This window comes from Tachysurus vachellii, chromosome 17, assembly GCF_030014155.1.
Source record: "Tachysurus vachellii isolate PV-2020 chromosome 17, HZAU_Pvac_v1, whole genome shotgun sequence".
NCBI lineage: Eukaryota > Metazoa > Chordata > Actinopteri > Siluriformes > Bagridae > Tachysurus > Tachysurus vachellii.
This window is the reverse complement of record NC_083476.1, coordinates 8860553-9004731: the sequence shown is the minus strand read 5'-3', so window position 1 is coordinate 9004731 and position 144179 is coordinate 8860553. Positions and strand designations below refer to the sequence as shown.

The window sequence follows — 144179 nt, the reverse complement described above, 5'->3', positions numbered from 1 at the left end:
TTTAGATATCTGAAGAACATCAAACAATTCTCAAACTGACTTCAGACACCTCTGCTTCAGAATATTGTCACTTGGTGCCCAGAATATTCTAGAATATTTGATCCACTCACCACATGCTGCTTCTCTTTTTGTTTGTGATTGTGGATGTTCTTCAGATTTTTGCATGGATTTACCCCTTTTGTGAAGCTGATTGTATTGTTATGCAGTAGCATTTACACCAGTCAGCTATTGATAACATTACAGTGGCACCTGTCAAGGTGTGAGGATTATAAGGCAAAAAGTAAATAGTTCTCAAAGTTGGTGCAGGAATAAAAAATGGGCAAGTGCTAAATTGTAATTGCTAGATGACTGGATCCTTGGACTACATCACTGCAGATAGGACGGAGTGTGTATGATGACCCCAGTGTCAAAAATGCCTACAATGGGCATGCGAATATCTGAACTAGACATTGGATCAATGGATGAAAGTGGCCTGGTCTGATCTCCTTGTTTTTTACATCATGTGGATGGCGGGTACTTGTGTGTCACTTACCTGGGGAAGAGATGTAACCAGGACGTACTATGGGTAGAAGGCAAGCTGGATTCAGTGTAATGTTCTGCTGGGAAAAATTGTTCAGAAATGCTTTTTTTGTTCAGAATCATTTTAAGTGTTTGTGTATTTGTTAGTTTGAGCTTTCCTAATCCTGAAGGACTTTGGAAGAGGTACTGACTTTCATATGGATATCTTACAATTAAGCTTTATTCCAGATAGATGATGTCTTCTAGACAGTAGTCTTGGATTTTAATTTTGATATGTATTGCATGTGGCACTGCATGAAGAGACAATTAAGGCAGGACAGGGATACCTGACGGCAGGGTGGAAAAAATACCAATTAATATTTTTTCCTTTTTCACTTTTAAAAGCTAACATACATGAGAATTAGACAGGCGTTAATCAAGACAAATAGCAAGAATTGTCTGATGTGCCATCAGCTGAAACAGCAGATGTAACATCTCTATAAACAGATTTTAAAAGATTTCCATCCTATTTTCATTGCATATGGAGTGCTTGCACCTTTGTGATTTTTGTTATGCCCAAACACTTTGATTAATATCCCAGAAGCTTTCATCTTTCTCTCTCTCTCTCTCTCTCTCTCTCTCTCTCTCTCTCTCTCTCTCTCTCTCTCTTACTGTAGGGTGTGATAGAGAGCTTTGTGGGAACAGCATTGGCAGGTTCAGTGTTCTGTCTGTTAGGTGGCCAGCCTCTGACAATCCTTAGCAGTACAGGGCCGGTGCTTGTGTTCGAGCGGCTGCTGTTCAACTTCAGCAAGTGAGGAGGACTAACATGTATACACACACACATACACACACTATACATCCTTGCGAGGTGATACCAATGTTACACCGTATGTACAGCTAAAACATTTACTCTTGACATGAAATATAAACATACAAATGTATTTTTTAAATACTAATTAATTTTATCTTAGTCTTATCTATCTATCTATCTATCTATTTTATCTTATCTATTTTATGACTTATACTGTATATTATTGAGATTTAGCTATCCAAATATTACTTAACAGAAACAGATTTAATCTTTAATTAACTCTATCAGCATTCCAGTGGATAAAGTGGATAAAAGTCTTTACTTTGACCAAGCTGACTGTCTCTTTAAACAGTATTTACTATACAGTATTTTAATATACTTTGATATAATTGATGTATTGAAAGCTTATTTTTGCCCCATGGCATAATTTTGATTTTATTGGGAGTGCACCTGTGTCTGTAAAAGGGTGTACATATAGAGGCAGTGCATTTTTGCAGAATATTGAATGTAGAAATTTTAATTTTCTTATTTCTGAAGTCTTTGCTTTCTAGTTTCTTGCCTGACTTTCACAAAGTACTCCTAGTAGGAATGATAGACCGAGAAGCCACATGTCCTCTAATAGCCTGATGTACATAGAAGCCGAACCTCCTCAGACTGATGGATAGTTTACTCTCTATTTCTAATTTACTTTTTTCTATGAAATCCCATTAACAGGATTCTGTTAATTGTTATTTGACTAACTGACATGATTTTTATGATTGGCTATTTTCAGGGACCACACATTAGACTACCTAGAATTTCGGCTGTGGATTGGACTGTGGTCAGGCTTCTTGTGTCTGGTGCTGGTGGCGACAGATGCCAGCTTCCTTGTACAGTACTTCACACGTTTCACAGAGGAAGGCTTTGCGTCTCTCATCAGCTTTATCTTCATCTACGATGCGTTCAAGAAAATGCTCAAGCTTGCCCACCACTACCCCATCGATACCAATTACCACTGGGACATGGTCACTCAATATGCCTGCCAATGCATGCCTCCTGAGGGTATTTATACACCTGTGTATTTATGATTAGAGATATATAAATACATACCTGTGTATAGATCTCCCTATGTTTGTTTTTGGTGTTTGTGTGTAGTGTATAAATACTAGTTGGCGTATGGTGTCCACTATGCAAAATGACAGTGACACTTCTTTTGCCTAACAAGCAATAAAGCATTAGTGTATTTTCAAGGTTTAAGCTAAATCACAGTGAACATACTCAAATCTTTATCTCAGATCTGTTTTGTTTGTTTAAATCAGGCAACATGTCTGTCCCAGATGAAAAAACTAAATCACTATTCAACTCAACTGGACAGGTGAGTGTGTATATATGTCTATCTATACATGTGTTTTTAAATGTTTTATTGATTTTTTTTTTTTTTTTTGAAAACAGAAAAAAATTTAACTTTTACATGATAATGTAATTTGAAGGAACCATAAAATAAATTATTGCATTATTGTGTGTGTGTGTGTGTGTGTGTGTGTGTGTATAAACATGGCCAGCAGCACTGGAATTCTACCTGGTCATCACTAACTAAGTCTGAGTGTTTGGAGCGGGATGGAGTTCTGCAAGGAGAATCCTGTGGTTTTGTTCCAGACATCACACTGATGTCGTTTATCTTGTTCTTGGGCACCTACACATGTTCCATGGGCTTAAAGAAGTTTAAAACCAGCAGATTCTTCCCAACCATGGTAAAAAAAAATACACCCACACAAGGTTATCTGCCTTACTGTCTTATTGTCTTTCTAGCAGTTCAGACTAGTCTTGCCATTCTCCGTGGTCCTCTCTCATCAACCTGGTGTTTATTCGGCAGAACTGTGGCTCACTGGAGGGGTTTTTCTTTATTGCACCATTCTGAGACTATTGTATCTGTTGGTGCCAGATGACTCTGGGAAGTTCAATAATGTCACAGTCAAAGTCACAGAGATCACATTTGTTTGGTTGATATAAACATACCCAGAGCTGCTGGCATGTATGTACATGATTTGATTCATGACATGCTGTTGGGTCAGAAAGGACCCCAGGTGTAAATAGCAGAGTTGCAAGGAGAAAGCCACTACTCTCAAAAAAGAACATTTCTGACCATTTAATTTAAAAAGGATTTGAAAATGTCATTTGGACAAGACAGAGGACTATTGGAAAAAATTGTGGAGGAATGAGACCAAAATCTTTTGGGTTTAAATGGGAAACATTATTTTATAGAAAGAAAAAATACTGAATTCCAGCATGTAGTATTATCATGCATTGGACCTGTATTGCTGCATCTGGGCCAGGACAGCTTGCCATCATTGAAGGAACAATGAATTCAGAATTATGCCAGTGAACTCTAAAATGGCAGGACATCTGTCTATGATTTGAATCTCAAGAAAGAAAGGGTCATACACCAAGACAACGAGCAAAAGCACCCAAGTCTGTCTACCAAAAAATGATTAAAGAGGAACAAAGATAATGTTTTAGAATGGCAAAGTCAATGTCCTGACTTTAATCCAAAACAAAAATTGTGGAAGGACCTGAAGCAAGCAGTTCATGCAAGCAGTTGACCCACTATCAAAGTTTGATCAAAAGTTATCAGAAAATTTACAGTATGTGTATGTGTGTGTGTATATATATATATATATGTGTGTGTGTGTGTGTGTGTGTGTGTGTGTGTGTGTGTGTACAGTGTGTGTACAGTGTGCAGAGAGAATTGTTGCAGATCTGCACAATAACAACTTTCTTTCTTTCTTTCGTTCTTATCTAAACTTTGCCATTATTCATTAAAAGCTTTGACTTTTATCTCCATCAGCCACTCTACCACACACACAAACATAGAGAGAGGGAGAAATGCGAAGTCATAAACTCATCTTTTGCTGAAATACTAAACAGGCGTTGGCAGTCTAGATGGAAAATATCCAGCTCTAAATCCTATCAAAAATCTGTTATTACATCCAATCCTTGCTCATTAAAAGCTCATTAATCTCCATTACTTTCCAGTCTTGTACTTTTTCTTGATCCTTAGTGGCATTTTCACAGGACAGCCCAACCCTAAACTAAACTAAACTAAACTAAACTAAACTAAACTAAACGTGTTTTAATAAAATATAAAAGTGTTTTATTTTAATAACAGTTAATCAATGGTGTTTACTTAATGAGAAGAAATTATTGGCATGTTTGTGTTGGTATTGTGGAAATCTGGAATAGTTAAAGTGTTAAGATTATGGCAAGATAGTTTTATTTTTATGATGTAGTATATGTCCTGAAATATGCTAGATGTTTAATTAAAGAGATGATTGATTGATTGTTTGATTGACAGGTGCGTAAGCTGATCAGTGACTTTGCAATCATACTGGCCATTCTGATCTTCTGTGGGATAGATGCGCTGGTTGGTGTGGACACACCAAAACTAGAAGTTCCAAGTGAATTTAAGGTAAATGTGTGTTTTCTGTGAGAAGTGTTTTTCTACTGTCTTACATTAATCTCTTTGTTCCTGTACTACGGATTATGTAGAAAGAGAGCGCTTCTGCTTCGTTCTTTGTAGAGAGTATCACTAGCGTTCTCTTTTGTTGAATGCATTTGTTTATTCGTGTGTGTGTGTGTGTGTGTGTGTTTGTGTGTGTGTGTGTGCGTGTGTGTGTGTGTGTGTGTGTGTGTGTGTGTGTGTGTGCAAAGCCTACAAATCCAACCCGTGGTTGGTTTGTGCCCCCTTTTGGTGGAAACCCCTGGTGGGTGTACCTAGCCTCCTTCCTACCTGCACTTCTTGTCACCATCCTCATCTTTATGGACCAGCAGATCACTGCCGTTATTGTCAACAGAAAGGAGAATAAACTCAAGGTATGTGTTGTCCCATTCAAAATAATGAACTGATAATGGGCAACAACACATTCCTATTTACAATCACAGATGCACAATATATAAGGACAGTATAGATGATCCTGTTCATTTTCATGTGTCCTGATAATATAAGAAATAGTCTGTTTAGTTAACATTCCATGCTTATTTTTTTTCACTGTCTCTAAAGGTTTATGCATGTTTTTAACTACACTGTACACTGTAGGATTGGATAGTAAGTTGGGAGTAGGATCTAGTCCTTCTCCTCCCTTAATGTTGTGTTTGTGTTTGGAGAGTAGAAAGGTGCTGGCTACCATTTGGACCTGTTCTGGGTGGCTGTGCTAATGATCGTGTGCTCATTCATGGGCCTGCCGTGGTATGTGGCAGCCACTGTCATCTCTATTGCTCACATTGACTCACTTAAGATGGAGACAGAGACATCAGCACCAGGCGAACAGCCAAAATTCCTGGGAGTCAGGTAAAGAATAAGGGAGACAATATCTGGTGTAGTTGTTACTTGTAAGCATAAAATGCAAATGTATATTAATATTGGTTTGCAATATTGGTTTGCAATATAAAATATTTAATATAATATGGTAATATAAAATATTTAGTTCATAAATATTTGTTCATCCAAATGGTAATGAGGAATAATGTTGTGAGTCATTTATGTGTTATCCATTTATACTGGTCATTTTATATTTTTGCAAGAAATGTCATGGCTTTATTTTTAGTCCCTAATGTGATGGATTCAGTTTAGCCATTGCTCCAACCTCATTCTCAAATATGTATAATTACATGCAGATACATGTGAACAGACATACAGATGAGTGTTTATAAATAATGTGTGTGCTTAATCTTCTGGACTTAGGGAACAAAGAGTAACTGGAGTGAGTGTCTTCCTTTTAACTGGCCTATCAGTCTTCATGGCACCTGTTCTTAAGGTACACATGGTTGAAAACTACTTTAGCTTTCTATTGTAAATAAATACGGTTACATGGCTCTCTTTGTGATTTCTACAATAAGGTATCAGCCTTGACCCCCCAATTGAGCCAATTATTTTTCTAAACGTAAATTAGTTAAACTAAACTTTCTCAAACCACCGATTTAGAGAAAGTTAGTGCTGCTCTGCTACAACACCCCTATTTGGGAGTCAGTAATGAGGACGAAAAGGTGAATTTTCCTAATTGGCTTATTTTTAGGTTATATATTATTTATTTATGTATTTTATTTTGGTACTTATTATTTCTAATGTGTTGTCTACTTAATATTTGTTTTCTTTCGCATATATTGTGCTCTCTTTGCCCTTTAGTTTATTCCCATGCCGGTGCTTTATGGTGTCTTTCTCTATATGGGAGTAGCTTCTCTAAATGGAGTGCAGGTAAGTGCGCTGGAATCTGTAAAAATGCAAATATTATGTACAATTGTTAATATTTATAGTAATACATATTTAAAATATCGTGAGTGAGATATTTTAATGTTTGTCTCCCTGTTCCTGTGTGTGTGTGTGTGTGTGTGTGTGTGTGTGTGTGTGTGTGTGTGTGTGTGTGTGTGTGTGTGTGTGTGTGTGTGTGTAGTTCATGGATCGCTTAAAGTTGTTTCTAATGCCAGCAAAACACCAGCCAGATCTGATTTACTTGCGCCACGTCCCTCTGCGCCGAGTTCACCTGTTCACCTCCATCCAGGTTGTGTCTTCATATAATTAAGTGTCCAGCTTCAGATCAGAATGCCGCACAGTTTGAGTATTTTTACTGACACGTAATCCAACTCCGAGCTATAAAGCCTGGTTCGGTAGCTGTGTTATTGCGTGGAAATGACCTGAACTTGCCCTCATGTTTTTCTTAGACTACAAAGGTTTCCTCCTTGTGCAGTCTCTTTCTTACTGTAGATTTATGCATTTTGACATCAACTGTAGCAAGAGTTTTCTCTAGGTAATATTTTAGAGTTTTTGGAGACTTCTTTATGCATCTTGTAGTCTGCTCTTGGGGTGAATTTGCTTGGATGGCCTGATCTGCCAACATGGCCAGACTTTTTTCTTTTTTCTTTCGTCTTTTTCTTTGTTTAGTTATATTACCTGGGTTTTCCAATATTCTTGAAATAAATATATAATGTCCATATGTTTAACTATTTAAAAAACAACACAGGCTTTCATAGGTTGTCCTAATTTTGACTGTACATGTGTGTTTGCACAGATTCTTTGCCTCGCCCTGCTTTGGATCCTAAAGTCCACAGTGGCAGCTATAATCTTCCCAGTAATGGTAAGTCTGAAGTTTCTGAAAATTGACATTTTGCCCTACCCTTGTTCAAGCTTTCTGTTCATCATTACAGTGCTGTTTTCACACACAGGAATTCAGCCCAATTCATAAATTAATTTAAGTTTTTAAAATATTTCTTTTTAAACAATATATGGGGAACAAACTAAAGCAGACAACTCCAGACCACTGTTTTCTGGTAGACCATAAACATCAATTCCCTGGATAACATTGAAAATCACTTTCCGGTGGATTATTAGTTCAAACTTTCTTGGAAAAGGCCAAAGTATAAAAGCACCCTTGCACTCTTTTCCAGGGATTTTATTTGGATGTCTATCTAGCCCCTTGACTCTCTTTTATACCCTTCAATTTTCATAGATTTTGGCCCTGGTAGCTGTGAGGAAGGCAATGGACTATATTTTCTCTCAGCACGATCTTGGCTATCTTGATGACGTTATGCCAGAGAAAGAAAAAAAGAAGAAAGAGGATGAGAAAAAGAAGAAAAAAAAGAAGGGCAGCATTGACAGTGACTTAAACTATGTAAGAAAACTGTTGTGTGTCTGTGATTATCTAAAAAGGACAAACAACTGCTGTGCAAAACAGATACTGGTCACTGAATCGTAATGAATCATATTGAAGTAGTATGGCTTCATTTTAGTAAGTTTGTCCACCCTTTGCATTTTACAGTCAGACTATCCAGCCAATGACAATATTCCCACTATAAAGATATCTATGGAGACGATGGAGGAGGAGCAAATGAGGGGAGACAAACCCTCAGAAAGTGAGTAGGGCAGAAAGTCGGCATGAAAGCCAGGGTGCCTAAAACCCTTACAAAACCTTTAAGCATACTTTTTCCATTGCCTCCATTGACTTTTTCTGCCTCACTCACTTTTCCTCTTGAGTTCTTTACTTCTTTCATAATTCACTAATATTCCCAGTCAGTCTGGTCTGATTGGAATCAGCCTTAACTCTTTTTGCTTCCTGGATGCTACAGACTTTTTTCTGTGTTCTTATTTTTTGCTGCAATTTACCTATAATCTTTTATAATCTGTCTGTGTATATTTCTATGAATTTAACGATTTATGTTTATATTTTACAGGAAATAAGCCCATGTCATTCCTCACTCCATACTGATTCACTTGGTTTCTTTCCTTCCAGGTCAAGGTAAACATGCAAATTTCAGATCGTTTGTTGCACATAGCAAAATGTCTTCAAAAGTTTAAATCATATTTATGTGTCTTTTTCTCACAGTCAAGATTTAAGCCCATTTTGGAAGTCTGGTCCTCTAAAAAGAGCTGATTTGGACCCAAAACTCAATAGATTTTTCTGACGGATTAAACCGAGCTTTAGCCCTGATGATTTATACACTAGCTAGCATGCAGAGTTCACAGGCCTGCACTAGATGTATACAAATACATGTGTACAATATGATACAACTTATTTTTTCTAATGTAAAAGGATTAAAAGTAAAACATGTATGAAAATAGATAGTTATACATAGATGCTAAGCAGCTGGTTGAATGTGTTTGTAAAAAAAATGTATACATAGATAACTTCAATCCAAACAGAATGTAAATGTTAAAAACATCCAGAATTACAGACACAAAGCATTTACTGAACAAGCTCTCAGCTTCCATCTTCTGTTTTTTCTTTATTATTTATCCGAGACCTCAGCATACTGTATCTCATATCAGTCTTTTTCTGCATTAGATTTCAGTCAGTATCAGTAACTCACTGGATACAGAGAGTATGAGGAAATCCCATGCTAATGCTGGACCTAAAACCCACTGTGACTGTAAGAAGGAAATACTGTATTTTATCTAGATAAAACACTCCTCTAAATATTTGAATAATACTGTACATATTTAAAATTAAATCATTTACAGATTATGGTTTGAAAGGATTTAACATCATGTACTCTTCATTTGAAGGCAAATGTAAAGCAAAGAATTTTGTATTTAATATTAAGCTTGTACTTATTATGTAATATCTTATTCTCTTATGAGTCTTAAATTTGTGCAGAATGTCTTTGTCTTTTAGCCTATGAGCAAATGACATCAAATAGATCAAATCTTTTCATAAACAAATATAAATAATAGAAACCTCAGTTCTAAAACAAAAACCAAAAACAACCTTTCATGATCTTGCAAATTATGCTAAACCAATTCTGCACACACATGGAGTTTTTATTTATACTTTACTGATTAGTACATTTTATTATATTTAACCTTGAATCATAGCTCTACCTCTTAGAGTGCTATAGTGCCAGGCACTGTGTGTTTGATCTATGCAGATATAAAGTGATTGCGATGAAATATAGCTCTTTTAAGAGCATGCACAAGATTGCTGTCATCATTTTATTACAAATTATAATAATCATCCATAAACTATGCAAAACCCAATCTGTGTCTTTCTACAAAGTAAATGACAGATGTGTATTGAAGAGATTAAAATATGATTTTATTAAGTGTACTCTGAGTATCATCTGTGCAAATATATTTTTATTGTACTTCATTTTTTTAACAAAGAGATTGATTGATCTAGCATATAGTCTTTTATACATAAGTACTGTAGGTAATGTTGCTAAATGTGGATTATAGATTGATATCTGCAACAGACAATAAACAGAAATAGTTTTAAATAATTCTAATTAGTTTAATTCTGAGTAGTAATTTCAAATTAATGTATTAATTCAACCTGATTAAAGTGTAAACTCTAGAGAGTGCTGTGTGTGAAAATCCTAAGTGATCAGCAGTTTATGAAATACTAAATCCAGGCTGTCTGGTACCAACCAAGACACGGTCAGAGTCACTGAGATCACATTTTTCCCTATTCTGATGCTTGATGTAAACAATGAAACATAATATTAAGCTGTATCTGTGTATCTGCTGCTGTGATGCATTGTGCTACTGTCACATGAATGGCTGATTGGATAATTGTATAAATGACCAGGTGTACAACATTCCTATTAAAGTGGCCAGTCCATAAGATTGAAATCATTATCAGTTATTAATGGTTTTTTTTTTAACCAGTATCAGTAACTCAGTAGGAAAGATATAGTATGGGAAGATGCAGTGTTTTTTTAACGCAATACTTTGCCTGCTGTGTCCATGTTTAAGCAATTTCAATCAGGTTTGAGTCAGAAACTTTGAGTCATGTTTTATGAAGTAAAATGGTAGAAAGGTGGAATCTAAATGAGCAAATCAGATAAAATATTTGCATAGGTAAAAACATGTTAAATGTTAATTATATGCTTTTGGTTCTAAAAGCCTTCTGGTAATGTGCACACTGTTATAGGTCAGGCAATATGTAGATAAAAACCTTCTAGCCCATTTATACAGAATGATCACCCATCGACAGATGTTATAGATTGAATGTAAGAATGTGAGTAAAATTGTTTGTTTCCATTCCCTGGATGTTTCCTCTGTATATTTTTAAAATTGCTAAAACATTTTTGAAAGTGCATTAGATTTTCCAATGAGACACATTCTCTAAAATCTTTCTGAACCTTACTTTTATACTTAATGTGCTTTTTGAAATTCTGGCATAATTCTTCCTATTTAAAATTACCTTGACTGCTTACAGTTAAGAAAGTGCTGCACTCCCCTTGTACTGTACAATAGACTAATGATATTTAATTGATTTATAATCAGAGTATGACATGTATTACGAATAATATTAGAGATGTGTTTTACAATCAGTTGCTGTGTGATTTGTGTATGTTTTACCTACCCAATAAGTCATTATGGCTTTATGCCTACACTAAATATGATACACTACATCACTTTCAACATGATAAAACATGGAAAATAAAGTGATTGAACATTGTTGTTGTCATGCTTATTTGTATTAATTAGTCTTTGTCCTGTCCTTGTTTAACCAAATAGAAACAAAGGAAAAATTGTTTATAAAGTGATGAAAAAAACAACTAAATTTAAATTGCTAAATTCTGTTAAATTATTTATTGATAAATTTGAACAGAATATAAGAATTATAGATATAATATATTGGTGTAATGTATTATGTATGATGAATTAGTATTTAAAAATAATATGTAACAGAATAATATACATTTATAAATTAGATTTCCTGCAATTTCAATGTGTTTAACTGATGCTTAGGAAAAACTTAATAATACAGTGTAATACCACTGAAGTTTAAATGATTGTATTGAAATAAAAGAATTCTAACTTTTACTCATTCCTTCACTGTCTCTTAATCCAAATCTTTGCCATGTGGCTTCTTAAGATTGTCTAACGCTTGAATGCTCTATGAATTAAAGCTGCATCACAATTTGGCTCTTGTTAAAGTCACTCAGATCCTTGCACATTTTTTTTGCTTTCAACACAACTTCAAGAATGGACTGTTCACTTTCTGTCTAACATATCTTGCCCCTTGTCAGTTGCTATTGTGATAATATAATCGGACATACCAACTTTTATGCATTCCAGTGTGCATACAAACTATGCATTGTATATTTATTGTATATATCTTGTATAAACTCTACTACTTAAAAACATGCAAAAAGACTGGCCTTCTTTTTTCCCCAAAAAAAATGTTGATGGCTTGGACTGTGAAGTCCATATGTAGATAAAACAGGACTGTGCAGTCCCCAAGAACTGCAGCAACTTTGGAAAGGAATGGGCACTTTACTGCAGTATTTGGCTTAAATTCTGCTGTTCACTAAATGGCAAAAATATTTAGTTATTAATACTGTTGTGTGGTTGAACCATTTCCGTTATTGCTTAGTTGTACCAGGTGGAGCAATGTGAATCTCTCTCTCTCTGTCTCTCTGTCTCTGTCTCTCTCTCTCTGTCTGTCTCTGTCTCTCTCTTTTGTTTTGCTCATCAGATAAAATGTATTAACTTAACTTTACTATTATGATGTAAAGACATCTCAAGTGTTCTATATTAAGTATATTAGAGCAAGTTTATCATCAGTACAGCACTTAAAGTGACCAAAAGTGTTTCAACTGTTAAACTCCTGAAATTTTCGGAGTCTGCATACCAGCAGGAGGTGAAGCGGCTGGTGCTATGGTGCAGTCAGAACAGCTTAGAGCTAAACACCCTCGAAACTGTGGAGATGATAATGGACTTTAGGAAAAACCCCTCAACACTACCCCTCACAATATCCAACAGCCCTGTGTCATCTGTTGAGTCCTTCAAGTTTCTGGGCACTACCATTTCTCAAGACCTGAAATGGGAGTGCTACATAAACTCTATTATAAAAATACCCTTCAGAGGATGTACTTTCTACGTAAATTAAGTAACTACGGTCTGGCACAGGAGCTGTTGATGCAGTTCTACACTGCAGTCATTGAACTTGTCCTGTTCACATCCATCACTATCTGGTTTGGGCAGCAACAAAACAGGACAGGAACAGACTGCAACACAGTAAAAAGTTTGGTGCTCCCCTGCAGACTCCCCAGGATTTTTTACTATACAAGAACCAGAAACTGGACAGAAAAAATCACTACTCACCCTTCACATCCTTGACACAACCTCTTTCAGCTCCTCTCTGCTGGCAGGCACTACAGAACTTTGTATATTAAAACTGCCAGACACAGGAACAGTTTCTTTCCCCAGGCAATCACCCTGATTAACAACTCACCATAATTGTTCCCTGCTTCATAGCTATAAGGACTGCATTATCAGAATTGTCAGTCATCACATCATCCGTATAGGTCACGCACACTACTGCTGCTGTATATTGAATAAAAAGCATAATATTGCACAATACTGTTATTTGCACTACCATGCACTTCTCGCACTTTATGTACATAACTGATTAGTCATATATCCTGTATTCATATTTAATTCTTGTACTGTCAATATTGTCTCACATCGTCTGTATTGCCTCGTATAGTCTGTTTTGTCTTGTCGTGTCTGTTTTGTCTCGTTTAGTCTGTTTTGTTTTGTCTTGTCTGTATTGTCTTGTATAGTCTGTTTTGTTTTGTTTAGTCTGTTTTGTCTTGTCTGTTTTGTTTTGTATTGTCTTGTATAGTCTGTTTTGTTTTGTTTAGTTTGCTTTGTCTTGTCTGTTTTGTTTTGTCTTGTCTGTATTGTCTTGTCTGTTTTGTCTTGTTTTGTCTGTTTTGTTTTGACTTGTCTGTATTATCTTGTCTTGTCTGTTTTGTCTGTATTTTTGAGAGTCACAAACAGCCGGAACCAAATTCCGTGCGTCAACACTCTTGGCCAATAAATCTGATTCTAATTCTGATTCTGATTCTGATCAGGTCCTGTACTTGTCATCTGCTGCTACCTAGTGGATGCACAATGGTACAAGCGCACAAATATCAGGATTTGAAAAAAAAATACAACTCAGCAACAACAAAAAAGTCATATAGTAAAGCAATAGAAAAAATCCTAAGGAGAAACATACATGGAAAACAAAATGATCTACGTTTTAAATAAGTGTGTGCATTGCGCAGGGGCAGCTGGTTAGAACGTTATGGTTAAAACTGCTGTTTGATACTCTACAATAAGTATCCAGGGGGCCGTTTCAGAAAGGAGGTTCAACCAACTCTGAGTTTAAACTTGAACTCTGAGTTGACAAACCCCGAGATGGGAAACTCTCTAGAAACCAATACTTTCTAGAGATAGTAAATATTACATTAATCTAATTAGACTGGTTGAAGATGTAATTTGTAGTTAGTAATTAAGATCTATTTTAGAGTAAATTCCCAACTGTTATAATATCGGAGGTGAAACCGGAAGAACAGTATTTTATTTTATCAGGAAACAACACAAAAATGGTCAGAAAGCACTTAAGAGCGAGGCGCACTGACCGCTCTGCAAACAGTAGCCTTACTAATATGTTCTGCATTCCCGATGTTATACACAAAACTACCATTTGCAAAGAAACGTAAGGTAACGCAAAGCATCTACTCGGATGTAAGAGCACGGCCACGATGGCTGATGTTAGGATGGATTATATTATGGATCTTGCATAGGGATGTGACAAAAATCCACTCTGGGCTTAAACGAATTAATACAGACTCTTCATCAACAGGATCGTCCATAAAAGGACACGCCATTTCATTCATGGCATTTAGCAGACCCCCTTACCCAGAGTGACTTATATTTTGTTTCGGAGGCCGTGAATTGTTTAGCTAAAACTCCCTAAACCGTTTCCCATTCATTTTCTATGGTAGTGCTAAACCACTACGGCTGCGGTATATTTTCGGCCGCTGACGCTTTTGTGGCGCTGTTTAACCCATCTGCGCATGCGCCGTGAAATAAAAAAATTCCCTAAACCGTTTCCCATTCATTTTCAATGGTAGTCCTAAACCACTACGGCTGCGGTATATTTTCGGCCGCTGACCCTCTTGTGGCGCTGTTTCCGCGCATGCGCCGTGAGATAAAGCGCGCTGCTCGACTCCCGTTTGTTTCATTCAACAGTATCGGCCCGTCGATCACAGGTAAGTTACCTTAAAATGACTCGTTTGTGTTTTACAGTTAATGCTAAGCTCCTATTAGCTTCTCTGCGAACAGTTTTTTTTTCTTGTGATTGTTCTTGGACACATCGTCTGTGGTTTATTCAGTAGTCATTTTAAGTTAATATTAATTATAAATCCATATTAATTCTGAAATCAGAGTTTTCCAGGGTAATTACATACTAAACGATGAATGAACGTGTCTATTCTTTTTTCTGGGTTTTTTTGTAGTGTCTATATGTTTACATGTATTACACTAATTTTAAATGAGTTTATTTTTGTCCTGTTGATGATAATTACATACTAAACGATGAATGAACGTGTCCATTATGTCTATATGTTTACTTTATGTCTATATGAACGTGTCTATATGTTTACATGTGTTACACTAATTTTATATGACTTTATTTGTGTCCTGTTGGAGTGTTTAATTGATGATTGTGTGATATATTAGTTAAATTATTAATGAGCATGACTTTATTTCTGATTGTATGTATTTAATGACTTACAGAACAGTTGTTTTAAAAACTTTCAAGCACATTGAATGCTTTTAGTGTTAGTTATACTCTATATGTTAATGAGTGTGTGAAACTCTTTGTCTGTGATGGCTCCTATGGCCCATTGCCTTTTTCCATACATCAGTCAAAGTCACTCCTAGGTGTTAAACCACTAGGTGTGAAAGACTTGTCTGGGAACAGTTGTTAAGTGTTGCCTGATAATTAAATCATATGATTGTTAAGTTTGGGCCGGGTGGGTAGGGATTATAAACAAACAGTGTATAATGTTTTATAGAGATTATTGTAAGGTTTTGTTTTAAACAGACATGCTAACATCTAACATTTACTACTCTTTCTGTATTACAGGTCACCATGCACAAAAAATCTGTGTTTTGCCCAGGGTGCATTAAGGTCGTGTTCCGTAAGGGACCACTTGGATATCTCCTTCAGGACTCGACTGAGGAGGCCAGGGTGATCAAAGATAACCCAGCTCTTCAGGACAAGTCGGCACCAAAGAAGGAGGAGCTTGTCAGGCAAAATGCTCTTGCTGTGGTCCGTCAGAGAGGAGGCGACGCCTCTGACAAAAGAGAAGTTCTTGGTGAATACATCCTGCAGTTTGGAAAGTACAAGGGGAAATCTTTCCGGTGGCTTCTTGAAAATGACATGGGTTACACCATCTGCCTGATAAAGAACCTTCAGCAGGAAGAGGCCATGGGGGTCTTTACATCAGAAGGACCCAGCAAGAGCAGTCTGTTATCCTTTTCTAATTATGCCTGCAGTTTTAACGAAATTCAGTCTCTGCTCAGTTATGCGTCGGAGGTGACCAGCTGGTTGGTTTTGGTGCTCATGCGAAGAGTACGTGGCAGGAGATTTGGAACAACAGGGCTGATGGTTATGCATCCTTTATATTGTGGGCAACTTGTGTCCCGGGGACACGGATGTACAAGCTGCAGCAATACCTGCGTAATCAGATGCAGTCTGCCCGTCCGCAGCTTCTAAGCCAACGGGTCAGTTGTTTATTTTTTGCTTCTGTGAAGGAATTGTTTGCCGTTGTGTCCAGTAGTATGAATAACATCATAGCTTGTTTTACATGCACACTATACTTTAATTAATACAGAGGTATAATTTAAGAAATCCGAGTACACTGAAAATGTTGTCTTTCACCAACAGAAATGGATGATGACGACGAGTTAGAGAGTGCGATGCTGAACATCTCCCCCTCCAAGCTACAGTTGCGGTGTAAGTATTTCTTTCTGTACTGATTGCATGTAATGAATTGATTGTGTTCCAAATGGATTTTCATTTTGTCAAACGTCTTAAAAATATGCTGTATATTTAATGTGTTGTGTGCTTATCACTAGCTTCACGACCACTGTCATCAACATCATCATCCTCAGCTGCTGAACTGAGACTGTCTGCGGGACCAGGAAAAGGTTTTTACACATCAGGCTCAGCACTGGAGCACAGTTCTGTTGAATTGTGATATGAAATGCTCTCCAAGTCTGAATAAAAAGCCTTTCTTATTTTTTCACTGTTTTGGCCATGTTCTGGCCTTGTTCCACTAACAAATGTCTGTGCCGTTGGAATGGATGGAATGAGATGGAAAGACAGAGATGGGTGGCAGAAAGGAGAAAATAAAAATAAATGTAAATTTTCTTTCACCTGCAGTAAACTTTTGTAAATATATTTTCTCTTTATTTAAATGTGTATTAATTTAATTAGTCTTTAATGTTGCATTAATACGTATATATGTTACGTGTGTTTTTCTTACGTGTGTTATTTCTATTGTGTTTTACTCCTTTAAAGTGTTTAGAATGCCAAATAAACATAATGTTTTACACTTATTTCTTTGATGTAGTGTGTCTCACTTTACAGAATTCGTTATATATTATTCAGAAATGTGTTAAATATATGTATTTGTGTTTATAGTTCACAAATTAGTGTGCAGAATATTTTTTAAAGTTGCACTGAGTGGGATTCGAACCGATGTCTAGACAAACATTTTAATTCATAAAAATTGACCGTGACGTACATTTAGCATCTGGGAGAGCAGCAAAAATGCTTCAATTTGATTGGCTGGCACTCTGTTCCAAATATACACTTCTTGCCTCCGCGTACAACTGACCAATTGTGTCCACAAACGGTCCACACCCAATTGTGTCCACAAACGGTCCACAAATGAATGAGGTGTTTAAACGTCGCTTCCCCTTTAAAAAAGGGGAGGAGACCGAAAGAAACTGGGTTTACCGAAGAAAACCAGGTTCCCGACCAGGTTAGGTTCACAGAGTAAGTTACTATGGTAACTGACTCTGAGTATAAGTTACCTCACTTTCAGAAACGGGCTTGACTTAACCTGCTTTCTCGGGTTTAACATACCTCCCTTTCTGAAACGGAAAACCCAGAGTTTCCCTCATTTCAGGGTTAACTTACTCAGAGTTTTCACTTAACCTGCTTTCTGAAACAGGCCCCAGGCCAATAGGTAGCGGTGTTGGGCTTGATGTTTATGAGACGCGATAAAGCTGTAGAAGTAAAAACTACTGGTGAAGTAGCAATGCACGTCAGACGCGGACCGTTTTAAATACTATACTATTAGATATTAAGCTGTTAATTAAAAGTTGCGTGTTCGTCGATGTAAATAACAAATGTGTAAATATTTATAGCAACCGCGCTGCACATGATAGTTAACTTTTCTTGACAACTAAATTTGCAAATGCTGTGACATTCATTACACGTGTGCAAAATTATCTTTATCAGTGATATTTACAACAAAAGAATGTAACCTTGAGGTCTAGGTTCTGTTTTTGTTGTTTTTGTTGACGGAGGCGTGGCATGACGTCAGCAGCCGTTACTGACAGGAGGAAGTCCCTCCCAAATTTGGTCATTTTTATCACACCTTCCTGCGCTCACGCGGCCGTTCGTAATGACGGCGTTATTGGTGCGCGCGCGAGGGCAACTAACCGCGTTTCGATGTTTCCAGCAGAGTGCAAAGTGGCGGAATATCACGGAAATACCCCTGAGGTTGTCCAGCACTAAAGCCGCCCCGAGCTGCCGAAGAATGGATTATCAGGTGAGTCGTTCTTTGGAGATAAATGGCATCGATGAGTTTAGTAAAATAAGAAGGTTTAAACAGCGCGTGGGTCGATTCCTGAAGTTAGTAAACAATCCTGTTAGTAAACAATCCGTTTATTAAAATCCGCGCACGAGAAATCTCAAAGCATAAATGCGGCAATGTTGCATCAGCCAAGAATCACGGCAACATTCTGAGCAGCATGTTGCACTGAACGACGAGCAGAAACTTCAGGACACGTTTCAGTCCTGACTGAATAAAATAATTCGAAGCGCTTCTCGTGTTTTTCCTCACAGCCACGTGCGTGTCCGTGCTGCTAAACTGGCTGAGAAATGAGAAATAACTTAAAACCTCTAAAAACTTTCAAACCAAACAAGTATTGGCCAGTACATCGAGACAGCTTTATCTGATTAAAAATAAACTGCTGGTCCTGTATGGCAGGTTGTAACAGCAACGTTTAGATTTTGACATTTAAATGATTAGAATAGATCAGAGTAAAAGTTTGAGATTTACAGTTTTTTTCTTTTTTAAAGTGAAGGTCTTTTATACATTTTATGTACATGTATCATTATTTGGAGGGTGTGATGTTTAGATGATGTACCATGATGCAGTTTTCTCCTCGTTTTTGCTTGTCCTTCTGAAGGATGCCATTTGCACCCTGAACACTCTACAGACCAATGCGAGTGCACTGGAGCAGGTGCGCAGAGAGCGGGCTCACCCACAAGTCCAGCTGCAGGCCATGAGAAGCTTCTTGCAGCGTTCAGGCCTTGCGGTATAGTGCACTCAACACACCTCATATCACATCTCTGATCATACAGACATTCTGTCATAACTGTTAAGCAGTGCATTGCAACAGTCAACATGCACGCTCATTTCAATACTTCATTGCACGTGTGCTTATGTTCCATAAATCTTACACAATTATAGTTCATTTTGAACACCACGTCACAAGTGCTTGTGAAATGAAAAGGTTCTTCTATAGACACATTCTCGTATTAAAATTGCTTTTTATCTTTTTTCCAGGTGGAAGAACTTGATCATCTTAATGTCATACATGTAACTGGAACAAAGGGAAAGGTAAACTGGTTGTGCACATGTTTTCTTTTTCATCAATTTATTTGTTTAATTTTTTGACCCTAGCCAGTATCATTGTAGTATTCCTAATAAAGTGCTCATTGAGTGTCTTCACACTGTGATGAGTGAATTGTGGTTGTGATGAATTGAATGTATCTTACTTTATAGCAGGCACAAGAAATGTCTGGTAAAATATAGAAAGTCTGTGGTAAATTATTGACCAATATAATTGTTGTCTTGTCAGGGTTCAACATGTGCCTTCACAGAGAAAATTCTGAGGAGCTATGGCTTCCGCACTGGATTTTACAGGTATCCCAATTTGGAAAGCATGTGTGAATCTGGTGCATTTGTGTTCACCAAGTTGTGTTTTAAATTGAAAATTCTTTATAGTGATTGTTTGATTAGGTAATTGTGAGGATGAGATTTATGATCTTTCAGTTTGTTGGCTGACTGCAGTCAGCAGATGGTATTGCTGTAACATTTGAGTGATTGTGTGAGTGTGTGTCTGTTTGCTAAGGCCAGTTTATAAGTTTAGAGCACAGTTGTGCAATACAACTCTTTGTAACTCCAATGAACTTCAGACTCATTTGAACAACACCAGTTCACATGTGTATATGGGCATGTGATTTTATGTTAAATTGAGTGTGAGGAGATATGTTTGTCAAAACATTAATGGAAATCCACAGTGTGTTCATTTAGCTTAAGTAATCAACGTTCTGAAGTGGAATACAACGAGAACATCTGGTTTTATTTTTTGTAAGTTTTCGGATGTGTATTTGTGTATTTGATTGATGGTATGTATTTGTCCCATTTCAGCTCACCACACCTAGTACAGGTCAGGGAGAGGATCCGTGTGAATGGCTGCCCCATTGGAAGAGACCTTTTCACCAAATACTTTTGGCAAGTGTACAGCCGGCTGGAGGAAACTAAGGTGTGTGCATGTGTGTTCATAACTTGATGATGGGGCTAATTGACACCAAAAGAATAAAACTATCTGATGGTATTGACCATGTGAGGATATTTGTCTGGTCCCCACAAGGACACCCCAAAACCTACCTTGTGGTTTCTGTAGTTAAATTTAAGTTTAGTATTAGGCATTGAATTGACTATCTACAGCAATCAAATTTGGACGACATTATGAGGATAGAAAGACTTGTATGTGGGTTTCTCTCACTCTCGCATAAGAAATCCCTTGCTCTTGCTTGCTTCATTCACAACAGAAGGTCTCCTATTTTTATCAATTAAAACAGACAGCACATGGAACGCACAGCAGGATTTACACATGCAAACACACACACACAGGCAAAAAGGTATAATTTGTAATACAAACCTGACTAATTTTATCTTGTTACCTGTTGATCTTTTAGGATGCACACAATGGCAGTATGCCAGCGTATTTCCGCTTTCTGACTATCCTTGCCTTCCACGTCTTTCTGCAGGAGAAGGTATGTGACCTCATAGCCCATGTTACTTCAGCAATCATATTGCTGTCTACCTTACTAGGTTATCTTTGTGATAAGTTCGTTTTGTTTTGATCAGAATTATTGGAACAGTATAAAAATGACTGGTGAACAACTAAAAGCATTGACTTTGGCTTTTTCTGCTATCTAATAACTAAAATTGTTTCATCATTATCTGTAGTCATGTAGCATAATGATAACAGTGACTCTCATAGTAAACCACTATATGTATATGTAGAGTTTATTAAATATTTTGATCAAGTCTGAATTAGAATTAAGAGTATTTTTCTTTTTATCCTCCTTGCTTTCCCATATTTCCAGGCTCAGGCTCATATAAGCAGGCTCAGAAGGGAACCTATTCTCATTTGGGTGACACTGGACAGTAAATAATGTAAATGTAACTAATGTAATTTCTACAACAGTTTGTAGTCAAGTGGAATTGTGCAACTGAGTTTCTGAGGGACTAATAGTTCAGAGAAAAATTTGAGTTCATTAAACTTAACACTGATTTCTTCCAGCTGAAGTCTTCAAATGTTTATTGATGAAGACTGAGCACAAAGCTGACCGACGCAATAGCAGTTCATGATAGTCTCTGAGTGGGTCTATCTACAATAGCAGTTCATGATAGTCTCTGAGTGGGTCTATCTCTTTTATTCTAACAAAATGCTTTAACATTTAAAATTAAAGTAAGTAAAAGGAAAAATGGGTTGGTCAAAGTTTTGTGCCCGGACAGCATTTGCATTCCTTATATTGCAATATGCTGGATAGTCTTAGTCACAAGACTGACCACTGACCAGATATTTTGCCTCGCAAACATGACCGTTGTCTTTCACTGTGTGCATAGATAAACATTAATCTGATCATGTGTTTGTGTTGTGAAGGTGGACGTAGCAATCATCGAGGTGGGAATAGGTGGTGCCTATGACTGCACTAACATAATTAGGTAAGAAAATATTCAGTTTAGTGTTTTCAAAATAATTTTATTTATTTATGTCTGTCCCAGTTGTGTGTGTGAATGTGGGTATGATGTCTTTCCCCACAGTTGTAGCATTTCCGATTTGATCCTTCACTGTCTCTGCAGTTACTGCACGGCTCATTTGGCTCATTTATGCTAGCCTTAATTCCCATCAATCAATTACTGATTTTAATCCAGTCAAAATTCTTTGTTCTAGGTTTCAAATCATTTGCTTTTACAGTTTTGAATCACAGACTTTATCTTATAAAGTCATACTAAATAACAAATGTACAGTGTAATGACTGGTCATATGCAGATATGTGAAATAACCTGTATTTTTTGCTTCATCGCTCTCATTTCTTGACAGTTTTCTTTTGTCTTTTAATTGGTTGCACTTTATGTTGTTATATTTTTATTTTAGCCCTAATTTCTGTGTTGTCTTGTGTAGCTTTAGTCTTTATTTGGATTCTGGAGGAATGTCGTTTCATTTCACTGTGTACTGCATCAGCTATATTTGGTCAAAATGACAATGACAATAAAATCTTCTTCACTTGACTTCCATTAGTCATCAAAAAATAAACTATCTTGAACCATTTTTAAAAAAACATGATAAAAAAGGATCTAATTTTATTCTGGACCATAAAACATGCATATGTCAATAATTAAATAATTAATCATTTTTTTTGCAAACCCCAGTGATATTAAGACACTTGTCAGTGTGATTTTTAAAATGAAGTCATTCATATTCATTAAAACACTGAAATTAGGTAAGGTCAATAATAAATCTTAATATTGCAGTGAATCGTGTGCGGAAATATACACACATGGAGCTAAATACTACAAAAAGCCTACTAAAATTTGACTGAAATTATTGAGAGTAACAAAAAATGTTCTGAGAAGTTACTCAGGTAAATAGATATGCATGGTGTTCTTTGATAAAAGCTATTAATTTGGTCTATCGGCATATCGAATGTGAAAGAAGGTAAACTGCTTAATAAAGCAGACATTCCAGTCAAACATAGGGCTTGTATTGCATGACACGAAACATCAAAACTTAATCTATTAATCCTGCAGGAGGCCGTGGGTTTGTGGCATTTCCTCATTGGGCATTGACCACACCAGCATTCTTGGGGATACAATTGAGAAGATTGCCTGGCAGAAGGGAGGAATATTTAAGGTGCATTTATGTGCCGCATTTAAGAGTAATTGTCATTAGAATTTATTTGGTATGATGTGTTTTTATATATAACATAATATATATATATATTATATTCTTTTCCCCTGGTCACAGCCTGGGGTTCCAGCCTTCATTGCGAAACAACCAGAGGGACCAATGGCTGTCCTTCAGGAGAGAGCAGAAGAGATTGGGGTGAGAAGCAAAGATTAACACACACCCCTAAATCAAAAACCATGCACACTGTTCATGCAGCAACTGGGGTCTTCTTCAGAGAAATAAAAGCTTACCACTCACTCTGTACAAACAGTTTTTGAAGAATTGAAATTTTTTTTGAACAGTTTTTGAATAGCCATTGAACATAGACCGCTTGTCACACCTAAAAACATGTTGTGTGCAGGTGTGTGTGGAGGGTTCTTTTTTAAATATTTCATACTGTAGTTTTTACTTAAATGGGGAAAGGACTGCAATGAAAATGATGGTTATGAAAATACCACTTTTAAGTTGAGGGAAATTGACCAAAACACTGTGGAACCTTTGACCAAAACACTGTGAAACGTGTTCAGGGTGCAAAGGCAGCTTTTTCCAAACACAATTATTTCATGCATGTATTGGTTCCAATAGCTCTGCACAAGCTTGCAGTGCCATCTAGTGGCTGTGTCATGGACACCATTGCATTTCCAACTATTTAAATAAGTTTGGCAGTATAATCTACGGTGGCCGAGAAGTGCAAAATTAACAAATCCGAAAACACAATGACAAGTCAGACAACCCGGAAACGGTAGGTATCGTTTGTGAATGGAAACTTACCGATCATCGGACGAGACACCTGTCATTCACCTGTATATCTTGAATAACAGGTGTTTTGTTTAATGATCGGTAAGTTTCCAATCACAAACTAGTAAAATAGTAAAATAAAGATCTGTGTAGAGTAAAGTAAAGAAGGGAGACCATTTGTTTATCATTCTTAACATAAGTAGACATCAGCTTTGTACATACAGTAGCAACTGTTTTGATTGAATACTGTTTGTGTTTATAAAACTGATAAAAGTTGTCAGGCAGAATTGAGTAATTGTAATTATTAGCATTTTTGTGGCCAAGAGTAAAATATTCGTTTAGGAAAACATCAGACTATGATTTAGCTCCATTTAGGATATTGAATTGTGACATATAAAAGATTTAATCTCTGTGGTATATTAGTATCATAAACTATTTTGCCTGTTAGCTGTCAGACAAATAAATAAACGATTCTTTATTTGCGTTTATTTCCATATTTATCACAAATTTAATAAACTTTAATTAAATATTCTGTTTATTTAATCACCAGTCTTTATTCTGAAGTATGTGACTGCTCCTCAGGGAGGGCTGGTGTATTCCTTATTTTTATTTGTTTTTCATTTTTTTATTGTTTTTAGCTGATCAATTGCTAAGGATAAAAATCTATTTTTCTTCAATTGTGTTATTGATATTGCAGTTGTATTACTGTTTGGTTAATGCAATTCCTCTGAAGTAAAAATAAACCATCATTCTCTGGTGGGTGGGTGTGTCTGTAGTGCCCATTGTTTTTGTGCCCTGAGCTGGATCAGTACAAGAGCTCTGTGAATTTGGGTTTGGCCGGACAGCACCAATACTCCAACGCCTCACTTGCTTTACAGCTCACACACTGCTGGCTTCAGAGGCGCTGCAACGGAGGTTAGTGTCTCTGTGTACCTGTACCTCTACAAGATGTCTCAATATGAATAGTGAAAAACATAATAGCATTAGAGAAAGTAAGTGCTTGAACTTTTGTTGGATCTAACTATTGTGTGTGGGGTTTTCGGTTGACAAAATAAATGGTGAGAGGAATATTAGTTTCGAAGTGCTTTCTGATATTAACGAAGTTTTAATAAGTTAATATAGATAAATTCATCACAGTAACATTCATTCATTCATTCATTTTCTACCGCTTATCCGAACTACCTCGGGTCACGGGGAGCCTGTGCCTATCTCAGGCGTCATCACAATAACATGTCTTTTGTAAAATCTAAAACAAAAAGGTGATTTAAGTTTATGTTAAGTGATGTTAATTCTGATTTCTTTCTTATAAATACATAAACACGCCTGCCATTGGAAAGTTTCTAAAGCATGTGTGATTTTTCCTGTAAATACAGCTTTTATTGATGATGAGATTTAAAAAAAAATAAATAGGATAAATTATTACCATTGGAGTATTCCTGCTGTAAATGTTAATGTTTCTGTTGTGTTTAGTCCTGCACTGGTTGATTATTTTTGTGATAATAGGTGATCCTGGTGCTTTTTAGTTATATTGTGCTGACTCAGTAGTATACAGATCCGAATGAGCTTTTTTTGTTATGGATGACTGGTATTCTTTCTCTTTTTTAAAAGATCCAGCAGTTACTTCTGTGTCAGGTTTTACTGGCCTCTGTACGGCTTTCATTTTTGAACCAAGTCCTCAAATGCTGAAAGGTGAGAATAGAAATATATGAATAGACTTATTTGTGTACTCTTAAATCATCTTGTAAACAGTGTTTCACCCAGACATTTAGAAAAAGCTTTATGTCTTTGACTTTGGGTGCCATTATATATAAACAATGTACTTACAGTTGATTTTCTGTGTGTGTGTGTGTGTGTAGGCCTGGCTGAGACTGAATGGCTGGGCAGGAATCAGACCCTGAAGCGTGGCAGTGTCACATACTTCCTGGATGGAGCTCACACCACACGCAGCATGCAGGCATGTGTTAACTGGTTCAGCACGGTGGCTGCCCAACACGAGAAAAATGCTGTGTATGTTACCTTTTTTATTGTATTTTTAATTTTCTGATATCTTTATTGCCATTGTGGAGGAAACAGTATAATAATGAATGGACTAAAATTAAATGCTCTGCAACTTACACATGCAACTTGTGAAAGAATATTGAAGTATGTGAGCACTGGTATTACATTGACATAAATTGTGAAATGCATTTAATTAATGAAATATTTAAAAGGAATGGTTTCTAATTTAATAGTTTTAATTAGCTATTAGTAATTCTGTCCTTTTTGTGGTTGTGTAAATGTGTGTGCGTACGTGCGCGTGTGATTTCACGTGTAGGGGTTCAGTGGTACGAGTGCTGCTGTTTAATGCTACTGGAGAACGAGATTGTGGTGCTATGCTCAAGCTGCTTGTGGTAAGACTCCAGTACAACTGCCATTTAATACTGAGTTTGAGGTACAGTCCCCTCTGAAAATATTGGAATGGCAAGGCCATATACACATTGAATATATTTTGAGAAGTTTGAGATCAAAAGCTAAACATGAGATGATGGATCACAATTTCAACTTTAATTTCCACCCCTTTTACAAGTGATCAATAAAATTATGCAATAGACAGTGGCCCAGATTTTAGTTTAAACCTAGACTTTAGTTTTAAACCGTAAATAGCTCTGAAATGGTTCAAGCAATGATAACAGCAGTTGTTAGTGACACACATTGTGAGTTGTAAAAATAATAAACAACCAAACCAACAGTATGTGACCTGCACGAACAACATTGACATGGGGGGCTGAAGGTATCACTATCCACTATTTGGAAAAGATTGGAAGAATACATATAAAGGCTAAATACTGTAAAAAGACTCCAATTTGACTTTCCTATTGTTACTAAAAAGGAGTGGTTTGCATATTATGGCATTGGCATTTATATATTTGTCCTCAGTGTCTTGCCCTGTGCAGTACCAATACTTTGGGAGAGTATTGGGACTGCACAGAGCAAGACAGTGAGGACAAATATATATATATATATATATATATATATATATATATATATAGATATAGATATAGATATAGATATAGATATTGATAGATATAGATATTGATAGATAGAGATATTGATATATAGAGATATAGATATATAGAGATATAGAGATATATAGATAGATATAGATATATATATATATATATAGATATACTGTAGATATATAGATAGATAGATAGATAGATAGATAGATAATTGTAAACCCTTTATCATAAAATGATCCAACTTTATCTGTTTATCTGATCTGGACAGTGGAGGAGCTTGACATTATAAACAAGCCACTGAATTCTTAGAACACCGACAATAATACAATATTGATTACTACTACTTGTATTTTTGTTATTTTGCAGCCGTGTCAATTTGACTTTGCTGTTTTCTGTCCTAACATCACTGAAGCCATTTCTGACTGCAATGCAGGTCAGTAGACACAACATTTTACAATTTGTATTTCTTTTGGGTTGAATATCTGCTCAACTTTAATCCCATTTCTGTCCATTTATTTATTTATGCAGACCAACAGAACTTCAACGTGTCAGTAGAGCACATGCTTATGCGTTGCCTGGACAATCAGCAGAGCTGGCGCATTCTCAGTGGTATCGAGGAAGAGGGGCCAGAATCAGAGTTTCTATTTGGGGGTGGTGTTCATCTGCCTCGGAGAGAGGAGAGACGTGGTGCCTCACTGGTTTTCCCCTGTATCTTGAGTGCTCTTCAGTGGATCACACAGGGACGTGACCCACTTGTATCCAGTTCCACCAAACACATCATGCCTGTCAAAGCTAGTGTCAATGCTAAAGCAGTGCCACTAAGAGAGGCTGCTAATGTACATGTCCTAATCACGGGTAGCTTGCACCTGGTAGGAGGAACCCTAAAACACCTGGTACCTGCTCTGTCATCCTAACACAGTATTTTGTTTGTGTATGTCACCGGGTATAGTGTGTGTCCAATTTATTTTTGCACACTCACTGTATATGAAAATTGGTGCAGCTGAATTAATCTTAATTTAATCTTGAGAAATTTCTGAATATTGCTGCTAAGTACAAAGCAGGAGACTAAAGCACTTACCTTTTTCATCAACTGTGCCTTCCTTCTGTAGGGAAAGTTCACAGAGCCTATTTAAACACAGTTTAACCCTAGTCTTACGCCCCTATCAGTTGTCTTAAATATCGAAGTATTTTACTGTGGAACTGAGATTAATATGTTCAGGATACCAGGATGCTGGGATCATGTATATTAACACTGAATATAATGAAAGGAATGCAGCCAAAACTGCATACTTGATGCTGTCAAATGTGCAATATTCCTTGTTTGTGCATTATTTTCATATACTGCATTGTTCCCAGTTTACACTGTTTTGATATACTATTTGGTTTGTGATGTGATGGACATGATTTAAATGATTGGATTAGATGATGGCCAGCCAAATCCAAAGCTAACTTCTCTTTGGTGCATTTGCTCTGCATAAAGTATTGTCTTACACTTAAGTTAGAATTCCTTGGGCTACACACAAATTATGTAACTAACTGTGAATGTACTTGGTTGCCATTTAATTAGTAAGTAAAAAATATTAGATAATGTAAACATTAAAGAAGATTCCAATTTTCCTTACAAAAAACCATCTGAGAAACTTGAGCTTTTTTGTATAAGAAAACATAATGTTCTAGAATTATTTTTAAGAATATTATTGTTGTTGTAAAAGTATTCTTAAAAAATAATTTGCCTCAATTCCTAAAAATATTTGGAATATATGCTGTTTTGGCCTCAATAAAAATAATTATTATTTTTTATTTGCTCTCAAATTAAATGATTGATCTTTATCAAGGTCTTTGTTCCCTGGGGTATAATTAGCTGGTGGGTTTTACACTTACCTCAGGGAAATAAAACATGAAAAAAGATTTGTTGATCCTGTAATGGATATTAAAAATAAATCTAAAAATGGAATTAAACTAAACTACAACAGTTCTGCATATGCCAGTACCTAGTAACTACCACAAGAGGTCCAAGGAAGGACATCATGTGATGGTGTTATTGAGGCTCAAGCAACATGCAATAGATGGACATGTTTGCAGCAAACGTGACTAGGGAGCAGTGGAAGAAGGTGGATAGCCATGTGTGTGAGAGTCAACTGTGGAAGCGATGGCATCAGAATGTGAATGTGAAGCTGGCAGAATCAGTGAGATGCTCTAGCCGATGTTCTGCTGGGAAACCTTAGTCTTGGCATTAATGTGGAAGTTACTTTAACATGTACCACCAAATTTACCATGGTTTCAGACCAAATACATGAGCTTTTCATTGCCATATTTCTAAATGGCAGTGTCCTCTTTCAGCAGGATAATGCACCCTGCCATACTGCAAAAACTGTTCAGGATTACTTTTATGAACAGCAAACCTGCAGGGCTTGAAGGCGTTGGGTCTAATGTCTACCACAGTTTATCTTCAAAAGTCTTGCCCCATTAGGCATGTGGTTTAATGTTATGGCTGATATATATTTGTCTGTGTGCTCTTATATCTGTGTGCTCTTGTATCTCATAAAAATGTGTTTTGCAAACTGCCCTGACATTCAGTTTTTACTGACCCCGAGACATTAATTCTAAATTTTCTTTGGTTAATGGCATTACCCATGAGATTAGAACTGGATCTATGTCCCCATTGTTGAAATACTAGTAAATAAACATACCTTGCACACATATTTCACAACTTAAAAGAGTTTTATGTGGGCTTTATTAACGTCTGGATTTATCTTCCTTATTTTCCCACTTAACTGCTTTAGCTAAACTGTATCTTATATTTGATCTATAATCCGGGGCACCTTTAATGTAGGAGTAATAATTAAATATCAATATGGCATTAGTTTTACTAATTAGTTTTTGGTACTCCTAAAAATGTTATCTTGTCACAGTGATTAATATAAAGTTAAAGACAAGGATTTGACCTAGTAATAGATTAGTGCCCTTTTAGACAGAACTCTAAATCACTTATTCAGAGGAAAAACATTTAGTCTAGTCTAGATTAAAATCTAAGATTGTTACTCCTTGATTAAATAAGGTTTTAAATTAAACTCTGAAACTCAGAGCTAGATGAAATTTAAAGACAGCATTTCTTTTCTCAAAAAATAGGTTATGAAGGGTGTAAACTTTGACTCATATTTACAGTTGGTTCTTTATCTACTTATACTTATTGTGATTAAAATGAAGGAAAATGTCATATAGCTAGCAAATAATAGCTCATGAAACAGTGCTAATTTTGTCCAACTATTGTTTAGTATTTTCTATATTAATGAATTACACTGTATTTGCTCATTTGAGCTGCCACTGCAGCATCTTAAGTTGCACTTACATTGTATCATGTGTCCTTCACTTGTCTGGGTGGATAAGAGGTGGAAACACCACCCGATTTGCCTTATCTATTGCACATCTATTGCAAGATAGTGACCCCAATAAGGCTCAAAACATGCACAATGGGTGTGACTGAATCTTGTCTACTTATGTATAGAGTCATTAGATGTATTTTAATATGAATACAGTGATACCGCGAGATACGAGTGCTTTGACATACAAATTTTTTGAGATACAGTACGAGCAAATTTTTGAGATACGAGCAGCCGCCGCCGCCAAAACAAGGATGTGTGCAAAACCACGTGTGCTCTGTTTCCCCCGCCTCAGCTTCCCGCGTCTCACTCAGTGGGTCTATTCTGTTTGATAGTTGCTGATCTCCTCGCTCTAAATGAAGTTTAGTTAAGTTCCATTTAAGTGTAAAGTAGCATTAAGAGTGCGAGTAAGTGAACAAAAGTGACAGTGTAATACTCCGCCTGTTTATTCCTCCCTCAACCTCCGTGCGCATCTTGCGTAAAGTAAAACCAGTTTATTTTTTTAACATTCTCTTTTATTACTGTATGTTTTTATACAATATTTGTCATTTATAAATACAGGTACTGTACATTTTTCATATTCAAAACAAACAAAACAACTGGAGTGGAATTTTGCAAGCTGGAACGGATTAATGGGATTTCAATTAATTTAAATTGGGAAAATTGCTTTGAGATACGAGCAATTTGAGTTACGAGCAACGTCACGGAACGAATTAAACTCGTATCTCGAGGAATCACTGTACATTATTTAGATAGATTGAAAAGATATGTCCACAAATGAGTATCAGACAAATTTTTCCATTTATAAAATCATCCTTTTACTTTTGAATAATGAAGTCTGGAAGTCTGGTCAAGTCTGCCGAGTAGACTTCATCCACAACATGGCCACACGCAACACGCAGAATATATTTCCCTGTTCATTGTCACCTTCCTACTGATCACACACCTGTTCACAATCACACAGTAACATTCAGGCATTGCTATTTTATCAGTTACTATATCATTTACTATATGCCTGTTTTAGAATTTCGTCAATCCACGTTATTTAAATTTCCAGTACTCTATTTTGCACAGCTAATTGCATTGTACTTATCGCATAGTAAGTAATTACTTGTTTTATTTTACCTCTTTTATCTTACAGTTTTTCTTGATTGCTTAAACACATTTGCCCACTCTGACATCACATTTTCAAAACAGTTAACACACAGGATCTGTGTTAACTGTTTTGACAAAGGGTGTGAAAAAACAAATGAAAAAGTGTTAAAACATATGCAAGAGTAGACTTCTGCTGTGCTAAAAGTGTGATGATGAAGATCAAGCGGATCCCATTTTCATTTAGTGTGTCTTAGCAAATGAGAAAAACTGTATTCTATTTATTTTATTTTATTTTATTGTATTTTGTTTTAATTTTTAAATAAAAAAACATAACATTTTAATGACATACTGTATATGTGTGTTTACAAGACCAATAAAATGTTAATTTTGAACTCATCACTGGCTGAAAGTATATGTTCAGACTACACTTTGTTCCTGACTATACCAAGACTGATCACCTGGTCTGTGCTGGTTTCTGACTTAGCCTAACATGTATTTGTATGCAATTTCTTTATTATAATGCTGCCTTACCTGCATCTCCATCCTCTCAGACTTTAATTATCTGTTCCTCCCCATTATTTAAAATAGGACAAAAACAACTTAAAATAGAATATTATGACATGGTATAAGTTAAATAAAACTCATGTGATCTTTATCTATACTTGTGCAAAGCTGCTTTGAGACAATGTGAATTGTTAAATGTGCTATACAAATAAATTGAACTGAATTGTATGTGGTACTTAATTGAAATTAACTGGTGAATTGAGGTCTCTGGGATCTTTAAGACTGTTTAAGACAGCTCTATAGAGCAAAGCTTTGACCAATTGGCTTTCAGATTCTATCAGGGCTGTCAAGTGTCACGCATTGTGAGTGACAGTCATGCATCTTTTATCACGCTCTCCCGCCACACATCATATTTCTCATGCAGAAAAACGTTTTGACTATTTATCATATATTTAACATGCCGCAGTGCTCAAAATGTATCAGTCCGCACCGCTGTCTCTATGGAACCGGGCAGGAAGATGGAGATGTCACGCTTGCCTAGAATATATTGTCTTGTACTGTACATGCAGATATTAATAATGAGACTAGCAGACTATTTTAGATTTTTAGGGAGTAGCTACACATAGTTGTATAAAATTATAATTTATTATTTATTTTAAAATAACCTACTTATGCAGATAAGTATGAAGAGAAATACATACTTTTGTCTTTTCTTTCTTACATTATGTGTAACTGCCAAAGACTGTAATAAGCCTTTCCCAAATAAATTTTGAGAGAAAGAGAGAAGATGAGCCAAGAGAAGATGGATATACACTCACCTTCTACTTTATTATGAACACCTCCACTGATCGAGTCAGCCACTTATATGCAAGCAACATGGTGCATAAAATCCTGCAGATACAAGTAAAGAGCTTAATATTCACATGAGACTATATATATATATATATATATATATATATATATATATATATATATATATATATATATATATATATATATACGTATAAATTTACGTATAAAAAAGTTACAAAAATAATATACTGTAATACTGTAAAATTATATAATATATAATTTTACAGTATTACAGTATATTATTTTTGTAACTTTTTTACATTTTAATATATATTTTTTTAATAATAGGGCCATTGTGTTTAATGTAACAGCTGTGAGATTGCGGTATTCAGTATAGTACATTGTAAAAGCTATTTTAACACAGAGAGAAGCGGAAACACTGACAATACAGAGCAAAATTTAGTACAGCACATGCCTGACCTTTTGGCACAAATGGCACAAATACAATATCAGAAGACATGAGAAGGCTAATGACACAGCATTATCCTCTACACTACAATCTGAATGCCTGCTTGACATGAGTATGGCTCTGATATCATGAGGACCATTTTCCTCTCCTGAATATAGGAAGTATACAGTTAAACAGCCATAAACATTTCATTCCCTTAAATAAATCTATGTTTTTTATCTGAATGTTAATCCATTCCAAATAATACAAATTATAATTTAATTAATAAAATAATTTAATAAATTTAATTCCAATTAATAAACAATATTACATTAAATTGATATCACACATCTTCAAAAGACTTCCAAAGTTTGTCTTATAACTCATTAGGTTGGGGTGGAAAATACTTGAGTAATTGGACTTTATTATAATACTTAAGTGTTATTGGGGGTACTTGAGTGGTATAGAATTTGAATACATTAAAAAAATTACATTTCCTAGCAGAAAACACTATTTACTCCTTAGATTTATTTTTAGCACTCATTGCAAATCTCAGATGTCCCTTCTTTTATCCTATATATATATATTTCTTTATCCATTTATTAATTGAAAAGGCTTCTCCTGCAGTGTATTTGCATTTTTAAAAATTTTGGTCTAGAGGAAAAGTGATCAAAAATGTAACATTTAAACATTTCTGTTATATTTAAAAGTAAAAACGTTCTGTCTTTAAGACACTTTTTTGGCTGGATACTTTGAATACCACTTTTATTTAAAGTAAGAGTTTACTGAAGTACAATTCCTTAGTATTTTTCCACCCCTGAATATGTTATAAATGGTTTGGCAAGAGCAAGCTGTCATCAGTAACCAAAAAAGAAAGCAAAATTAACCTTCTGCTAGCTGTGCTAGCAATATAAAAATTTGTGATAAAAAGTTATGGCCATGGTAACACTAATGGTATCAATTAACATTTATTATTTTTTTAAATAATACAATAAATATACTACAAATTAACATCATCTTTGGTAGAGTTACAACATCCTGGCTTTGTCACCATTTTACAATTAAGGACATGCCTTTATTCATCTGAGCATTTGAAATGTATATCATAGCAATAAAGATGTGATTGGAAATCAATTTCAGATTGGTATAACATTAAGAGAATGAAAAACTTTCAGCATTTTCATGCATACAGAAAAGCTTTAATGCTTCAAAAGACATACAAGGGTGCGTGGCCACAGTAAATTTGAATTTATTGACACAAAATTAACAATATATCTTCTATCCTCTCTTACACAGGTTTAACAGACAAGACAACACAAGACAAATATTACAAAAACCAAACAAAACAGAATTCTTTTATTGGCAGCATGATGACTTTTTTTAATTTACAAAAATGGTTATTTTCTAAAACATGATTTTTTTTTTTATCTTTGTTGTGAATGAATTTTTTAAAAAGCAGTTCAAGTCATATTTCAAATTAATAGAATGCAAAGGTTTGTAGCAAAGTAGTTGGCATAGTGGTGTAAGATGTTGAGTGCATTGGGGACTAGTGGCAAAGAAATAAAGAGAAAACAGGGAAAAGAAAACTGATTTTCTTTCTATACCAAAGTTCCTAATAATTATAATAAATTGGTTATGTATCTACCCCACAGGTGCACGATCTTATATAAAGTGACTTTTTTGGTCATTGGATGTATTTGATGAAGCCTAAAGCTGTGAGAATATCTTTGGCCTGAGAATCTGAGGACAGTAGAGTAGTTGGTCCTCTGTATTTGGCTCTGGTAACAGAGGTCAAGTTCTTCCCTGTACAAAAACAAAAGAAACAACAAACCAAAAGAACAAACAAAATAAAATAAAATAAAACACAAATGAAGTCTTTATGGATTTCTGACTGCTTGCTGATTGCACTCATGTGCACTGTAAAGCTCCAGGTCCACAGATACTGTAAAACAATTACTACCTTTAAAAAATTCTACTTTTTTCCACTACATTTTAAACTGATGGGAATAAATGTGCTATGGAAGACTATGCAAAAGTACATAAATAATCTCCAGGTAAAGCACCACTTTACAGTTTGCATACTGCACGTTTAACAACAGTGTAGGGTGAAGGCAAAAAGACAAATTTGTTAGGTACGAGGTCAATTTTTTATGAATGAATATGATGGATTGGCATGCATACAGTAAGAATATTTCACCACACAAGACACAGGACCCACTACCCAGAAAAATGTGATGAAAGAAATGAAGGATGCATCATCATTGGTGAATCATTTTAAAACAAATAAACAAAAAATGGAAAATATATATGTATATAGCACCATAGGCAGAAGGAAATAGCACCTAGTTTACTGATAGTGTTTCCTCAATGCAACGGTCTTTCATTTCATGTGCTTGTGATAGATCTTAAGCACAAGGTTTGATAGAAAAAGGATAAAGGATGGAATCATTCAGATGCCCTGTGATAGTAGCAATCCACAAGACCAAAATCAGTTGACTTCAAATTGCTATTATTGTTTGTTCTAAAAATTATTTTCATTCAGTTGTGTGAAGATGTGGGTCACACCTGCAACAGGACATAATGATTTCTTCTTGGTGTTTCTGCTATTTTGTTTCATTTTTCTTTGCTATCCAGTTTTCTCTAACAGGGATGTTATTGTTGAAATGCAAATCTTTTATTTGCTGTAATCACCAGCATCTCTGCGGTCCTTCTTGCTCAATGGTTCACATGCATGTTTTGAAGCACACAAAGAAATTAGAAAAAAAAACCAGAGAAATATACAGAAAGTACTTACAAACATACAAAAAATATTTATATATATATTTATATATAAGCACCATTCCAGGGAATGGGAAAACAAATATGCACAAAATAAAGTTCATTGAAGTACTGGGGGAAAGTGAAACACTGAATAAATGCAAGAAGAAACCAGACAGAGCTAAAACCAGGTGGAGTGTGTGAGGAGGTTTTCCACCTGCAGGAAGTGCATCAAAGATGGAGGAATACTGTTGCTACACCGATACAGCATGGGTGGTAAAATGTGGTCAGAATGTGGCAATTAAAGCACAGGGTTAGCTACCTAGCATTCAGCTAATCCAGTTTCAAAACTTGCTTGTGACAGCGACAGGTACACTGAGGTCAAAGAATGTGTTTTTTTCCATTCTTTATTTTCTTTAATGTCTTTTATCCTTTCTATGCTAAGTTGATGTTTTATTTTGGAAACACAAATCTTTAGAAAATCTGTTGTCCTATTCCTTTCTTTGGCTTCTGAGAAAATGAAAGTTTGTATATTTTTTTATTTTTTGGTGTGCTCAGTTTACAGTCTTAGCCAATAAAGCAGGCCGGGCCAACCTCAAAGCCAAACTTCTGCGTTGCTCCACCAAAATCGTTGAACATGATGTCAACAAATGGTATCTGCTCGACTTTTGGTGTGTTGATCTCCAGGATAGTCTTTTCATAGCCCTTTTTTAACTGCAGAAAATGTGAGTGGAGAGAAAGGGATAAAGAATTGGGACAAGAAAAAGTTATTTGGTCAAATGTTTGACAAGAATAGAATACAAGAATACAGCCCCCTCTAAAAGTACTGTAGCTGCAAGGCTTAAAGATCAAAAGACTATGTGATGCCAGATCAAAATTTCAGCGTTCATACCACATATTTACATCCAGATGTGTTCAGCACCTTAGAACATGTTGCCTTTGGTGACTACCAAGCTACCCAATTTATTTGGATGATACAAGTATTGGAACAGATAGTCTTCAATGGACAGGTAGTTAACACTTAACAGATAATATCTAAGGATGAGGACAACACTTAATATTTGTTGTCATATCTCTTTCTCTTGCAATAGTGTTGCAGTGTTCTTTTTCATTGTCTTGCTGTATGATGAATTTTCTCCCAATTTGATAAGATTAATTTCTCTCTCAATTAGCGTAGAAACAGGGTCCAGCAAGCAGCTCAGGGTATAATGGCCTCTAGAAGTTAATTTGTATGTTAAATTATATTATATTATATTATATATCACAATTTTTAGTTAGTTGTTGGAAATATTTGAAATACAACCAAAAGCAATTTGAATTAAAAACCCTAATGTTCTGGAGAGAACCCATTTCACAGTGTGTACATTTCAGAAGGACGTTAAATTTATAACTAACTTCACACCTGCCCTGTGGAGGTTTTTGGTGTTGTCACAAAGTTTCAGTCATCCACTGCTGTTTATCTGTCTCTTTACCTGTTGGCTATGCCCAGTGTTTGTGCAATGGTTTTGGATGATTGGATGACCTTTTCTCTTTTAAATAGTGTGCTATTTCTCTCATAGACAGCTCTCTGTTCTTCATGTTGGTTTTTCTTTTCAAGAGCAGAAAATCAGATCTAATCTTTGTTTAAACAGTAAATCTAACTGGACATACATAGGCAACAAAAATACTGTTGCACTATATTTCAACAAATGTTCTAAGTTTAACTCATCTATATTTAAATATCAGGAAATGAAAAATTTAATTCTGATCTCTCATCTCATATTCATTTTCTGACCTTGAACCCAAATATCTTCAGTATATAGCAAAAACCAAAGACCTGACTGACAAGTCATTCCAATACTTTCAGAAGTACACATAAAATGCTGAAACTGCCTTTTTGTTACTACTTAAGGATTAAGTGCAGCATTTTTGCTCACCGCACATCCATCGATGATGGCACTAATGTATGGATTGTTGTCATGGGACATCTCTTCATCATTGGAGCCCAGGAAACGAATCGCCTTGTCGTGAGTGTTTAGCTCCTGGTCATGCCAGGCCACAGATTGGTAGCAGTTATACGTGAGGTTCTGCCGTGCTGAGGCACTTAGCAAGCGAAGGAACGTCATTTGGACCACACCAATCGGATTGCCCTCAGCATCCATGTAAGAGAGCTGTAAGTAAGGAAGGAAACAGAGGGTCCATCTAGCAGCTCAAGATATAATGCTCTCTAGAGGTTCATTTGAATATTATACATCACACCTTTTTTAACCAGGATTACTAGGATAATAACTAAATAATCTTAACTAGGAATTCAACTATTTTGAAAAACTTCCAGAAGCAATGGGGATTAAACATTTATTGAGGCTGAGACAACCTTAACCCTCATGTTCTGTAAAGAACCAATTTTCCCCAAGTGTGTAAATTTCAAAAAGGGGTTAAAATTCACAAATGTCTAATAAGCATTATTACTACACACACAAAAAACATTTATGTACTATATTAATTAAACATTTAAAAAACATGTATCAGGAAACAATCAATGGAGAAATTTCAGTGGAGAAGTCAAAATTGTGTTTATACGGTTTTCTCATCAAATTAGGCATGACACCCGTAAAACAATGTAAAGTAGGCTGTTAAAGTGGGTCTGAATGTTTTCTGTTCTCTAATATGCAGTGAGAAACATTAATCCTTAAAAACAGAACTGCAATGTTAAATAAAAGGTTATTTCTTGTCTCTCTGGTGTGATGTAACATTTGCATTTTGAGAAATATGCAAATGTTTGTTTTCTTCATACCAACCCATGTCAGATAGAACAGGCCTTTTCCTCCTTTTACGTCTTATACACATATGACCGTGACTGACAGCAAAGCACAAGAAATAAACATGCTATGCATGCATACATACACACTGTACTTACCTGTTTTCCTCATCAACCACTCATATAAACTCATTGCGCACATGCAAGATGATATGAAATTGTATACTAACACACAAACAAACAGACTGGACTCAGAAGTATTTATGCACAGGTAAACTAGATCATTTTCATTTGTGGTCAAATAGAACTGACTAAAGAAACATTACACTATCCAGTCAATGTCTCTGTGTGTCTGTATATTGTCCATGGATTTTTCTGCTATGTTTGGACTGCAAGCACATGAAAACATTACCTTGTCCAGCAAGATGTTCACAGCCACATATCATCAGTGGCTGAACCAAGAAGCTATGCGAGAAGAAGTGACCATGAGCCTCAAAGCCAACATGCAAGTGTCAAGAACACCCTGAAAATGAGTGTACTGTAAAAGTGTTTAACCAGTTTATAAACACTGAGGACGGCGACAGAGCCATTTAGTCAAAATTATACACAGACAAACCACAGATAAATTTAGGAGAGATCATGATTTTCCCAAGATACTATGAGTGTTTTCTTATTTTTAAATGAAGTAACAGCTTTTTGTCACTTCTGCCCTCATCACTCAGATTTGCCATAAGCCTGAGAACACTGTTGCTGTCAAAGTATAGAGAAGCTCAAGCAATACCATGCTCAAACATGACCCCATGAGCTCCATCTAGCAGAGCTAGAACCATGCAAATCCACAGGTTTCCAAGAGATGGAACCTCGGAACCATGGCACCTTAGAACCTAGGAACTTAGGACCTTCAGAACTTTGGCTCCACAGAACATAAGAACTTCAGTACCATACAATTGTGGGAACCTCAGTACTCATGAACTGAGTAACCTCAGACCTTCAGAATCTCAAGACCTTGGAAAAGGAACCTCAGTACCAAAGTCCTCTCTCTTGCATCCCATCTTGGGCCTTTCTACTTACCATGGACCCCCGTTTGTAGCGACTATACCAAGTGCCTGGGCTGTCTTTGGGCCAGCGAGCCATTTTGCTCTGTAAAATAACAAGAGTGGTTCAGGAGGTGGAAGGAGGACAGAGGGTCACGGAGGTGCTCTTACCAGTTTACCACGTTTGAATTCACTGTACCAGGAGCCTGGAGTCTCCTTCACCCAGGAGGTTAGCCTAGTCTGAGACACCAGAGCAAGAGAAAGAATGGGAGTTTAAAAAACTGGAACATGACCAAGATAAACAGGGAAAAGAAGAAGAAGAAGAAGAAGAACACAAGCATGAACAAGCAAAAAGTGTAACAGTCAGACAAGAGAGTTTGAGGAATAGGAGAAGCAGAAGGAAAAAATATTAATAGAACACAAAAAGAAAGCAGCCCCCCCCCCAAAAAAAAACAACAAAAAAACAAAAAAAAACAAAAAACAAAAAAACCCCAAAGTTTAAGGAATTATGCTAGTTAATTAGGTCATTTTAGAGCATAGATCAGAACACAGATCCTGAGGCAAATAGTCCTCTGATTCCCTTGTTTGTCTCTCCTAGCTAATAACACATGTATCCATGTTAACCAAGCTAACCAAGCTAAACAAGCACAAGTGATTTGGGAACTAGGAAAGAGCAAAGATTTGGGCCCTAAGGAACAGGTTGGAAAACAATAACCCATGTTATAAAAAATATATTTGCATTTTTAAATAGTATAATAAGCTATGCCACATTTTGTGTTATATATATTTTTTACACAAAGGTTTGAACCCATGGCTAGATATCACCAACTATCATTTCCTAATACTATCATTGTTCAGTGCATCAATATCCATATATTTCAATTTGTAAATTATCATCAGCAGTCAAAATAGAGCTCCAGTGTGTCCATAATTTATCTTTTAATATAATATTAATTATTAATTATGATGATTGTCTTCTTCATGTTTAAAATCACAAGGAGAACATTTAAACTATGCACATTTTTGCACAGAACATTGCATAACATTGATTATGTAAGCGGATATGATTTATGGCCTGATTACTGTTTTTGTAAGGATTTGTATTGTTTCCTGAATATTAGATTCTTTACCAGAATTATTTTGGATCAGATTTTCCACATGTATGTGACCATGTGCTACTACTACTACTAGAAATAATGTTTTAGTGTTTATGTTCTGGACCACCTGCAGCACAGCAGTGACTACGGCATGGTAGTGTGCAGCAGCCCTATTTCCACTTGCAAGTTTGTTTGTGTTAATTGTTAGCTAGTTATCAAAGTTGTTACCACAGGTTTTATCCATGGCCCTGCAGGAATTGTTCATGTGAATACTCACCCCTTCACTCTTTTTATCTGGGAAGATACAGCTTTCTCCACCAGCTGTGAAGTTGCAGTAAACCTTGAAAGAATCTCGTGAGCAGCCCTGGTTTGGATCAATCCAGTACTCGCCTTTAAAAAGGAAATAAAACAAAACAAAACAAAACCATAACGTGTAAATTCTTGTGATTTGTATATTGTAGTTTACATTTACTATGGATTTGGGAAATATTTTAGATAAAATTAAAATGAAATAAATACATTTTTGTAATGGGGAGAGTACAACCATTATCTATTTTGAAACTAAATAATTATTTCACCCATCATAGACCCTTCTCTCCACTTCTAGCTATCGACCATCACCCGAGAGGTACTTATAATGTTAAGGAGATCATTTCAAATCCAAAGCATTCAATATTGGGTTTGCAATAATTCAAAATTTACATAAAATGGGATATTAAAAACTGTGTGTGTGTGTATGCCCACTCACCGTCAGGGAAGTCAGGGTGGCAGAGTTGCAGGTCTTTGCAGGTGCGCGCTGGGTTGCCCTTTGTGCCCAGTGGGTGCTTCATCTGTTCGATCTCCTGCTTGAGGGAATTGAGCGAGCCAAATATTTCCTCCATACCATCATCATAATCCTTGTAGTTGGCATCAGGTGCATCATCCACCAATTGGCTAGCATCGATGCTCCTCCGTGCTCGCTTTGGGCTTGAATGGATGGGCAGGGGGTGGATGACATCACCTGGAGGACCCTTCAAGAGTACATTGGGAGGCAGTGGTATTATTGATCAAGCCTTTCACAATTGCAAACTCATACAGGCTGCCTCCACAAAACATTAGAAATTATTAGAAAATTTGAAAAGATTGATTTGTAATTTTATTGGTATGAAATAAATCAAAATTGTTCATTAGAAATTTGGAGAAATGTGTGTATTTTTCAGGATACCTGAATAGATGTAAATTTAGATAGTTAATGTCTAAAAATTTCAATTTTGTTGATGTTCCTACTGACCGGAGGACCTGGAGACCCTGGTACACCTGGTTCTCCCTTTGGTCCTGTTTGACCCTACAGAGGAAGAGAGAAACAGAGACAGAGGCAGATTTAAAACACAAAGAGAAACAAAAATATTTTTAGATTTTATGATTTATGGTTGAAAAAGAAAACTTACTGATGATCCTTTAGCTCCTTTAGGACCAGGGGGGCCCTGTATAAAACACACACATACAAACAATCATGTATATGTGTATATGTAAACCTGATTAAACTGAAATGATGCTGTATGTTGGCTTGCTGGAAACATACAGGCAATCCTGGAGGTCCAACTGGTCCCAGAGGTCCAGCAGGGCCAAAAATACCCTGTGCAATGAGAGAAAAAGAGAGAGAGAGAGAGAGAGAGAGAGCAATAAGTGTCAGTAAATGTTCAATAAATTCTAAATAACATTGCTAGTTATAACTCTAAACAACAAGAGGAACACAAAACAAAATAGAGAAAATAGAGAACATTAGTCAATAAAATTAGTTTCTAAATGAAAAGTTTGTTGTTTCTAAATACAGTATATGATCAAATTATATAGCATATATAGTGTACATAGTTCCAGTGAAAGGAAAGGTGAAGCATAGTTTAGTTAAGGCTTACATATGGATCTGTGTGGTGCTGTGAATGTGTGCATTTGTGAATAATTTTATCTTTATCTATATTTGTGTAAGTAATTTATGCAGGTGCATCGTACATTGTCTCCTTTAGGTCCTGGAGCTCCCTGTGGTCCAGGCAGTCCTCTGTCTCCTTTCTCGCCCTGCTCTCCAGGAGGCCCAATCAAACCAATCAGACCTGGATGGCCCTGAAATGCACACAGTTCACTCAATAAACAACAAGCAAAGCATACACAGACACTAGTATAAAAATTATATTAATTATTATACTCAAATCCAAATATGAGACAAAGAATGTTAACTGTTCAACTGAGATGTTTATATTTAGTTCCACATGATGATATTTTGAAACATAATGTGACAAACTACAACGGGTTCCACTGTCCACTGCTGTCATCTTAAACTACAGCAGCCACATGCTCCCCAAGACTGGAGCTCTTGATGTCACTTCCTGTGTTTGAATCGTTTGCCGCGAGTTTTGTGCCTGTCTCTGCATTTTTCATTTTCTCTTTTTGGTTTATATTATACATTGTCGCATTCGTTTATTAAATTCTTTACTTTCCTATCGCAGTTAATTTTATTCCTCTTCTTCGGGAGTCGCTTTTTTGTTTCCTTAATTCAAACAGCTAGTGGAGGAAACGCTCTTCGGATCTTTTTAATATTCCGATCTTATTCAATTCAAATGTACGTCATCATTAAGTATGGGAAACTTTGAACTTGTCCAGTGTGTGAGCTGCAGGACGTTTAGTACTTCTTCCTCCGTCATTAGCCTTAATCTTACTTGATATGTGTACTTTAGATAACTTTCTGAAGATTTTAGCTTTAAAGGTGTGCATCCAGACACTAGAGAGGATTAATGACAGCGATAGTAGTGTAGTTTCTGTAGGGGAAAATCTGGATAAGCGGCGTTTAAGAGCCCTCACAGCGGCACGGAAAGGTGATGACTCAGTGGCGTAGTCGCAAAGCCAAAGCTAACCACTCCTCTCTGCTTTTCTAACAGGTGAAAATATCTAGGCCTTTAGGGGCTCCAGCAGCACTGGTTAGGTGTATTTCGGCAGCCAGGGCGCCAGGCAGAGTAGGTAATATTAGGGTCTTAGAGTCTTAGGAGCAAATGATATACACCTTCGTCAGTCAGAGATTACTAAGACAACTATTGTAGAGGTGTGTAAATTAGCGAAGGCAATGTCTGATGCTGTAGTTTGCTCTGGCCCCATCGCAATGTGGCATGGCGATGTAGCTTACAGCAGGTTATGTTCGCTGAACTGTTGGATATCCAGGTGGTGCTCTAAAATCAATGTGGGCTTCATAAATAAATGGTGTCCACCCCACTCGGGAAGGTGCTGCTCTCATTTATTGCAGAATAACACACAGTGTAAGAACAGGCCTAATTAATCAGTAAAAATTTGAGGGCAGGGAGCAGACAACCAGGCTAATACGCTGCTATCTGCATTCGTCAACCAGGGGTCATAATATAGAGACTGTGTCTGTTTCCTGAGCTAAACAAAAAACTATAAACACTCAGAAAATTTGTTTTAGAAACCTTATTAGCATAAAATTGGATAGTGATTGCACAGGCTAGGAGTGTTAAATATAAGATATCTTGCATATAAAACTCTTATTGCTAATGAAATGATTACTGATCAGAAGTTTAGTGTTCTGTGTTTAACATAAACATGGGTCAAACCAAACAAGTTTCTCGCATTAAACAAAGCTTGTCTGCCCATTTATAGTTATATACATCAGGCATGCCTAACAGGCAGGGGAGGAGGTGTCGCAGTTATTAATGATGATAAGCTAGGTGTCAAGCAAGAATCTAGAAAAAAAAATAGCACCCTGGTACATGACAACACAGGACAACACATTAAAACAATCAGCTAGGAAATTAGAATGTAAATAGTGTCAAACTAAATTGTCAGTATTTTAATTAGCATGGAAAGCAAGTCTTCATAGCTACAAAAAACCTCTTATTGCTGTTGCTGTATTTCTCCAGCCTTATTGAAGATAACAAAAATAATCCTACATTTTTATTTAATACTGTAGCAAAATTAACTAGGAATAAAAACACTGTCGAAAAGCGCACACCATCAATTTGTAGCAGTAATGACTTCATGAATTATTTAAATGGAAAAATTGATAACATCTGGTAGAAAATTCAGAGCATTAATTTAATACCAAAAAAATGATAGATAATGCCGTAGATAATATTTCTGTTTTTGATCAGTACTTTTTCACTCCCCTTTGAGAGACTGATTTATTTTCACTGATTTCTTCTTCTCAAATTTTTCAACCTGCCTACTGGATCCATTACCCACATGTTTCTTTAAACAGATACTACCAGTAGCTACCCAACCCATTAATATAAAACAATACATTCTTCCCTTAGCACTGGCTATGTGCTGAAAACTTTTAAGCTAGTGGTTATCAAACTTTTGGAATTAGTGGAAGGAAGGAAGGAAGGAATTAGTGTTGGGGCCATGGTGAGCTCAGAGTTTGCGCTGACCCACAGTGTACAGGGGCTCACATAATGATTTTAGGATAAAAAAGGCATGGGCTTCACATATCTCAACCCCATTGATTGTCTATGGGAAATTTTGATTCAGACAGTTAGTATTAGTGTCCATCGCTGTCATCTAACTACCAACCACGAGAATATAATTTGGAAGAATGGTGTTCATTCACTTACCTTTTCTCCTTTAACTCCAGTGTCCCCTTTCAATCCAGGTAATCCAGGGGGGCCCTGAGAGAGAGAGAGAGAGAGAGAGAGAGAGAGAGAGAGAGAGAGAGAGAGAGAGAGAGAGAGAGAGAGAGAGAGAGAGAGAGAGAGAGAGAGAGAGTTGTTATTTAGAGACTTTGCAGTAATTTAAATGTAAAGGTTGGTGTTCTGACAGGGTACCATAGGTCCTGGTGGCCCATCAGGTCCAGGAGACCCAGGCAGACCTTGTTCTCCCTAAAAAACAAGACAACATAATTATATTCCTGAAATATATTATCACTTTATTTCTGCCTCAGCTTTGCATATATTCTGCCAAACAATGGTATGACTACAACTGTGAGAATGTTAAAATCTGTTGGTTCTGAATCATTTCACTAATATAAATGTTTGGCAATCCTGCACACTTGAGTCATGTGTATACAGTATGTGTGTGTTCTAACTCACTACTGGTCCAGGGATTCCTCGCAATCCTTCAGAACCAGGCTTGCCAGGAGCACCTTGGGGTCCAACAGGACCTGTCTTTCCCTGTGGACCCTCGAGACCGGACTCTCCCTAAGAAATAAAAAAAAAGAGACAAAAATATTTAGGTGAAAGTGTCATCAAGTAAAGCAAATATAATGTTTACATTTTTAATGTTTTGAATGTTTTTGTATGTGTTGCTTTTCTTTACCTTAGCTCCTTTCTCACCCTGTCGTCCCTCAGGTCCTGCTGCTCCTGGAGGACCCTAAACATAGAGAAATGCAATGAAATAGAGAATGAAATATGAATGCTGATACATAGACAGGCAAAAAAAAAACCCAGATTGAAAGAGGCAATTAATACAATGAATTAGAATAGGCAGAAGTTACTTACTCTCTTTCCTGGAGGTCCAGTTGGTCCAGATTCACCAGTTGGCCCTGGAGATCCCTGACACAAATGATCATGATTGTTAAATAAATTAAACAAATGAAACAGAAATCAGAAATCTCTGCTAATTGAATGATATCTCACCGGTTGACCAGGCTCTCCATCATCACCTTTGTCACCAGGAGGACCATCCAAACCCTGAAAAAATACTTAGTCATGTCACTTGCCAAATGATTATTTACTGTAAATTACTAACACTTTATAACACCTAAATATACATGTAAATAAAAAAATAAAAAACATACAGGTGGACCAGACTCTCCAGGAGGTCCAGGGTCACCAGGAAAACCACTTGGACCCTAAAAAATAAAATAATTGCTTTTATCAAATTATGAATTCACAAGAGATAAATTTGAATGTGTTTAGTATTATTAAGTGATGACTGAGTAAAGGTGGCTATTTTTTTATTCTGATGTTTGATTCTTATAATGAATAGATATCAATTAACCAAAAAAGATTAAATATGAAGAATTTTAATTGCAATTCTGATATATACTGAGGGTCAGAACTCACTGGACTTCCTTTAGGACCATCATCACCAGGAGGGCCTTTAGGTCCTGGCGGACCAGCAGAGCCAGCAGGACCAGCTTCTCCTTTTTCTCCCCGCTCTCCTCTTGGTCCCTGTCTCAGACACACAGACAAAATTATAATGTGTACTTATTTAGATTACAAATGTTGTGCAGTTGTGTTTAGTTTGGGTGATTTTCTCTCATTAGATCATGTTATCATACCGGAGGACCAACGTCGCCTTGCAAACCGGGCTCTCCATGCTCACCTGGGTCTCCCTAGACAGAGAGAAAGAGAGAGACAGAGATAGAGAGAAAGAAAAGAGGAGAAGTGTCAGTAAATGTCACAATGTTATTTTAAATAACAGTGCTAGTCATAACTGTAAATGAACTTCCATTTAGACATTAGAATTTTCACTATAATTTTAAGGTTATTTTTCTGTTCTACTTTTCTGTTTATAATGGATATTCAGTTTTCAAACCTTCTCTCCCACAGCTCCAGGGTTTCCATTGCCTCCAGGGGAACCCTGGGGTCCATCGGCTCCTGGGGGTCCAGCAGGGCCTCGAGGACCGGGAGGACCAGGTGGACCCTATAAGACACGGAGAGAGAGAGAGAGAGAGAGAGAGGGAGAGAGAATGCAAAGATAACAATTAGTCCATGCTGACCAAAAGAAATAATATACAAACACATATGTAATGACATATGTACACATATGTATTGTACATATCCACTGCTAAGTATTAAAAAGCATTTAAAATAAATGTTAAGATGCTAAACCAATTATATTAGAAATATATACAATATTACAACATTATCAGAAACCGAGTGCATTTCTTCTTACCATGTGACCAACATCTCCAGTTTCTCCTTTCTCACCAAGGGGTCCAGGCAAACCCTGTGTGCAGAAGATCAAAGAACACAGAGGTAAATAACAAATGCCTTCATTCTTTACTAAAGGTTTGTTCTTATTTATTAAAAGCAGTTGGAACACTGTTAGTTGACACAAGACAAATATGATGTGTGAGCACATTCCCACCTGAAGACCAACAGGTCCTGGTGGTCCAGGGAATCCTCGTGGTCCCTCATCTCCTTTTTGGCCAAATAAACCCTGCTGTCCTCTCGGGCCCGGCTCTCCATCAGCTCCCTAAAGAGAAAAGGAGGGAGAAAGGGAAAGAAAACAGGAAAAAATATCAAATCTTTCAATATGGATTCAGTATAATGTCCGTAAAAAAGAAAGGCAAACGTTTTTTGACAATTAGGCATGTGTAACTAGTGTAAAATGTCCAATACATTTAAACACCTTTTTGGTGAACAATAATACCACTTAATAGTCGTAATAGACACTTACCATTTAATAGTCGTAAAGACAATTGATTTAGTCAGTTTGGTAATCTTCTAAATGAATGTAAATATTGAAGTTATGTACATGCACATACACCATATATATTTCTCAATCAAAACCTATTTGTAGTATCCTTTACTGAAAATAAGTATATTTTAGTAGCATTTAGTTTTTGTTTTTTCACCCCAACATTTCATTTAATTTATTTTGGTAAAGCTATCTCATGAAGCTGGTTGTGAAGTGTGAATAACCTTATCGTTTTGTAAATTTTTTTCATTCATTCATCTTCTACCGCTTATCCGAACTACCTCGGGTCACGGGTGTAAATTTTTTTGCCAATTGTAAAAAGTGCTATACAAATTTGAATTGAACTGAATTTAATTGAATAGTGTGTCTCAGATAAGATTTTCAAATGCAAATTGCCAAGAAAGGAAATGTTTTTCTTTAGTGCATAAATAAAACTGCAATGCTGTGGTTACATGATGTTATGACATTTATGCTGATATTGTTACAAACGTATTTGTGTGACATAGTCTGTTAACAAAAGTATTCTGACTAACATATAACATTATAAAGACATGAAATGTAAAGGACTTTAAAGAATATGCTAAAGATGATTGATGAATAATACTTACAGCAGGACCAGGTGCACCAATTGGCCCTTGGGGGCCAGTTGGCCCAGGGGGACCCTGAAAAAAAAAAGAAAAAACACAAAGATGTAATTGGAAACAAAGCTGTTTAGGATGTTACATTTGCATTCATATTCCCACATATATCCGCATTCCCATATAACCTCCATCTGCATGTAAAGGATGATGGAACACATAAAAAAATACACAGACTCACCTGTTCTCCTTTATCTCCTTTGCTACCTTTCTGACCAGGTTCACCAAGCTCACCCTGTGAAATAAAAATATTTCCACTGTAAAAGGCCACCAATGTCCAAAGGGTAATTTAAAAAATGGCACATAAATTAGTATTTAGTTTCTTTAGAGCACCAATACCTTATCTCCATCTTCTCCTGGAGGTCCAAGAGGTCCAGCTGGACCGGGTAAACCAACAGGACCCTGAATACCATCTCTACCAGCAGGGCCTTGAGGTCCTTTCTCTCCCTGAAGGCAGTTTTATAATTAGATTTAGAGAATATGAATCCAGAAATACGAATTAATCTTTCAGACCATATGTGTCTGGTATTCAGACTTCAGGGTTAGAGTTGAGGATTTAGGATTTATGCAATAGGAATCATAACATTTTCAACAAAAGGTTGGAGTATGCCATAAGATAAGTTAGAATAAGAGTCTGGTTAACAATTAGATTTACAATTAATTTAAATTTAGGGCTGGGAATTAGCTGACATAACAGGAATTTGCACAGGAGAATAGGATAATGCTACTCACTGGTCCACCTTTCTCTCCTGCAGGCCCCGGGGGTCCTTGTGGTCCAGGCCGTCCAGGTGGTCCAGTGGGTCCTGTCAGACCAGCAGGCCCACGCTCACCAGGTGAACCCTGAGAAAAAAAAATTCAAGGAAAGAACAAAAATGGTAAATTTTTTAAAAATTTTACTTTTAATACATGTCAGTAAAACAATAATTGCTAGAAAATCATGCTAGAAAAGTCTTTGTTTACAATTTGAGCATTATATAATGTTAATGTAAAAGCATTATTTGAGCATTATATAATGTTAATGTAAAACCTTTTCCCACTAACCAGTTCTTACTAACTATGGCATGTATGCTGAGTGAAAAATATTGATTAAAAACAGAGAGAGGGATAGAGAGAGAGAGAGCGAGAGAGAGAGAATAGACAAACCATATCTACATATCTACTTACTGAAGAGCCACTGTGTAGCACAAAGGACAAAAAACGAAACAGGAAGTAAAACAAGTGAATATAAAAGAGCCACTGGAAATAGAGAGAAAGACACAGGGAAATAGTCATAGAGGGAGAGAGAAAAATGAAAGATTAAGAGATATGGTTTTTACTCACAGCAGGTCCAGGTGGACCCGGGGGTCCTTCAACCCCTTTCAAACCTGCGGTTCCCTGCAGAAAAAAAAGAAAAGACAAACTACAAATTATTAATAAAATCTTTCAAATATATATTATATTCTATTTTTTATATTTAAATGTGCAGCAGTTATAAAAAATTATTTTGCTGAGAAATTATACAAATGGTATTTGTATTTATAATAGTGATAAAAATATATTTTTTAAAAACATCTGTTTTTATTTTCCTTATCATTTTCTTTTTCAATGTTAATCTGATTTGGTACATGGATAATTTTCAATCATTACCAAAAGACACTTTCTTTAGAACTGAATGTGTGTTTATAATTAAATAAGGTAAGTGTCAGGGATCAGCGCGGACTTTTGGCCATGTGCTATTGTTGTTTTTATCACGTGGCTGCCCCGCCTTCGTCTGCTCCTCCCTGTCTTCACACCTGTTCCCCATTGTGTGGATTTGTCCTTTTTGTATTTAAGTGAACCGCGTTGCTGAATGCAGGGCAGATTCATTAGTTACGTTAGTCCCCGTGTAGTGTGGATACTTCTGTTTGTCTTCATTATTTATTAAACCCCTTTCATTTGAAGCATACGGGTCCGTCTCATTCCTTCCTGGTTGTGACAGTAAGAAATGATATATTATGAAATTGTTTTACTATTATTATTAATCATAATTATTATTCCTTCAGCAAACTGACCTAATTATTAACCGTGTAGAGGTTCCCTCTGGCTGAAAATGGCTTACAATGGTACAATATTGCTTTACTATTTTATATACAGTTTTAGCAATGCTAATTATTAACAGTAAAATACTATTTTTATTATAAGATGTTGTTTGATTTTATTTATATATTTTATTTATTTATTTTATTAAACCTTTAACCATTGATTAAAGTAGGTGGTATACTGATCAGAAGTCCAGCACCATCAAGCTGCTTGATATGCTATATGTATAAGCTGTTTTGGATAAAAGTGCCAGACAAATAAAGTAAGAAATGTCTGGTATTTGAAGATCAGAAACAATTAGTGTTCAGGACACAGTCTCAGTGTTTAAGTCCTGGTTAAAAACACATTTGTTTAATTTAGCTTTTTATAAATAGCTTTTCTTAGGTAAAGGAGTGGATCTGGAGGGTTCATGAGCATGGTGTTTGGTGAACTGAGATGTCTGGATGCTGACGGCTTACCACCCTCGCAAGTCACTCAGATTTGTAGACTGTGGAGTGGTGGGACGCTTTACCTCCCAGGAAGCCCTCATGTCTGTGTCACCTTCTGGCTCTAGCCTTTTAGTTATGCTGTCATAGCTAGTCTTGCTGGAGTCCCTGTCTGCACTTTGCACATAAATTACATTGTCATACATCTGATTGCAATCATACCTAATAATTTTCTTCTCTCTCTCTTTTAACTGTGGTTTATCACACCCAAGTTCAATAAAATCCTGATTACTGCCACACCTGTTCGCAATCAAGAAATCACTTAAAGGTAGGGTCTCTGATATTTGAGAAATGCTTCTGAAAACTGCTTTAGGCCACCAAACAAAACAAAAATCAAAACAAATGTGTAGCCAATGAGCAGAAAGGGGTGGGTCTTGTCAATATGGGCGGAGAGAGTGTTCAGTGCGCATGTGCGCATGTTTTGCTAATAACGCCGTTATTAGCAAAACACGGTTGTACAGTAGCTGCCTCTCTACATGACTTTGATAGAAAAGAGGTGTTATTTGTGTAGTAACAGCGTTTAGCTCTGCTAGATCAGCGTTTAACTGATTTTTCCTGTCTGGTTTCTGGCTCTTGTGTCGAGGGTTGCTGCTGCTGTTTAGTTGCTGCTCCAAACCAGATGGTGATAGATGTGCACAGGTCAGATTCAATGACTGCAGTGTAGAACTGCATCAACAGCTCCTGTGGCAGACCGTACTTCCGTAGAAAGTAGAGGCATAGAAAGTACATCCTCTGCTGGGCCTTTTTGATGATGGAGTTTATGTTGCACTCTCATTTCAGGTCTTGGAAAATGGTAGTGCCAAGAAACTTGAAGGACTCCACAGATGACACAGGGCTGCTGGATATTGTGAGTGGGAGTAGTGTTGAGGGACTTTTCTAAAGTCCACTATCATCTTCACAGTTTTGAGGGTGTTTAGCTTTAGGCTGTTCTGACTGCACCATAAGACCAGCCGCTTCACCTCCTGCTGGTATGCATACTCATTGCCAGCTTGGATGAGACAGAGGAGCGTAGTATCATCTGCAAATTTCAGGAGTTTAACAGTTGGGTCACTTGAAGAGCAGTCGTTAGTGTAGAGGAAGAATAACAGTGGGGCGAGGACACATCCCTGAGGAGCGCCAGTGTTGATTGTCCGATTGCTGTAGGTAACACCTCCCAGTCTCACCTGTTGTTTCCTGCCTGTCAGGAAGCTGGTGATCCACTGACAGATGGAAGGGGGTATAGTGAGCCTTAGATGTTTGGAGTCCGGAATTATAGTATTAAAAGCTGAACTGAAGTCGACAAAGAGAATCCGTTTTTTTTTTTTTTTTTGGTGGAAATCAGAGCAGCTAGGCTCAGGGAAACCTGGTGCACAGGATAATTAATAACAAATCTCCAAATAACCTGCCAAACTTTTTTACCATGTAAGTGAGAGACACAGCTACAATCCAAGATAAATCGTAGCCAATTGTAACAGAACAACCCACAACAACCTCCTTAAACCTGCAGAGGGAGCCCTCACCCAAGTTTTAGCCAGTTCCGGCTTTCAAGGTTATTTAAGTCACATACACAATACTGCTAGCGCGAAGTATTATTCCAGTGTGATAATTACCAAGCCGTGTACTTCATGCCCTTGTTCTGTGTTTTGACCTTGGCTTACTTTACGACTATAATTTTGCCTTACTGTGTTATTGGATTATTCTTGCTGATTGTTTGTGTATTCCTGTACAATTTACCCTGTTAGATTACGAATTGGATTTGTTTGTGCGTTAATAAATATCTGTTTATTGATCCAACACCACCTGTTCCTGGGGCATCATTAAACTAATCTTAATACATTACTTAAAAATAACTAAATCATAATGTACCAATTTGCTGAATAAATGCTTTGCATGGTGTGTTTAGAATGGTTTTATAGATGCTACCTAGTTTATCATGTTGCATGTGCTATTGCATATCGAAGGCCACACTGTTCTTTTTGGTATGGTGTAATCTTTCTTTTTAATTTCAACCATTCAAAACTTTAATTAAGGTAAATATGATAAATATGATATATGAAAAATATGTGAGTTTTGTAAATGTCACTCACAAAAGGCCCAGGTAGCCCTCTCTCTCCAGGAAAACCTCGCAGTCCTTGGGGTCCATCTTTACCAGCAGGGCCTGCTGGACCTGGATCTCCCTAAATAAACACACACATAAACAGAGGAAATCAGGTGTAATGTACAGAGTCTACAAATTCAAAAAAGTCAAAAAAGTCTGGCTTGACCACCAAGAATTTTTTTTCATGGAACACTTAATAATGGTAATGTCAATTAATGTGTTTTTTTATTGAAAAAAAAAAAACTTACACAACTGTTATTACATCTCTGTTGAGGCAATAATATTAAACTGTAATATTAAATGGTATTATCCATTAAAGCTAGCGTCTCCGATTTTTGAGAAAAGCTTCAGAAAACTGAGTCGGGTCAAAAACTAAACAAAAATCAAAACAAACGTGTAGCCAATGAGCAGAAAGGGGTGGGTCTTGTCAATATGTTGTCAATATGGGCGGAGAGAGTGTTCAGTGCGCATGTGTGACATTAGCAGAAAGCGGTTTTAACATTGACATGGAGGATAAAAACAACGAAAGAAAGCGAAGAAAGGCTTACAATAAGGCAAGAAGTATGACCCGTGTTAATATAGGATCAGCTTTCCAGCGCTGGAGAGAACTGAAGGAGCGGGAAGTTGGCCGCATGTTCACAGGAGTTTCCAGAGTCAATAACTCCTGAGCTAAACGCTGTTACTACACAAATAACACCTCTTTTCTGTCATAGTAATGTAGAGAGGCAGCTACAACCGCGTTTTGCTAGTAACAGCGTTTAGCTCAGGAGTTATTGGCTCGGGAAACTCGAATCTGTGAATATGTGGCCAACTTTACTTAAGACGCCGAGGTTGCTTTTTCCTTCTTGATGGGTGAGTAACGTTGGTTTTGCTTTGTTTCACAGAATAAATATATGCCGTCCTTTGCATGATTATGCTTGTGTGTCATTTTTGCTTGTTTGTTTATCTGCAATCGTATTGTTCTTCCCTTCAGCTATGATAAAGACATTTCTTTCCATTAGTTGCCTGGGTTGTGCATGTATGTGTGGGCGGAGCTATCAATACAGGGGTGGGACCCATTTTGGTTAGGGACGTGTTTGTTTTGGTGATTTCAAATGTCAACATTGGCTTTCAAAAATCTGAGACCCTACCTTTAAATATTGACAACAACTAACAGTGTGTAAGGAATATCCCTTAGTTTTATTTGAATCAAAAAATGTCATGGCTGTGGTGGATCCAGAGTTTATCTGAGGAACACTGAGTATGAGACTGAATGGGATGCTAATACATTGCAGGGCACTATGCACAGCTTCATATATTGGGGTAAAATTTGGTAAAGACAATCTACTTATAGCCATGATACCAAAGAACAAAGAGAAAATCTACACAAACACGGAGAAAACATATTTGTGCAACGTAATTGTTATTAAAGGTTATGCATTTAAGTTAGGGTTAGAAATGGGGCTAGTATATATATATTATTTGTACATCATATTAAGCATTATTCTTGGATTTCTGGAGCATGCGTGTATGTATTCTCACCTTGGCTCCCTCTTTACCAGCAGGTCCAGGCAATCCTTGTTCACCTGGTGGTCCTGGAGGTCCAGGATGGCCTCGTTCTCCCATTGGTCCAGTTTCACCTGTTGTTCCCTATGCATTGAAAAATGAGTATGGGTAATGTTACTACGTTACACACGTTATATTAGCATCAGCTCTCAGAAAATTGCACTGGACAAATTCATTCATTCATCTTCTACCGCTTATCCGAACTACCTCGGGTCACGGGGAGCCTGTGCCTATCTCAGGCGTCATCGGGCATCAAGGCAGGATACACCCTGGACGGAGTGCCAACCCATCGCAGGGCACACACACACACACTCATTCACTCACGCAATCACACACTAGGGACAATTTTCCAGAGATGCCAATCAACCTACCATGCATGTCTTTGGACCGGGGGAGGAAACCGGAGTACCCGGAGGAAACCCCCGAGGCACGGGGAGAACATGCAAACTCCACACACACAAGGTGGAGGCGGGAATCGAACCCCGACCCTGGAGGTGTGAGGCGAACGTGCTAACCACTAAGCCACCGTGCCCCCCTGCACTGGACAAATCTCACAAGATTTTTGGGTAATCATATTTCAATCTATAGGTTGTGCTCTAAATATAGAAATGTTCACTGTAAGATAATGGTTGGAGGGGGAGACAGATGGGAAGCTGAAATGTAAGCTGTACTTGATAGATTTAGTTTCATCAAACTTTATCAGAAAGCATTCTTGGTAATTAGAATGCATCTTTATTTGTGTGTGGATCTACACTCACCTGAGGTCCTAGCACACCTGGAGGTCCAGGAGGTCCAGTCTTTCCTTGGAAACCCTGAGCACAGGACAAGTACATGAGTGAGGAATGAAGAAAATTGGCAGTACAGGTAAGTGACAGATGTTTGGATAGTTATGGGTGACAAATGTAGGGATAAACAGAGACAGCTGGAGAGAGAAGCTATAAGGAAAAGGTGGATGAATGTGATAATTCTGTCTTGTAAAATGGGTGGGATTAAACATGTGGTTAGGTAAGTGAAAATAAACTTAAGTAAAATGAATTCTTCGTGATAAGAATGCATCTTATTTTAAGATGTGCGCGTGCGTGCGCGGCATGGCTCACTGTCTCTCCTCTCTGGCCAGGGTGCCCAGGTAGTCCATCTTTTCCAGGTGGTCCCTGAAAAACAGAGATAGTGAAAAGATGTGACAAAAATCAGAAAACTTGAAAACTACCATTTCATTTTCCATAAAATTCCATCTTCATTTCTACTACAAATGCCACTCACAGGAGGACCTTTAGGTCCAGGGAATCCTGTTGATCCTTGAGGTCCTGGCAGACCCTGCAGAATACACATTTAGAATAAATAAAGAACATTTATTTAACCTTATGAATTAATTGTTTAAAAAGGAAAAAAAAGAAATTGCTGAGCTTACTGTAATTCGAAAAGTTTATTTGGGATCTTTAGATATAAATGATTTCTTAATCAGGAATCTGTACAAAAAAGAAAAAATACTGTAAATTCCTACCCGTTCACCAGGTGGCCCTGGGGGTCCATCACTTCCTGAGTTGCCCTAGGGAGGAGTAAAAAGAATGATGGAGAACATTGCACATTCTTTATTTTTGTTTTCTTGTATTTGGTATCAATATTAATTTCTGTACAACTGTTTCACAAATTCTAAGCAAAGTTATAAAAAAGCAAACCAACGTGTGATTCCATCAAATACAAGTCTGAAGAGGAGCCACAAGATCACATAATTAATCTGTTATATAGGTTCAAACTCAACTACTGTACTACTCTTACTACTGTACTGTAAAAAAACAGAGCTGACCTTTATTGACACATGGACCTTAACCTTTAATTAATTTAGAAATGCATAGAATGATAGGTTGCTCAGTTAGTGTTCAATATTATTCCAATCACAAGTGATCTGTAGTCATTTAACAGCAGTAAAAATTTTATTTCATTTGCCAACTGCTTTGATTGAGCTATGTAGCAACAATATAATATGACATGCAGTAGAAAATAGAAAAATAAAAATTGTTAAAGTTGCAGTGTAACCAAACTGCACATACTGTATACACAAGATAATCTGGAAAGTAAGTGAGATCTCAGTTTTCAATTTTTAATCTCCGCATCCATATACTGTTTTACTCATTAACAATTAGCAGAAAAAATGGTGGATAAGAAAGTTTTACACTTCATATGAACTCTGATACATTTCTATAGTGAAATTAAAGGTTACCTTTGGTCCTGCTTTTCCTGTGGGTCCCCTGGGGCCTCTTTCTCCACGAGGGCCCTAAAGAGAAAGAGAGACAGAGCACACGAGAGAAAAAGAGAGATTAAGGGTCATAAAGATTAGAACATATCCTTTTACCAAATATTTTCAACATCCATCTGTATTCATGAGTTGCTGTAGTCAGAAAAATCTTACAGTGGGTCCTCGCTGTCCTCGTGGTCCAGACTTTCCTGGTATTCCCTATAAAAAGACATAAACACAAACAGATAAAGTTAATACTTTAACAGTTTTTAGTCCTTATTAGTCACATTAGTCCTTCTGGTTTGAAATGCATTTTGAGTATGTGTGAGTGTGTAAAGTAATTATCATCATGCTGCCATACCCTGGCTCCCTTTTCTCCACTGGCTCCTGGGAAGCCTTGGAATCCTTGAGAACCCTATAAAGTAAAGAGAGAATGAAAAATAAATGTCTGGTATAACAAATAAAAGGCGATGAGAGGCAATAAGAGCCACAAAACTTACCTTTGGCCCTTGTCTTCCAGGATAACCTGGCAATCCTGGAACACCAAGCTTGCCCTAATCCAATCCAGACAAATAAATATTTAAAATCATGAGTAAAGCAATAGTCAGATTAGCCACAGATACTCCATGATGCAATTTTGTTATTTGAATAGTCTACAATACAATACAATATATATATATATATATATATATATATATATATATATATATATATATATATATATATATATATTATATATACCTTTAATATATATAAAGCATTTTTTGCTTATGTGACACACATAAAAATAAAATATAGAAATAGGTTGACTGGACCATTTTGATTATTAATGAGAAACTACTTGAGAGAAAATGCATCTAAAAGTGATTGCTTATTTATTTTAAAGCATACAAAACACACACACAACACACACACACACATACACACACACACACAAACTCACACACCTTCTCTCCATTTGGTCCCAGAGGTCCGGCATCTCCGGGTAAACCAGAGCGTCCTTTAGGTCCCTCAGGACCATCCTCTCCTCTAGGTCCTGCAGCTCCGAGCTCACCCTGAGTCACACAAACACACACATATTACTGCAGTTTAGTTGGAGAAACTTTTTATGTCACTAGGATGAAAACCCAAAAATCTAATAAACAGGGGTGCTATGGTCAAAAGTGACACTGATAAAGGGCAAGTTGAACAAATGTGGAGCAAAATATTTATAGTAAAATATTTATAGTATTTAATTGTGTCTAATAAAGTGTCTAGCTGAAGAGACACTGCCTGGTATGCCACTAAGTCACTGTTATTGGTCAGAATGATCTGCCATCCTAATAATATTTGGTCAGTGGTGGTCATGTCATGACATATTTCTTTGATAAACAAGCTTGGCTGACGCAATATACTGTATCAATGGATAATTGTATACCTACAATGTGGCTTGGGAAAGCAACTGGGGCATGTAGCATTGCATTGGATCAGCCATATTTTCTGCTAGAATTCATTCACATTATCAGCTATATAACATTACACTGGATGTACTGTATACTGTATACTAATTTGGTATTTTGTTTTTTGTTGTGAAAATTAAGGTAATTAAGGGAATCAAAAAGGTAATTTTCCTAACGGTATAGCCTGCAGACAGATACAGTTGAGGCCAAAATTATTAGCCCCCCAGGAATTTTGGAACATTTTCCTAAAGATCTTTCCAATGTTTGCAGCATTGATAAAACTTGATATAATCAAACATTCGCCAGTGCTATTTAGTAGCTTTTGGTACATTTTGGAATATAAAATACATTTTTAGGCTTGCTTTATAATCAAATATAGTGAAAATGGGGTGGTCAAAAATATTAGCCCCTTGTGAATATTTGCTTTCAAAACACACCCAATTAATCAATCAGCTTTCAAAACACACCTAATTAATCAATCAGCTTTCAAACCACACCTGTGCAGTCAATTGGCTTCCTAACAACACCTGGGCATTCAATCAGCATTAAAGGACTCCAAGGAACAGGGCACTTGAACACATTATTGGGAGAGACTACTTTTACTCACCATGCCAAAGACAAAGGAAATCAGTCTTGAGCTCAGAAAGAAGATAGTGGAGGCTCATGATAAGGGGGAAGGCTATACTGCCATTTCCAAGCTTTTCACAGTGTCTAGAACCGCCGTACGTTGCATCATTCCCAAGTACAAGGAGACAAATTCTGTAAGAAACAAACCTGGGCGTGGTCGTAAGTGCAAGATTTCAAGAACCCTGGAGAGGAAAATAGTCAGAGATATCAGCAAGATGCCCCAGACATCTGCCAAGATGATTGTTGCTGACCTGGCCTCTTCTGGAGTTGATGTTTCAAGGAACACAGTTGTGAAGGCTCTTCATCGTGGTGGGCTTCAGGGCTATTGTCCCAGAAGAACCCCTTTACTCAAACAGCGGCACATCACAGCTAGACTGAGGTTTGCCCGTGAACATTTGAAAGGTAAAGATGAGTTTTGGGAGTCTGTGCTTTGGTCTGATGAGACTAAACTGGAACTGTTTGGGCACATGGATGTTGCTTATGTTTGGCGAAGAAAGGGTGAGGCCTTCAACCCTAAGAACACAGTTCCCACAGTTAAACATGGTGGTGGGAGCATCATGCTGTGGGGCTGTTTTGCAGCTTCAGGCACAGGGAGCCTTGTTCGGGTGCATGGCATCATGAAAAAAGAAAATTATGTTGACATTTTGAGGGATAATATGCAGAAATCTGCTCGTAGTCTAGCCTTAGGTCGTCGCTGGGTCTTCCAACAAGACAATGACCCAAAGCATACATCGAAATTGGTCCAACAGTTCCTGAAGGATACCAAAACAAAGGTCCTGGAGTGGCCCGCACAGAGCCCAGACCTCAATCCTATTGAGAATCTGTGGCGAGTGCTCAAAGTGAATGTCCATGCTCGGAAACCACGTAATTTGGACCAGCTGGAGCAATTTGCAATGGAAGAATGGGCTAAAATCCCTCAGGAAACCTGTGCCAACCTAGTAAAGAACTACTCTAAGAGGTTGTTGTCAGTTGTGGCTCAGAAAGGGTTCACTATTGACTATTAATGACCGGGGGCTAATAATTTTGGACGTTTCATTTTTGCCCTTTCTTGTTTCAACTCACTATTTCAATTAAATATCCTAATCAAACTTAGTGGAGATTTTGTCTTTGTTATTTTGGAAACAAACACACTATAAAACACTTGTTGTTAATGGTCATTTCCATGGAGAAATCAAGAGTTTTGTCTAATTTCATAAGGGGGCTAATAATTTTGGCCTCAACTGTATATGATTGCATTCTCAAAAATGTCTTTCCAATATAGACAATTTAGCTAGTTAATTTTCAATCAATTTATAAAAACAAGACTAAGTAAAATTGATCTTAGTAAATAAAGAAACCTTGCTGTGAAGTTGATACTGAGTTCAATCAGGCCTGCACTCAGTCCAAAAAACTGAACTGAACCTTAACTGAACATATAGTTGAAAAAACGTTAAATGATAAAGCTGGCTAATTATCACCTGCTTTATCTGGTTTAATGTTCATAACTCAAGAAGTCTGGTGCTGTGAGACACATATTTCCCTATGAGGTTGTTTTACGCAATAAAAAAAGCTATTTATGAATATTTATTAATTTATGAGGTTCCAGTTTACTAGGTTCATGTGTCCTGTAAATATTAGAAAATATAGCTTGTGTGCTACAACAACATTCTAGACATGAACAACATAACTTACCCGATCACCCTTGATACCCATGTCTCCTTTAAATCCAGGGAAACCATCTTCTCCCTGAGGAGAAGCAGTTAAAAAGGGAATTTGGATGTGTACAATGATTTTTAATATAAAAAATCAAATAATGCAGTTGTGTCAATTTAATTACCTGGGGGACTAAGTACATAAGATATACACACATGACATGAAGGCACACTATACCTTTTCACCCTTGTTTCCTTTTAACCCCCGAACTCCATCAGCACCCTAAAAAGAGAGAGAGAGAGAGAGAGAGAGAGAGAGAGAGAGAGAGAGAGAGAGAGATTAAAGAACAAATCACTGAATACGTAACTATGTCTTACATAGTTTAATTCACTTATAATTGTCTTAGATAGTGTAGACTGTCCGACATAAAATACACTGTGTACTGCATGTAATTTATTGTACTGTGTTAAGTCTTGTTAAAATATCAATGTGCTACAAGAAAAAAATTATCAAAAGTCAAAACAATCCCAACATGCAGCAGCCAGGACAAAAAAGACAAAAATCAGATGAAGGTAAAGCAACTTTTGTACTGTAGCTGTATCTTAAAGGCAATAATCTAATTTTGAGGGGAAACTTGGCTTACTTTTAAAATTCTTCTTTTCTCTAAATATGTAACTGTCAATTTCAAACATCTACACTGGTCTTGTCTGAACAAAAACAGGAATCTTTAGGTTTGTAAAGATATATAAAACCTAAGCTATGTTTTTTACAGTACTTAGCTGAGATAGAGCACATTGGAGCACTTACTTTCACACCTCTGGGACCAGGATAGCCAATTGGCCCTTGTGCACCAGGTGGTCCCTGAGAGAAAGAAATAATAGTAGATCATATGAGACTTTGGTTCACCATATCACAAATACATAGCAAACTAAATCTTAGCAAAAAAAGATTTTTCTTACCTGGTGACCTTTCTCTCCAGATGGACCTTCCTTTCCTGGGTGGCCCTGTGTGTGTAAATGGTGAGAGAATACTGATCATACAAATAAAATCATTGTGGTATATAATAACTATAAATATCATGTTATATATGCAGATTCTAATGTTAAAATCTTGTCAAACACACTTTATATATTTATTATAGTGTCAAAGATCTGATGTACTGCATATAACTCTAAAATGTTAAAACATATTCATTTTAAAAACATGTCCATTCTTTTCTCTCTATATTATATTGTCTGTAATTTTTGTTTTTGTTTTGTTTTTTGTTACTTTATCAATCATCCACAACTGTACAGCTGTACGTTATGTACATTATGTGAAACGGGACCTTCGTTTCATGGGTGACCCAGACAGGGTGTGTTTGTCTGTGTGTGTGTGTGTGTGCGGTTTACACTAACCGGTGGTCCATCGGCTCCTGGCATCCCTGGTAATCCTGGTTTACCTGTTGGACCCTGTAAAGATGCAGAAATGGAAGATTAGCAATAGCAGGAGTAGTGTAGTTTCTGTAGGGGAAAATCGGGATTTAATAACAGGAGTTAATAACACCCAACCCCAGCATCGAGCCCTCACAACGAGGCAAATGGGTGAAGACTCGGCGGCATAGTCACAAAGCCAAAGCTAACACTAAGGCTTGCCCACGGGAACACCACTTCTCTCCGCTTAACATGTCTAAATAGAATCATCAAGGGTCCTGGTTATAGAAGACTCAATCTTAAGACAGCACTGAAATTAGCTACTGTAGGCCTTTAAGATCTCCAGCAGCACTGATCCGGTGTATTCCCGGGAGACAAGGCACTGGACAAAGCAGGTCATCTTAGGGTCCTAGGTAAGCATAGGTACTCTAAGGTAGCTTTCCTTAGGAGCTAACAATTTACATATTCGTAAGTCAGAGATTACTAAGAGTAAAATTGTAGAGGTGTGTAAATTAACAAAGGCGATGTCCGACGCTGTAGTATGGTCTGGCCCCATCCCCGATGTAGGTTACAGCAGGTTATGGTCGCTGAACTGCTGAATGTCCAGGTGCTGCTTCGAAACAATGTGGGCTTCATAGATAATTGAAGAACTATTAAGGGCAAGGTTGGCCGGTTAGGATGGGAAGGTGTCTAACACACTCATTTCTTGTAGCAGAGCACATAGTTTAAGAACAGGCCTAGTCAATAGGTGACAATCCAGAACCAGGGCCAGAGAGCAGACAAGCAGGCTAATCCAACCGTCTGCAAGCTGCAATGAGTCGTCACCCAGTGTTCACGAAATAGAGACTGTGTATGAGCTAAACAAAAATCTATAAACACTGCATCGGAAGCAAGAACTGTTACATATAAGATCTCTTGCATCTAAAGCTATCTTATTGTTATGGAAATGATTACTGACCAGAAGTTTATTGTTCTGTGTTTGGTTTAAACTAAACAAGTTTGCCGCATTAAACTAAGCTTGTCTACCTGGTTATAATTAAATATATCAGCTATGCCTAACAGTCAGGGGAGAAGGTGCTGCAGTTATTCATCATGATAGGCTAGGCGTCATGCAAGAATCTAGAAATATATTCAACTTATTTGAAGTTCTTCATACTATTATAACATACTGTATGTACCTACATAGGAATAATATTCATGAAATGTGTATATATGCCACCCCTTTACATTTACATTACAACTCACTTACAACTGAGCAACTGAGGGTTAAGGGCCTTGCTCAGGGGCCCAGCAGTGGCAGCTTTGTGGTTCAAACCCATGACCTTCCGATCAGTAGCCCAACACCTTAACCACTGAGCTAGCGTTATGCTGATGCTCATTAGGGATAGGGATGTTAGAAATTTATAGTAACTTAATTTTGAACTTATGTTTGAACTTTAATATGTTTCTATACTTCTGTAAGGATGCTTTAAGACCATGTGAATTGTTAAGTGTTATACAAATAAATTTAATTGAAATAAAAATAAGGATATCTTTTCTTATACCCTGTATTTATTCTTTTCACACAATGTAATTACATGAAAACCACCACAGACAAACAAATAAACACATAAGCACACATTTTACCTTCTCTCCTGGTTGGCCGATGGCTCCTTGAGGGCCTGGAAGTCCCTATAAAAAAGGAATTCCAAATTTGCTCAGTAAATATATATATATGTGTATATATATGTATATATATATATATACACACGTATATATATATACACGTATATATATATATATATATATATATATATATATATATATATATATATATATATATATATATACATATATATACATACGTATATACAGTGATACCTCGAGATACTGCTTTGACATACGAATTTTTTGAGATACGAGCTGTGATTCGAGCATATTTTTGGCTTGAGATACGAGCAAATTTTTGAGATTCGAGCATCCGAGCCGCCGCCGCCGAAACAAAGATCCCCAACAACCACGTGTGCTCTGTTTCCCGCGTCTCACTCGGTTAAAGCCGCCTTTCCACTGCACACGACAAACGACGGCCGATAAACAGGAAGTCATTCATTTCCTTTGGAGAGTCGCAAAGGGGCTGCGTGAGGTGCCGACCATCTGCGGATCCGTAATTTTCGGATCCGTTTTAAGCGTTGGATCCGTTAAAAAATTTTAACTTGTGTGACTACACCGCATCTGATATGCCGACCGGACAGGTTTTTATTAAAACAACCGGCAGATGTTAGTGAGGAAAGAGCGACAAAAAAAGCAAAGACAATTGAAGAGAAAAGCGATGAAGAAAATTAATGTAAAGAAAACAGAAATTGTAGCAATTAAGTTCAGTTAAGTTAAGAGAAATCAAGCATCGCGTTAGTTCTGGCAGGCCACGTCGTCAAGTGTGCATCAACTGTTAATCAGCTGTCCACGACGCGCACCAATCCGGTTACCACATCCATATTACCCGACCATTTAAATTCCCATTCATAGAGCCGCTCTAGCGCTTTGCTGCTGCTGCGATTTAAACTCCCTCCTCCAACCCCGACTCTCTCTAATTATTTAGTTATTTATTTATCCATTTATTATTTTCCTTTCCTATTTTTAACTCTATGCATGATTAATGGTTCTGTTATACGGGGGGTTTATTCTATTTTCTAGTTGCTGCTCTCCCGACTTTAAATGAAGTTTAGTTAAGTTCCATTTAAGTGTAAAGTAGCATTAAGAGTGCGAGTAAGTGAACGAAAGTGAAAGTGTAATTCCTCCGCCTGTTTACTCCTCCCTCAACCTCCGTGCGCATCTTCCGTAAAGTAAAACCAGTTTATTTTTTTAACATTCTCTTTTATTACTGTATGTTTTTATACAATATTTGTCATTTATAAATACAGGTACTGCACATTTTTCATATTCAAAACACATAAACAAAACAACTGGAGTGGAATTTTGCAACCTGGAACAGATTAATGGGATTTCAATTAATTTAAATGGGGAAAATTGCTTTGAGATACGAGCAATTTGAGATACGAGCAACGTCACGGAACGAAACTCGTATCTCGAGGTATCACTGTATATATATATATAATTACAATTAAAAAGACAATTATAGACAATAAAGACAATTATAGATTGTAAGATATAAATTATAAAAGTTTACAGTTTAATGATGGGTGGAACGAGTGATCAGCTATTAATAAATATCGGATGGGATATAATAAGCAACAGAAAACAAGTACAAGAGAAGACGTATGAAATAGCGTGTAAGATGGAGAAATTCTGAGATATAAAAAGGGGAAACAAAAACATCCCCAATTTAGAGGGAGTCCTCTAATTTCAAACTCCTAAGCCACTAACATATTTCAGTCAGGACCACTTGAGTCAAAATAAAGACAATTATTTGACATATTTAAATTTTTAATTTGCAAGCTTATAAAATTTACATTTGGCGGTATGGCTCTGTTCTGAATTCCCCATCCTTTTCATGAGCTCCATGAAAGCTAGTCAGGGAACAGCAGCAGCTTCGTGGGGGGACAATCTCCCATTTAACTGGGAAAGCAGCAAGACAAAATCCCCCATTTAGAACAGAGCCTGCATCAGTGACAACAGAATGACACTGATTAAGTTAACACAAAGTTTCAAGGAGGAGCTAGGGGAGGAGGTGGGTTGCAGCAATGCAGAGGAAACAGCCAAGCAGACAGACTGAAAAAAGCATTTAAATAGGGCGCTTAGGAATCAGATTAGCTGATGGGCAGGGTTAGAAAATTGACATCAGCTGATACCCGAGCTTGACTATGTGGCCTGCCTGAACTGACACTGAACACTATATTTTTGCATAAAAATAATTTCACAAAGTTTTTAATCATGTTATGCTTCTTGATAAGGATCCTTGTTAATGATTACATGCAAATGTAAATTCACCTAAGGAGCATTTCAAACGTATACCTGATCACTCAACCACCAACATACAGTTTAATTATGTTATACACACCTATATACATTACACAAGAGGTAATGCATCAGCTCACCAAGACACATTTGACAATCATGAGCTCAGTTATATATTACACATGATGCAGCAACTGGATTTCAATCTGGCTGACATGACATTTGACAAAAAGTGAAATGCATGCTTTTAAAAGTGGTATCCTGTTATCTGGAAAGTCAAAACCCATCTTATTGAAGATAATTCTTGCTAGGTTGGCTGTGAGAAACTGACGAATCTGTACAGAATCCAATAGTGTATAAAGTATGATCCCATGCTTACCTGAGCACCAGGGTTGCCTTGCTGTCCTGGTGGGCCAGGCTCCCCTTGAGGCCCCTGAGGGTAAACAGAGTAAATGTATAATTAAAAAAAGATCACTACTAATATTGAGAGACAAAAAGTGTGCTGAAGGGAAACATCTAAATTGCCTTTACATATTAGTTTGATCTCTCTCTCTCTCTCTCTCTCTCTCTTCTCTCTCTATGCTTATATGTCTGATTACTATCAGACATATAAACATAGAGAGAGAGAGAGAGAGAGAGAAAGAGAGAGATCAAACTAATCATCCATGCCAAAATTAAACAGCTATAACTCTAAAGAGAAAGTGAATACTGTAGATTCCTAAATAAACAGCATGATGCTACAACTAGTGCCTATGTTTATGAGAGGCACACTCACAATGTTTCCTTTCGGACCAGGATGACCATCCATTCCTGTCACACCCTGTAGACAAACAGTTAATTCACATTATAAGAACTTATAATCAGATCAACACTCATGATTCATTCATTTATTTATTCATTCATTCATTCATTCATTCATGTAGTTGTAGTTGTAGTTGTAATTATAATACTATATACTCTTTGAAAATAGATGTGAGACTTACAGGAGGTCCGGGAGATCCTTGAGGTCCTTTGGGTCCTAACAAACCACGAGGACCCTGAAATAAACATTTTGATAATTACTAACGGTGTACAATAAACTGACCTCTGTGTTCAAAAGAATAAAACTATATAACAAAATAATGATTTCCTCTGTCTTTCCAGCAAGTTTGACAGGTTCATGATGAACATCAAACATAACTTTTTCTCAAAATATGTTTGTATGCTTGTTTGTTTTAAACCAAATGTCAATGAAGTAAATCAGGGTTATACATGGCATTATTCACCTAGGGCAACACATAAGTCAATACAGTACAACTCTGTCTGTGTATGTGTGTATGATAGAGAGAAAGCAAGAGAGAGAGAGAGAAAGTGAGAGAGAGAGGGAGAGAGAGAGAGAAAGAGAGAGAGAGAGAGAGAGAGAGAGAGAGAGAGAGAGAATTACAACCCATACACTGTGATTGGAGCATCCCCTGCTGGCTATTACATAGAATTATAAATTACTGTTTTATGGATGTGTAATTCATCTCATATTAATGTTGTAATTATAAAGGCTGTGTGGAAGCAGGGCCCTGGGTTAGTGATGGTTTGTAAAAGGAGGACAAAGCTCAAAACGATAAGTGTTCAGCGAGAAATTTTTCTAATGAATGCTCTGTGTTTCAGTAAATGGTGATGAAGAGGTGAGAGACAAGCCTTTGTTTTGGGTTTGATGTTTTGAGTGGTCACAAGTCTGTATGCATTTCCTAATTTACTATAGAATTACGCAATGTATTAGAAACGTGTTACAGTGTTGTGCTCATCCAGAGACTTTCATTCACAATATGCTTTTGCTGAAGATCATTAGAGCTGTCAGACTTTACTGCTCTCCAATGGTATGATTTAGAATTGTATAATCCCTTATCACCCAAAGGAAGTTGACTGTTTGTGGTACAATATTACTATAGATTTGCAATTGTGGTTTGAAACAAAAAGAACAAGGATAGAAGAATCTCTGCTTTGTTTAACTGGCAGTAAAGACATTACCTAATAGATAAATGTTTAGCATGTGTGCTAAATTTAGTTTAGGACAAGATATCAACCCATCACAGGGCATAATCACACACACTTACACATCCATCCACACACTAAGGACAATTTAGAAATGCCAACCACTGGGACTGGGAAAATGTGAAAACAGTGGCTTAGTTAAGCGCTGGTTTTTGATTGGAAAGTGAGGAAAAGAGTTTAAAAGATCACACACCTCTACTTAATTATAGTAATGAGTATTCTCTGTTGCAGAGAGCTGTGGCAGAGATAAATGTGGGAGAGATGAGAGACTGAGAGAGTGTGTGTGAATGGGTGTGCAGTTAAAATATAGTAGATAGTAAAGTTTACTAAGCCTGCCTCCAACTTCAGAACTTTCTACACTGGATGTCAAAAGCTGGGAGAGATATCTTGTCATGATTCCTCACTACTGGGCAAACTAGACAAACCCTGGTTGGCATTTTCAAGACCCAATACCAAGTGCTCCTGAAGTTGATGTAGCTGAAGCAACAACTCCAGGCTCTGTTTTAAGTACAAGCAGAAGACCTGCACCCCAGAACAGCACAGTAATCGCCTCCACTTCCTGACATTTAGCAATGTCTGCTGCCATTTGCATTCATTCCAACAGCTGGTGTAACCCATACCCGTTCAGGTTATACTAATTTGTGACTCTTCCTTGTGATTTGTTGGGAGCCCCAGGAATGTGAGTGACTAGTGGACAGAATCCTCTGCCCACACGCTGTATACAGCAATGCCTGTTTTGACAATATTACAGTATTATTTACAGACTAATGTGACTAACATTGACGCTTCCGCTCCCTGAAAGCAAACACAGAGAGGATGAGGAGAAGCTTCTTCCTGCAGGCCATTCGGATGTTAAACCAGGAGACACCCAGGATCTAGCACTGGACCTCTCTCTCCATCCCCACTGTTCTATGCACCCCCCCTTTTTTGCACTGACACTTTAATTCTGGACTGTCACTGTCACTTTAACTCTGGACTTGCACAGCACGGTGCCACTTTATACACTATATACACTATTTACACACCATACTGCACCTGGACATTCTAAGGACACTTTAACTCTGGACATGCATAGCACAGTGCAACTTTATACACTATTTGCACACCATACTGCACCTGGACACTTTAAGGACAATCTTTAAAACCGTACACATTTATGTTATATGTATATTTCTGCATATGTATATACATTATTTCTCCATCTATATTTTCATATTTTATATAGTTTTCTTACATAGTTTCTACTTTTTTATTATTCTATTGTTATTTTATTTTTTTGCTTTTTTTTAATACTTTTTATTCTTATACCGGACAGTTGCATAAAGCATTTCACTGCATGTCGTACCCTGTACTGTATGTATGTGTATGTGACAAATAAAAAATTTGATTTGATTTGATATGACTAGCAGTGGCACATGCCGCATCTGAGGGTGCACTGAGATGGGTGGGACTCTCAGCAAACCCAAAGCAGTGTGCAAATCAGCTGGTGAAAATATGGTATCTGGGCTGTTCTTAAATTGATAAAACCACAGTAATTGCGGCCTGCCCGAGACCTAAGACCAAAAGGGGGTTAAGAGGGTTCCTAGGGCTGGCTGGCTATTATTGTAGGTTTGTGCCTAACTATTCTGTGTTACCAGCCCTGTTGGGAGTGTTGTGCCATTTGTTTAGATTCCCACAATCATAATAAATGGGGTACAGTAGAGAGTAATATTTAAGTTTCTTTCCCTTACTCTTTGTGTGTCTCGGTTTGTGTGTTCAATTCAATTCAAGTTTATTTGTATAGCGCTTTTTATAATGGACATTGTCTCAAAGCAGCTTTACAGAACATAAACATAGAACAGAAGATAAACATAAGGGGTAGTATAAAGAATTAATATAATAAAAATTCAAAATATATATAGTTCACAGTGTGTATGTATGTATGTATGTATGTATGTATGTATGTATATGTATTTATCCCCAATGAGCAAGTCTGACAGTCTGACTTGTGTGTGTGTGTGTCTGTGTTTATTTGTACGTATTTGGATTGGAACTCACTGATTCGCCAGGCAGACCTCTAGGTCCAACCTCACCATCATCCCCCTGGCAAATAAAAAAATTACATACATTGTATGAAAATTACAGCAGTGAGAGATACATGGGTGGAAGTAGAAAAGAAGTAGTTGAGGGCAGATGAGGACTCACTCTTTCTCCATCCTCTCCTGGGGGTCCAGGGGGTCCTTGAGGTCCTGTTTCACCCTAAATTACAAACACAGAAACACTTATCCATAAAATTCAGTTTGATAAAACATGATGAGTGTTAAATTATTTATAAATATTTTACAAAATGTAACAAAAAAAGTAAATAATAATAATAATACTAATAATAAAGGCTTGCCACTTACCCTATGCCCCTTTTCTCCAGGTAATCCAGCTAGGCCATCAAAACCTCTGTCTCCCTACATAACACAAAACATATTAAACCGGTGAATTTACAGATGTGTTTGCAAGATGTGTGTTTGCAAGCTGTACACATTATATTTAGTGTGTGTGAGAGAAAGGATGAGAGGCATTGTGTTTGTGTGAATGTAATATACATAATAATATAAATTTAATAATAATATAAATATGTAATGGTATGTGTTTACCTTTGGTCCAGTTTGTCCAGGCATGCCTCTAGCTCCATCTGCTCCAGGACGACCCTGAAAACACATTCAACACATTCACATACATAACACACACACACACACACACACACACACACACACACACACAAGCTGTGGGTGGGTGTTACTCCATAATTACATTAAAATTTGCTAAATTTAAGCAATGAAGACAATTAATATACATTTATTAATGTTAACCAGAACACATGCTTGTTTATCACTGGTGAACTACGAAAACACACTCATATATCAAAAGAAAACACATATAACCCCACACGATGTCCAGCACATACTTCATTAACTAAATAATTACATCAATCTAAATGTTCCAAAATGCACATTAATCAACATTCATTTAACCCAGATATTCCCTATATTGTCTGGGACATTATTTCATGTGTGAGAAATATTAGTGTTTGTGTGTGGGGGATATTAGTGACTGTGTGGGGGATTTTAGTGTTTGTGTGTGAGGGATATTACTGTTTGTGTGAGGGATTTTAGTGTTTGTGTGTGGTGGATATTTGTGACTATGTGAGGGATTTTAGTGTTTGTGTGAGGGATTTTAGTGTTTGTGTGAGGGATATTTGTGTTTGTGTGTGAGGGATATTGTGTTTGTGTGTGAGGGATATTAGTGTTTGTGTGAGGGATATTAGTGATTGTATGAGGGATTTTAGTGATTGTATGACGGATTTTAGTGTTTGTGTGTGAGGGATATTACTGTTTGTGTGAGGGATTTTAGTGTTTGTGTGAGGGATATTAGTGTTTGTGTGTGAGAGATATTAGAGGTTGTGTGTGAGGGATATTAGTGTTTGTGTGAGGGATATTGTGTTTGTGTGTGAGGGATATTGGAGATAGTGTGTGAGGGATATTAGTGATTATAGGTGAGGGATATTAGTGTTTGTGTGTGAGAGATTTTTAGTGTTTGTGTGTGAGGAATATTACTGTTTGTGTGAGGGATTTTAGTGTTTGTGTGTGGGGGATATTAGTGACTATGTGAGAGATTTTAGTGTTTGTGTGGGAAATTAGTGTTTGTGTGAGGGATATTAGTGTTTGTGTGTGGGATATTGTGTTTGTGTGTGAGGGATATTAGCGATAGTGTGTGAGGGATATTAATGTTTGCCTGTGAGGGATATTAGTGATTATAGGTGAGGGATATTAGTGTTTGTGTGTGAGAGATTTTTAGTGTTTGTGTGTGAGGGATATTAGTGTTTGAGCATGAAAGATAGTAGCGTTTGTATAAAACGGGTATTAGTGTTTGTGTGTGAGGGGTATTAGTGTTTGTGTATGAGGGATATTAGTGATTGTGTTAGGGATATTAGTGATTGTCTGTGAGGGATATTAATGAATATGTGTGAGGGATACACATGATGTGTCAAGGATACTTAAAATTGTACAAGTGATATTAGCAATTATGTGAGGAATATTATAGGTTATTAGTGTTTTTGTGAGGAATAGTAATGTTTTTGTAAGATATTAGTGACTGTTTGAGGGCATAACTGGATAATATTTTGCATCTAGACAATATTTATGACTATCAAAAATATACTGCTATATTACCAAAATAATATTCTGCAAAAATGATTTTAAAAATTAAACACACTTACTCTTCTACCAGGCTTTCCAGGAGGGCCAATGGAACCCATAGGACCACGAGGACCCTGTATACACACACATTCTAGGTTTTAGAATTACAAAGTACACCAGAAATTGTGGTGTTGAGTAATTATGGGCAGAGTAATTTCTCAGACCTGAAGTCCCTGCTCTCCAGATTCACCTTTAATTCCAATCACACCAGGAGAACCCTAAGAAATTTCAATGAAATAGAATATAAGGCAATGCAATAGAACTGTGACTAAACAATAAAAAACAGAGACAGAGAAAAAGACAGAGAAAAAAAAAAGAAACAGAAATCAACCATACCATAGGTCCTGGACGACCAGTCAAACCCATTGGACCAGGTGGACCTCTCATTGCCAGCTATATGGAATGCAGACAAAAACATGCTTAGGTTGTGCAAGTATGTGTAAACTGAAATAAAGCTGGTATTCCAAATCATGAGAACTCCTGTGATAGTTCTGGCAAATATCTCTGCACATATGGACTATTCCTTAGTGAAGTACAAAATGTTCTAGCATCTAGCCTTTCTTGGAATTTGCTGATTATGTATCTGATTGAAGTGTGTGTGAATACCCTGGCCTGCTGCATGATGGCCTGCATCTGAGCCTCTTGGGCAGAAACCGCAGGTCCTTTATGTCCAGCATCTCCTCCTGTGCTCATCCGAAACTACAGAGTGTGGTAGAGAGAGAAAGAGAACAAGAGAGAGTATCAATTATTTATTAGTGATATTTTTATTAGAAACGTAACTGCACTGCATGAAGAGTGAACGTCAGAGTGTAAGTGCTGCCACCTGGTGGCTGAACAGAGTCACTACACGTATAAAACAGTGCAGTATTAAACTCCAGGGCTACCAGCTTATATAGAGATTTTTATTTTCCCTTTTCCAGCATCAAGTTGCACCCATGGTGGCCTTACAAATCAGAATGCTAATGCTAATGCTAAAAGTGGCATTTTTACTATTTTCTGGCTTGCTGTATTACCATTGGAGAAAATGAAAAGATTTTTTAAAAAGGTTATACAATGTTGACAAACCTTTGTTAAAAGGGCTTAGTAATGTAACAAGAAAAAATAGAATCAATTAGAATTAGGGTCAATTAGAATAATTTTACTGATGCCAGCTGTACCTTTGAACATGAATGTGATTGCTTTATTCTGAACACGGCTAATTATCATTCAGCTGTCATCAGAGAAATTATTCTGATTAACTAGAGATCAGATGTTTTTGTAAAAAGATATATATTTAATAATTTCTGGTTTCATCCGACATCAAACTCCATGGTCCGCATGCATGATATGTCTCACCTGTTGAACGGTAGCAATCAGGAAAGGGGTAAATAACATTTTTAATGAACTTTACATGTACCATGGAACACTGACAAGGCATCATTAACAAACACAGAAAATAATGCAGCACAGTGACATCACCAAGAACAGGATGTCCCTCTAAAATTAATAAAAGGACAAGACCAAAAAATATCAGGGGTGGGGGAGTGGGGGCTGCCAAGATACCTAGGGCAACATTAGGTAACTGCAGGAATATCTGATAAGTAGTAATTGCTCACTGCATGCGACAATAGTCTCTCATATTCTTCACAAATCTGGACTACAAGGTAGGATGGCTAGCCAAAAGTGCTTTCTCACAAAAAATACCCAAGCTCACCTAAATCACTCTAAGCTGCGTGGAAAAATGTGTTATTGTCTAAATAAGACCAATTCCAAACAGTATAATAATATATAATACAATAAATCTCTAGATCCAAAAGGTATGTTTGCTGCAAAGAAAAGTCAAGAAAGCTATACCCATGATGAAACATGGTGGTGCAGCATGCTTTAGGGTTGCTTTTCTTTTGTCAGAACTAGGACTTTTATCAAGGTGAATGGAATCAATAACAGCTAAAAAAACCAGTTGATTTTAATGCAAAACCCTTTAAGGTTGCAGCATGATAATGACCAAAAAGATACATCCAAATCAACTAATGTATGACAAAAGAAGATAAAGGTTTTTGAATGAGCTAACCAGAGCCCAGACCTGAATCCAACTAGCAATCTGTAAACTGTTCTGGGGTGAATTATGTCTATATTACTGTGTCTATAAGTCTAGGTACTTACTGACAAGCTAGTCAGTAAATTCCATTTTAACAGGGGTGTGTAAACTTTTTTCATCCACAGTAGTAGAGAAGAGATTAAACTAAAGAAAGGAGAAAAATAACATAGAGGTGAGATTTAAAATAAATTATCAGAATGGAAATCTTGTTATATCACTGTTTACAAAAGTAAAATTTAACACCAAAAATAACAACTTATTTATTATTTTACGCTGCCAGAGAATTAATAACTTTCAATGGTCCAATACTCTGAACTACCAACACTGCTAATTCCTGAACTCATTTCCCAGAGATGGAATCCTGACTCGAGTGAGATTATAACTGTTGTAGTGTTGTTTTAGTGTTGTAGGAACATGGGATAAGTCTTGATAGACATGACACCACTGGGTTGAGCTAGCTGATTAAAGATGATTATTTATCATGTTTGTGGATTTCCTCTAGATTAAAATGCCATAAAACCTAACAATAATAATAATGATCATCATCATCATCATCATCATCATCATCATCATCATAATTATCATCAGCTGAGTTGGTAGGAAAGCAGACACACACCTCCACACAGCTGTTCAAACTGAATCTATGCTGAGCATCAAGCATTCATTTAAATTTTTATTTAGTTTATTATAAAATGGCCTAACATGCAGAAGTGGTAGCACAAGTAAGGCTCTGGGTTGTTGATTGGAAAGTGTGTGTTTAAGCCCCAGCACCACCACCCCTCTCTGCTCCAGGGGTGCTGATTTATAACCGCCCCTGTGCTCTGACCTCAGCCTCCAAAGATGAAATATGTGCAGGAAAGAATAATGTAATGTAATCTGTGGCAAGAATAAAGGCTTCTTCATATTATTTGATTTTGCTAGATATGTTAGGCTATCCTTTGAGACTGTTTAAAAAACCAGGAAGTGATTCTGACAAAACAAATTTAATTTCATTAAGTATTCCTAGTTTGATGTTAAAGCTGAATCTGGCACTGATTATGGGATAACCTCATAATCGCAAATTTTCTAATCTAATTATAACCATGACCACTGCTTGGTATGACAGCAACCAATTAGAAAGGGTGAAAACAAAGACAGCTGAATGCATCTTTTTAATATGCTACCCATGTGACATTAGGAGGAAAAACATGGAGGGATTGCCCATTCCAGGTTCGTGAGATCACAAACTTCGATGATTGGCTTGTGTCTTTGCGACTGATTGAGCGAGAGAGTGTATGCCACCCTTCTGACATGAGAGCATGGCCAGTTTTGCTCTATATGTCTCCCAGCCATAGATGACTGTGGAATTGAGCATATGAATTCCAGACACCAAAGCAAATACTTTTCTGTTACACCACTCAGGAGCTGCTCCTGCATTCTTTAGTACAAAAAGCTGACATGCCAGGCCTTTATCCAGCTGGCATTCCTCAGAGTCAAGCTGTCTCTTACATATACACACACTCACAAAATAATATACACACACTTTTTGGAAGAAACCTGTCCAAACCTGTCAAACTACAAGACTGTGATTGTATTTTACATACAGGCAACATCAGGACGGTCCCTGGGGGTCCTGGCAGTCCATCAGCTCCTGGAAGACCAGGGCGACCAGGAGGACCCTAAATTGAGGAAAAGATTGTGGGTCATAGTAAGACACAAATTATTTTTTTTTGAGCTTACAAAAGGTATTAAAAATTTTAATTTCAGAACCCTATGTCAATTGGTAGCTATTAAAACTATTACAGAAACATATAACAGGCTTCACAATAAGAGTAAAATTGGTAATAATATAATGGTAATAATAGATATTTTTATCCATATATAAAATATACTGCTGCCGATACTCACCCTCTCTCCAGGCTCTCCGGCAGAGCCTGGGGATCCAGATGTTCCTGGAGGACCAGGTAAACCCTGCAAAAATATTGGAGCAATGTCATAAATACATAAACACACACACCTACACACACATACTGTACACAAACACCCCTACACACACAAACACATGGGTCTAGTCACGTGAAGATTAAGCTGGATTTGACTTTCTTTCTCTTTTTCCAGTCAACTCAGGATTCAACTCAACGCACTATTTTGTGTGTGCATACTTTAAGAATTTACAAAGACAAACAGAATGCTGCATTTGTAAATTCTCAAAGCATGTGTGAATAATGGGAGCAGAATTGTGATTTATTTTAGCAAGCATGCTGATTTACACTAAATACACACAAAAGTGAACTCGCAAACACAATCACAAATACACACACAATTTACAAATTCAGACAGACTTACAGTTGGCCCCTCAGGACCAGGGGGGCCCTCCACCAACATTCCCTGTGGTGGGAGAGAGAGAGGGATAGAGAGAGAGTGAGAGAGAGACATCAGCACTTTGTAATATAACTGTTATGCTTCTATTGACACTATTGTTTTTTGGCTTAAATATGTCACAAAAGTGCAGGAGGCAATTGAAAAAAAAGGGTTTAGAGTAATAATACACAAAAATATCATATACTCAACTATGTTTTTTGACACATATGTGCATGTGCCAACAATTATGGATTAAATGATTCCTTCAGATTCCTTCAGGGTTTAGGCTTTTCAGTCAGTATAAAACCTCAGAGGCAGGGCAACCAAGTGGAGAATGGTGCATGGAAAGTTAGTCATCTGGATCTGGATTCTAATGCTTTGTGGAACAATGAATAGGTCTAAGAGTGGTCTGTGAGCCAAAAGTCGGGACATGACACTGGGCAAAAGAGGAAATGGCTTTTGTGTGTGAGGGTGTGTCAACATTTGGACACTGTTAAACACATCAAATAGCACTCTGAATTATCATATGCCTGACCAGCAAGTTATAAATGGCTGTGTATGTGTGGATGAAAAGAATGCCTGTATTATTAGTGCTGCTATGATAGAAAAGCATTTAATAACAGCCAGAATGTATGTATGGGATAAACACACAAAGTGACATTTGTTTGATTAGCGACAGCTGTTGAGCATCACCAGACACACGGGGAGCCTAACAAACACAGCAAAATAAACAGAGGTGATGGAGCTGGAGTTAAAAGAGAGATAAAATGGGAAACAAAAGCTCTTAAGAGTCCAAAGAAGGACAGGATAGATTTCCACTGTATGTAATTAATTAGAGTCTGGACTGTTTTATATTCTAGCAAACCAGCAGGACTGAACTAACTATAACCACATTTCCTTGATTGAAGTCCACATGGTGTGAATCAAAATCTTTAGGAATTATTTCCTTGTTAATTTTGCATGCATTTTTCACCCTCCATGTGACCAAAGAGAGAAAAAAACATCTGTAACTTTTCAAATTCTGAATTTAACTAAATGACTTAACACTCAAACAAATAATGCTGAGTATACACTAAAAGGCTTATGTCCTGTGTCAAATGGAGTATGTAAGTGCTGTCCTAATAAAATATGATCTACCCAAAATTTGCCTACTTTGACCAATCTTGCTACCTATAGACAGGCAACAAATTAAAAGAACTGACAGCTTCAATCTCTGAGGTTTATTGAGTTACTTAGAATGGTTACTGAGAGCTTTAATACCACTTTCACAGTTAGTATCAGTAACCATAGAATTGAGGCATAGTTACAGATGTTTCAGACATGAATATACTGTAGGGCATATTCAGCTGGATTAATTTTCTTCTTTTTCTGTTTGTCTCTGAGTTGTGTCTATGGTTGAAAATATACAGCTGTATTGATGTTTATTCTCCTCAGATGCACATCCTCAAGTGCACTCAGCCATATTTATGGGGGCATGTGTCAGATGGCAGGCATCCACACATCATCCAAACATCAATAAACTTACTGGTTCAATGATGGCTGGCTCTCCTTTCTGCCCCTTCTCTCCCCTGGATCCTTCAACCTGCAGGCACAAAAGCATGTGAAAACTACACACATACCCCTGAGCACAATTGTTTTTTATTGAGTTTCAAGAATACAGTGTTTTTTTAAACTTCAGCAGTTTATAAAAATTACAATAGTAAGCAGCATTATATTGACTAAACAAAAGTAATTATAAAGTTTATACTATGTCAGTGTTTTGATTTTAAATGCATTAAATCAATTGTTAAAAATTGAACTGATCAAATAAAATTTTTGTTCAAACTGTTCAGTAGTCTTCATGTGCACACCTAATTCAGAATAGAGCGATTGAAGAAGTATCCATCTAATAATCTACTAAATATAAACTTTTGAAGTACCACTGCATTCAAACGTTTGTGTACATTCTGTGTTTTAACTACCTTGGCAGTATTCACAAGCTGTTTTTGATTATGTTGTTATGTTGTTATGTAGTTTGGATTGCATTAAAATTCATTCTAATAAATTTCAAATCGAAATCTTTGCATGTAAATATTGGTGATGGATTTTAGGGTTTACACTCAGCATTCTAAGCTGTGCTTGATTGTGATTCTTGATGGTTATGACATGTGCTCTCAGTGCTACCTGGTAATTGTCGGTCTCGGCAGGTAAGACTTTGTCGTCGACTTCAGTATAGTAATCTTTGTAGTCACTGTAAATCTGGTCCAGTTCAGAATCAGGGAGATCTGTGATGGACTCCTCCTTAAAAGTATCCAAGTCACTCTTGCCAATTAATGTCTGGTCTGTTCCCGCCCCAGCACCGGCCCCGGCACTGGCAGATCCACCACCAACTACAGCAGAACCACTAACAGAGACTGAACCACCTCCACCAGAAACAGAGCCACCCCCAACTGAGACTGATCCACCCCCAACAGAAACAGATCCACCCCCGACAGATACAGTACTGCTGCTGCCTGCTCCTCCAGCAGTGTCCTCGCCCTCAACAAAACCATCAGTGTACTCCCCTCCATAGCTCACACCGTAGCCATAGTTATCATAATTATCCACCTACAAACACAAACATACAAACAGTTACAGAAAGATTACAAATCTGTTCTATTTTTTAAGGAATTTCCAGATGCAACTAACTACAAACTAAATACTAAAAGTTCGGTCGGAAGAGTTATTAGTTATGTGACCAACCACAAATAATTTTATTTTTCATTATGTAATTTGGACACTAGGGAGTCCATGTGAACTAAAATTAAATCCAGACCAAAGCAGATCTTCATTCAAAAACAATATCCATTTTATATTCCATGAACTTACTGAGCTAGAGCTGGAGCTAGAACTGGTAGCAGATCCTGTACTAGTGGAAACAGATCCAGATCCTGTAAGAGAGGTGGAAACCGAGCCGGATCCTGTGCTGGAACTAGAACCAGAGCTGGATCCTGAACTGGTGCTAGAACCCGAGATAATTCTAACGCTTGAACCAGAGCCACCAGTACTGGAAGTGTGGATGTGTCCTTCTTCTCTTCTTTCTCCTACTGAAGTGATAATGTGTTTCTCTATATCTTCACCCATCCCCAGATCCACTCTACTGCTCAGGTGTAGATCATCTCCAGTACCTGTGCCTGTGCTTGTAACTGTTATCGAGCCATCAGGAGAGGCAGTCGATTCATCATCGTATGAACCATACACAAAATCCTCATAGTCGTATGACTCGCTGGGGGTTCCCGTGGTAGAGGTACCACTTGAGGAACTACTAGAAGAACTGCTAGTAGAGCCACCAGAATGTCCTTCTCCACCAACTACTGTGGTCACAGTTCTCTGTTTCAAAATAAAGACAACTTAACAATACACACTCAGAGGACAATTTATCCTGCCATATCAACACTTATAAAGACACATTTAATTCACTGTGATGCTCTAAAGCCTTTATTACAAGTAAATAAAAAACCCTTACTGGTAACATATTTGATCCTATATTTGTAACACCCACATCACATAATTGTTAAATATTTTAATTATTAATTCTGTTGTTTACACTGATTGCCATATACCAATTCTTCATGTTTTATGAAATGAAGTAATTATCAGATTCCTGTAGCAAAGCATAAAAATAGTCTTAAATGTGTACCTTTGGGTTGGTTGTGTCACTAGGTCCTAAGTCTGAGGCCCTGCCAGTGGTTAATGATGAGTCCTCGTACTTCTCTTCATCCAAGTCATAGAATGGGTACTCATAGTAGTAGGGGTCATCTTCTGTGTTCTACAACAGCAAAGTGTACTAATTAAATTTTATATTGTGCTTACTAATTAGAGCTTCAAACATTTGTGTCTTTCCATTAAATATCCAATCATCTTGTGAACCATAATTTAATGAAAACATTACAAAAACAGCTAGTCTGTTTATGTGTAACTATGTGTAATACTTCATTAATTTTTTAATCAATTCATTTATTTGTAGAAAATTTAGAAAACTAAAATTGTTTTCCACACTATTGTGCATAGCTTTACAATTAATTAAAACCATCATTTTATAATTTATATATTATTATTTTTGATAAGGAATTACATTTTCATGGTGATATACAGTCCTCACTTCTTACTTTTTTTTTTTTTTTTAAAGTTCTCACTTTTAGAATGTTTATTTAGAATAAGTGGAGTTGTAGATATGTGTTATCAGTCAACTAATCTGATTTATTTAGTCCAATTGATATTCGATAGTGTAATGTGCCTGTAATATGTTAAATCTATTGCTTTAATATTGCTTTCAATTATTAGTGACAATATGGTAAATCAATACAATATGAACATAATGGATTAAACTGCTGTATGACTTGGATGATGCTATTTATTATTGCTGTATTCCATTTAATAATTATTATTTATCCAAAAATGTGTTGCACAATTTTGTCCCCGTGAAGAACAGAATTTGTCTGTTTTAGTGAATGCATTTGTGTAGAAAGTGTAAAAAGATTCTATGAAGTGTAGTCTATTTCACATAATTAATACATTTATGAACTAAACAAGACTGTTCTGTCTTTATTATTTCATGCCAGCTATTAGAGAGAGGTGACAAATTATATGAAAAAAAAAGAAAAAAAAAGTGTTTTAGGTCATAAAGAACCAACAAAACAGATTTAGTGTTCCTTGTTATAGCTTCTACATTCACTGGAACTGTAATGGTGGGATGAAAAACATGTTTTAATTAGTTTTAGAAATAGAAAAGTCTATTTCAAGTTTGAAATGTGTAAACATGTCTAATGTTTGGTTTATAATAATCTTATAATAAGAAATACTAAATACTAACTAAATCCAAGATAGTTGCAATTTTGTCCCTGTAGGACACCCCGTAATGTGTCAAAGGACCCAAAACATGCCAGCAAAATGTCCATGACACCAAAATAGAGACAGATATCTTCTTCTTTTGTTGCCCATCTGTAGTTTCAAATACAGTTGAAATGAAATCTATTATTTAAACACATTTGTAACTGTACTAGTTAGAGAAATGTATATTAGGCTTTGTAATTGAACATGTTTGTTAAATAAACACTGACATAAAATGTCAAGCTCTCTTACTACTCAAAAGGCAAAGAAGCTACTTAGTATAAAAAAATAATAAAAAATAGTGAGAGAGAGAGACAGACATATATATAATGTAAAGCTTACAATACTATATGAGGACACTGTATTTACAATCTGTATGGAGAGAAACCTTCCAGCTGTCACTGTTTACAAAATGTATAAAGAAAATAGCTTGCTTAGAAAAAGTTGATTAAGAGTGTTTAGAGTGAATACTTGTGTATTTGTTAATGTTTAAATATGTTTAGAAAGATACACATCTGTATTTGTCTGTGTTTAGAGAAAACTGGCTTATTTGTCTTTTTATGGATTATATGGAATTGGATGCTCACAAAGCTCCCAATCTTAGACACACTGTAGAGGAATCTTATTTTAAGGACAATGGACAGATGGACAAATTATATACTTATGTGTTAGAGTAAATTAAGATTTTTATAAAAAATTAGTTGGTCAGGAGTGTGTGGTTTGGAAAGTCTAAAGAAATCTTAAATTCGTGTCCCTATCTACAAACTGTTAGGGATGTTTAGCAAGCCTATGGCAATCATTTTCCTCACAAATTATGGTGTGACTGATGAAAACAAATTATGTTTTATTACTACTTGGGAAAAAGCACTTTTTTGAAAATCTTAGTCTAAATGAAGAAAACACTCACATCTGTGTTGGGGTCCTGGTTTTGTGGCTGTTCCTGGGCAGGAACCTCACAGTCTGGGCTATAATGTTCACAGTAGTCGTATGCAGCCCGATGATCTGCTATAATCATCAGCTGCTGAATATCACCCTGCAAACAAAACAACAAACAAGCAATATTTAGACAAAATGCCCATAAGACAAATTTAGAAGCTCACGGAAACAATCAAAGAACAAATGATACATTAATGACCAGAAACAGAATAATAAATGCATTACATTCTGAATAATAAATGCACAGTAAAACAAACAAACAAATGAACAAACAAGTAATAAATCCCATTCACTTTTGATTGGCATTATTTAATCTAAACTTTAGTGTAAAATGATTATTCTGCAGGAATATGTATGAACAGGAATTACAAGCTAGTCACAGTCACAGTTAGCAACAGTGAATCTATCTTTCTTAACATGAGTTGATAATTGATAAATGCTCAACAATGTTAGCACAATCGAAAGTGAAACGAGAACAGGGAACAGGAAGTAATAATTCCAGTCCAGGACGGTAAGTACAGGAGAGTGATGGATTGAAACAGCAAGTTAAGCACTCATTCCATAAATTTGACATGCAAATATAACTCAATAAATAAATAAATAAATAAAAGCAGATGAGTAATAAATAAATATATAAATACATAAATAACTACATCCTCTGCTAGGAGTTTAAGAGAGAACAGGATACACAAATGCGTGTGCACAATAACAGTGTATCTTTTCTCTCTCTCTCTCTCTCTCTCTCTCTCTCTCTCACACACACACACACACACAAACACACACACAAACTATTACTTCATATTATTTAAAAATGTTACTGAAGGGCCCAGGTATTTTTGATGAATGTTGTGGTAGTGCGTACAGATTTACCATGCATTCTCTGTCACTGCCTCTCTGAAAATGTGCACAAACACAAAAACCCACACAATTTCCTCACAGACACAGCTGGCTTGAGTTCACATCTCTTGATTGTGTGGCTGTTTATTATTCAGTTATAACAGTGTACTGAATCCTGCACACACACACACACACACACACACACACACACACACATTCTGGCATGCTGACATTTGGAAACTCTCCCACATGAAGACATCCCCGCTTAAACACAGTCAGTTAAAACTCAGCTGTGAGGATGAGTGGAGGTACTGACATGTTTTAATATTCCAGCATGAACAGACATGTACACACACATATATATAATCTAATGAAGAAGATTTACAAGGGTCACTGAGAGCAAGAGCACGAGAGAAAGAGAGCGACAGAGAGACAGAGAGAGAGAGGGCAGAAGGCAGGGAGCAGAAGGCTCTCTGGGCTTACCGGAGGTTGGGGTCTGGTGGAAAACCTTCAATACGACCTTGAGTATTACATAAACACAGACAGCTAGTTGGGCGATTTGTTAGCATTTGGACCAAATAATTACTTATGTCTTCATTTGTGTTAATTGCTAAAAATCTCTTTTTCAATTCATACATGAGAAAATAAATCACACCTAATCACACTCTGCTGCTTGAAGATATTCAAGATGTATGGTGCAAAATACTGGCACCTACAAATCGTGGCACCCTTAAAATTGGTTTTAAAATCCATGATTTTTATTTTATATTTACATATTTAATATATATATATATATATATATATATATATATATATATATATATACACACACATATATTTATATATATATTTCAATATATATTTTTATTTGTTATTAGATTTAGAATAATGTATGTGCTAATACTTCATATTAAATTGAGTATATGTGTGTGTGTCTATGTAGCAGCCCAGTGGCATATTGGAGCGTGAAAGAGAGAAACAGATGGACAGAGATGGCTGTCAGCACGTCCGAATCTTTTTGGTCCAGTGTTCTGATGCCCATCACACGTGTAAGCAGTTCATCTTCTGTCCACCAGGGGGCAGAGGAGAACACATAAACTTAAACTGCAGTGAGCCAAAAGGAGAGCAGGTTCCAAAAGGACAGCTCTGTCTCAAACACACACATGCACACAATATATACATGCCGAATGGCTCACAGACCACTGTTAACATCTGGGCATTCTCAAAACCACACTGTGGCTCACTTTACTCAATCTCTCTCTCTCTCTCTCTCTCTCTCTCTCTCTCTCTCTCACACACACACACACACACACACACACACAATCTCAGGAGACCTTAAACTGTCTGCCAAAAGCAACAGGAATGCCCACCACTTCTCTGCACTCTTTGCATCTCACATTTCCGACCCCACAGCAGGGGATTCTGGGTCTTTGGGGATTAGCTCCACTTCCTGCTTGTAGTGTTGACCGGACAGTGGTGCATTATGGGAATGCTGAACTTTGCATTTTTGCCAAGAGCTTACAGAAAATGCAGACAGCTCTGACTATGGGACTTCTGGGTAAATTTCAGACCCACATCTGTAACTAATTATTCTAATTCACTTCTTCTGCAGAAAACAAATCTGTCTTTCAATCAATTCTTTTTTTTCCCTTGAATATGGCAAACTGATGGTGAGTGGCACATTTTTTAACACTGGGATTATTTTCTGTGTGTGATTAGCATATGCTTAATTTCTTTAGTACCCATGTAAACATAAAATCTGGCATGTCACCCAAAATATTACATACTGTATTTAAAGTAAAAAACCGGATACACAGTTAGACCAAATAGCTGTCACACATTTACAGCATTTGCCTGATGCCATCATCCAGAGCAGTTTACATTTATACAACTGAGCAATTGAAGGTTAATAGCCTTGCTCAAGGGCCCAATAGTAGCAACTTAGTGGTCCTCAGTTTCAAACTCACAACTTTCCGAGCAGCAGTCCGATGCGTTAATCACTGAGATACTACTTCCTCCAATAAACTCATCACAATCTTAAGACAAGATGAGAGACCTACGTAAAGTAACAGACTAGCCTCAGATAGAACAATACAGTACATCTAGGCTTGCTGTTGTTGTGAAGCTTACACCTAGCACAAAACTAGCTTAAAAGTTAACTTATCAAAGCTAGTAAAAAAAAAAAAAAAAAAGTTGAGCTAAATAGTTAGCATGATGAATGTACAAAACAGGGCTGTGCTGACTGGCTCAGCAGTAATCCTGTTTACCAAAACGTGTTCCAGTGGAAAGTCTGTCTGTGTGTCGACCATGTGTGGAATCAGCATCCAAGTACAGTAAAGAGACTGCCGATGATGAACAGCAGGAGAAGAAAAAATAAAAGATAGAGTGCAGAATAATGTAGCACACAGTGAGAAGCAGAAGTAGAGAAAAAGAACTAGTGAAAATGAAATTCATTCAAATGAGCTGACATGCCTTTATAGCTTTTCCTGAGTGGAAGAATGAACACACACGCACACACACACACACTCACACACACTAATCTCACAGAATAGCTACTGTAGCACAAATTGACAAAAGAAAATTTGTGTATGGGACTACATTGCTTTAAACTGGTCAAGGCAAGTCAAGGAGATGCAATGTGATGCTCTGGGCAATGTTCTGGTGGGAAAACATTGAGCCCTGACATTTATGTGGTTACTGGTACACATGCAACCTACCTAAACATTGTTGTACATCATGTACACTCCTTCCTGGAAACATGGTTTAAGGAACATGAAAAAGAGTTCAAGATGTTAACTTTGCCTCCATTATCTCTCAATGTTAATCCGATCGAGCAGCTGTGGGATGTACACAATATATATTTCTATAAAGACAACACTCTCACTCCCCAAGCGTTGTCTAGACCTAGTACTTAAAACCACATGTATACACGCACACACACACACACAAACACACACACACACACACACACACACAGAGTGGGGGATGTGAGTTCCATAGAAAACTCCAGATTCCAGATGATGTCATGAAACAAGACTGAAGTTCAAAGCCTAAACATGTCACACTGACCATAACTTTCCATGCAGAACACCTTTAGAGATTTTTCCATTTTATCTCTCCTCCCTTTGCTTCTCTGTCTTTCCTTCCCTACCTATGTCAATCCACCTCTCACTAATAATGTGTTTTTCTCCACCAATTTAAAAGTTACATTCATAATCCAACAGCGTTACTGCATAGATTTAGGAATAAAGCTCATCTTCAGCAATGATATACTGTATGACTCAGTGCTACATCAGTCTGCTCAGGTTCGAGGACTAATTGTTCATGGAAGATTCTGTGGATAAGGAAAAAAGACAGTAGATTCTTTCCATGTCTATGTGTTTCCATATGTGTGTGTGTTGGGCTGGGTGTGGCAGCACAACTTCACAGTGCACCTAGACATCTGAAATCCAATCCTGGATACTGTGATACAGTTTAATCACACGCTGCTCGTCATGCCTCAACCAATAAGAAACCACTGAGCCACTTTTCCATTTAAAACACACACACACACACACACACACACACACACACACACACACACACACACACACACATATATATATATATATATATGTGTACATATATATATGTGTGTGTGTGTGCGTGTGTGTGTGTGTTTTGTTTAAATGTTAATGGTTAATGATAACCTTTGACTTCATTTTGAGCATAGTACGTGCAAAAATTAAACACAAACACATATACACACAGCAATAGACAGTATGTGCCATACATACATAAAGAAAGAAGAAAGAGAGAATATATTATATTCATGTGGGAAATATAATTGGATCCATGTATTAACAAAACTGTAAGACACAATTTCACACGCACACACACACATGCAAACTGCAATCACTCTTCCACAGTGTCAGGTTGTGCAAAGCCAAATGTGTGTGGTACATTTCCACAACTATGAACTAAACACCATGTCAAATGTGTAAACTTTCTAAGAGCATTTGGCAAGTATGTGTGTGTGTGTGTAGATTTTCTCACCTCAAACACTTCTTCATCCAGAATGCGTGTACCGAACACCACAATGCCTTTAGTGTCAATGATTGGGTTTGGGCTTCGTGCCAACTTGCGTGTTGTCTGCTTCTTACAGTCCACAATCAGTGTAACACTCTGCTTATGGACGCTGATCGCCACACGGTGCCACCTACACACACACACGCACACATATAAAAACTTCAGAATAAGAGTAACATTTTAGCATAAATTCAAAGTTGATGGCTAAAAAACACACTGTGTGTTTGTGTGTGTCTTGATGGAAACCATATCTGCCCACAAGAATAGGGAAAGAATATTTGACAATTTTTACATGGGTTCTGGCAGAGTTTGCAGGGGATTTATTGACTGACCATGAGGAAAACTGCTTTTCAAAGAGGTAAATGGTTGTATAGTATATGTGTGTGTACAAACAATGACTAAAAAAATAAATCCAAGCTACTACCAAAGCTTTGTGTGTTTATGTGTGTTTTTATTTCTATCCATAGGTTGTGTTAATGTACTTTATATGTGGTGTAGTGTATATGTCTGTAAGTTAAAGTGTGTGTGTGTGCATGCGGTTTGTGGAAGGCTTCACATACAAGTCGTGAATGTCACTATTCCGAGATTTAGAGCTAAAACCAATGAAAAATTAGCATTTTCATTGTAATGAAACAGTTACTGTATTGAATCATTGTAATATTGAATATTGGACCAAGGAGCACACAGGCTTTACTATATTGTTATATATAATGTTGCTTATTTAGGGTCATAACACATGACATTCATCTTGTAATCTTTTATTTGATACTTGGCAACCTTAGTCAGAAAACAATCACCTCCCAAACATAGTCAAGCACTGTCATGTTCCATGAACTCTATTTACATTGGTTTTTATTTAATTTAATTTGAAAAGGCCAGAATTCATTACTGAATTTCTATGTATGTGAACAATATGAGTTAGTTTTGTTCACCTATTCATCAACTCATCCGGAAGAACTTGGCATAAAGAATAACCTGAGGCTGAAAACAAACAGCTGCTAAAAGTCAGTCCCTTTTTCATGCAATGCATTCTCTTCATTTCTCCAGGCTTTTTCACCAGGTGGAATTTATAAGAGCCTCGTCAGGCCACTGATTAATGCTTGCCTTTGGAGATGTTCTTTAACGTATGACAGATATATAAATATTATTGTAAAAATTATTTATACTGTTTATGGGTATAGAATAAATGATATTACTCAAATTCTGTTTCAGAATGGAACATTTAGTTTGAACAACTGTTCCTTTTATACTCAAAATACACATCAACATAAAACCTTAATTTAAATAAACACAAAATATATTTGAGTGTGACTCAAAATAAACTCATAAAAACACCAATGCCAGAAAAATACTGTTAATCAGAGCAAAAAAGACCACAAACATAACCTTTATGTATAGTATGAAGATGTGTAACAGTGTACATTCGTACTTTCCGTCAGCCAGGTTTACTCCTCTGAAGAGAGGGTAGTCCTCAGGCCCTGGCTTGCCCAGCTGGTCCTCATAGAGGAAGACAGGTGAACGGCCCACCTCGATGCCCAGCTGCTGCATGCCCTGCTCGTTGTAGATGGAGAGCAGGAATGCCTGGCTGCCTTTATTCGGCCGCACAGTTGCCACGATGGAGAAGTCCTCTGGAAAAACTGAAGCTGCAGGCAAGGAAAAACAGTGAGATAAATTGTAAATACCAAGTTATTAATCATTTCCAAAAATAAATGCTACATAAGAGGTATGATTACAATAAATATTGTAATAAATAATAAATTCAAACTTATAATCACTAAAAATGATTGCTGTGGTATATATATTGCTCAGTATTGCTCATATTTGGTGTTTTGCGGTACAAAAAGTTCAGAACTGGACTGATAGTGTGAGTTTGTATGAAGTAACAATAAAAATGAAGAAATAAAGGACAGAGGGGAATGAGAAACTCAAGGTAATACATCTGAATCCAGACAAACACTCAAAAAAAGCCCAAAAAACGTAGGGTGGAATGAAGCAGTCTGACTGTTTGAAGAGAAAACCAGACATGACTGCAGTTTTAGGATTTTCCTCTGTATAAAGCACACACACACACACACACACACACACATACACACACACACACACAAACACACACAGCCAAACAGATGCCGCTAAGACCTCTGGGAAATTTAAGCATGTTAAACAGGAAGATTTTCAGTCCTCACAAAAACACGAAAATGATAGAAAGTTGTACAATCCTTTATTTACAGATGTAGAGCTTACAGTTCCAAAATGATTGGGAGAGAAAATGACACAAGAGAGAGGGAGAGAGACACAGAGACACACACAGAGAGAGAGAGAGAGAGAGAGAGAGAGAGAGAGAGAGAGAGAGAGAGAGAAAGGGGGAGGGTGAAGGAGTTCTAGGTTCATGTGGAGAATCTGGCTTTCTCATTATCCCTCATTCCTCTTCTCCTTCAGTCTCCCAGTTCTCTAAAATCGCACGGGTTGTTCTCGTAACAGAACATGCTTGCATTCTTGTCTTATCTTCAAAATAGTTTTTTTTTTTACTTTGGAGGATGCCTGTATGTATGTATGTATGTATGTGTGTATGTGTGTGTGTGTGTGTGGAGTGTGTGTTTGTGTGTGTGTGTGTGTTTGTGTGTTGTGTATGCATGTACTGAGTCCTGTACTGCGATTGTTATGTGCAGTGCAGCACTGACTCAGAGACATTGGCGGTCAATCTGAGTTTCTGTTGGCTCGATGTATCTTACCAGAATATTATTAGCTTCTCAATCATTTTTCTTTTTTGTCTGTGTGGGAGTAAAGTTCTGTCTGTAACTGTGGTAAAGAGGTACTGTAGCTTAGTGTAATCTGTGATCTGGGTTAGCTAAAAAATTACTTAGTTTGTAAAATTAACCTTCCACAAAACTTCATCATTTGTGCACAAAAGGTAATGTGAAGTTCTTTCTTGTTGTCAATTTAGTGCACAAATAACACCTTGATTTCAGCGCACTCTGATCTAGAACAGTGCTATAACATGCACTGCTAAAGCATAGTACAGTACATGATGCATAAACATTTTTAGTTATAGTTTTAGAAATGATTTCACGTTAAATACTGTATAATTGGAAAGTAAGTCATGGGTATAAATGAAATGATCAATGTTTGTGATGAATTTATTATTATTATTGGAGAAAATCCACAGCACAAAACTGCCTTTAATAAAGCGCTAATTTAGAGTCCCATTACTATCAAGAGTTGTCAATGAATGTCATTAAATAAGGATTTAGAGATTTGATGGACTGAAATTTTTGTTCCTTTTTTTTTTTTACCTATCTTAATTGACAACAATAAATTAACTATTATAAATGTCAGTAAAAGAACCTCCAGTAAAAATATCTTTGACTGTCAGTGTACAAAACTAGTAGAATAAGCATAAAGGTAGCTTTTACCTAAAGCTATTGGTAAGCAAGGGTGTGTTTCTATTTTAAATCTCTGACTGTAGAGCAGTATTTGGACTTCTGCAATAAGACATGTACCGGGAATGATGTGTGCATCTGGACTGTTTATTTTGGGATTATATTGCACTTTTTGCTTCCCATTTGCTTACTTTGAGTTTTGGTCATAAAAGAATGCGGGCAGAATTTGGGTCTATTACAATAAATAGACTAATAAAATTAAAGCAGGGAGAAATGAGAATTCAAGCAAATTTTTTTTAAATGTAATTCTAATGCATTAAAAAGCATCTTAAAGCTCTCTTTTCTAATGGAGGTTAAAAATCTCTTAAGGGGCTAAAGGGAGGATTAACCAGCTGCTAAATCACATCTTCCACAAGCTTCACTTCTGATTGAAAACCTAAACTTTTCCATCACAGTTTGTCCATTTGTTTGGTGTCTAGGTTTTGCTTGAGGCAAGAATTCTGGCAACTTATTCTAGCATTATAGGTTGTGCCCCTGCATGTGTAAGTCTCTGTCGAAAAGAGATAAAGCACGTCTATCTAAAGTAAAAAAAGAGAAAGAATGAAAAAGTGCTAAAATGACCTCAGTTTGTCTGTGGAAAACATTAGTATGTAATCCCATAGTTGAGTGCTGCTGTTGGAACATACACACACACACAGAAACCAGACACTCTAAACTGAGCTGAACAACCTCTCTGTCTCCCCTGTTCTTCTTTTCTCAGCCTCTCTGCCATTTTCAGCTCACTCATTCTTACCCCTCTTCTTTTTCATTTTTGTTCAGTTTCTCTCTCTCTCTCTCTCTCTCTCTCTCTCTCTCTCTCTCTCTCTCTCCCCTCCCTTCCCCCTCATTGAAATTCTTGGGATTGTCTCAGGTGCATTCTTGCTAAATTGAGAGTCTGGGGCAGTTTTATGGCTCAGTGTTCTATGGCTCAGTGTTCTATTGGTGGGCTATAAGCAATAAAAGGGGCTATAGAATGCATGCACATGCATCACCCTCATGACCTCCATCCTTCTAACACACACATACACACACGCACACACACAAAACCCACATGAAAGACTGAAACCTAAAGTGGGTGGATAAAAAGAGTGTGTGTTTGCCACATCAGCAGAATGTTCTGAAAGTGTGGTTTCTCTCTTCTTTCTCTATCTCAATATGCCAGAAAGTGTGGTTTCTCTCTTCTTTCTCTATCTCAATATGCCAGAAATTGTGGTTTCTCTCTTCTCTCTCTGTCTCAATATGCCAGAACAACTGTATTAAACAAATCTGCTCGTGTTGCTAATTAAAGCACTGGAAAAGTCCACTGCTTTAATTAGCAACACGAGCAGAATCTGCTCGTGTTGCTAGCTAGCAAACAAATCTGCTCATGTTAGCATATTAGCAACACGAGCAGATTTGTTTGCTAGCAGTATGTTTAATAGCTAGTTCTTTTTAGTAATCGGTGTCTCTAATAATTAGCTTAATTTCATCGAATATCAGCTGTTCATCAGTCATTGGCCTCCATAGCATTTTTGGTTTCTCAGACACAAGTGTTTAGAGGTGCTTGAATGTGTGTATGAGTATATGAATTTGAATATGTATGTGTCCACTCACAGGGGTAGAGCTGTTTGGTAGGAGCACTGAGCTGAGCATCTTTGGTTACTCTGTAGGCTACATCAGGCCCTTTCGATGACTTCCTGTGTGTGCAGAAGCCTGTAGTTTTTGTTACGCCGTCAGGCAAACTTGGAAAATCTAAAATCTTCAGAAGGTCAGCTGGATCAACTGCAGAAAGAAACACATAAATATAGAGAGTTTACTCTTTCATGTTCAAGAAAGTCATAATTTACATAAAATTACACATGCATCTCTCTTTTGCTTAAACATGGGTCTAACTCTTAGTTCTCCATCACCAGATTTTCCCACAGAGAGAAAAAAAACAGTAATACAAAAATAGATGCAGCAATGATGGGTCCACAAACCAAAGGTTAGTCAAAAATGTTTTAAATGTAAGTTAGTTTGAATCGCTCTTTCCAGTGAACTTTAACAAAGACTTTGTCAACCTCTATGAAACATGAAAAAAGATTAAGAGGTGTGGCTGAATATGTTTTCAATGTTCTCTGTCTTAAACCTTTTATGAGCTTAGTAGTATGGTGAAAAATTGTTGCTGCAGAATGTGTACACTATGACAATGGTAATGAGAGGAAAGGTTTAGAGCAAGAGAGTTTTAGAGACAATGTTAGTAATTTCTAGAACCTTTAAAAATATAAAACCATGTTTTATCTTCTTTTCTTCTTCTTCTATTTTAAAATGACATGCAGTCTTTGAACATCATACAGTGCACTTACTTTGTAATCCATTCAAAACTATACACCTACACACAAATTTGTGCCTAGACAGCTAGACAGCATCAGAATTTCCTTTGAAAGTTCTCACATTTAAACCTGTCTAATCTGGTAGACAATAAATATTGCTACTGGCAATAATAAGCACAGCAGTGAGAAAATACATTAATGTGATCACATGACAGAAACATTATACTGTACATAACACCTGTATTATTTCAATAGAAATAGAGCTCCAAAGTCAGCTAAAATGCCCCTGCATCTTCTTTCTCGGGCACTGTAGATTGTAGTGTAGCAGGGCTGGTGTCGTTTGAAAGCTACTAAAGAGCTCGTTTAAATTAACCTTAAAATAATGTGTGCCACTTCACAAGTGCAGATGGTTGCACAGACTCTCTGCAAATGGTTGTGCAGACTCTCTGCAACTCTGTATATTTTAACTATATGAGATGTGCAGATTAGGACTTCTGGTGTGCAAACAGTGCAACTGCATTAGTAACATAATTAACTGTATGCTGATTTCCATTATGTGAATTTCCACAATGAACAATATTCAATGCGATGGATCGTGTAATGTTGTATCATTACAGCCTTACTTTTATGTATTTATAAGACAAAATGTAACAAAATGAATAAGAAAAGATAGGGATATAGTGAGTTAGGGACAGAGAGAGTGTGAGACAGACAGTTCTCTGTTGAGACAGAGATTCATTAATTGTCACTAAGTGTTAGAGGTATGTATATTTTGATCTTCAGCACATCGATGTGATGAAAAATATTCACATTTTTTAGAAACGTTTTACTGTAGCTCATCACGCAAAACTGCACATAGGTCTCTCTTCTAAATGCAATTTGTGTGAAGTGCACATTGTAGTAGAAAAGATAATGTGAAGTGGTAATAAATGAAATCTTTCTAAAACAAAAACCCATGTCAAAGCCTGTAAAACATAGCAATAATACAGCAAAAATGCAGTGAGATTTCTAATTACAAATAATTATTATTAAAGATTACAAATTATCTTTGCTGTAAACTGCATTTAATTTTTCTACTGCATCCCCAGTCTGATGGTTAATGGGTTGAATATTTGGACATTAATTCCAAATTCACATTCAATTACAAAGAGCTGGTCATCCCTTTGCTGTGAATAAACAGAGAATTTAAACAGAGAATAAACTCCACTCGTATGGAAAGGTTTTCTTAGATTTTGGAGTGTGGCTATCACTCAAAAGCACTCAAAAGAGTTTTAATGAGATTAGGTACAGAGAAGTTTCTAGACAGTGTTCCAATTCATCCCAAATGTGCTAAGTGGGGTTGAGTTAAAGGCTCAGGTCACTCAATTTCTTACATATCAACCTTGGAAAACCCTTTAGAAAGTATAATAATAACTTGTATTACCATTTCAAAAGTAACCCAATTTTTGCCAATGCCACTGGCAGCACCGTTTACATAGCTCTGAGTAACACTCTGGTATGCTTTTTCATTGTACAGAATTATATACAAACTTGGCTATTGCTAGTTGAACAAAACATTGCAATACATAGCCATGCAAATAGTTTCCCATACAGTATTTAGAATGATTACACTTTAGGCTGATTATTGTGCAAAAAAACAGTGATTGGCCAGTTTCATGTGATGTCACACCTCAGGCAAGGAAGGCCACATAAAAAAATGTTAAAAAAGTTAAAATGCCCCTTACTTCACAACCAACGTATGTAGAGTCACATCATTATAATAATTCCCCAAAAAGGACCCACAAAGTTAAAAATTGAGAAGTTCAATAATGGGACAAAAGGAATTACTGTACTAAGCATGTTCTCAAATTATATGCTGCTGTGTTAAATTAACCCCTTAGTGTACTTAATTCCCTTCCTTAGTGTTTAATTAACTCCCACTGTGTTAAACCATGGATTGTACATGCCTCTATGGATTACGAGTTACATTAACATCAGTCATGTTACTCTGATGGACAGCTGGAACTGTGAGTGAACCAGCACAGTGTTTCAGTGTTTCACTCACTAACTCTGTCGCTTTCACTCTTCCCTGAGGGTTTCAGGTATTCAGACCACACACACTTAATGACTGCTTTGTAACAAGTTTTTTAAGCAATCCGTCTCTGCTCTGATAAACACACACACACACACACACACACACACACTCACTTTTCACCACCAGCTGGCTCTTTATAAACACACACCAAAGCACTTTATGCAGGCCCTTTATGAGATGCTTTTAATTCTACTTGCTTTAATTAATTCTCATTTACATAGAGGTGGTAAGAAAGACAGAAATAAGAGAGAGCAATAAGCAGTGAGAGAGAGAGAGATTTTCCTTTAGTGATTAGTTAATATTAAATAGTGAATAAAAAAATAACCTCCAAATTGCATACCAAAATTACCATTTTTTAAAAATATTTAATTCACATGTAAATTCTCTGAATTATACAGCCAGGTACAGTGTGTGCTATTTATCAGAATAAAACATCACTATCATCACTATCACTATCAACATCACTTTTCATCACATAATCATGTATATATAGATATTTGTACATATAAATATAAATAAATGCAATATAAAAAACTACCTTTTTAGACTCAAACATTTTGTTGGTTAAGGTTCATCTTTTCAATAAACTACAGCTTTTGAGCATCATGATATAATTTTTTTATATCACTCACCTTACCAGGTGAAAATTATCTCAATTATTTTAAGGGTGCTTTGCTTGACTTGAGTCATTTCAATAATAAGTAGAATTAGATATTGGTGGAAATGAGGGCTCTAAATACTCTTAGTGGTCTGTTATGTTGGAAAGTCCCTATAATTGTGAATCTTAGATGACCTACTGTCATTTGTCTAACTGCTACCTTGTCATTTAGTTTAATATATTTCATATATTTAAATCCTGAGAAAGAACAAGGACAAATCCCTCATTTACTGTACATGTGGTTTCAGACACACACACACACGCACACACACACACATAAAGTCAGACAAGCAACCATGAGACGGCTAGGATTATCCAGCACCCACAAGACCACATGCCAACTCCCACAAGGTGACACACATCAGAGCACTTACACACACACACACACACACACACACACACTCATAAAGCCAAAACTTTTCTATTTAAATACATAGCCATATTCAAAATATGTTTTTAATACATATTAAACAAAATGCACAAAATGCATAAATGGACGTGTGAACTCAATGTACATAGTAACTACATACGCATATGGTAATAAAAACATCACACAGAGGTGTTTCCAATGAAAATACACAATAGGTCTCCACTGAAAATTCATAATTATCTTGAGGTCATCAAGTATTAAATAAAGTGGACAGCAATTGGAATGAGCTCAGCTCTCAAAGATCTTATGACTTCACTCTTACTAAATCCAATAAAACCTCCTGCACATGTATAAGATCAGAAACAATCTGTTCCATTTAGCAAGACTTCTTTGGTATGCATCACTCATTTCCATGTAGTTATGAAATAACCAGCCTTTAGGTTTTCAAAGCAGGTTTAATAAAATTATTGTTGTGGTGTCTACATTTCTATCATTTACCAACATGTTTTAATGTATCTGGGTGTATTTTTTTCTCCAAATGTTGGATACAGCAACAGTGATATTTATAAGAACATAACAAGACCTGTCATGGAAAGCTATACTATTGGTATGGCAATCTAACCTGAAGTAATAGAATCAAAAAACATGCAATCACAGCTATGATCAACCTACTGGAACAGTGGATCTGGAGACCATGTCAGGAATGCTGGGGACAGGTATGAATCACAGGTAGCTAAGCACACACAAATTAACATCTAATGTCAGTTTTCTGTAGCCACTACACCTACGGACTTGTTTCTGGGAGGAAATGTTGATAATTGTAATCCGAGCTCAGGATCAAAAAGATCCCGTAACAGTGAGATGGAAACACTACTTGCTGCACCACCAAAAACCCCATATTGTGACTGTTTAACAAATACATTTTTGGTTATGAAACCACAATGTTAATTCTACTTGAAATAGCAAATTAAACTAAGCCTGCATGAGTTGGTTATCAAAAATAACATTATTCTTGAATGACCATGAGTGGAAACTACAGAAACGCAATTGAGATGCCAAACATTTTTTGGCTAAGTAAATTATTTTCTTGATAATTAAAGTGTATGTGAAAAGAGTTGTTTGTAACACACTATGTTTTTATATTCGGAAATAAGTGTATATATGTAAATCATTTGATATATTTTATGTTTTTATCTTTTACAGCTTGCTGTGGTTTAGTAAGATGTATCAGCATGTTCGTACAAAGCCTCCCAGCAAAGACACACACAAAAAAGAGGCTCTAAATGAGTGCTAAACCACAAAGTGCAGCTCAGGTAAAAGGCCTCAGTCTTGACTTATAATGTTGATGTATTTGCACTTGTGGTGTGTTTGTGTGTATGTGTGTGTATATGTGTGTATATGTGTGTGTGTGTGTGTGTGCATTTGTCTGTGTGTGTGTTTGTGTATATTTTGTCCTATTTCTAGTTTCATGATAACCAGGGATATTGGTATTTTGCTTTTTGAAATACAAAATAGAATAAATATTAAAACAGAATTATAGAAAATTAGACTAGTGTCTGTGGAGGTGCTGCATTAGTTTTCTTAGTAGGATTTATCTACCTGCATTCCACACTAACTCCACAACCACTGTAATACCCTCCATTATTACTTTTTAAAATATTTGCTATCAACAAATCTTTTAAACACATTAACTTGAATATAAATATCAGTGTTCTGGCACAAGCATACATTGTATAGCAACACATTAATCTTTAGTGCTCTGTATGAGGTATTCTGCACAAACGTACTATAGATTTTGATATTGATACAATAATAAATTAGTTTTCTCTTTTTTTCTTTTTACATATTGAGCACCATCCACATTATGATCAAAGTTTGTGATTTCATGACTAGAAAACTGACATCAGAGAGTGATGCAAAGCAATATTTTTGAATAATTTAGATTTCAGTCAGTCTATAACTGTATTCTTGCTTGATGCTCTTTTGATGACAATATATTAGATTTATTCAGAATATACACTAAAACTGCAAACAAATTTTCTTTATGAAAATGTACCTTAATTTCTTCACTGTCATCTCTCTCTCTCTCTCTCTCTCTCTCTCTCTCTCTCTCTCGTTCGCTCTCTCTCTTTCTCTCGCTCTCTTTCTCCAGTTTTTGACATAAAATAAAAGACTGGCTTTCATTACCAGCTCTTTGTGCTAGATAAGACTACAACAGTGACACCCCCTCCCTTATTCCACATAATTACCTACAACACAAACTCTTTATCCAGCTTATCTGTAGTGCAGGAGTAATTTTCCATGCACCTGTTTACTGCAACTAAAATGTATTTTCTCAGTACAGAAAAACGTGTTAAATATATTTTTTCTTGGCAAATTCAACAGCAAGAGTTTATATGAAATAATCAGGGATTTTAGAGCAGCACAACAACTGATTAATTCACAGTGGTATGTTCATGTCTCAGACTAATTATCATGTTTCAGACTAATTATCATACATTTACGAATGTACAAACATGCAAATGCACTTACTGTCTGTAAATAGCACCAATTTTATTTCCTTTTGCTGGAAGTAACATGTAGAGATGTAGGACAAATTCAAACAAGGTAGAAGCAACAAGAAGAGAAAGAGCAAAATTAGCACAGGCAAGATCACAAGTAGGAGTTGTAGGAGTTTTAGAAAAGCAGCTGAACACAGGGTTCATTTTACTCAAATGACAGCCATTACTTAGTAATTATGTATTTTATCATTCCTCAGAAATAAAATAAGCTATTTGTGTGTGTGTGCGTATATGTGTGTGTGTGTGTGTGTGTGTGTGTGTGTGTGTGTGCGGGAGTGTGCGTGTGTGTGTTAATTAAGGGTGTAAACCTCAGACTTATATGTAACAATATATACTTTTGATTTTTTAATGTTTACCACCAAATCCGATGATAATATGCAATTTAAAACAATTTAACTGACAGTCCGTCCAGCACTTTTCTCCTGTTCTCAACATCTGCTAAGGACAAAAAGCAGCATTAAGTCAAAACAAAGTGCTAGTCCTCACACAACTAACAAAACATAGTCCTCACACACACACACACACACACACACACACAACCCAAATGGCCTACTTTGGCCTGACATCTGTTTACACAAATAAATTCAAAAACTAACCATAGGAGTCCCAAACACTCATCAACACACACACACACACACACACACACACACACACACACACACACAAAACCCAAAAGGCCTACTTTGGCCTGACATCTGTTTACACAAATAAATTCAAAAACTAACCATAGGAGTCCCAAACACTCATCAACACACACACACACAGCAAGGAAAGAAACCTGGAGTCTGTGACTTTAGACAGTATACTTTCAAGGATTAACATTCTTTCACTCTACACACACACACACACACACAGACACACACACACAAACACTATTCTTCAGGCTTATGCTTCAGAATGCTTGACTGCCTGAACAATTAAGAGTTATCTGATGTTGCCTATCAACTCACTTTGCCCTCTTAAAGAGTAAAAGCAAGCATGCTATAATAAGGAACATATTTAATGTCAAATATTTTAAGACAAGAGTTTTACATATAGCAACGTTCAAATATGTATAATCAATGCTAAAGAGCAGGGCAAGAAAAGCCTCTAAAACATATACAAGTATACTTTCTAACCTTTGTATACTTAACTTATGCAAAAGATGAGAAATAAAAATCTATCTTGTGTATGTAGGTACAAATACACACTAGTATATAATATGTGTGAAAAAATACACACTGTGTGTTAAAGGGGTGATTCTACTGGTTATTGGCTTCAAGCTATTCAGTCATACTGCATTATAGAAAAATACACAACACCTCTGAATGTGTTCAGAGACCCATATAATGATATTAATTAATGAAATACAGATATGTACATATGGAATTATATTGTACATGTTGTTTATCAGGTAGCACATCTGTGTTTGTATACAGACTCCAAAGCTCACAGAGACAAATAAAATCATTTGTTTGAGTCCACTTGACTGTCAAGTTGAGGTTGGGATAGGGTTCAGGAAATCATGCTTTTCAGGATTTATGCTTTGATGCAAAACTGGGTTCCTTTTTCACTCGTTGTTATATGTATTTAAAGCTAATGCCTCTTTTATCCACAACAGTTAAGCTAAAAACCGCAACTCTTATGGAAGGAATTTAATTTGTCAGTGAAGTCACTCCTGGAAACCATGAGAAAAAGAAAAAACTAAGAAAAACAGGAGAGGAAATGAGTGTAAAAATGAAGGAGACAGCAAAAATGAGTTGGCAGGAAATAATGAAAAAGAGAGAATCCCCAACTCCCTCAGTGCTCTCTGTTACTTTTTCCCACTGAGAGTCAAACACACACTTCATTACAAAACAACAGGAACAAAGGAATACACACACATACACACACACAGGCATAGTAGGGCTGAGCTATATTTCATGCTTTCTGACAATACAGACTTTCACTTTCAGAATTCGGTCATTGAACTATCCGCTACACCTAACCGTGACTGTTTCATCATTTTCTTGGAACAGAAGTTATATACAAAAAAAGCAAAAATACTTCTTAGACACAGATGCTTGGAAATCATTTTAAATTTGTCTGAAACTGTCCAACTATCACAAGAAATAATTTTTTTGAAGAGATTACACACAAGGACAGAAGAAATTTGTTCAGGAAACAGACACAGTCCCCACTGTCCTTACACACTGACAACACAGACTCAGAACAATCTTAAAATAAAGTGGAACAATCTTTAAAATAATGTATCCAACATGAAATGACATTTCTATTATTTTCACACACACACACACACACACACACACACACACACACACACACACACACACACACACACGCAAACCTGCCATTGGGAGGATCAGCAAATTCCATAAATAAAATTAAGATTGCTTCTATTAGAGAATGAAATTTATTTTTCTGTCACTTTGTCATGGTCTCGCTCTGTCTCTCTGACACAGAACCCTCTGTAGTGGTTTTTGTTTTTGAGGGGTTTTGGATTTCTGGTGCTACTCAGACTTGCTTGCTTGGCATCTACACCATCTGCAAAAGAGCCACCCTACAATGCTTCTATATTACTCTTCATGTCTGTCTTTTGTTTTTCATTAAGACTCACAATAATAAAACTTGTAATAAAGAATAAATAGCAACTTGTTTTGTAGTGTTTGAGAAACACATCCATATTAAAGTTTCCGCTGAAAATATTTTCACTTACAATGTGTGTTCCCGTGGTTGGAAATGGTGACTCATTTCACTGCCCAATCAAGAGCTCAAACATGATAACATGATTTATTAGACAACACAGACATTATGAAACACTGGGAGAAACAGTGTGGTGTGAATAAATACACATACTATATAACATCAAAAGAAATGGCATCTTTGAAAAGGCAATGACAAAAATGTCATTTTTACTGACCTGTGATCAGCAGCCAGCAGAACACGTAATACAAGACTACATATCACATGAATCTTATCCCTGATCATCTGCTCTTATAGAACATCCACTTTAAAAATAGGCGTGCTGTACATCCTAAGATGCTTTATTGTAACCCACAATTGTAAAGTGCAGTTACTTTGAGTTACTCTACCCTTCCTGTCAGCTCAAACCATTCTGGCCATTCTCCTCTGACCTCTCTCATCAACAAGCTATTTCTGCCCACAGAACAGATTCTCACTGGATGTTTTCTGTTTTTTGCACCATTCTGTGTAAACTCTGGAGACTAGACTGTTCAGCAGTTTCTTAAATATTCAAATTCAGTCAATTTAAACCCAAAAACCATGCCAGGGTTAAACTCACTCAGATCAAATTACCCCAACACATTATTTTGTTGAGGTAAATATTAACTGAAGCTCTTTACTTTTAACTGATCTATATGATTATGTATTGTGCTGCTGTCACATTTCACTGGAAAATTGTGTAGATATGCAGATGAATAGTTTCCTATTTTCCCTAAAGTGGCTGTATATTATCTTGCATTCACAAGATCTTCTATCTTTTTAATGAATGCATAAACTATTACTAATGTGAATTGAGTTTTATTTGTCAGGGCTTGAAGCATGAGCACAAAAACTAAACCCTGTAAGGTGTTATACCAAACAAATGTAATATATATATATATATATATATATATATATATATATATATATATATATATATATATATATATATATATAAACATATAGTAAGTTACATAAAGTTTTACATTTAAATTGTGTTTAGTCACAGATGCTAGTTAAATGCTATGTATTAGCAGTGCACAAAGTGCAAATGTTTCAATTTGTGTGTCTGTGTGTGTTTGTGTGTGTGAGAGAAAGAGAGAGAGAGAGAGAGAGAGAGAGAGAGAGAGAGAGAGAGAGAGAGAGTCAAAAAGAGATGTTCCATTGCTAGACAAAGGGGTGCCAGATTTCCATGCTATTGCAGAGATTTAATAGTTCTTTTCTCCTGTCCAGACCTGTATAGCATATTCTCATCATAAATGTGCACGTGTCCACACACACACACACACACACACACACACACACACACACTCACACACACACACATCACATTTGTTCATCAACTATGTTGGTATGTGCAACAGCCATTGGTACTTTTGACCCATTAAAGTCAGTAATAAAATATTCACAGCTTTGAGTCATGACTGTCAGAGCTCTGAATATCATTATACTCAAACTAATTTAAGCATATGTATCTAATGTAAAGTTACAACTAAAAATATATACAGCAGTCAAAAGTTGCACTCAGAAAATAAAATCACTGCACTCCATGATTTTTATCCAAGTATTTCACCTGAAATAAGTTACCCATTTTAATGAAGTGCACTAATTTATTCTCTACTCCCTCTGTGTGTGGAGTACAAAAGAGTGACTGACTAACATTAACGATAAAGCAAAAAAAGTATTATTTTTTTGGTAATAATAATACTTTTTTTGCTTTATCATGAACTTTAGTTATGTGTTAGTAAGTATGTGTGCATTTATGAGATTGGATTTCTTTATACAAAAATGTCAATCACCCCATTAAATCAAATAACTTCTATAAAATGTATTTATCATAAGGAAACGTATTTATCATACGGAGAAACTGTCTCATTTCACTGTGTACTGCAACAGCTATATATGTTTGAAATGACAATAAAAGCTTCTTGTCTTGACTTGACTTGAAAAGTATTGTGGGATATATCAAGGTCAGTTTAACTTATAATTATGACAGAACACTGTCTTCAAAAAAAAATTGTAGAGCTGTAAATTTACATGATGCTATATAAGTAAAATAAATTGAAAAATGTGGGAAAATGTATTGGCTAATTTATTGTATTTAAATAATATTAGTATAATTTTTATTCTTTCTTGTGTATGAATGTGCCCATATTTCAATTCACAATAGAACCCATAATGCTCTCATTCAGACACACACACTAATTATAGCTATGTCACTCAGACTCCAGTCCTCATCCCAGCATCCCATAATACAAAACAGGCTTTTTACACACTCAGTGTAATCAGATGCAGACTGTTCAAATGGGGCTTTCCCTCTAAGAGCTTTCAAACACACACACACACATTTTATCTTTCTATCCCCCTCTTTCAGCAACGGAGTGGAATAAAAGTGACACGACTTGGTCCACTCTCCTCTCTCACTCGTTCACTCAAGTTTACGCTTAAAAGTCATGAAACCAAGTTGGAGTTTTTTCCATGGAATCTCTGTGTTTAGTTGGAAACTTAATCAGTAGACATAAAAATGCATTACACAATTTACACACGTACACACATACACACACACACACAGACACAAACACAAACAACAAGAGTTTTAACAGAACAAAGTTGATTCAACATGTAAATGCTCCCACTTTGAGTGTGTAGTCTAATCCTTAATGACCTTTCATATAATATCCTTACACACACATACTCAAACACACACATACGCACACACCATGCACTTTCTACATGCACATTTTTCAGTTCATTATTATCTGTGTGAAATTCATACCCCTTACCCCAACCTCAGACCCTCAGGTAGCAATTTTTTTCTTACATTTTTTCCTTCCTTTTTTTTAGCATGAGAGATGTGTTTGTTCTGTAAATGAAACACTATTTCTTCTGCCTCTCCTTCATTCCACCATAAGAAGAATAAAAACATCTGGAACACATTCTTTCCCATTTTTCACCCTGTTTTTTCCCCCTTGCTTTCTTTTTTTCTAGGATCCATAGACTGCTTTAGGACTCTTTCCAGATGTTATTAGAGGAAAACTGTCCATCACAACACAAACTTTCTTCCTATGAAGCTATATTAGATTTACTGATACTCATTAGTTTCCCAAGATCAGCCAAAAAATGTAATAATGCTATTATTATAGCAGAAAATCTTACTATAAAGAAAGATGTTTAGTTGTATATACTGTAAGGTTTGTGTCCTAGACCCCCTCTCATTCTTCCTGTTAATCATAACAAAACAGGAGAGGTTCACACACAGAGCAGTCAAAGAGTCTATTCATAGGGCATACCATCTCCTGAAACACAAAACTCAGCAAAAACTCACAAAATTTCAGCACTCCAGATCTGGGAACCACACACAGCCACATACATACATAGCCATGATCACATTTCAATAAACACACGTTTCATACAACCCCAATACCCACCCCAATAATAATTATTTGAGCACACATACAGGCAATTTTCCATCAACCAATTATACAGGAAAACCTGGTAGGTAACTAAGTACACATATTTTTCTGCATTAACTTAAACAAATACAGATACAAGTAAAAAAACTACTCATTTAGTTTTGTTTAATTTTGTTTTGTTTAAAATGAAAGCTCCCTCCCTTCTGAATTCATTTTCTTTTGCTGTAGACTGTGGACATGTGGATATCATGTTTCATATGTTAAAACTCCTTTTTTATAAAATAATAAGCTAACATGCAGATCAGAGAGCTGCCTATTGGATAACAATTATTGAGGCAGCTGATGACATTGTGAGAGCTGTCAAGAAAAAACGAAGATAAGAGTCAGTAACATCACCAACTTCCACAGGGAAGGGAACACAACCTGAGATTAGAAATATAAAGGCCACATCACAACATACAAACCACTCAGCAGCAGTTCTGGAACCAAGATTAACCTCTACTAAACAAATAGAAAGGGCAAAGTATAGAGAAATAAAGGATTTGTACATGAACTTCAACATATAAGCTCATAAAAATGGTGGTGGTAGTGTTATTAGTGGCTTAAGCTTTCAGTGCTGTTTCTGAAAAAGGCTTACTCATCATTATTGATGATAAAATAATGGAAGCAGGCATGCTAGTTTGTTTATGTTTGGGAAAATATAAGTAAATAAATTCATTTAAAACATTTTGGCAGGGACAAACAAAAATACTAATTGTGTAAGCATAATTTAAAACAAATTATTCAGGGCCATAGTAATAGCCTCATGTTAATATGTCATATAAAATATATAAAAAAATATCTCTTACATATATATCAACACACACGCCTCACAATTTGCAACATGGCCGCAAACTCTTAGCACACCTCCAGTAGCTGCACAATGGATGGCTTTTTTTTAAACATTTTTTTTAAACATTTTTTAAACTATGAACCTCTGGTATAGTCATCATCTGCTGGTGTCATGATCCTGAACATCTGATCTTTGACCCCTATTCCCATGACTCCTAGATCCTGGAGCTCTACCTTCTACTTATCTTCTTACCCACAAGAGGCATTCCACATTTTTTCTTGTCTTTCTCTGCCGCACCCCATTCTATCCTTCAAATTATCCTTATTTAAATATTGTTCAAGTTATACTTATTAAGTAGATAGTGTATAAAAACATAGTAGAACTGTGATTTTGTTTTTATTTTCATTACTACAACATTACTGCTATGCAATACTGTACAGCAGATATAACATTGTTAATATCTGCAGCACAAGGACATTTGAATTTAAATGTTAATTGCAAGAAGCCAGTAATTGGGAAATCATATCCAACACTAATCTTAATTATTGTGGTTATGGGAGAATATCAAATGCTTTAAACATGTCTGAAATAAAAGGATATTTGTAAGTATTTATATAAGTATTGCCCAACATGTAATACTAACACTGAACTAAAATTAAATATAGCATCCCATAAACCCTCCCTTATTCTAGATCTGTTTGATTTGGTATTTAAAAAGTTTATTCCTTGTGTCGTGTGAGGCTACTCTAAACGTTAAATAGTCAAAATAGTCAAACCTTTTTGCACAGACACATAGCATCAATTAAGTTACAAAAAAATGTTAGCATTGGGATTTAAATTTCTCAATGTAAGTTGCTCTGGATAAGCTGGATACAGCTGGATAAAAGTTGTAAATGTTGTACAGTTGGCTTACACTGAAATTATTTGAGAAATAATTCACATCACAGAAACCACTCCAGTTGTACTTCTCTCCTGTCCACATCTCTTCAGTCTCATTATTCATCACTCATATAAACTAGAATCACAAAGTTGTTGACTTGAAGGAGGTATTGTATCTCAATTACATCTGACTGGTGCCTGAAGAGCTCCTATGCTGTCTAACTGTGGGGGACTAACGATATTAATTACAAGGCAACTAACAGGAAACATCACCTGGCTGGGGCACATGATTTTGCTTTGAATGACTAATTTTTGGTAAGATTAAAAGGAGGAACTAAGTCTTTGAATGCAGAAGATCTTCCAAACCTTACACTATATACTGTAAAACTAAGAAATTAGTCAAACAACATGCAATATATTAAATGTAGAATTATTTCTGTGAAATGTAAATGTACATTGCATGAAATTAAACATTTAACTTTTAAATTCTGATGCATTAATTTCAAACACCATTCAATTTCATTGTAAATATTAATCTAAATATCACATGTAAACATTAAAATTTTAAAAATAAATCTTAATGGTAGGGGTCTCAGTTTTATGCCATATTGCAGATTTGGAACAAGGCTGAGAAAGTGAAAACCTGTATGCATCTACCAACATCTTTTTGAAACCAATAATAGGAATTCAATTAAACCAATTTCTGCAAACATATTATATGTCAAGTTTAATGCACTTTAGGCTTATTTACAATGTATATCACCATTTCTGTTTGCAGATATATTGCAAAGACTGATTCAAGACACTTATTTGGGAATGGGTTGTCATAGCTACTGGTAAATCCTGAAATTTATCTACAGAAATAGAAAAATACAGAGAAAAATATACTCAGTGGCATTATCTAGTCAGTTAACCAGAATAGCTACTGCTATTCCACTTATTTTGCCATACCCATTTGTGATAATAAACCTACAAAAAAAACCTCATCAAAAAGCTTGCTCTTTAAACTGGCAAATCTGTTCCAAAACTAGCAAAGTACAGAGAAAAATACTTTCCACCCCTTTGTTGCCATGTTTTCTTAGTGAAGAACACACAGAAACTGCAGAGGCAATTATTATATGAACAAAACTGTTATCATTTATATTTTATATTTACATTTAATTAACATTCAGATTTAAATCATTATTTAAATTTGCACAAACATAAAACTGTAAAATAAACTCTGCATTAGTGCCAGCTAAATGGTAGTAAGTTAATGATCTTTTACATTGATCAATTTCTGTTTTTTTTTTTTACATTGATCTATTTTTTGTATTTTGTATGTGTATTATTGATAAATACAGGACTTACTGGTTATACTCATGACATGGCATTCCTATATAGGACAGGGTAGGAATATGTTGAAGAACCATTGTAGACACCAGTTATGGGCTGCTAATGATAAGCTTCACATTCAAGTAAAAACAGAAAAGGGTTAAGTGTTGAGAATTAAGAATGTGTGAGCTATGAACAAACTGGAGTAATCACACATGGAAAGAACTCCACCTCCCTTTCGGTTTCCCCTCGTTCTCTCCACTTATCTGTCCCTCCCTCTATTCCCCAGGACAGATTGGAGAGACTAAGAAAGAAAGGATAAAGAATGGAAGCCCAATTGACACAACCATGTTCTTACTGAAAAATAAGTTGGAAATAGCATTGTTTACTGTAGAAAGGTGAGAAAAACAGGACATTTGAAAGCTGTGTTACATATTTCAGAATCTGAAGCTTTAAAAGGAGAAAGCAGTTGAGATTCAAATGGTCATGTAGTTTAAACTTCTCAGTAGAATTACAATGGCTTCTGAGGTTGTAATCATCATCTTTCTGAGCACAGCAACCACAATAACTGACATAAAGTACACAATACTTGAATTGAAACTTGAGTGAAATGCAGTTAACCCTCACCACATTAAATGTAGCTTTTGATGCATTTGTTCTTGTTTAGGGTATATTTACTGGTTAATTAGAACCATTCCATATAAGGCATTTTATTAAAGAGTAATAAATAAATAAATAAATAAATAAATAAATAAATAGTGCCTCCGGTCTTTAGCATATCTGCGCGAGAGGTGACACGCGGCCACTCCACCCAACATAACGGGCGCGCGCGCGTCCCAAACTCCACCTTGTTCCACAACTTCAAGGCCAATGCACTTTACTGATTCTTTAACGCAATGCTAACATTATGCAAATTTGATGTTTTTATCAGCAATAATAATAATAATAATAATAATAATAATAATAATAATAATAATAATAATAAGAAGAAGAAGAAGAAGAAGAAGAAGAAGAAGAAGTAACACATAACTCCATCCCTCTTGTTTATGAGTGCACATATTTTTCCAATTACACGTTTCGTGGAAGGGGGAAAATGTTGCAGCTGCCAAAAACCTTAAAAAGAGCCTAGAAACAGAAGAACATTGTGGCGAGTAAAAAGTGCTCTAGTTCTGTAGTGATCTAGATTATTCTAGGAAAACTCCAACACTTAAACTATGTGTTAGGCAGCGAAAAGTTTCATGTTAAAGACTTATGTATCAACTTCGCATTGTAAAACAATACAAAATCAGCAGATGATGCGTAGATGTGCCAAGTGCAGCACACATAAATTTTGAGTGTATATTGTAGGATTATGTGAATGATACAAATTCACAACTAACTCAAGGGAAACTTCATTTGGAGTGTCTGAGGCTGGCAAGGATGCGCACAGCACGCAATAAAACATGAGGTATCGTGTGGCTCTATCCGAATCTTGTAGCAATAGATGGCGCAGTGCATCATCTCGTTTCTCTCTGTCTGCAGGGATGAGGAAAAATGTTTCAACCCCTCCTCAAGTCAGCGTCAACGAATTCTTAACAAAACAGCAGGTTACTTTCAGAATAAGCGCGTGAGAAAACGATAAATAAGCATGCAGGGATTACTTTGGAAACTGCATGCCTACTTTAAAAATCTACACATTCAAATCCCCGAGGTACCAGGGTAACCATTCCCCACTTATTTAAAGCCCCAACCCGGTTTAAATCCAAGCATCACGTACCTGGTCCAGCGCGCGACGACGTGGTTGCTACAGCAAACAGCACGAGCACCGCTAGAGCAAGACGCGCTCCCTTAAGCCTCCGTTTCGCTTTCCACTTGATTTGGCTATCCATGACCGTCCACACACAGCGCGCGTGCGGAGACGAACTGGGACTGGACTCGCTTTGGGTTTTTTTTTTATGCCGAGCGCTGCCCGGTACAGAGTGAAAGGACTCGTACGTCCCAAAGCAGAGGGAGAAAAGAAAGAAGATGAAATGATAGGGGGACCGAGTCTTTCATACAGCCATTCGGTTACGAAGAGAATTCGGAAAGTCCTCGCGAGTGACAAACAGAAAGACGGGGCCACGCGCGCTTTCCTTGTCTCTCTCGCCCGGCAGTCCTTTCCTTCCGATGCGCTGCTCCTGCGCGCGCGTAACTCAGAGTGATCCGAGCCAAAGGCAAAGAGGAGGCATTTCCACATCCTGACGGACAAACGGGATCCACCCCCAGAGAAATAAGGGGCGTCTCATTGGTTCACAGGGGTAATTGCGGTGGGGGCGCATTCCCATATTCTGTCAGACGAATGGGAGCGACACACTGGAAAATAAAAGGCGTCTCATTGGTCCACAAAGGATGCTGGGGGGTTAAGCCAGTTTTTCCGTTCTGAACTTTTCATTTGGGAATTCTTCTACATTAGCTTGATATGCAAACATCCTCATGAAATGTTAGTGTGTACTTTAACACTGTTTCATTAGTGGGACGTAAATACTTTTTTCTAAATAAATATTTGTATATTTTTTTTATACAAAGAAATTCCCCTAGGCGTCAATGTGTTTGTGTGTGTGTGATAGCTTCACCTGCCTGTGACAGTGATGACTGATCCGATTCAGATGCAGTGAACAACTTCTATGCTCTATTCAAGACACAGACTGACGTGGCAGCAACCAAGTGCTGAGTCTTACCTTGGTTTGTATGAAGAAAACTCAATGTCAACCCATGGAAGACAGCCTGCCAACGCAACCTAACTGGCATGGTGCTTAGAGTATGTGCAGAGCAGCTGCTGGCAGATGTTCTTCTAACATCTTTAACATCTCCCTGAGACCTTGTTCTGGATCAAGAGCAGCATTTCCAAGAAACCACACTGGGCACTGGGCCCACACAGGGCTTTGTGCTCAGTCCACTGCTGTTCACCCTGCTGACTGTGCAATACACAGGTAGAGTTTTATTCTTAAGTTTGTTGAAGACGCAACTGTGGTGTGTCTCATCAGCAAGAGCTACAAGTTAGCATGTAGAGAGCAGGTGCTGAAACTAATGGACTAGTGCAGAGCCATCAGCCTGTCTCTGAACATGAAAAAAACAAAAGAGATAGTCGTTGAATTCATGAGAGCTTGCTGAACATAGACTGTTCTGTGGAGATCATAAAGAGCAACAAATCCCTCTGGGTTTATCTGGTGGAGAATCTCACCTGGTCATAAACCAAAAAAGCACAGCAGCATCTCTACAGCATCTTTATCCTCCTTGACCTTTCAGCAGCATTTGATATGGTCAACCACAAGGTACTCTTGTCCACCCTCAAGAGTCTTGGGATTTGCGGATCAGTTTGGGAATGGTTTGCTTCCTACCTGGAAGGACGCTCATATCAGGTAACATGGAGGGGAGTGACATCTGCTCCATGCAGACTCTCCACTGGTGTCCCACAGGGCTCAGTACTTGGTCTTCTTCTTTTCTCCCTGTATACTCACTCTCTTGGTGAAGTTATTTCCTCACATGGGTTCTCTTACCACTGCTATGCTGACGATACACAACTTATCCTCTCTTTCCCACCCTCAGATGCCACAGCTTATGATCGGATCCAAGCATGTCTGGCAGAAATATCATCATGGATGACTGCTCATCAGTTACAGCTCAATCCTAGCAAAACTGAACCGCTGTTCATCCCAGGTGATTCATCGCCAGGTCATGATATTGCTATATCCTTGCACAACGATCTGATCTACCCTTCAGCCACAGCTCGCAACCTATGGACAATCAACTGTCCTTTTCCTCTCATGTTGCTAACGTGACTCGCTCATATCGGTTTCTTCTCTATAACATTAGAAGGATTCGGCCATTTTTGTCCACACAGGCGGCTCAAGTACTTGTTCAGTCTCTTGTCATTTCAAGACTGGATTACTGCAATGCACTGCTGGCAGGACTACCTATGAACGCAATCCGTCCTCTGCAAATGATTCAAAATGCAGCTGCACGGCTTGTTTTCAACCTGCCAAAGTTCTCGCATACCACCCCGCTGCTGCGATCCCTCCACTGGCTTCCGGTAGCTGCACGAATCAGATTCAAAACACTGATGCTGGCCTACAAAGCCAAAAACGGACCAGCTCCGTCTTACCTCAAAGCCCTCATCACTCCTCGCACTGCACCCCGCACCCTCTGATCTACCAGCACTGCTCGACTAGTTCCACCATCTCTCAGGGTAAGAGGCAAGTATACTAAAAGACTCTTTTCTGTTCTGGCACCAAGGTGGTGGAATGAACTTCCCCTAGAGGTCACTGGATATTTTGAAGACCTACTTATTCAGGAAACACTTCAACTAGCACTTCTTTCCTTATCTTTTGCATTTATATTTAAAAAAAAAACTTTGACACTTTTTCATGTCCCTTCCCACGTCCTCACCAGATTTTACAGCAGGACATTTGAGAGCATGCTGAGTGGCTGCATCTCTGCCTGGTATAGAAATTGTGCCATTTTGGATTGCAAGTCCCTGCAGCGGAAAGTAAGGACAGATCAGATAATCATTTGGGTCTTTCTCTCCCCTCCATCACAGACATTTGCACCACATGCAAAGCTACCAGCATTTGCAATGTCTTCACACAAACCTAACACAAACCCATACCTTCCTGCTGATGGGCACAAGGTAAAAATTAATTGGGCCTTCATGGCAAGACTGTGTAACAGTTGCTTACCCATGTCATCAGATTCCTGAATGCCCAGAGACTGACATCCCCCTTTGCACACACATACATGCACACTGAAGCCCAATTTAAAACCATTCCACTCCATTGCATTTTTTGAACATTTGTTTCTTTCTTAAATTGCTGCTTTAACACTGCACATTTTGCTGCTAACACTATGCTGCTGCTTTGCTGCTAATACTACTAGTTACTACTACTAATACTCACTACTATACATCCAGGTTATATTAGATCAATGTGATCAAACCATCATACTATACTATACTATATATCAATACTGTCATAATATGTTGTGTTTAAAAGTAATTTCTATTATTATATCAACTGTATGCATTGCCTATTGTCTGACACTTACCCACACAAGAAAAGTGCATTGGTGCATCCTGCACTGTCTCTTACTCTGCCTGCTGTTGTGTTTTAGGCTTGTGCTTGCACAAGCTACACACATGCACTTTATTTAGACCTGTGTAGGTCTTATTTAGTTCTGCTTGTTCTTATGTAATTCTGTGTTGTTGTTTATAGTGCCCTGGTCCTGGAGGAACATTGTTTTGTTTCACTGAGTAAGGTAGCAGAATGTGTGTGTGAATATGTGAGTGCATGTTTGAAGTGTGCAGGACAGCTGAGCACTCAGGGCGCAAGGCTTTTTACACTGGTAAGGATCTATAAATGATATAGGCAGTGGACCAAATGTTGCTAATTTAATTCTGCCTCAATATTTCTGTTGCTCTTACCATAGACAGGTATGATATTGATATAATGATATGATTTTTTTATCATAGCTTAATTTTATAAGTAATTAATAAAATTACAGTATAATGCCTTCACTGATAATTACTGTACAACATAAAGACCCATGAATAGCCTAGCTAATTACGTAGATCGACAGACAACAGTGTTAGAATTTAAATACTTTCTAATTAGGGAAAAGATTGAAACCACGAATTAAAAAGTTTGCAGTGTTCCTTCTAATTTCATAAACTCTTGAAATACCAGTGATCCTGACCCCTTCTGCTCTCCTGATCTGCCTCTGATTCCCTACATGTTGGGCTTCTCATCACTTCTCATCAGTTGCTGCTACGAATGGTGCTATCTAGACAACCCAAAGAATCATGAGATTACTATGGATGGTAACACAGAAAATATGAAGATGGCTTTGGATGGCAATTGATAAAAACAGTTTTGCTGTGATGGCTCAGGACAATTGCAGTCACATCTCCATCAGTGAACAATTAATAACATCAACAAAATAGACTATAACTTAAAATTATAACAAATTTCCATGATTACAAAAAAATGCAGTTTTTAACATATAGCACATATAGTTTAGTTTATTAATTTATAAAGTACATTTAAAAACAACAGCCGTTGCAGCCAAAGTGCTGTACATCAAATAAAAACACACAAGAACAGTGCAAACGTAAGAACACAATCCAAAACGAACCAAAAGAAAACACATAAAATTCTACATCTTCAAACAGAGTTAAAACATACAGAATAAAAGTGGATTTTTAAAGCAGATTTAAACAATGAGACAGTGGTAGCAGATCTTAAATGAAGAGGGAGATTGTTCCACAGCTTTGGAGCTGCCGTAGCAAAAGCCCGATCTCCCTTAGTTTTAAAATGTGCACGAGGAACCGAGAGAAGGAATTGATTAGAAGACCGAAGAGATCTAGGGGTAAGGTACGGAGTGAGGAGGTCACAAATATACTGGGGAGCACAACCATGTAAAGCTTTAAAAACATAAAGTAAAATCTTAAAGTCAATACGGAACTTAACCGGGAGCCAGTGCAGTGAGGCAACTGATATAAAAAATGTGCTCAAGTTTTCTGGTGCCAGTCAGTAATCTCGCTGCCGAATTTTGTACCAGTTGTAACCGGTCGAGAGATGATTTAGGCAAGCCAAAATAAAGAGAGTTGCAGTAATCCAATCTCGAAGTTATAAAAGCATGAATTATAGTTTGAAGGTCCTTCATAGAAAGCATCTTCTTGATTTTAGCAATTGATCTTAACTGAAAAAAGCTGCTTTTCACAACACTGCTAATCTGTTTATCAAAGGACAACATAGGATCAAAAACAACACCAAGGTTTCTAATATGATCACGTACATTTGCAGACAATGGGCCAAGCTGCTTTATAAGACCAGAAGACACAGTTGTTGGACCAAAAACTATTATTTCAGTTTTGTCATTATTTTACTGTAAAAAATTTTGATCCAGCCAGCACTTAATGTCCTGAGGACAAGCAAACAGAGTGGACATAGAGCAGTTATTGTTTTTAACAGGAAAATAAAATTGAGTATTGTCAGTGTAGAGATGATATGATAAATTATGTTTCTGAAAGATATAACCAAGTGGAAGCATATACAACGAGAAAAGCAAAGGACCCAAGATAGAGCCCTGAGGAACACGATAGGAGATTTGAGCCCTAGATGAAAAACAATTTCCCAAATTCACAGAAAAAGATCTGTCCTTAAGATAGGAAGCAAACCAGTTCAACACAGATCCCTGAAAACCAGCTACTTGATAAAGTCTTTGTAGAAGGATATCATGATCTATTGTGTCGAATGCTGCACTTAGATCAAGCATGATTAAAATACAGCAAGAACCAGAGTCAAGTGACAATAAAATATTGGTAACCTTCAATAGAGCAGTTTCAGTACTGTGAAATTCTCTAAACCCAGACTGAAATGTGTCAAAAGTGTTATAATGTGTCAAAAGTGTTAAAATGTGTTAGAAGTATTTAGGTAAGAGGAGACCTGCGAATACACAACTTTTTCCAAGACCTTTGAAATGAAGGATAATTTTGATATAGGTCTGTAATTATCCAGCACATACTGATTTTTTTAACAATGGTTGGACTATAGCAAGCTTAAAAGAAGCTGGTACAATATATAGTACATATAGTACGTATTTGCATATGAATTAAGTAGTAAGAAATTGTATTAATGCTAATTTTCTCCAACACTAATTACCGACTTAATATATTCTATGAATTAGATTATAGCATGAGATGAGATGAAGTTGGGGAATATAGGAAGTTGTGCCAGGCAATAATATACTGTACCACATACCAGCATACAGTACATCTATATTGTATATACACGGTATATATAGCACTTCAAACGTCAATGATTTTGGAAATGTAAAAAGGACTTTAAATAGTATTGTTAAATTAAAATGAAGAAAATGAAAATGATTATACTTTTTACCTAAATGGAAAATTGTGCATGGACACACACCTGGTTAGAACCCTAGCAATTAATTTATCAAACATTCTTTTCTGACTTTCTCTGTGCCCATTTCTCATTCATTTGCTTCACTTTGCATCCCTTGTTCGGTTTGGCTTTAAAGATGCTGGAACCTCATATGACTATACATAGCACATGCACATCTGTCATTCCTCTGATCCTCCACCACCATAAATGAGAGAGTGATGAAGAGCTTTTACACTGCTGCCTGAGCATGTAAATCTTGGAAATGGACACACACACAGAGTTGTATGTACACAGGTTTGACAGTCAGGCAAGAGGCCAGGTCAAGGGGGTAAAGCCAAATCCAATCTTTGTATACAAGTTTCTTTCTTTCTTTCTTTCTTTCTTTCTTTCTTTCTTTCTTTCTTTCTTTCTTTCTTTCTTTCTTTCTTTCTTTCTATCTGTCTGTCTGTCTTACCATTATATATAGAGAGAGTGTATATACAATATAGATGTATACCAGATACCAGATGCTGGAATGTGGTATATTCTTGCCTGGCACAATTTCCTGTCTGTATTTAACTCAAACTAACTCAAAGTAGTTAAAGAAACACATATGATAATTTCTTCCAAAAAGATTTAGGTAAAGTAATTAAACACCTTGATCCCTCAGTGATTGGCAGCTCTGTAAGCAGTGCCACAACTGTGGAATTTGCTTTCCTATGTGGACATTCTTGGTATTAAAACAACAACACACATATTGTGTTCATCCTTTACAAACTAAGTAAATAAACTTGAATATGCCAGAAAAATTATAGGACTGCCAAGTTGAAGCAAAGGCAATTATGCATATTGTCCAGGTGGGTTTCTTCACACTCAAGAAAATACAATTATAACAATGTGGAAAAAAGAGAGTCAAATGAAATTTAACCTTGCAGCAATTGCTGGGATCACTAATTCCCTCATAATCAGCTGCTAATTTTTTTTAGCTGTGTCTAGGCTGTCTAAACAGTCTGCTGCTGTTTCTCCTGCAGAATTCACACCTCTATTTTCTATAAAAGGGTTAGTCATGTTGAACCACTTTTCTTCTAGAAGCTCAAGATGGTGATGCAGCCCAATTGGCTGTTTTTATCCCCTCTTTCTGTTTTGAGAGCATTTTTAAGACAACTATGGAAATTTTACTGAATAAATAACCCTTGGAGGCATGCTACTGACGTGAAGGTGCACTTTTGTTGTTTGATAAGGTGTCATATAGTGTTTAAGATAATACAGCTTATTCACAGAAATAACTGATATAAAAAGTCCTGTTCATGTGAAATTAAAGGCAAGTTTACATTCATGTTATTGGTCACCATATGTGTCTGACATTTGCCATGTGATCACAGCAAACAGGAAACATTTAACACTAACCTGATAAGATTACAGACCGAACATGCTAACTGCAACATGTGACAAAATCTGTGCAGGCTCACTTGTGGTTCTACACTGAAATGCTTCATTTTCCAGGCAAAGACAGAGCTATATGTACAGTAATTTAAGACTAAGTCTACGGCAACATAAATAAAAAGTAAAAATCTGTATTTTACTCCACCCAAGTGTTTGTAGTGGTCACAACAATTATCTCAGTCTCCTTTTACAATGCAAATCGCAAAGAATGGGTGGATAAACAGTATATAAAGGACTATCAAAATCCAAGCAATGGGAAGCAACATGTATTTAACAACTTCTGTTCCAAATAGACAGTTTCATGGAATGGTAATCACAGTGGACTGTACAGCTGCACATGCTAGAGAAGCCAAGATTAAAGACTTGAATTTGAATAAAACCAATGTGATCTTCACAGAAGAGGACCAGTTTTTGATCCACTAGGTCATTTCCACCCACATTAAAAAAGCAAAAAGTGATTAGGGGTAAATGTAAGAGATAAATAGTAATATAATTTTAAACTTTAAAATTTGTATTCTGTTTCTATAGTATGCTTCTGTAAATCTGCTTTGAGGCTATGTCAATTGTTAAAAGTGTTATACCAATAGATTTAATTGAATTGAAATTGAATTACAGAATCCAAGTTGCCTACCAGACTTTCATTTAACTGGTACAGTATGTTGCTGTAGTGGAAATTTTCACTTTAGAGATGTTCATAAGAACCTGTCCTTCTATGCTTCTATATTTCTCATGGCTGGTTGTTATTGGGACTAGAGTATGCAGTTGTTTTCCTAAAAAGGCTTCCAGCAGATCGTTCCCGTGGGACCTTGGTAGGTACAGATTAGCTTGGACAGAAGATGAGCAGGCTTCTAAGTCCAATGGTTGACGATGTTTTGCTTTTACCTGTCTTGTTTCATTTATTTCCCGTCTATAAAATCCTGATGTTATCAATGATCAGGGCCCTTCCTCTCTCATGTTACATGTGGAGTGTTGGGTCCTGCTGCACAGCTGAACACAATAAATATGTGAAACCTTTTTTACTCTTGCCTGTGCCTACCAGTGTGATATTTTATGCTTTAATTCTCTCAAACCTCAAAACTTCCACTTCCAACTTCCAAAGTTGCTCATTGTGGTGCACATAGAAAAGAGCCTGTTCCTGCAGTTCCTGCATTACTGGGTCCTATGTGACTTCAGAGACTTCCTTGTACCAAATTATGTCAACAACTGGCCTATTTTCTGGCATCACCAACACACCTTTGAAATGGTTTCATTCATATCTCTCTGATCGCACACAATTCGTTCAACTAAAATCATTCACCTCTTCGACAGTTTCCGTTACCTCTGGTGTACCCCAGGGCTCTGTCCTGAGCCCTTTGCTATTTATTACTTACCTTTTACCCCTTGGACATATTTTTCATAAGCATCAGGTCAAGTTTCATTGCTACATATGCTGATGACACCCAGCTCTACCTTTCCACAAAACCACATTCCAAACTCCCTCCATCTGCTCTTACTGATTGTCTCATTGACATAAAATCATGGTTTTCAGCAAATTTTCTTAAACTAAATTTCTCATTATAGGCACAAAATCTGTGCTTAACAAATTTTCAAATTTTCTTATTTCCAATCTCTCATAGCTCCCTCATCTCAGGTTAAGAGTCTTGGTGTCATCTTTGATAGTACCCTTTCTTTCACCTCTCATGTAAATAATGTTACTCGGGCTGCATACTTTCACCTTCGAAATATCAATAGGCTTCGCTCCTTTCTCACGACTCAATCAACCACCACTCTTGTTCACAGTCTAATAACCTCCTGGCTTGACTATTGTAATTCCCTTCTTATTGGGATTCCTCACAAAACCCTTCATAAGCTGCAACTTGTTCAAAATTCTTCTGCCCGCATTATTACTCATACTTCCTCTATCCATCATATTACACCTGTTCTGGAACAGCTTCACTGGCTTCCCATTATTTTTCGTAATAAGTATACAATTCTTCTTCTAACATTTAAAGCTACAATCTTGCACCTTCATATCTTCTTGATCTTCTTCATACTCCAAAGCCAACTCTTACTCTCAGATCTTCTTCTTCCACTCATTTCATTGTTCCCTCTGTCCGTCTTGTAACTATGGGGAATAGAGCTTTCAGTTACTCTGCACCTCAGCTCTGGAACTCACTTCCATCTGAACTCCGTAATATTGATTCTCTTTCATTATTTAAATCTCAGCTTAAAACTCATCTGTTTAGTTTAGCTTATTCTACATTATACTTTGTACTGGTCTAATTTGTATCGCAATGTAGCTATTCGATTTTGATTGTCTTTGTTGTTTTTTGTACGGTGACCATGAGTGTTCAGACAGGCGCCTTTAAATAAAATGTATTATTATTATTATTATTATTATTATTATTATTATTATTATTATTATTATTATTTATACTTTGTAGAAGCCAACATTCTGTTTTCCTATTTGAGTTTAGACAAACATTTATGAAGAGTAACTTCACACATGCACCAAATTCAGATATGTTGTAGACCCTGGTCTGAAGTTTGTTGCTATTACTTTTCTAAGCGATCCGAGTACCGGTACTTCCGGTACTGGGTCTCAAAATGGACTCCCATTATAAACTTTGGAGGTTTATAACTCGGCAAACTTTCGAACTATCTACACCATACTCGGCCAGCTCCTTTAGGGTGATACTCTGAACAAACTTTTAAATTGGTGTACCGACTGGCCTTTCGGTTGTGCCGCAGCCCTAGATTTACAAATCTAGTTATTATTATTATTATTATTATTATTTTTATTATTTTAGCTCAGATGAAAGGACTGGCAGCAAGACATGCTTGCCCACATTAGGTGATTGGGTCTCATGATGAACCCCAAAAAATGTGTGCTTTCTCTTTCTCAGAGAACCAGTTTTCTAGTGGAAATTGAGATTCGACAATGGTACAGGCACAACTGTCTCCTGTATGTGTGAATTTAATCCTTATCTCTATCTGGGCTAGGCCAAGACTTATCTGGCTTTTGGGTCTCATGGCATGAGACCATTTCATTTTTGGCTCAGGAGCAAGGGCTTTCACCCTCTAAACTGCCTGGTCAGAGTTATAATAGACTTATGTGCTGCAGGTTTCTTACCCTTGTTGAAAAGGCCCTGGTTTCCTACCTTAGATTCCACTCTTGGTGTGCGTTGCCATTGCAAAACACTTTCAATGAGTGCCTTCTATCAATGGCTGGGGTGCTGTTCTCAATTGCTGCCTGGAAATGAGGGCTGTGTTTCTAACTGTGAAACACTTTCTCTTGTCTCTAAAGGGCTACCATGTGTTGGTACATGGACAATGCACAAAGAAGTTTTCACCATCTGAATCATCCATCCATCCATCCAGCTCTCTCATGGGCTGTGGTGTGGTGTCTCCTCATGGTCGCCAAGCCCATGGCTTTGGGGAGACTCTCAATTTTAATTGCCTATAAGAGGCATGGAAGTGAAAGTGGTGTTTGTTTGCTTCAGAGGAGTCGACCCACTGTCCCCTCTGGTTTGCCTCACACCTCCGTTTCCTCTGGGGCTAAGGCCAATGTTGCAGAGGCAAGGAATCATCTGTTCCCCTTTCCCCAAATAGCTCAAACACCTATTGTTAGTGGCTCCTCAATGGCACACAAGACATGGCTCCTCAAGACAATCCCACCTGGAAGGACCTCCTGTCTTAGAGATAATAGCTCATAGATTCTGGTCTAGGGCTTGATTGAATTCTAGAGCTATGTTCTAGAACTGGAGGCTCTTCCTATCGTTGTTCGAACTAGATCCAAGTCTACTGCCTGGGCAGGGCTAGCCCTCACTACATTTAAGATGGTTGTGGATATTTCAGCTAACCACACATCCATTCTTGGGGCCACTAAGGGGAGGCACCCTTTGATCTTTCATTTCCTGAGCAATGCCAGATGGCTAAGGACTTTCTGCAGCCTCTCTCTGGCCTAGAGGGGCTATCAGAAGCTCCTTTCATTCCATTGGGGTGACCCCAGAGATGTTTATAAAAACTCTAAAAACTGCTCTTCTGTTAGCATTAACTAGGATATATGCAGGCCTTAATAGTAGCTTTTTCCTGACTGGAGCCTCTTCCTGCCTGGAGTTCACTCCTGGAATGGTTAAAGCTATTTTGCACCCCAGACTGTGTTACATCCTGAAGGTGCCTTCATTGACTGGTTAGTGTGTCATCCTGCATGCCTTCTATTTCCTGACTCCTGAGTGTTTGCAGCAAGAAAATCTGCATCTACTGTACCTATTTTTAGTTCTTTGCGCCTGCTTTTGGTGGTTGCAAAAGGGGTAATATCATCAGCAAATATCACCTCTCTCACTGACTTATAGATACCATCACCTGGTACTAAGTGGTGTGTGGAATGTCTTCACCATTTGGCAACAGGGTACACTCTACTAGGATTGCAGCATCGTCTCTAGAAAAGGGAGTCCCTCTGCATGATGTTTCTGCTGAGGCAGGCTGGTCCTCTCTGCACACATTCATCAGGTTCTACACTTTATACTTGAACTTGTCTGTGGGCTCTCTGCAACTGTGTCAAGACTCTGCCCGGACTTTGGCCATGTGCCTTTTTGTTTATGTTCTGTGTTCACGTGTCTGCCCCGCCCTTGTCTCTTCCTGCCCATTTCTGCACACCTGTTCCTCATGTTTCTGATTGTCTTGTCTATTTATTTGATCCGCATTGCCTTGTGCAGCACAGAATCCTCTGTTGTCTTTATGTCTGGTTTTGTCTTTGTCCTGTTTTGTGTTTCTTTTTTAGTTAATAAATCCTGTTTTTGTTTAGCTGTCCTGCGTTTGGGTCCGTTTTTACCCCCGCGCCCTTGACAGAAGGATTCCGCCGCACTAAGACCCAGCAGGATAGCTGTAGCCTGGACCGGCCGATTGGGAGCACCTTTTTTTTTTATTTGAGCTTTTTTCTTTTTCTTTTTCCCCCTGGACTTCGCGGTTTTGGTGACATCGGTCCGCATTTTTCCGGTGAGGGACGCCGCTCTGCTTCCGGTTTCTCCGTGGGGGGTGCTGCCTCACTTCCTGTTTGCGGGCCATGTCACCAGCCCAAGTTTTTTTTTTCGGTGTCCTGCGACATCGCCTCGCACCTGTCCGGTGGGGGGCATCGCTTCACTTTTGGTTTCCGTGGAGGACGTCGCCCCACTTCCTGTCCGCGGTGGGTGTTGCAGGCCCGTGTTTTGTCCCATGGATTTTTTTTTCTGTGGATTTTTCTATTCTTGTGGAGGATTTATTTTCTCCCCGCCCTGCCTCCCCTTTTTCTGGTTCCCGAGAGGTGGGTCTGGCTGCGGTGCGTCGGGGGTTGCGCTCGGCTCTCCTGTTCGGCTGTGGACATCGCTCGGTCCTCCTGTTCGGCTGTTGACGTTGCTCGGCCCTCCTGTTCAGCTGTGGACGTCGCTCGGCCCTCCTGTTCGGCTGTGGACGTCGCTCGGCCCTCCTGTTCGGCTGTGGACGTCGCTCGGCCCTCCTGTTCGGCTGTGGACTTCGCTCAGCCCCTCTGGCTGCGCCGCCATGTGCCTTGCTCCCCCACCTGCCTCGCCGTGTGCCTTGCTCCCCCCACCTGCCTCGCCGTGTGCCTTGCTCCCCCCACCTGCCTCACCGTGTGCCTTGCTCCCCCCTCCCGGACCCGTCGGGACTGTCAGGACGGATTGGCGCGTTGGGAGCCGTGCCTCGAGGGGGGGTAGTTTCAGGACTCTGCCCGGACTTTGGCCATGTGCCTTTTTGTTTATGTTCTGTGTTCACGTGTCTGCCCTGCCCTTGTCTCTTCCTGCCCATTTGTGCACACCTGTTCCTCATGTTTCTGATTGTCTTGTCTATTTATTTGATCCGCGTTGCCTTGTGCAGCGCGGAATCCTCTGTTGTCTTTATGTCTGGTTTTGTCTTTGTGCTGTTTCGTGTTTCTTTTTTAGTTAATAAATCCTGTTTTTGTTTAGCTGTCCTGTGTTTGGGTCCGCTTTTACCCCCATGCCCTTAACAAACTGATGTGTTGACTCAGTCTTGTCTTGTCAGCAATTCACACGGCCCTGCAATTCACATTCCCTTTTACTTGAAAGGGAATGTCTGTAATTTGGGTCACTGAGAAAGGAACAAGAATCTGTGTCACTTGCCACACATTGGGAAAGCTTGATGTCTTCAGACTATTAGAATCTGGTGATATGGGACCTTTTGTGATAGATGACCTTTTTTTGGTCTTGCTGACATGCATTGCTACATTACCTGACCTCTTTCAGCCAATGAAATTGCCTGCTGGATATGGCTGATGGCAGAACAACATGGCACAAAGAGATCACAATTAATTGCCAAACTGTGATTGGGGACAGTGCCACAACCTGGTATTTATTGCAGAGGTCATCCAGCTGGCAGAGGACCATTTGGCAGTATACCCTGAGGCAGATGAGAAGTAGCTCTCTTCAATGTAATCTCTGGAGTTGGGATCCTGAAAGAGATCCTGATGGACCAAGGGACAACATTTATGTCACAGACAATCCACAAACTTTATGAATTATTGGGTACTAAATCAATTCAAATTGTCATCTATCACCCCAAAACAAATGGCTCATTGAACGAATTAGTAGAAATTTGAGATAAGTGGCTAGAACCCCTATTTTTTGCAGCACGAGAGGGCATATTTGAAATTGCAGTGTGCTTGACGTCACAAGGGAAAATTGGGAGAAGGGATTTCGAACAGTAAAATTTAAATTCAATACCTTCTGGACCTGTGTGCAAAACTCCACACCTTGGGTCACATGTGAATAGAATAGTATTTGCAACAGAGAAAACACACAGACAAACTGCTCTGCTGTGGAGACCACCTTTCACCGTCCCAAATCACAGATTTAGCCATGTTGCAAAAAGAATGTTCTTACATCTCCTCAGCTGTATAAAACCTCATTGAACACCAAAGTGAGACACCACCAGAGTTGTAGTGTCCATCCACTCCTAATGATTACCTGTAATTGGTCCAGCCCTGTGGTCTTGGTGCTCAAATCTGATAGGTTGTTCAGATTCTGTGTAGACTTTAGATTAGTCAGCAAGGTGTCTAAGTTTGACACGCATCCAATGCCTCAAAATGACAAACTGTTCGATTGGTTAGGTGCTGCTCTTTTTTAAACAACACTGGATTTAACAAAGGGATATTGGTGAATACTCCATTGTCCTGGCCTTTTCTGCTTGGTTTGGCTTGCAACAGTTTATGACTCTTCCTTTTGGTTAGTTCAGAACTCCAACAATGCTTCAGCGGCTCATGGACATAATCCTCTGGCTGCATGTGGTGTATGCTGCTGCCTACTTGGATGACATTATCATCTATAGCAATGATTGTCTGTCCTGACTTATGGACAGGTATGGTATCTGTGCTTCCACTTGGGTCATGGGCAGGCCCAGCCCCATACTGCCCCATTCAATACCAAAAAGGGGGTGAGAAAATTTCCGGAGCTGGCTGGCTATTACTGTAGGTTTATACCTACTATATACATACATGCTTATAAAACTATTCGGACATCACCAGCCTGCTGACCGATCTGACTAAAAAGGGAGCACCAGACTAGTTCAGTAGATGAATGATAAGGGGTAGACACTCTGAAACAGGTGAATATCAGGAAAACGGCCAGCATATGTCACTAGTCTGAGGAGAAACAGGGCAGGTTTTCATTTCAAGTTGTATATTGTCTATAACTGTGTGACAAATACAATTTTAAATCACAAATCAGCTCTCCCAATTAATATGATTAGTAGCAGTCACCACTTGTTTGAGTTTTTTCATGCCTGTGAATATATGCACCTGTTTTATAAAATTGACTTTTGGATTGTTTGATTAGGTCAGTTTCAATGTGATCTAATGTATTCTAACACAGTTGGTTATACAGCATATCCAGATGCTCATTGTACTAATTGTCAGGAATCTTCCCATCACACAGAGCACTGCAAGCCAAGCCATTCAGCATGCATAGCAGCCCGCAGTGCTATGGCACATACTTCCGCATTGTTCTGTGTTTGTTTATGTGACCATGTGTGTTTGTTTTGATTCACTTCTTTTTTTTCACCAACATCTTGTCAATGGCTGTTTCCCTCCCGTGTCTTTATTGCCACACATGCTGGGTCCTTAAGCAGGATCCCACCAGAGGCCAATGTGGCAGACTGTACATTTATGCAGTACTTTAAAATACAACAAAATAAAGCAATGCAAATGCAAATTTTCCATGCAGACTATACGGTTATATGCAGATCAGCATCCGCACCCAACCTGGATCTCTCTTCTCTGCAGCTTGCCTTTAATACTGTCTAACACAACATGTTTGACTGTGAATTGTGTGATCACTCTTGCTGCTTGAAGAAAAGCCTATGACTTTTCACCCTCTGGACCTGATTGCTTGACACTGATACTGATCCACATGTGACTGAACTCTTTTATATACGTATATATATATATATATATATGTATGTATGTGTGTATATATATATATATGTATGTATGTGAGTATATATATATATATATATGTTTGTATGTGTGTATATATATATATATATATATATATATATATATATATATATATATATATATATATATATATATATATATATATATGTGTGTGTGTATATATATATATATATATATATATATATATATATATATATATATATATATATATATATATATATATATATATATATATATGCGTATATATATACACACACACACAAAATATCATATGAATATAGTCACAGAGTATTTTGACTTCTCTCATATGCCTAATATTCACCCAGAGCTGATCGGCCCTATACGCTCACTACGCAAGTTGTGTAGGGCCCCGCAAATTACGCAAGGCCCCGCCTCCCCCTGCCTTATTTTACAGCGCGTGTTAATGTTTACTGTGTAGATGACAATATGAAGCGGAGCTATCCATCTGGCCATGAAATGAGAGTGAATGAGAGTGAAATGCGAGAACAGCAATCAGGTAAACTTGTGTTCTCTTCAAGTTTGATGTCAGCAAGACCAAATAACAGTAAAGTTAAGTTGATGTGATTTTGTCTCTAGTCTCTATCTGACTAGCTACATTAGCAGTGCTGCCAGTGCATCTCTTGGCCCTTTCACATCAATTTATTGCGTGAACATTCGCGTGAATAAACGCCCAAGGGCAACGGTGTTTATAAACGGAAGCTCGATAACTCGCCGCGCTTGAACATGCGTTCATATTTGCGCGTGCAATCGTGCACGAAATGACACGCGCGCTTTCCAGCAGCAACAGCAGCAAGCAGGACCAGTGCAAAAAGTAGCGTGATAGCAAGTATTCCTAATGACAATGTTTATAGTCTCTCAATCAAATTTCAGTTTCTTCCAGACAGTCCAAATAGACTGGTGTCAACAATGCTGAAAATGCCCAGAAAATGCTAAATTATTATTATATATAATAATAATTATAGATTATTTTGTTATATTTTATTATTTTCTGCTTATTTAAGATAATGTTAATATTCACTTTAAATTTAATTGCTAATATTCAACTCAAAATTCTATTTAAAATATTCCATTCACTAAAGATTTGTTTATACCTCATTCAATTCTGTATTGTTTTACTCTTTGACCGAGAGATGGAGCAAACTTTTTTAAAAGGAGGGAGGTTTGTACTGGGAGCAGTGGGGTGTCAAGTGTGAATGTGTGGCAAATGGTTTACATGGCTCACGGGTCAGGTAGGAGGGCCCCTTAGCAGAATTTTGCTTAGGGCCCCAGGGAGGTCAGGATCGGCTCTGTATTCACCGCAATGTTTTAGTAGGTAATCTCACCTGGATACTGTAGACCTTTTTAGAAGTTTCTTCTGTCATTTAAAAAAGAAACCCCTATAAAAGCACTGACACCTGATGATGCCTATGATACTGAGAAATGTGTATCCTGATGTATATACACTATCTGGCTAAAGTGTGTGAACACCTGGCCATTATGTCAACATGTCCATTTTTCCTAAACAGATTTTGAGGCACAAAGGTGCTTAGTATGTATTTGTATGCTGTAGTGTTACAAGGGAACTGGAATGCTGACATCAGCAATGGCACAAATTCCCACAGTCACAATTCAAAATCTAGTGGAAAACCTTCTCAAAGGAAGGGTATTATGTAGGTTATTATAGTACTAAAATCAAAATGGGATGTTTCAAAAAGCACATATAGGTTTTAAGGTCAGGTGTTTTGGGGACACCATATGTCACAACATCGTTATAAAATTGTTATATTAATAAAAATTACACACAACACACCAGGCTAAAATATTTTCAAAACCAAAAATTATTTTGGTTAATAGGAACCAGGCTCAGAAGGGAACCCATCCTCTTTTGGGAGACACTCTACAGTAAATAGTGTAAATGTAAATAATGTCCTTTCTATGACAGTTTATAGTAGTGCAACCAAGAGCTCCTGAGGAACTAATGGGACATCGTAAACTCTGCATTCAGCACAGACCTGATTGCTCATAAAGACACATTAGATTTGAACATGGTAATTCCCACTGAATGTCCACAAAGTTTACATTTATGGTATTTGGCAGAAACCTTTATCCAGAGTAGCTTAGATTTACCTTGCTTAGACAACTTAGCAGTTGAGAGTGAATGGTCTTGCTCAGGGTCCCAAAAGTGAAATGATTTGTACTTGTAATCTTAATCATGTCTGCCAAAAGTTATAAATATAAACTAAATGCATATATCCAATAACGGCATGTCACTAACAGATTCTAATTAACTGAACTCAAGTGTCTAATTATTTTGGAATTTTCTATTATTGCAATTTAAATACCGCAAACATATTACTCATTCTATAATAGTAGTAGTCTTGTATTTACTGATGGATATAGAAAGATGTGGGTGTACACATGTGGCTTACCAGGTCCATTATTTAAACAAACAAAACATATATAAACAGAAATAGTTATAAGTAATTTTAGCCACATATTTTCATATGGTAACTCATACCACTATGCAGTTATGTATGGACCTTAAAGTACAGGGAGATATTCTGTCCTGTGTCACTGTCAAAAATGGAGTATGGAGAATCACATACACACAACATAGTGTTAAATAATATCGTTAAACATGTGTTTTCAGAAAAATAAGCCTTATCGTCCTACGTACATTACAGCACAGTGAAATTCTTTTTATTGCATATACCAACTTATGAAGTTTGGGTCAGAGTGTAGGGTCAGATATGATACAATGCCCCTGGATCAGAGTAGGTTAGAGGTGTTTCTCAAGGGTCAGTAGAGGCAGCTTGCAATCAATAATGGTTAATCACTGTCCACCACTGTTTTCCCACAGCATCTTCAAATCTTCTGGAACTCAATGAAACTCCTACACAAGATATTATTTTTAAAACTAGTCTCAAGATTCCAGAAAAAAAAAACTGAATGGACTAGTGCTGACTCAATGTTTCAGTAGACTTCCTACTTCATTCTGGGCACATTAGAAGGCAACTACACTTCTTAACTTTCTCTTTCTCTCAAACACACACACACACACACATACACACACAGGATTCTTGCACCACAGGAAAGCAGACAGAGGAATTCTGCTCATGCTCATTGGTGAGACGAACACATGTACTTTAGCCCACAGTCTCTTTCTTGCACAGCCATCAACCCACACCCCCAAACCCCGTCCACTGCATTCCCTCCATGAAGAGTGATAAATCTTTACTAGTGCAATAGAATGACTAAGAGGCATTTTTTCCAGCCAGAAAAAATAAAAAGAGAAAGCAAGGAGTCAATAAGTAGTTTTGAGCTACTCTCACAAAATTGGAAACTTTAAATGTGAGTTGTTGTGTTTATGTTTTTATGTAATCTTATGGAAATTCTGAAGATGAGCAATAAGCTGGTATCATTAAAAGTCCAAAAGCAAAAACACACTTACAGTCTTGAGTTATGTCTTACACTGCTTTCTACTGTTGTAGTGTGTTAAATCTATAACCAAAATAGCATAGTGCAAATTTTAATCAGATGAATTTTCCTCTGAATCTCTGAAAATATTGTACATTTTCTGTTAATCCAATAAACCTCATTTCACTACTGAAATATTACTGTGTCCTTCAGTTATTTGATAGATCAAAATGAAATTGCTGATCCAAACTCCCAAATATTTATAAATGAAAATCATGGAAATTGTCAGGGATTCCTAAACTTTTGCATACAACTGTAAATGATGTTCAAAAAACTTATTAAAAATCATATCCTTCAGGATTGTTAAGATTAACATTTTACATTTATATTTGTTAAGAATTGTGGTATGAAAATATTGTATAAGAAATATACTAACATAAAATCATCTAAGAATTGCAGACCCAACTGTAAAATACAGACCTCACTGAGTCAATATAAAGATCCAACACTGTTCCCTCTCCTCTCTCAGTCTCTCTTTTTATCCCCTTCTTTTCACCCCCATTTTGTAGATAAGTTCACTGCCAGGAAGTCCTCGTGTGTTGTGCATGGTTAATGTCTTATTACTGTTTGGCAGCAAATGCTCGGAAACTCTGAACACAGCTGCCTCAAGCTAATGCAGTGATGACACACAGTCTCTCTAAACATACTCTTGCGCACTCTCTATGTAAAAAAAACACTCACATATACACACCCTGGCTAAATTAGGTAGTTTTTGAATTGAAGGGCAAGTTAGAACAGTTGAATTAAAAACTAAAAACTGAGAAAGAAGCAAGAAGATTCTTTAAAAGAAACATCTAAAAAGAAGAAAGAGGGAAAGTGAAGTGCAAAAGTAAGTGCTGAAGTGGAGACCATATGGACTCTGCATTAACGCGGTCTGAATGTGCAATCATTTGGTGTACACACACACAAATACACACACACAAATAATCTTTACTTTTCTCATGTTTCCTTTTCTTATAAAAACCTGAAAAATATATAATCTGTTGCTAGAACTAGCAACCCTACCAATACTAGTAACCCCACTAGTGCCTCAGTGGTTGATCAATTATTGGTCTACAGAAAAGCCTGTGCATGGTCATATGTGCTAAATTCAACAGGTCAACAAGTCTTTCATTTTTTTGTCAGCTGTTAGGGAGATGATACTATCCATGTCCAAGTAAGAAAATTATATTATAAACATAAACAATATAACCATATGTGTCAAATAACACAAATAAATCGTGCAAATCAACTTGCAAATCACTGTCCTAAATCTAAAGAACAGAAAATATCATATGCACTTTATTATCGAGAAGTCAAGTCAAGTCAAGTCAAGTCTAACTCTAACTGTAACTCTATATGAGGTATTGAAAAGTCAACTATAGAGACTTTATGTACACATAAGATGAAGAAATTATACGATTTAAGATCCAAATATGAGAAAAATTGGAATTATTAGAAGCTATATTTTTGATGAAATGTGCAAAGTCAATAATCCAACCTACTGTATATTAAGCGGTGCTACATTTTACTCACCAGATGCACAATACAAGGTCTGGCAGAACTCCACCAGGGAAGACACCCAGAATATGATGATGATTATAGGTTAGAGACGTCAGGTCATTTGATGAAATAGCATTAAATGTATAAAAGCAATTTATTTATTTTAATATGTCCTATTAGTTTTATTATGTCAATTCGAAATGTGTTTTTTTAATTCATTGAATAGAAATGATAGGAATAGAAATAGATCTCTTTTTGCACTTGCAAATATTTTCTGTTACATTTTTAATAAAATGTGCTGGAGCTGCAAGCCAATTTCAAACTGCTGTGTGCAAGAAAGAAAAAAAATGTAAGTCATCTAGTGATTAAACGACAAGTGCGTATTCGAACGAGAGAGCTTTTGTTAAGCTCAAACAGGGCTGGAATCCATGTTGTCAGTGTGTTCTGTCCAACAGGACGGAAAAGGAGGAAAGAAAGTGAAATGGCCTTCTTAACAGGATGACGTGCAGGGAAAGCCGGTTTGGAGCCTTGTCACCATAAGCAATTTATTTATTTTAATATGGCCTATTAGTTTTATTATGTCAATTAGAAAAGTGTTTATTTTTTAAGTTCATTGAATAGAAATGATAGAAATAGAAATAGATCTCTTTCTGCACTAGCAAATATTTTCTGTTACATTTTTAATAAAATGTGCTGGAGCTGCAAGCCAATTTCAGACTGCACTGTGTGCGAAAGAAAAAAAATTTAAGTCATCTAGTGATTAAATGACAAGTGCGTATTGGAACGAGAGAGCTTTTGTTAAGCTCAAACAGGGCTGGAATCCATGTTGTCAGTGTGTTCTGTCCAACAGGATGGAAAAGGAGGAAAGAAAGTGAAAAGGCCTTCTTAACAGGATGACATGCAGGGAAAGCCAGTTTGGAGCCTTGTCACCATAAGCAATTAAACCATGGATTCAGACATCTCTCTCTCTCTCTCTCTCTCTCTCTCTCTCTCTCTCTCTCTCTCTATCTATCTATCTAAGACTGGACTGAATTCAGAATGCCTAGCAAACATATCAGGCAGCTGATTTTTTCTACTCATACATCTATGAAATCCAAATTGTAATCTAAATGTTTCATAGTTCATTATGAAAATTTTACTGTGAGGCATCAGCACATTCACAGATTTAAAGAGAATAAGAGGGGTTATTTGATTTGATATCATCTATCTGCACCTCTTATAAACCATTTTTTCCAATTATGCCCATTTCTAGCAGGTTACCTTTTAGCTTATGACTATAAAATATGGAGAAAGTATGCAAAACCCACACATGCCACTGCTGCACTTTTATGTGATTTTGAAAGTCAGGGTGAGGATATTATGATGATGTTACTTTTGTTAATATAATATAATATAATATAATATAATATAATATAATATAATATAATATAATATAATATAATATATAATAATAATAAGAATAAGAATAATATTAATAATAATAGTCATACAATTAACCATATGTACTTTTTATGATTTTTAAGAAGTGCCATTAACATTCCTATATTTGATAATAAAGGCAAGAGATCTAAATTATTATTATTTTTTTTAATTATTTCAAAATTATTTGTTATGTATATAATATTTTAGTTGTCATCATGAGAATTCTAGCAAATATCATTCTTACATTTGTGATGAAACTTTCACCTCCTTTAATCTCTATTAATGATTCTGGCAGCACTCTAGGAACATTATGGACACAATGGTTAATTTGCTTCAGGTCTGGTCAGTCTGTAATATTTGCTTGTATGCTAAGATAACATCATACCTTTGCAGCCTGTCATGGTAGATTTGATGCATGTCATGCTGTTCTGTATTCCATTTATGAAGGATTAGAATGTAATGTAAATATATAATTCCCCAAACCGCCTAATAGCTGGATTACTTCCTTTTTCCATCTGACTCAGCTGGTCCCAGACAGAGGGCTTCTGCTCATAAATGAGCTCATACCCATTAGCCAATTTTGGACAGAGTAAACTTATGTGAAGCCATATTATAACATTTGTAAAACCATAGTCACACATGGTTTTGATATAACTATTCTAGATCCTTATTATAAGTATACATCCACATACAGAGATTCTCACATACATTTGCCACATATGTCTCTGACAAATACTATATACTCAAAAAACTGTTGCCAATTGTTAATTGTTTGTAATCTACTCCTGCTTATGAGTGTGTACTTTTATAGAGAAGAAGAAAACTCAAATAAACATCAACTTCAAAACATATAAATTGAATGGATTTCTGCACTTTAATAAAAAGATGTGGAAGTGGGGGCATGCTAGAGCAGTATTTTGTGAATGGAGGGTGGAGACAGAGAAGGTGAGTGGTAAGAATTGTTCACCTGCATGGAATTAAGCTAATGAACATTCTTTGTATCGGGCCACATTCACACTGCAGGTAAAAGTGGCCCAAATCTGATTTTTTTGGGGTCAAGTGACTTCTTCAAGAGTAGTGTGAACACTCAAATCTAGCCCAGATCTGATTTTTTCAAATCAGATTCAGACCACTTCCATATGTGGTCCTGAATCAGACCCAAATCTGATTTTTTCCAATGTGGCCGCAGTGTGAACAACCAAGGCGGATTTGATGCGACTTTTACGTAAATCTACATCGACATTCGTCACAATTATGCGCCGGCGAGTACGCACACAAACGTGACTACGCCTACAAAATGGATCAAATAATCAAAAGTTGCCCTTGACATCCGAAAATTTTCAAAACATTGCGTCTCTGTGCTGCCATTACACAAACATTTAGAAACAAAAGCAAAAATGCTTACTTCCTCCATAACCTCGCCAACTTTTGCGCAATGGTGTGCTGCGTGTGACGTCATTGTTATTGTTCGTTTGCGCATGCGGGTCAGTTCGAAACAGCAAACAGTTCACACTGGTATCTGATATTGGCCACCTTTAAAAGGTAATGTGAACAGCCAAACAAAAAAATCAGATCTGAGCAAAATATCCGAATTGAGCATTAAGCCTCAGTTAGCTGTGGTGAGGATAAAGAGGAGAGATATGAGCACCTCAAGAGAGAGCACTAATCAACAAAGTGTGTGTGTGTGTTTGTATTTAATTACTTACTTCTAATTTACTTACTTCTACTGAAAACTACTAAAAAGATAAAAATAATGTATAATGCAACTATTGAGTTGTTTCTAGACTGCCTCCAGTTTGGTGATTACCTAGTCAAATAGGGAAGTGTTGACTAGGTATAGCTATATATGGTCATTTCAACCATATATAGCTGTTGGAGTACACAGTGAAATGAGACAACATTTCTCCAGGACCATGGTGCTACATAAAACAAAGACAGAGCTAAGTACTTAGTAAGTAGTCCTAGCCACATAAAGTGCATCTGTGTAATCTGTTGCAAACAGTGCAAGACAAAAGACAATGAAGACAGTGCAAAACAAAAGACAGTGGAAACAAGACAATACACAAAAACAGCGCCGACTAGTGTAAATACTGTATGTTCAAACAATATTATGTGTTCAGAAATACTGGAATGAACACATTAGAATTATAGCAGCAGTTACATGAGGTACTGTATTGTAAAGTATTGTGCAAAACAGCAATTGACTGCAATGTGAGACAGCATGTAAACAGTTTGAAATGATGGTGCTGTAGACATGGATGTAAAATTGGAAGAGTGTGTATTTGGTGTGGGTCATGTACAGTTGATTGTGTATGTGTGTGTGTATTGTGCTCAGTACAGTTCAGTTATTAAGGAGTCTGATGGCTTGTGGAAAGAAACTGTTACACAGTCTGGTTGTGAGGGCCCGAATGCTTTAGTACCTTTTTCCAGACAGCAGGAGGGTGAAGAGTTTGTGTGTGAGGCGTGTATGGGGTCATCCACAATGCAGTCTTGCGGATGCAGCATGTTGTGTAAATGTCCATGATAGAGTGAAGAGAGACTCCAATGATCTTCTCAGCTGTCCTCACTATCGGCTAACCCAGTTCCCAAACCAGACAGTGATGCAGCTGCTCAGAATTCTCTCAGTGGCCCCTTTGTAGAATGTAGCCAGGATGGGAAGAGGAGGCCTTTATAAGAAGTAGAGACACTACTGGGCTTTCTTGGTGATAGAGCTGCTGTTGAGTGACCAGGTGAAGTTCTCCGCTAGATGAACACCAAGAAATTTGGTGCTCTTGACAATCTCTACAGGTGATCCTTCAATGTGAGTGGTTGCTCTGTGCTCTCCTGAAGTCAAAAACCATCTCTTTAGTTTTATCAACATTCAGAGACAGGTTGGTTGCTCTGAGAAATTTACCCATTGTGGGACAAATTAAGGAATATCTTATCTTATCTTACAACAGACAGTTAGCTGTTGCACCTTCTCTCTGTATGCTGACTCGTCATTCTTGCTGATGAGACCTACCATGGTTGTGAGTCAGCAAGGTGAACAGCAGTGGGTGATGCTGGAAATGCTGTTCCCGATCCGGACTGACTGAGGTCTCCCAGTCAGGAAGTCCAGGATCCAGTTGCAGAGCGTGGTGTTCAGTCCCAGCAGGCTCAGATTCTCAATCAGGTGCTGAGAGATGGATGTGGTGAATGCTGAACTAAAGTCTATGAACAGCATTCGTATGTAAGTGTCTTTATTGTCCAGGTGGGTGATGGCTAAATGAAGGGCCTTGGCAATGGCATTGTCCGAGGAGCAGGTTGGATGATCCGCGGACTGTAGGGGGTCCAGTGTGGAAAATAGGTCTTGATGTGCCTCATGACGAGCTTCTCAAAGCACTTCATGATGATGGGTGTAGACTTCTTTGGGATGGGGACAATGGTGGTTGTCTTGAGGCATGTAAGAACAACAGAGCTGCTCAGGAAATGTTGAAGATGTCAGTGAAGACATCCGCTAGCTGTTCTGCGCATTCCCTGAGCAGCCTGCCAGGAATGTTTTCTGGTCCCGCAGCCTTCCATGGGTTAACTCCTAATAGTCCTCCTCACGTCTGCCGTGAATAGAGAGAGTCCCTGATCGTTGTGGGGAAGGATGGTCTTCATTGCCGCTACTTTGCTCTGCACCTCAAACCGAGCATAGAAGTTATTCAGCGCATTTGGGAGGGAGGCATCTCTATTACAGCCAGGTGAAGCTGTCTTGTAGTTTGTGATCGCCTGTATGCCCTGCCACATGAGCCGAGTGTCTTCACTGTCCTGGAAGTGGCTGTGGATTGTCTGGGCATATAGTTTGGACGTTGCTGTTCTTAGGGCTGCCCTGTCCCCTGTTCTGAAGGCTAGGTGTCTAGTCTTCAGCAGCGCACGCACTTTAGCAGTCATCCACAGCTTCTGGTTGGAGCGTGTGGTGATGGTCTTGGAGATGGTCACATCATCAATGCACTTGCCAAAGTAGCTGGTCACTGATGCCGTGCACTCCTCCAAGTTGACGGAGTCGCCGTTGGTTTCAGCCTCCCTGAAGATGTTCCAGTCAGTGCACTCCCCAGTCAAAGCAGTCCTGAAGAGCAGAAGTGGCTCCTGCTGGCCAGGTTTTAACCTGCTTTAGATCCAGTTTAGTGCAACGATATGCAAGATCCAGCATGTTTTCCCCTCTTGTTGCAAAGTCCACATACTGATGGAATTTACGGAGCACTGATTTAAGATTTGCATGATTTTAGCATTAGTGCCTGGGGGGGATGAAAAACGTGGTTAATTCCCGTGGTAAATAAAATGGCCTGCATCTAACATTCACAAACTCCACTAGTGATTAGCAGTAACTAGAAACAAGCACAGTTCTTGCACCATTCTGTGTTGATGTAAATACACACACCACCACCACGAGCCTTACCGCACAGAGCTGCATTTCTGGCGGCATTTTTGCCAAGTAGCACATTCGAGTTGGATGTAGTCCAGTTTATTGTCCAGGGAGCAAACATTGGAAAGTAGAATAGACAGGAGAGCTGGCTAGCTAGAGTTTGTTTTTAACCTAGCGTAGACGCCCGCCCACTTGCCGCACTTCTGCTTCCTCAAGCACCTCTTTCAGCATCCCCTCTCCTAGTCCTTCCCATAGTCTTCGGTATCAGGCGACGCCGAGGACTGGAGGCCTGGTCTCGGCAGCAAGCCGAGGTCGCGAAGCCTTTCCAACACATAATTGTGCAGGTTGGTTGTTGAATGATTTCTGTATTGTACCAAATTCTGGCGTCCATGTACTAGCAATAGTCGGGCTAAAAAACCTAAATAGCACCATATTGTATCCGGAGTGGCAGCCGCATACTACTGCTGTGCCGCCATCTAAGCCATGATTATTGGTGTATATTTATATATGATTGTATATATATATATATATATATATATATATATATATATATATATATATACAACAAACAGGGAAAGAAGTGCTAGTTGAAGTGTTAATAATAAGTAGGTCTTCAACCGTTGTTTGAAAATAGCCAGTGACTCAGCTGTCTGGACCCCTAGGGGAAATTGATTCCACCACCTTGTTGCCAGAACAGAAAAGAGTCTTTTAGTATGCTTACCTCTTACCCTGAGAGATGGGGGAATCAGTCAAGCAGTGCTGGTAGCTCTGAGGGTGCGAGGTGCAGTGCGAGGAGTGATGAGGGAGCTGGTCCATTTTTGGTTTTGTAGGCAAGCCTCAGTGTTTTGAATCTGATGCATGCCGCTACCAGAAGCCAGTGGAGGGATTGCAGCAGCAGGATGGTATGCGAGAACCTAGGCAGGTTGAAATCCTTGATTATAGACAATGCGTTCAAGAATTTTTTAAAGAAACGAGAGAAGCGATACCGGTCTGTAGTTACTGATGTCTGATGGATCCAGAGCAGGTTTCTTTAGAATGGGAATAACCCTTGCTCTCTTGAAGGTAGTTGGTACATGACTAGATGCTATGGATCCATTGATGATAGTGGTAATGAAAGGCAGAAAGTTTTGCAAGATGGTCTGGAGCATAATGGAAGGGAGTGGATACAATGAGCAGGTGGTAGGATTGCAAGACTGGATGAGTTGTAAAATCTCTTCTGCTGCTACAGTTGAGAAATGAGGCAACGAAGGAGTAGGGGAATCCAGACTGTGAGATGTAAGTGCAGTCGGGGCAGAAGTAAAGGGCCTGCAGATTTCCTCAATCTTCTCATGATAGAAAGAAGCAAAGTCCTCTGCAGTCAGGGAGGATAAACAGGTGGAGCCGGGGGTTGAGTAGAGAAGAGATGATGATGGGTTTTGTTTCGAGGGTCTTGAAGAGCTCGCAGATGGCTCGAGTCCGTAAACAAAGCCGAGGGACACATGGAGGGATATAATCTAGGCTAAAGCTACCACCACACCAGCTCTCCTTACACAGCATTTTCCTCGCTAATGTGCAGTCCCTGTTAAACAAAATAGATTATATATGACTTTGCCTAGCAAACAGTTAGAGACTTATGGACTGTAATGTCATGATTTTCACTGAGACATGGCTCAACATTGTATCTGACAATGCTATCAAGTTAGTGAGACACCATGCACTCCAGACAGACAGAACAACAGACAAATCAGAGTTTAAAGTAGACCACCTTACTTTGTTTCTAACCCTAAGTACTTACCACTCATTCAACATGTGAAGCCATCAATGACCATCAAAGTGTGGCCTGTGGGGGCAGAATCTGTACAGTATTTCAGGACAGGTTTCACCACACTGACTGGAGTTTGTTTGCCTCAAAGGCTGCTTTTGGCTCTCACATGGACATTGATATTCACACTTCTTTTGTTCTGGATTATATCAACACCACCATTGACAGTGTTACAACACAGAAACAGATCACCAGGTATCGAAATCAGAAGCCATGGATGAACGAGGATGTACAGGTCCTGCTGCAGGCTCATAACACTGCCTTCAAATCAGGTAATGCACAGGCCTACAGCACATCCAGAGCAAACCTGAGGAGGGGCATCAAAAAGCCAAGCACTACTATAAGCTAAAGTTAGAGGAACACTTCTCCAACTCCAACCCCATACGCATGCTGCAGGGCATCCAGACCATCAACTATAAAAGTCAAAGGTAATGCTAAATTACTTAGGTCTTTAGGGGCTCCGGCAGCACTGATTAAGGTGCATTCTGGAAGCCAGAGTGCTGGACATAGTAGGTCATCTTGGGGTCCTAGGCAAACATAGGTTCTCTAAGGTATTTTTCCAATACTAATGATATATGCCTTAGGCTTATATATAAGTCAGAGGCTATTAGGAGTAATATTGTAGGTAATTGTAGTAATATTGTAATATAGGTATGTAAATTCACAAAGGTTATGATCGTTGAACTGCTGGATATCCATGTGGTGCACCAAAAACCATGTGGGCTTCATATAACTTTTGAGGGAAAGGCTGGCCTGTTAGGACGGGACAGTGTCCATTCCTCTCGGGAACATGCTGCTTTCATTTATTTCAGCATAGCACATAGTATTAGGACAGTTCTAGTTAATCAGTGACAATCCAGAGACAGGACCAGGGAGCAGACAAGCAGGCTAATCCGACCGTCTGCTAGAAGCAATTAGTCATCACCCACAGACTGTGTCTGTTTCCCAAGCTAAACAAAAATATAAAATCAGAAATTTTGTTTAGTAGCCTTATCATAAAATTAGATCATAGTGAATGCACAACCAGAATCAGAATCAGAATCAGAAAAAGCTTGATTGCCAGACATGTTTTCACATGCGAGGAATTTGTTATAGTGACAGAAGCTCCGCAGTGTAGCAGAATGACATATACAATATAGACAAATTGTATGTACAAATGTACAGGTGTGAAATGAGAAAATGAAATATACAATATAGGCAATTTGTAAGCTAGGACTATTAAATATAAGATCTCTTGCATCTAAAGCTTATTGTTAATGAAATGATTACTGATCAGAAGTTTAGTGTTCTCTGTTAAACAGACACTGAACAGTTAAACACTAAACAGTTCTCTGTTAAACAGACACAGACAATGAAGCCTCATCCGCCCAGTTATACAGTAATTATATACATCAGCCATAGCAGGCAGCAGAGGTGTCACAGTTATTCATGATGATAAGCTAGGCATCAAGCAAGAATCTAGAGATATGTTAGACTCAATTGAAGGTCTTCATACTAACATAACCTATGTAGCCCAAAAAAAGTCTAGTGAGTCAGTTCATTTAATTGTTATTTACAAAGCTCTGGGATCATATTCTTAATTACTCTGTGAATTTGCAGATTTAATTTCAAACCTAGTTGATAATGTCAGGCAGAAAATTCAAACCATTAATTTAATACAAAAAAATTATTAGATAATGCTGTAGATAATATTACTGTTTTTGAACAGCAATTAGACTGTTTTACTCCCCCTCAAGAGAATGAATAATTCTTTTTCAAAATTATCAACCTGCATACTGGACCCCTTAACCACATGTTTCTTTAAACAGATAGTCACTGAACCCCTTCTAAAAATAATAAATTTTTCCAAAGTCTTTTAAGCTATATCTTCACATGAATAACATTTCATGAAATGTATCAGTCAGGATGTAGGCTTCATTGTAGCACAGAGATGGCACCGGTTAAATTTGTGAATGACCTGTTGTCTCCTTGCTGGTGTTACTTTCTATTTCATCATGTGCAGCAGTAAAAGACCTTGGTGTGATTTTTGACTCGATAAACACATCATCCCTGTCCTATCCACACTGCATTGGCTCCTAGTCAAATTTTGTATTGATTATAAAATACTATTACAAAACTATAAAGCACTTAATAGTCTCACGCCACAGTACCTGAGCGATCTTTTCTTTTTTTATGATCCATAAGATCTGTTGCCTTACCACCATCACAATTCGCTCAGGTTTGCAGACTGTGAAGTGGTGGGACGCGTTACTTCCCAGGAAGCCTTCATGTCTGTGTCACCTTCTGGCTTTCCCATTTTGTTATTCTGTAATAGCTAGTCTTGCTGTACTTCCTGTCTGCACTTTGTACATAATATACATTGTCCATCACACGATTACAATCATACCTAATATTACCCCAATAATGATAATGGAATACATGATGGAATCTGCTGATGTAGGTCAGTTTAGTGTCAGGGTGTTTTGAATTATAAATTCTGGATTGGAGCCGAAGTGAATCCTTGATTTAGAGCAGAGATGGCTTTTTTTGCTCAAAGAATGAGGTGGTGGGTACAGATTTTAAACTATATTTCCTGATAGGACATGACTAAGCACTTTCAGTGAACATTGGGAAACACTGCTTTGGTAAAGACTCAAACAAGCATTTCAGATTATATTTCAGTTTTGTTTACTGAACATCTAAGCTCTTCTCATGCTTAAGAACCAAACTCACACTAAAGGCTAAGCTTGCACTGAAAGCCAGTACAGAGTGCCTGTCAGACTCTTGGAGGGTGTCAGGATCCAGCCCGGACTTTGGCCACATGCTTTTGTTTATGTTCTGTGACACGTGTCTGCCCCGCTCTTGTATTTCCTCCCCACCTCTGCGCACCTGTTCCTGATGTGTTAATTGTGTTGTGTATTTAACCGTGCCGCATCCTATGTCGTCTGGTCATGTCATGTTTTGTCGAGTTCTTGTTCAGGTTTCGTGTTTTTTAGTTAATAAATTCAGTTTATTTTACACTATCCTGCATTTGGGTCTGTTTTTATCCCTGTATCCGCTGACAGAAGGATTCCGCCAGACCAAGACCCAGCAGGATAGCCTGGACTGGCTTACTGTGGGAGTATATATTTTTTTTCCGGACAGTTTTTTTTCCCCTGGACTTTTGTTTTTTTTTGCGTGTGTGCGACATCGGACTGCGTTTGTTCTGGTGGGGGACGGCGCTCCTCTTCCACTCAGCTGTGGACGTCGCTTGGCCCGTCAGCTCGGCTGTGGACATCGCTTGGCTGTGGATGTCACTTGGCCTATCTGCTCGGCTGTGGACGTTGCTTGGCCCTCTCTGGCTGCGCCGCCGTGTGTCTTGCTCCCCCACCTGCCTCGCCGTGTGCCTTGCTTCCCCCCACCTGCCTCACCATGTTTCTCAACACGCCACCCCTTCCTGGACCTTGTCGGGATTGTCATTAAGACGAGATTGGCGCGTCAGGAGACGCGCCTTGAGGGGGGGTACTGTCAGGATCCAGCCCGGACTTTGGCCATGTGCTTTTGTTTATGTTCTGTGTCATGTGTCCCACCCTTGTCTTTTCCTCCCCACCTCTGCACACCTGTTCATGATGCGTTAATTGTGTTGTGTATTTAACCATGTTTTGTCAAGTACTTGTCCTGGTTTCGTGTTTTTTGGTTAATAAATTCAGTTTATTTTATGCTATCTGTTTTGATAAACATGATAAAAATATTGTTCTTAAAAATATATTTCAGTGTGTTTGGTAGACAAACAGCAATTGCCACAGAAAGACTGATACACCCTTAGGCTCATGAGAAGATTCCTCTTGTACCTAATATCTTTTTTGTCTAAGTCTAAGAATTAGGCCATTTCATTTCAGGGCTAGTTATATACTTTATCTAACTGTGTATTTGACAAATAAAATCTTAAATGTTGAATCTTGATCTATGCCTCTTTAGCAGTATCATGATATATATACCCCCCCACCAAATGCATGCACAGCCCATGAATCACAAAACTTAGCCAATAGAGATGTGAAATGTGATGTCAGATGTCCCTTAGGTTATAAGGGCCTTTAGTCTGAAAAGGTTCTTTGTGTGCAATACCCATAGCACAGCCAGCTGGAGACATGATGTACTCCACAATGTAGTGAGGGAGATGAAAATGTTCTGCATAGCTAAGGGGTGGTGTGATGTCCAAAACAGGGCACGAGAGTGGAGCAATGGCCACCATGAAGCCAGTGGGGGGAGCGAAGTCCAATGCTGAGACAGAGAGGGAAGCGATGTCCTTCAAGAAGCCAGAGAGTGGAGCAACATCCTCCATTAGCCCAGGAGGGAGTAACATTCTTAGCAAAACAAGATGGTGCTGATACATAGCATAGCAAGATGGTACTGATACATAGCAAAAGGTATTAATACCTTTTGCTATGACTAATTCTACTATTACTACTAAAAGTGCTTCTAGTGCTGCTGCTAATCCTACTACATATATTCTAACCAATATTTCGATGTTTTATTTATATTTTAATTTTAATAAAAGCATCTTGGGTTTCTCTTATTTTTTCAACCTCTGCAGTGTGAAAGGATTAGTGGGTGGGTTTACGAATCTTGGGGATGTGGAACAGGCTGTTTATGTTCACCCACTCATTCTTAACCCCTCCCATCCTTGATAATACTCTCTCACACTCCTCCTCCAACCTCTTCTTTTCTTTCTCGCCATATGGTTACAGTAATAGCAGAAACATATGTGCTCCCTCTCTCTCTCTTGCTACCTTTGACATCATAATTCTGAGCAGCAGGGTCCAGCAGGAGGGTGGGGGACACATGGTAAACTCCACAAAGAACTCACTTTAATTGCTACATTTCTCTTTCCCCTCTCCTTGTTCACTCTCTTTTCAGTTGTTTTTCTGTACCTCTATCCAACAACTTGGGTTTGATGAAGCTTTTCTCTGTTTTTCCCATGTTTGTGCTATGTACAGAGTGGTCAGTTCCTGATCACTATGACTGAAATACGTTCTTCCTTTTTTCCTGAAGTCATGTTCCTGCACATTTCTTTATATCTAGGTTCATTTAGGATATTTCTTTGTATCTGTTCTAGCTATTCACCCTGCTAAATTCATCCTCACTCTTTTCTCTGTTTCTGCCTCTCCCAATTTGGGCAAAACCAAAGAAGCTATTTTACCCAAAGCGCTGAATTTAAATAAACCAATCAGAATGGCCTAAGAAATCATTGCCAAATCACAAACCATGTGCATGCTCTTTTGTACATTGACTGTGTTCATCAGGTGTTTCTTCCTTTTCATACCCGAGGAAGAGAGAGAGAGAGAGAGAGAGAGAGAACGAGAGAGAGAGAGAGAGGGAGAGGAGAATGGGTAAGAGACAAAAATATTTTAAATAATGTTTTAGGAGGAGCAAAGAGAAGAAAGCACAGTCAATGGAAAAGGACAATGTCAAAGATTAGAGCTAACCAAAAAAGGTAAACTGCAAGGCAAAAAATCACTGCACAATAAAAAAATAAAAAAGGCAATAAAAAGTATGGTAGTTTCAGGCTGTTTCTAAAAATATTTAAGTATTGTTAAGTATCTATTCTGAATTACATATGCTGACAATTCAAATGTAATAATTTACACAAACTTAACCCCAAATCTCACCAAAGATTCATTATTCATTAGAATGTAGCTCTCTGTATGTATGTTTTGGGAACTATACAAATAAATGCACATACAAAAACATACACATACAGAAGATGTCCACCATGTGGCTTAAACACATTTAATCTTGTGACAGAAAGTGATATTACATCTTACTTAATATGATGCACTGTGCGTATTATTTTCTCCGACCTTGTGATTATACAGATAAAATGTCACAATAAA

The 144179-nt window shown here is 37.4% G+C and overlaps 3 protein-coding genes across 7 annotated transcripts in view; 2 read left to right on the top strand and 1 right to left on the bottom strand.

Annotated features, from left to right (window-relative positions):
- Positions 1–11234, top strand: part of slc4a4b (solute carrier family 4 member 4b) — a 38393-nt gene extending 27159 nt beyond the window's left edge. Inside the window, exons 13-27 of one of the 3 annotated variants that reach the window (XM_060891743.1) lie at positions 1176–1309; positions 2082–2350; positions 2608–2663; positions 2851–3039; positions 4641–4754; positions 4997–5158; positions 5455–5633; positions 6027–6099; positions 6468–6536; positions 6733–6840; positions 7348–7413; positions 7786–7947; positions 8095–8188; positions 8507–8571; positions 9118–11234. In XM_060891743.1, the coding sequence (XP_060747726.1) occupies positions 1176–1309; positions 2082–2350; positions 2608–2663; positions 2851–3039; positions 4641–4754; positions 4997–5158; positions 5455–5633; positions 6027–6099; positions 6468–6536; positions 6733–6840; positions 7348–7413; positions 7786–7947; positions 8095–8188; positions 8507–8541 (1710 nt within the window). In that variant the 3' untranslated portion in view covers positions 8542–8571; positions 9118–11234. The other 2 variants (XM_060891745.1, XM_060891744.1) reach the window with 2 other exon arrangements.
- A 6638-nt stretch (positions 11235–17872) lies between these two features.
- On the top strand, positions 17873–29409 carry fpgs (folylpolyglutamate synthase). Of its 2 annotated transcripts, XM_060890806.1 has the most exons (15): positions 17874–18406; positions 19050–19178; positions 19430–19483; positions 19725–19789; positions 20297–20411; positions 20848–20925; positions 21822–21883; positions 22970–23072; positions 23187–23264; positions 24623–24761; positions 25455–25535; positions 25703–25853; positions 26161–26236; positions 27212–27278; positions 27374–29409. In XM_060890806.1, exons 1-15 carry the CDS (start codon positions 18260–18262, stop codon positions 27757–27759), a joined length of 1731 nt encoding a protein of 576 aa, XP_060746789.1. In that variant the 5' UTR covers positions 17874–18259; the 3' UTR covers positions 27760–29409. The 2 variants fall into 2 exon arrangements, with proteins under 2 accessions (XP_060746790.1, XP_060746789.1); XM_060890807.1 differs by lacking the exon at positions 25455–25535 and having other exon boundaries at positions 17873–18406.
- A 4607-nt stretch (positions 29410–34016) lies between these two features.
- col5a1 (procollagen, type V, alpha 1) lies at positions 34017–110194 on the bottom strand. 2 transcript variants are annotated; one of them, XM_060890708.1, is made up of 66 exons: positions 109755–110194; positions 92500–92667; positions 88920–89133; positions 87458–87620; positions 82557–82682; positions 80460–80588; positions 79649–80149; positions 78965–79387; positions 78327–78383; positions 76787–76828; positions 76349–76411; positions 76045–76119; positions 72991–73083; positions 72721–72777; positions 72549–72602; positions 72405–72458; positions 70783–70836; positions 70540–70593; positions 70340–70393; positions 70193–70237; positions 67114–67167; positions 66906–66950; positions 66510–66563; positions 63866–63910; positions 62225–62278; positions 61787–61831; positions 61635–61688; positions 61065–61109; positions 60867–60920; positions 58077–58184; positions 57630–57683; positions 57491–57544; positions 57304–57348; positions 57115–57168; positions 56398–56442; positions 56157–56210; positions 55994–56047; positions 55655–55708; positions 54873–54980; positions 53341–53430; positions 50052–50105; positions 49464–49571; positions 49071–49178; positions 48913–48966; positions 48702–48755; positions 47761–47868; positions 47566–47619; positions 47206–47313; positions 46949–47002; positions 46731–46838; positions 46463–46516; positions 46302–46355; positions 46164–46217; positions 45982–46035; positions 45756–45863; positions 45492–45545; positions 45282–45335; positions 42679–42786; positions 42251–42304; positions 42117–42152; positions 41960–42013; positions 41438–41699; positions 40967–41079; positions 39764–39832; positions 37738–37971; positions 34017–36535 (listed from the first exon to the last, which is right to left on the bottom strand). In XM_060890708.1, the coding sequence occupies exons 1-66, from the start codon at positions 109864–109866 to the stop codon at positions 36389–36391; spliced, it is 6027 nt and encodes a 2008-aa protein (XP_060746691.1). In that variant the 5' UTR covers positions 109867–110194; the 3' UTR covers positions 34017–36388. The 2 variants fall into 2 exon arrangements, with proteins under 2 accessions (XP_060746691.1, XP_060746692.1); XM_060890709.1 differs by lacking the exon at positions 39764–39832 and adding an exon at positions 39630–39698.
- Between the last annotated feature and the right edge of the window lie 33985 nt (positions 110195–144179).

Coding starts and splice junctions, on each gene's coding strand:
- fpgs (XM_060890806.1), top strand. CDS start 18,260: ATGACGGCGTTATTGGTGCGCGCGCGAGGGCAACTAACCGCGTTTCGA. Junction 23,073..23,186: donor AGAAGGGAGGAATATTTAAG/GTGCATTTATGT, acceptor CCCTGGTCACAG/CCTGGGGTTCCAGCCTTCAT. Junction 27,279..27,373: donor CATTTCTGACTGCAATGCAG/GTCAGTAGACAC, acceptor TTATTTATGCAG/ACCAACAGAACTTCAACGTG.
- col5a1 (XM_060890708.1), bottom strand. CDS start 109,866: ATGGATAGCCAAATCAAGTGGAAAGCGAAACGGAGGCTTAAGGGAGCG. Junction 80,589..82,556: donor ACCAGGACCCCAACACAGAT/GTGAGTGTTTTC, acceptor TTGCTGTTGTAG/AACACAGAAGATGACCCCTA. Junction 39,833..40,966: donor CAGATAAAAAGAGTGAAGGG/GTGAGTATTCAC, acceptor CTGGTGTCTCAG/ACTAGGCTAACCTCCTGGGT.